Below are 135,717 nucleotides of genomic sequence, written 5' to 3'. Positions count from 1 at the left end.
CATGTCACCATTTTCAAATGCTGCGCTGAATTTTGAGATTGTTTACTTATTATGAGCTGCCAGCGAACCAGGGGCCTGGCTGGCGGCCATGTTTTTGATGCTATCATCTTACTACACGATTATCCGTCCCTTTCCACCATGTATACGTCAGCTCAATCAGCTGCATTACCCAGGTAAAGTTGTATATGTGACATCATCGTACAAGCTGTGTGTTGCCGTGCCAACGTGATCGTGTACAACGTACAATTATCGATTACTTTTTCGAAGAGACGTATCAGCTTTTGTAAACAATGAATTTGATCGTCGGTTTGGTGTAACTGGTAGCTCATTCACGCATACTAACACCACTATCATGCAGGAGAAAATTTCTCCTATCTGATGGTAGTGTTAGTATACGTGAGCGAGCTACCAGTTACGGCCAAACCGACGATCAAATGCATTGTTTACAAAGCTGATACATCTCTTCGAAAAAGTAATCGAGAATTATTAATGTACGTCAATGTTTCAGTAGTTGGTATTCATTAGCGTGAATTTTTTTCTCGTCTCAGTTCAGTGATCAATTTTCGAGCTACCAGTTACGGCCAAACCGACGATCAAATGCATTGTTTACAAAGCTGATACATCTCTTCGAAAAAGTAATCGAGAATTATTAATGTACGTCAATGTTTCAGTAGTTGGTATTCATAAGCGTGAATTTTTTTCTCGTCTCAGTTCAGTGATCAATTTTCGGTGTTGAGCAATAATCCACAAAGTTGCTATAATGGATTCACCTTCAATGTAAATTTTCAACAGTTGTTTATTCTATGCCATATGCTCAACATGCATTTCGTTTAGTGGTGTCTCAAAATTAATGTTAGTAAAGATAATAGATCACACAAGCACATCAAACTATTTTTACAACCAGATCCATTAATTACAAGTCTGCGAAAAAGACCGAAGAAAACTTCAGCCCAATTAATAAAAAAAATAGCGAGGTATTGGCATTATTACAACCACCGGATTCATTTGACAAATAGTGACTTAAGAGATAGTTTAATCTTTAAACCATTACTGCTTCTGCGATTTAAAAAGTTTAACGAATAAAAATTATACATAACTGACAGGTTTCCTTATTAGTAGAGATACTTGTAACGGTTTACAAAAGGTGAAATTAAAAAAAATCATCGAATATCATGTCTTCAGTTTTCTGGTATATGTTAGACAATGACATGAGCTAGCAAAAGAGACAAAGTCCAGCTGCCCTTAGCTGCCCTTTCGAGAATCCCACCCACCTAAAATAGAGGCAAAATATCATGTTTTTCGAGAATATTTCACTAAAACCACTATAAATTCCATAAACAGTTCAATGAAAATTCGCACCTAGTTTGTTTTCGTTGGAATAAATGCAGAAACCAGAGCAAACATATGAAAATATACAAAAAAGTTAACAAGTAAGAATTTTGACATCATATTTTTCAATATACCCTATATCTCCGAAACTAAAGGTTATGGAAGTTTTATGTCTTCTGCAACTTTCCTTCATTTTGATAGATAAAAAACTTTGTTGAAAACACCATACGTCTAGGATGCTTTATTCAAAAGTTAGATTCGCGCGCCATCTCTACGACCAAGTTGCGAACTAATTAATTTATTCAGAAGAAGCGCTTAACTAATACAAACAACTTTACCGAAGACAGTATTCTGATTGGATGCTTTGTTCAAAAGTTATTAATTTTTTCCGAGAAAATCACTGATCTGCCCCAGTGTGCGTCGGTACCGTACATTGTTGATGACGGAAAGTTTTGGGCGCAGTTTGACCATCACCAGGTAGTGGTCAGAGTCGATGTTAGCGCCACGATAGTTCCTTACGTCGATAATGTCGGAGAAGTGCCGTCCATCAATCAGTACGTGGTCGATTTGCGATTCCGTCTGTTGTGGTGATCTCCAGGTGTAACGATAGGGGAGGTGGTGTTGGAAGAAGGTGCTACGTATGGCCAAGTTCTTGGAGGCGGCGAAATCGATGAGTCGTAGGCCGTTCCCGTTGTTCGTCAGCTGGTGGGCGCTGAACTTTCCAATCGTCGGTCTGAATTCCTCCTCCTGGCCTACCTGAGCGTTTAGGTCTCCTATGATGATCTTGACGTCGTGGTTTGGGCAGCGATCGTACTCGCGGTCGAGCTGCGCGTAAAATACGTCCTTGTCATCATCAGTGCTTCCGGAGTGAGGGCTGTGCACGTTGATTATGCTAAAGTTGAAGAATCGGCCCTTGATCCTCAACCTGCACATTCTTTCGTCGATCGGCCACCAACCGATCACGTGCTTCTGCATTTCGCCCATCACGATGAAAGCTGTGCCCAGCTCGCGTGTGTTGCCGCAACTCTGGTAGATGGTATGATTACCTCTGAACGTTCGCACCATGGATCCTGTCTAACACACCTCCTGCAGCGCTACGATGCCGAATCCGCGCTCCTTCAGTAGATTGGCGAGTATTCGGGTGCTCCCGATGAAATTGAGAGATCGACAGTTCCACGTGCCGAGTTTCCAATCGCAAGTCCTATTTCGTCGCTGGGGTCGTTGCCGTTGGTCTCGGTTCGTATTCCCCTGTTGCTGATTTTCCGTTGCAATGCTTTTTTACGGCTGGCTCGCAGGGCCTGACACCAACCCCCTAACTTTCCGGCGGACCAGGGTGCACAGTTGTGCTTAGAGTCCTTCACTGGCACTCGGACGTAGATCAGTCGCCCCTAACATGGGAACAGACGCTGTTGTGAGCCGCTCCTCCTGGAGAACAGACGCTCAGGCTTGCCGAAGCAAACCCCCCCTTCCCTGTCAGCCTATGACCAAAGTTCCCACCGGGGTTGGTTACCCGATCTTCCCTAAGGTTGCTCACAGTTCCCGGCTGGTACCAAGGGGAGGTAGGGATAGGAGTTGCTGGGAAGAGACTAGTGATCTCAATGGGATTTGTATTGCGCATTACCCAGCATTAACCGACCATATCATAGCCATATCAAATCACATCTACTCACCGAAATATGGCCAATGGCACTCATAACAACAATCATAGAGCCATTTGGCCACCTAAACGCCGATTTAAGGTGTTCCGAATATATATGGCATAATAAAGGGGAAAAGTTGGCTTCGGCAATACCTTAACCTATTATCGTGAGGGGGCAGGGCTGGTAGCAGGTCACTTTTTAGTGTCTTGGTCACTATTTTGAAGCCAGGCACTAAAAAGCCACTTTTTACACCAAAAAGTCACTAAAGTCACTATTTCCCTAAAAATAGTCACTAAAGTCACTTTTTCACTACTAAAATTTCGATTAAAAATCATTTTCTCCGATACCTCTTTTCCCAAAAAAATAAATTGTAAACCTTCAAAACTTTCCAAAGATATGAGATAGATTTTCAATGGATGAATAAGAACTTTAAAAAATCCAAAGTAAATTTTAAGAGAAATTTAAGGGATTCAGATGAGAAAACCAAAGTACAGACTACGAAAGTCTCATGTAAAATTAAGTGCTCTGAGGACTGATTTCTTCATCTCCGATTAAATCTTAAGCCAGGTTTTCCTATATGCAACGTTAAACTTGGCTTATCACATACGAGCGTCGCTTATTTAAATTATTAGAGACGCAAAATTCAGCTCCGAAACAATTTTGGGAATAATTCCAATATAATTGAGACTGCATTTAACGAGAGTTCTGAGAAGAATTATATGATGATTTGACGAGGATTCTAGGTCCAATTCTAATAAGAATCGAGGAAGTTAGTAGGAAAGGGGTGTAAGTGACTTTGATCTATTCTCTTCATCGACTTTCTCTTTTGATAGTCTCAGCTTTACAAATAGATGTTGCGCTATTTCTGCCACATAGTTTGACAAAGGAGGTTCTCATCTAGCATCCAGAATGGCACACGAATCAAGGAATGTGTTTGCAGCTGAATTATTAACGAAAGAGAAAGTCGATGAAGAGAATCGATCAAAGTCATTTACACCCCTTTCCCTCTAACCCCCTCAATTCAAACTTCCAAGAAAATTCTAAAGAGTTAGAAATAAATTCCTATAATCCCAAAGAAGAGTTTCAAAGTTATTCTGTGACGGATTTTTATTTTGAGAATTCTGAGGAAATACTATGGAAATTCTAAGGATAATACGAATTGAATTTCCAAGATTATTCTAAGCGGAAATTTATGAAATTTCTGAGGTAATTTGCATGGAAATTCTAAGGAGAATTCACATAAATTTAAAATGGATTTATGGGAGGGGCCTACAGGGAGTTCCTAGAAGAATCAATACAAAATCGAAAATGATCTGCTTTAACTAATCATGTGTTATTACTTCATGCGTGGATTTAACGATATACAGAATTGGAGATGCTTAACGTCAAATATCAGACTTAAAGTGGAGCGTTTATACGATAGATGAGGAGATTAAATTATAGAGTTGATAGTTCCGTTAATTACGGCAGTGTGAAAATTGTATAGACAAAGTAGAAAGCGAGCAAAGGTCAATTTTGAGGAAGGTACGAATCGGGTAGTTGTTTACGTCAGATGGCGACTGTTTCCGCACATCGGAGGTACATGAGCAAATCGACGATCATCCCTTTTGCCAGTGGTGGCAGGGGGAAACACCCCTCACTATTCCTCATTAACGGATGAGCTTGGTAAAGGAGATGCTCTACCCGATTTGTACCTTCCTCAAAATTGTCGATCGTTCACTTTCTACTTTCTATATACAAATTTCACACTGCCGTACTATAACGGAACTATCAACTCTTTACTTTCATCTCCTCATCCATCGTCTGAAATGTCCATTTTAATTCTGATATTTGATGTTAAGCATTTCCAACTACGAAAATAATCTATTTCCAAGAATTTTGTTGATTGCTCTGCAAAAAAAATCAAGAACGCAGTATTATTTTTGTAAAAGCTTATTTGCCTCTAAATTTAAGAGAAGGGGAATTTTTATAAAAAAATTCTTAAGATCCTGAAGAAATTATGTGAAAATTTCTTAGCGAATTTTCAAAGTTATCTACCTAGAATATAAAAATTTTAAAGATTTCAAACGCAGGATCAAATTCAAGATAAAAAAATGGGAATTACTATTTGCTAGTCATAATGTATAACGCAAGCAAAAGTAAATTATTCAAATCACTTCAAACACTCTTCACAAGGGAAATTCCGTTGTGAGACTCGATTAAATTAGAGGAATTTATGAAATTTGATTTTAAGTTCCATGACATGAGCTACCATATAAATGGTTACTTATTTAGTATTTACAAGTCACTATTTCCGTAACTTTGGTCACTAAAGTCACTACTATTATATCGCATCAGCACTACCAGCCCTGATCGTTAACCATTCGAGATAGAAAATTGCTTCGTTCAGCAAAGTTGTTTTAAATAACTTAAAAAGTTGATGTTTGGAATTCATTAACTGTATGGACCACCCTAATGACTTGCACATAAAAATATTGGCCAAAATAAATGAAAAACTTTCCCCACGATACTATTTACCTACAACTAATGATTTAGGCACAAACAATTTCTTTCACTTAAATACGGTTTCTGGACCACTGCGCAAATTAAAAAAAAATGTCCTGAAATACCTTCCCAGCTTCAACCCTGTCTAATCGAAGTTCGTTTTCAAATTTCCACCTGTCTTTTTTCCCGTACCTCTGCGTTGTTTACGTTTTCGATCGACTCCACGCTCGACTCGACCATATATTATTGACGATGAGAGAGTGAAACCCTTCCGTCCAGTGTCCACTGCCCGTCCATGCAACGCACACACACACACAAAAGTGTAACCATTGGAAGTCGAACGGAAATTCGCGCATATTTTGGACCTTCAGCCATGCGTTCGTTCGTTCGTTCGTTCGTCGGTTGGTTTTCCTTTCGACGTCGTTATGCTCCGGCCCGCGCTCGTGTTGGGTGTTTGCAGGCAGCTGCTGCGTCGCACATATGTGGATGATACCTTACAATTAATAACGACAGTACCAGCAACAACAACCAATACCTAACCCTAACGCGGACCCATTTGAGCGAGGAAAAAAAAAATACGCTCACTCGCGTCGCTCAATAATGCACAATGGCTTAACAACCGATTCTACTGGGGCTGGTTTAGTCGATTATTGGCACTGCTGGTGGCAGTTGACGGACGCTTAGCGTGTGTGACGTGACTTACCCCATCTCGGAGAATCCTTGCGTGAATGCGATCGAATTTCGCGTGTCGGAAGAATCGGAAAACGAGGATTTGGGAGCGCGCTGCTCGTGAGTGTGAAGTGCCTAATCAGCCCGATTAAGTGGATCATTCGAACGCGGAGGCGGTGCTATTTTTCTGCGGTGGGAGTGAGTGATGAAAAGGAAAATTCCGATCGGAAGCCATGAAAGTGGAAGTGATTAATTCAAAGCTGTGGAAAGTGACACTCTCGAGGAAGGGGGGGGGGGGGGTTAAATGGTGCCCCGGATTCAGCGTCGTTGTTGTCCTCGCAGCAGGAGGTCGCCAGCCAAGCTCTTAATCAACGCCGAGAAAGTCAAATTTACTGCCTTTCTCTGCCGGGATGCGTGGAAGGAGGCGGTCCTAAGAGATTTTTCTTTTCCCAGACCGACATGAATGGAAATGGAACGCATTAGAGTTGGAGAGGGATTTTGAAGCAGGGAGAACTGGAATGATTTAAGCCCAATTGTGAATGGGGGGAGTTGGAGGGATGAGTTGAGTTATGGCCCGGTCGTAATTCAACATGGCGACATGGTTCATTTATTTCAGGGTGGAAAATTACACACTGATTCAAGTGGTTTGAATTTTATTAAGCAGTTTTTTTTATGAACTGCGATTTGTGATGATGGGTGACAGCGTGACTAACTAAGGATGGGTGGTAAATTGATTAAATTGTAAATTATTCAAACGGGCAATTTGAGTATAACGCAAAGCCCAGGCGGCGTCGGTTGATGATCAAAGTGGGAAGTATGGCGCGTTAAGGATGATTCTATTTACCATTCTGGCGATAACAGCGGAAATTTGTTAACCTATTTACTGAACCAATTATTTAGATGTTAATTAATGTTTACAGCCTTGAAGTTGAAAATACGTACAAGCAAACTAAATATTGCTCATTTGTATATACATCTGGTTCATTTGTTTTGCACCTTCTAAGCAGAACATTTTGGGTAATATGAATCAAGAAGTGGATTCACTCTTTGAGAAAGTTTAGGCAAATTTTGTAGGGAAGGACATTGTTGACGTCGTGGTTGATCTCGTAGATGTACAGAGGGCGTAGTCAGGTTACGAAATTGGGCGTGGGGAGGGGGGAAATTTGTGTTTATGATGATTAGGCCAGAGTGTCATTGTAATATCGCATCGATATACATGCATTTCACCCATGGCCAGAATGCACGTAATTGTACATCTCAAGCGTAACCATTCAAATCGACGTATCTGATTTTGTAAACAATCACTTCAATCGACGATTTGTCTTAACTGCTAACTCGCCCAGGCAAACAAACACCATCATCAGGTAGGGGAATATTTCCCCTACTAGCTGATGTTGTTAGTTTCCGTGTGTGATTTTTGATTTGAATAGTTACACTTGTGCTGTAAAATTGCAGCGGGTGACGCTACTATTTTCGATGGTTAATTTTCAAAAGAAAATTGAAAATCATGATCCAAAAATCTTGATTTATTACTTGAGCTCCGATTAGGAAAGTTTGTTTCCACGACCGACACGCTTGAAATCGTCGATTTGGATACCTGAAATCGGCGACCGTGTTAGGGAAGGGCAAACATATGGCTCATATTCTCCCAGTCTAGATTGCTACAAACCACCTCGTGTACGCTTTACTAACTACAGTTCCCCCATCTCTCCATGAAACAGGCTACTCAAGGAGTTCCAGATCAACTTCAACCTATCTCAATTGCCCGTATCTTTGCTGGAAAGTACCAACAAGTCAATTGCAATAGAATATTTTTCACTGATGGATCCACTGGCTTCGGTGTCTTCAATGAATACTCAACCACCTTCCGGAAACTTCAGGAACCTTGTTCCGCTTATGTTGCTGAGCTAGCAGCAATCAACTTCGCATTGGGGATGATTTCCGACATGCCCACAGACCCATTTCCTTATCTTCTCGGATAATCTCAGTTCGATTGAGGCTATTCGGTCGATGAGTTTGCTGGTCGAAATATCATATATGATTACATTTGTATTAGAATGAGAAGACAGAGTCTCTCGCAAAGGTGGACGCACAACAAGGCGAGATTTATGATAGAAGAATTTCACATGATGAATTTTTCCCATTAGTACGTCAGAGTTCTCTTCTAAGTTGACAAAACGATTGGACAAGTAATTCTCTTGTGCGGTGGTTACATTCCATTACGCCTTCGAGAGCGTGGTTCAAAGGTCTTGACGTAAATCGGGAATGTCAAGACTTATGTCCAACCACTACTCGCTAGACGCACATCTCTACAGAATAAACCACATTGACAGCAATATATGTAGGTGTAGAACCGGTTATGATGACATCGATCACGCAGTTTGGTATTGCCCGGGTAAAGACGCCTCCAAAGCACGTCTATTGGATACCCTAGTAGCCCGAGGTGGACAACCCTTCCGTGAAGTAAGAGATGTATTGGGAACCTGTAATCTTCCCTACATGCAGGCGATCTACGATTCCCTTTGTTTGTCTGATGTTAGAGTTTGATGTAACCATCCCCTCCTTTCCACACATTTTCCAGTCATTGTGTCCCAGTCTTATTATCCACCTGTTTCTGTGCTACTTTCCCCTGCCCAGTCAGCATTTGGTCAACTGTTCGAGAGTACGGAGGCTTCAGAAACCTATTTCCTACCTAGCTCCTTCCAATCGAAATTGTTACTCATTAACCTCGAGCCCGCCACGCGTAAAAATACGGATTTTTGGCTCCGCAAAGTGTCCTACACGACTGAGCCTAGTAAATAAACGAACAATTTGGATCTCACTTAGATCGTTTTTGAAGCAGAACATTCGTTTCCGCATTTCGCACACTGTTCGGAGCAGGGCTCTTCATTTTCGAAGCTCTAACATGAACTCGGAGTTGTGTCCCTTTCTTCAACGCATCATTTCTATAACACCTAGCTAGACTATCAGCACGAAACGAAAATGAAAAAGAAGCACGTTTAGAACGAAAGGCTGGCTGACGATTTTCTCGTCGTTGCTTTGCTCATCGCTTTCAATGAGAGTAACGTCGATTATCGAGATGAAACAAAACCTCCTTTCAATACCTTTCGTTATGCGTTATGCGTGATGTCCCATTATGCATTGGGACGATACTAATGGATATTTTTGGTCGCCATTGAAAATTAGTCGATTGCTGAATTTATGCATGGGTCCAAATTAGGGGCATTTAGGCCGACATTACATCCATTTCCCCTACGTCATGAAACCTCTGTTGACGTGTTTCATGAAAGACGAAACTAGCAAAGTCAAGCGCTCCGTCACTGGTCCGCATCATCGAAGCTTGAAAGCAAGACCAATGAAGCGACGGGAGAAAGAGAGACAAGCGATTGAACATTTGTTTGTAGACGCCGACTGAGGTTCTAGATTGCCGTGAAGCTGTTCGAGTTCAACAGAAAAAGAACGCTAGCAGTCTCTTCGTCGCATCGATTTTGTCGATTGAAGCTGGTATTGTGACGCCCTGGTTCGCAGTCAGTCAGACCTTATTTTCCAGATGGTGGAGTTGTTTACCAGTAATATTAACTCTTTACAGATGCAATATCCCTTAGCGTCTTTGACATGACCATACATGAGGTTGTATCCAAGACTCGACCGCAGATTTGACGTGGGTTTACGTGGTCGGTATCAATATTCGGCGACTGTGTTAGGGAAACCACTTCTTCCCATCACGGAAACGCATCGTTTTTGATCACCATGACAACAGTTGGACATATGTGTAATTTTCAAAAGTGACTTATTGAAAATTGATAAAGTGTTCATTTTAGCAGATTTTTAGAAAAATTTCCAATCGATTGGCTTGTTTGGAATTCAAATCCATCCGCTATTGACAGAGTTATAAGTGGTCAAAACCTGACCACTTTTAGTAACGCGGTCGGTTTTGGTTTTTTTTTTAAATTGCACCCCAATATGTTTCTGAAAAACGTAATCCTACGTCAAAAGTGAAAAACGGCCTGAAGAAATCATTCATGGACTTTGTCGTTCACTTATTTCCTGGAAATTATTGTCAAACAATCTACAATTAAATAAAAATGATTTTTTCCCCATACAGTTTTACCCGCTCTACCACCAATCCCCGGAGTGCCAAAACATTCAAGATTTGAGCTCAATCTCTCAACATGCCATGTATTTTGATGATACTCTATTTGTGATTTCCCTCTCACAGACTATAAAATAGAGTACCTGACACTGCAAAACGGGAGCGGGACATTTCGCCGAATGGGTCATTTCGCCGAAGAGTAAGCCATTTTCTACGGTTTTGAACTTTTCTCGCAGCTCAGTAAATTTTTAAATCAGTCTCGAAAAAAGATTAAGAACTTTCAATTTTTTCAACCTGCTATTCAAATGCAATACTTTCTTCTTTTGAACATGAGCAGTTCTTTCGAGTTGTACTGATTTCATAATGTTTTAAATATATGTTTTTGATTTATAGGAATGCTTCCTTCTTTTGAACATGAGCAGTTCTTTCGAGTTGTACTGATTTCGTTATTTTCTAATAACCCATTCGGCGAAACGGCCATCGGCGAAGCGGCCTTCGGCGAAACGTTCTTCGGTGATTTGACACAGCCCCCTGCAAAAAAACGCCTGGTACCTCTATATATGCATTTATGTAGATTAACACCAAAAGTCCCTCCTTTTTTACATATTCCGCATAATATATTTTTAAAAAAATGGGGCAGATCCTTTTAGGGGCGGGGCTTAGAAAGTATTTTGTGAGCAGAATATGTAAAAAAGGAGGGACTTTTGGTTGCTAATTTGAATGCATATATAGAGGTACCATCATAGAGGTAACTCTAAGACCACTGGGTCCCGAAGAAAATCATTATTATTTTTGGCTCACTCAGTACCAGAACAACGGTCCCAAGCAGTCCCAAACTATTTCACTCACCCCTGCATGTTCTGCATGAATCCACACACCCCTGATGTTATCTGTCAAACTTTCATAGCGAATCAAAACAAACATAGTGTAGTAATAGAATTTCAACTAGAATAGGGTACGTTAATCGTTTGCTTGGGACCAATAGGCTACTAAAGAGGTGAGCCAATTTAAAATCGTTAGTTTCGTATTGATTGTTGGTACCATACATGTTTTGACCGCACTCCCCTCTGTTAACAATTAGCGGAACTAAGTGTATGCTTATTTTCTGATAGATGTCACCATTGAGAACAGTAGTGACATCTGAAGGAAAATTAACGCAGAAGCATGGTAACACGATTAATTGCCATGGAACTCATTCGTTCTAATCAATAAGAATTTTTTTTTTCCATGACTCCCTTAGAAATTTTTCTCAGAAATACTTTGGTGGTAATTTTATAATTTTTCAAAATCACTTCAAAATTTGTGTGGGGTTTTTTTGGATTTTTAAAAAATCCTTCAAAGTAAGCGGATTCTGAAAATTGAGACAAGTCTAATGGTCTTGTATTTTTTTTTTCAAGGTCCAGATTTTTTTTCCGTAGAGAGCTTGAATCAGTCATCGAAATTCATGGGCTTTTTCCAGAACCCTGATTGAGTCTTTATCAGGGCTATGGGAACAGTGTCAAACACCCTACAATACGGGTATTTTCGGAACGGAGACGACGCGTAGATTCTGAAAATCGATATCTTACCACGCCATTTTAGAATCTAATATGGCGGCCATCGGGATTCAGGAAAAAGTCTTAAGTACCCTAACCCTAAGATATGGCCTCCCTTAGCTCAGTCGGTAAAGGGCGCAACTACAAAGCAAGACCATGCTGAAGGTGGCTGGGTTCGAATCCCGGTTCGGTCCAGGAATTTCCGGGTTGGAAAATTTCTCGACTTCCCTGGGCATAAGAGTATGACTGTACTTGACACACAATTATACTAATGCAAAAATGGTAGCAGGCATCGAAAGCTCTCAATTAATAACTGTGGAAGTACATCTAGAACACTAAGTTGAGAGCATGCAAGGAGCTAATATGCGAAGAAGAAGAAATATGGGCATTTTCCGAACGGTTAGATGCCGAAAATCGATATCCGACGCCATTTTGGAATCCAAAATGGCGGACATCAGGTTTTAGAAATAGTGTCGAATACCCTACAATATGGATATTTTCGGAACGTACACGACGCACAGATGCTGAAAATCGATGTTCAATGCCATTTGTAGGATATTTGACACTTCTTCTGAAATCGAAAACCAGCATCTTGAATTTCAAGATTTCGTCGGACATCGATTTTTTTCCGATTCCAAAAATACCCACATTGATTGGTATTTGATAATTTCAAACACTTTTTCTGAACCAAAGCCGAGATCTTAGATTTTAATATGGCGTCGGATACCGGCTTCAGTCCTCTAGAATTTGCTGGGATTCCGAAAATACCCATATTGATGGGTATTTTACAGCATTTCTAACTTTTTCTGCAATCAGAAGTCCCCATCTTGGATTTCAATATGGCGTCTGACATCGATTTTCGGCGGTTGCGAGAATACCCATATTTTAGGGTATTTGACACTTTTATCTGAAATTGGATGCCACCGTCTTGGATTTCAAAGTGGCGTCGGATATCGATTTCCGGCTTCTAGACGTCATCTCGATTCCAAAAATACCCATATTGATGGGTATTTGACAGTTTTCCCCACTTTTATTAAACTGAAAGGCACCATATTAGATTTCAAAATGGCGTCTGATATCGATTTCCGATCTCTCGATGTCACCCCTATTCCCAAAATACCTAAATTGTGGGTATTTGACAGTATTTCCCACTTTTTATGAAATCGGGGGCCACAATCTTGGATTTCAAAATGGCTTCGGAAATCAATTTTCAGCCTCTAGACATCATCCCGATTCCAAAAATACCTACATTGATGGGTATTTGACAGTTTTTCCTCTTTTTCTTCAAACTGGAAGCCGCCATCTTGAATTTGAAAATGGCGTCGCAGATCAATTTTCGATCTCTAGATGTCACCGCGATTTTAAAAATACCTGAAATCGGAATCCACCATCTTGGATTTCAAAATGGCGCCGGATATCGATTTCCGGCCTCTAGACGTCAGCCGGATTAAAAAAAAAACCATATTGATGAATCAGTGTCAGTATTTCCCACTTTTTCTGAAATCGGAGGCCACAATTTTGAATTTCAAAATGGCGTTGGATATCACTTTTCAGCCTATAGACATCATACCGATGTCAAAAATCCCTATATTGATGGATATTTAACAGTATTTCGCACTTTTTCTTAAAACCGGAAGCCGCCATCTTGGATTTTAAATGGTGTTACCCCGATTCCAAAATACCCATATTCATTGATCGGCGCAAGTGTTTTCCACTGTTTCTTAGATCGGAAGCTGCCATCTTGGATTTCAAAATGGCGTCGGACATCGATTTCTGGCCTCTAATTTCAAAAATACTCATATTTTTCCACTTTTTCTTAAACTGAAAGCCGCCATCTTGAATTTGAAAATGGCGTCGCAGATCAATTTTCGATCTCTAGGCGTCACCGCGATTTTAAAAATACCTTAAATCGGAATCCACCATCTTGGATTTCAAAATGGCGCCGGATATCGATTTCCGGCCTCTAGACGTCACCCGGATGCCAAAAATACCCATATTGATGAGTCACCGTCAGTATTTCCCACTTTTTATGAAATCGGAGGCTACAAAATCGGATTTCAAAATGGCGTCGGATATATATATATATTTTTTTTTTATTATAGTCACTTTAACGCTCTTGGGTCATTCGTGACTTGTACGGGGTGAGATTTGAACTCGTGACTTTGTCGTGAGAGGTATGAATGCTAACCACTACGCCGGGGTCGCCCCCAAATTTTCAGCTTCTAGACATCATCCCGATGTCAAAAATCCCTATATTGACGTCACCGCGATTTTAAAAATACGTGAAATCGGAATTCACCATCTTGGATTTCAATTCATCAATTTTCGATCTCTAGACGTCACCGCGATTTAAAAAAATACCCATATTGATGGATCGGCATCATTATTTCCAACTTTTTTTCTGAAATCGGAAGCCGCCATCTTGGATTGCAAAATGGCGCCGGATATCGATTTCCGGCCTCTAGACGTCACCCGGATGCCAAAAATACCCATATTGATGAGTCAGCGTCAGTATTTCCCACTTTTTCTGAAATCGGAATTTGACACGTGTGATCTTGATTTCATGGTCCCGAACCTCACATTTTGTTCTCCTTCTGTTTCTTTCATTTCACACCGGAGTAATGCTGGGTTTAGACTAGGCAAGTCAAATGATCAACTCAGTTGAATTCAACTGACTTGAAGGCGAATTGAACGGACTTGATCAACTCACTTTAATTGAAAAAAGTTGAACCAGGCTCAACTTTTCAAGTCAATTGAATTCAACTGACTTGATCATTGGACTTGCCCTGTCTAAACCCAGCTTAAAAGTGGCGTTAATAGATGGAAACGAATGGAAGCCAAAACAAACCACCTGACAGTGATAAATTTGACATCCACGTACGCAGATCTATTCCCATGCCCTTGCCTAAATGAACCGAATGAACAATCAACAAAAGTCAGAACAGCTTCGTTTCATCGCGGAAGTAAGTTCATTTGACAATGAAAGACGAACACGAGTCAAGCCAAAGCAAACAGCATGAAAACTGATCGCAAGTGGTTCTGTTGATGTTGAAGGGGATCTGCTCGAAGCGAAGACAGAATGACTTTCAATTGAAAGCCATGATTGGCAGCTTCGTTGACGCTAGACAATTTCAACAATGTATAGAATATGTCGGTGACGGGAAATCACTACCAAATTGACAAAACATTGATTTAAAGGATGCCATTTTGAAAGTTTTATAAGAGCCAAAATGGTCGAATTTTAGCAATAATGTGAATTATTTCCCATAACAAACAATTATGCAAAGTTTCATGGAAATCGACCATTGTGGATCTTCTTGATTTTGACGTAGGACTACGTCTGTGATTTCTATATAGGGGTACACTTTGTGAAAACAGAAAATGGAACATGTAACAAAACTATGAAAGATTTTGAAAGTTAATAACTCAGCTGTTCCTGGACCAATTTCAATAATTTTATCACCAATCGATCAGAAATATTTCTACGCATCATTTCACTGTTGAAAATTGCACGAAATTGCAACCGTTGCTACGATAGTTAAAATTACCACCAATTGCCTACGAAAAGCGATTTCCCTAACACAGATTTCAAAGTTGAATTCCATCCGGTGTCACCAAACGGTGTTTATTCAATCACCGCGTGGTGAGTGGTGGCGTTCTCCAGTACACTACGAGAGGCTCCCCGCCAAGCAGCTAGCTATCAAGGCTGCCCTCAACCGCTGATCGAATTCAGTTCCAATCACCATGTGTGGTGGTGTCCGGTCGTCGGCATCATCATCGGCAGCAGTGCTTTCGGCGCGTGGTGTTGAACATTGTTCACCAGTACACAACGAAAGGCTGCCTGCAAGCAGCGAGCTGCAGCTCACATAAGCATTCATAGAAGGAGGAAGAAGCCGCACCGCTATTGATCGGAATCAGTAGCTCTTCGTGAGTCGCTGTGGGCCATCTATGTCAAGTGCGTCATACTAAATAGTATAAACAGAGAGAACCTCGCTCAAATTCCTATTCCTACACAAAACACAAGCTCCTGCTGCAGTTAACAAATAAGATTTATTATATAAGACCACAAAGTCGTACGTCACCATTGCGTACAACCCCTTAGGGCTGTCCCTTGTAGTTGTTTTGGCGTCTTTGACATTTTTCTATAAATTGTATCACGAAAACGTCAATTCTGATCAAAATGACGTCCGAGACAAAGTGTTAAATAAAAATTAAGTCTTTCTAGGAAAACTTTAAACGATTGAAACAAGTTCAGTAATTTTCGGTAAAAGTTTTTGAATTTTTTTAATAACTAAAATATCTTAAAATGTCGGCACTACTTCGTCACACCTCCCTTAAATCCATAATTTGACAATCTCGTAGAATTTATTTTACATCAGCCTTAATTTCCCAAGTAACAATTTTGGTTTTATGAGGGTTCTGTAGACCATGATTTACACTTGTAGCATGCTTTAAAACCTGTTACCTGGGTTAACTCGTGAGCAAAGCATTTGATACACAAATGTCGGATATAGCTAATTGGTTTCATTGTTTTTGAGGCATATGACGGAAATGTGTCCCGTATGACGAAGTAGTGGAGCACCCTACTTCTTTCACCAAATTCTAACAATGTTCCAGCCGAATGACAGAGCAGTCAACCAAATTTCGGGCTAATGATCCATCCAAGCTTCTAAAAATAACTTCAAAGTTTGTCCCTTTCTTAATGCAAGTACTATTGTGCCTACAGACGAAGAGAACTCTATCAGAATCGACAAAGGGACAAATGGAGTTGAGCAAAGGTAGACCCACTGCATTAGAAAAAAAAAACATGAGCAAATTCGCTTCGCTATCGAAATTCGTTCGGAGCTTTTCCGTTTGGGCGGTAGATGGCGAGCTGGTGTTTCTCTCTTGGAGTTTATTTTTAAAAGCATGAAAACTGCCAGTCTTCTTGATGTGCTGTCTTCGCTTCAAAGCAACCTTTCAAATTCGATTTTCTCGGTCTGTCGCTTTGGAGCATCTCAGACTTCCGATGGGGGGAGCGACAGTTGCAATGAGATGTAAACAGGTGAGGCCATTTGAGTTCGTCGTCGCTTTTGTTCCCCCGCTCTTTAAATGGATGACGGAGTTTCAACAGCGGAGGAACAAAACACACATCCCATTGCGTTTCCTCCAAATTACATAGCCTCGCGATGCACCTCGTTTTCCCCACTGCATATGGTCGACTATATTCCGTCCAAGTTTACATCGCGCCTGCCTTCCTTCGCTAATAGCCAACGTTTGGTTTTCCCGTCGTCAGTCAGCCATGTGCCCCGATGTGCCTTCGAATGGAATGGAATGGAAACCCTTGGTGCCTTGCAATTTCCAATCAACCTACTATTAATTAATCTAAATTTTCGATTACATAATTCATACCTTACCGTGCCCGTAAAATTTACCACAGCGATTTACTGTTTACGAACGTGCACTTTTCAGACCTCGGGTTTTGCGGCGTTCCTTACTTCCACCTTTGGACAAACAAAAAACTGGCAATTTTCGTGTGCAATGCGTGCACTGCACAGCTCACATAATGATAACCATTCTGTACCCCATAAATCCGCGGGTAGAAGTTCGGAATTTCCGTTCGCTTTTTATTGCACACGTGACGTGACGTTTTGGGCTCATTCATAACCACCCAATAGGATGTTCTTCGATTGCATCTAGATCCTAGAGCAGTCGTCATTCTGGTACTGCACGACTGACCTTAGGGAGGCCAAATTTAATGGCTTTTTAGTTATCATCGCCGTCGTAATAAGCAAAAGAAAAACATAAAAACAATAACAAGGTGGAGGTGGATGGATGTGCAGCGGGGTGTGACCGACGATGAACAAGGAAGACGCGCGGTCACCGTCACACACGGCAGCCAGCGGCGGCAGTGGCGGTGCCGGTGATGGTAATGAAGTTCACACATGCGATATCCGTTCCGTTCTGTTCTGTTCTGCTCGGCTCTTGGGGGAAGGGATTTCAGTGATTCTTTGGTGGTGACCCCCGCTGGAGGAGCATTATCTGTCTGTGGTTCGTTGGAACTTCCTAATCAACAACCATCCGAGGCGCGCTATTTCCCATTGGATGAGCTAGGGCAAAGGCTAATGTGATGAATTTAGGCAAATCGGTGAAAACAACAAAACAAAAAAACCTAATCGTGCAGACGATAAGTAGGCCGGGAGCGGTTTTCAGTGACAGTGATAAATAGTGAAGTTAGTGAGTGTCGCAACGGACGGCCCGAAAATTCAGCCGAAGAAAATGAAGCGAGTGTTCTACCTGGAAAAGGTGCGGGACAAGAAGTGGGACAAGCTGGACAAGGATACCATCGTTGGACTGCGCTATCGGGTGGGTGTGCCAGAGCAGAAACTGCTGAGTCGTAAATGAGGGTCAAAACAAATTGAAAGGTTGTGTCTGATGGTATGCCGTTTGTGACGGGGAATTATTCTTTTTGCGTCGTTTCTGGAATGTTTTACTGCCATTGTGACTGTTTTAGAAAGGGTTTTTTTTTTGTGGTTTAAACATGGTGTGAATTTGAAATCTTCCATTCTAGATAGAGCTATGCCAATCTATATGTATTTACTTCCTATGTATATCTGACTCAAATCAAATGCCTAACCCTTTCCATTTCATCTTTATCGTCTCTTCCAGGGCTACACGACACCGGATGGACCGACGTCGAACACCAGCACCAACAACAGCTCAACGACAAACGGTGATATCAATAACCAAATCATCCGATGTTCACGTTTTTCTAATCAATCCAATCCCCTCAATTCCTCTTCCCTCCATTTCACAGCCGTCGTCAATAACAACAACAACACCAACACCAAGAACACCAACAATGGTCATCTAAACTCTGTAAATAACAATAGCATCAACAGTGGTGACTGCACGACGAATGTGGCGTTGAATAACGGACTGAATAACAATACTCGTTACAACAATAACCTGAACAACAACAATAACAACAACAACAACATTAGCAGTAAAGACCACAACTACGGTCCCGCTACGAACCCATCATCCACCACCTCGTCGGCGTATTCTTCGCAACCGCCGTCGCTCAACCAGTACGACCGCCGATCACCCGAGGGCAAGGACAATGATTCCTACGTGAGCGAAACCAGCGGCGGAAAGATGCTGAACAACAATAACAACAGCCTCAACATAAACAACAACAACAACAACAAGATACTAGCCTTATCATCCTCCTCTCCATCCTCAGTCAATGGTAATCTAGTCAGTAGTAGTAATAGTAGTAACAATCAACAATCGAACATTCCAAATGCCGCGGCGACGACGACGGCAGCGGCACCGGCGGCGACGGCCACGGCGACGGAAGTGTACTCCACCTCCAACAACGAGAACGGCAAGATCAACGTCCAGGTGACAGTCCTAGTGGGTGAGTACCGGAAGACCTTACCCGGCGAGAAGTCCGATGCGAGTTAGTAGAATGTTATGCTTTATCGCTTCTATCGCCATCATTCGATCCTGTAGTCTATCTATGCTATCTAGCCTATCGGTCTGTCGTTGTGTGGGCGAAATTTTCTGCTGGAATCTCGTCCCGCCGCAGAATCATCATCCTTTCCCTATCCTGCGCAATTTTTCCTATATGGGTACTAGGGACATACTAGGTATATTATTATTAGAGTTTGTTCTGTTGCTTTTTGCATGACATGTGCCCTTCCCTCTATCCAACCCTCTCTATGATGTAGACGTTTCTTTGTTCTTGCCCGCTTTCATTCGATACCTTCTTTTTCGCTATAAATTTATGAACATTTTATCTATATTCCTTTCTGGTTTGTTTTCATTGCTGTCAGCTTTTTTCCTGCTGCTGCTGCTCGTAAATTTCAATCAAAATAACTTGTGTGTTAACGTTATTATATGTATTAGGTACGTTCAATCCCATGGGAAAGAATGGGTTGCAAAATCAGTCTGTCCTATTGTGTGTTGCTCTATTGAATATTATAAAATTCCAACCGAACTCCGCCCGGAAGCCTGAGGACCGTTGGAACAGACTGTCTTCTAGGCTATGTTGTAGTTGGTGCCCACGTGGGAAGCGTCCAGTCAGTCGGTCGGTGTCCATTAAAATATTTTCAACATGGATTTTCGACGTCCCGACCGTCACCATCAGGAGGGGGGGGCTCTTGTGCATATGTAAATGAGCTTGGTCTTGTCCTCTGTTGTTCTTCTCTGATAGGTACCCGAGCAAAGTCGGGTAACAAAATGAAAGCTCATTTTCTCTTGCTGAAAATGTAATGTATGTTCATCTATCGTTGAACTAACCACCCTTATTCTGCACCGCGAGTGAGGTGACTTTCTATTTGGTTAGCACGGAGAGTCACGTCACTTGCGACGACTTTTGTCACCGCAATAGTGACAGCGAGTCACTTCACCTCACTCGCGGCGCAGAATAAGGGGGAACGATTACTGTTTAACGCCAGGCCCGTATTCAGTTAAATTTTAATAATACAAAATCAGTAATCAATTTGATTTCATTTGAAAGCAGGATTAGTTTTGATTCAACAGTGTAAAATTTCGCTCCAACATGAGATCAACTTGGGTGTTCAAAATAAGTTACATAATAACAGCAAATTTTGATTTCTATTTGATATCCAGCTTTGCTCGGGTACTGGCGGTGGTCAACGTGTGGAAAATTTACATAGCTTTTCAGCTCCGCTCAACATTGCTACATGCACCCATTGGACATCATTTGTTTGGACACGTCCCGGGTGGCTTGTTTATGTTTAATGAGGGTATGGCGGGGTTACCTCTTCCTTCCCCATGTGTCCCCCATGTCCGCCACACCCGGGATGTGTCACTTGACTATCAATTAGGGGAGGGATGGGCTCTCACTTGCTGTGTCCGTTGCCAGCTGGTGGTTGCGATAATTATGTAACCACATGAGTGAGTTTTTGGAGTTATAAGAGGATAATTCTTGACTTTGTGATTGTTAATTTCGATGGTGTTTCCATTGCGTTTTTACTCCAGCATTAATTTGATGTTTTTAGATCTGTATCTCTATCCAAATCAGACTATTGCTTTGGATACTTTGAGGAATTATGCGGAATACTTTCATAGCGAATCAAAACAAACATTGTGTAGTACTAGAATTTCGACTAGAATGGGGTTCGTTAATTGTTTGCTTGGGACCAATAGGCTAGTCAAGTAGTGAGCCAATTTAAAATCGTTAGTTTCGTATTGATTGTTGGTTCAACGGAAGGCGTAGCAGGATCTAATGTGGGAAAAAATGAAAATGAAAGGTTGAAGGACTACGATTCCAAACGGTACGTATTGATAAAGAATATACTTCCATTTTAGCTGTTGTTTGTCAGAACATGAAACCAGCGGAGAGTGATCCTCTGTATGCTTTAACAATTCTTGGAATCGACTGACCCCTTCCAGAGAATGATAACAACAGTGTCGGATTGGCCAGTGACATTCAAATGGTCAGCGAGTACTTTGCCAAGTTGGTACTGTGCCAAGTGGAAGATAATTCTGAGATAGCAAATTAATAATCGAGGAAGGTCCCACCATCATTGTGAATGGCATCATTGCCATAGTTTCAATTTTCAAAACAAATTTACTTACGCATCAGTTCAATTTCAGCTGGAATTATACTCGTCAGCATAAAGCAAAGAAAGAAACGTTTCACCTTTTTACGACAATCATAACAAAACAAATTATTGACAGCTATTTATTTCTACCTATGTGTGTGAAAGCACTCATGAATTAACACACACCATCATCACAGGTTCCACTTTTGCTCAGGAGAGGCGTTGCCGTTACTGTCTCCTGATTTTTGGCAGAGTTGCCAGTATTCTTGATTTGTAGTTTTCGCATTTTTGCTGAAATTCAGCAGTTTTGGATCTTATATAATTTTCAAAATGACGTCTTTGATTTTTTTCACAAAATTGTAGCACGGAAACGGCCGTTCTGATTGGAATGAAGTTTTAGACAAAATTGGAGACAATTTGTTTATTCATGGAAAAATAAACAATTTTTTAAAGTGAAAATTAAAAAAAAAATACTCAAATGTGGCTGTGGGAGTTTTGAATTCTTCAGAAAAGTTGTTTATTTTATCAAGATAAACTAGTTTGTCTCCGTCGTCATGTCTTCTAAACGCCATTTCAATGCATAAAAAAAAGTTATAGAAAAAAAAATATACATACTCCACTAAAATGACGAAGTCTCAAAAACACCAAAATATACCTCTCTCAAATTTTGATATTTTGTTTATCGAGTACTGCTTAATTTTTGCTGAAAATGTCAGGTTGCGATGTTTTGCGCTTTGAGTGATATTAAAGTTCGCAAATTGTTGTTTTTTTTTCGATTTTTCGACAATATCTTTAAAATTTGAAGCTTAAACCAGTATGTTTCTTCACAAAAGTTATTTATTTAATGCATATGCATAAGCGAAAAATATAACATTATATGGTTGTCAGCAAAAAAAACCGAAACAGAATGAAAAACCATATTTTCGACATTTTTTTCTTTAACACCATATAACCAACAATCAATACGAAACTAACGATTTTAAATTGGCTCACCACTTTAGTAGCCTATTGGTCCCAAGCAAACGATTAACGTACCCTATTCTAGTTGAAATTCTATTACTACACTATGTTTGTTTTGATTCGCTATGAAAGTTTGACAGATAACATCAGGGGTGTGTGGATTCATGCAGAACATGCAGGGGTGAGTGAAATAGCTTGGGACTGCTTGGGACCGTTGTTCTGGTACTGAGTGAGCCAAAAATAATAATGATTTTCTTCGGGACCCAGTGGTCTTAGAGTTACCTCTATGATATAACCATAAAGGTAACTCTAAGACCAGATAGTCCCGAAGAAACGTGCTCAACTTTTTGGCTCAGCTCTGGTACTCTCTTCGGTCCCAAGCTTATCGATGCACCCCTCGAAACATAAGAAAATCCACAAACCCCTCATTTTATCTGTCAAACTTTCATAGCGAATCAAAACAAACATTGTGTAGTACTAGAATCTCGACTAGAATGGGGAAGTTAATCGATTTGCTTGGGACCAATAGGCTAGTCAAGTAGTGAGCCAATTTAAAATCGTTAGTTTCGTATTGATTGTTGATATAACTCGAAACCAGTAGGGTGTGGAAATTTTACGTCTTGAAAAGAGTTGTTTATTTTGTCAAGGCAAACAACTTTTCCAAAGACATCAAGTCTCAAAACGTTTTATTGTGGCGCCATCTTTGCGGAAGAGTTTTGAACTATTTGTCTATGTCAATAGATGGTCCTTATTATGATAAGATACTTTATCGAAGACACTAAGTCGCTTAAATGCTTCGTTTCAGAGATATTAATTTTGCTCCGCTAGATTGGATTTCTGGCCCAATGTGCAATGCCTTGGTTTTCTTTGCATGCACGTAACCTATAGCTCATACCGTAGTACCAGAGAGGTAACTCTAAAGGGCCACCCACATTAGATCCGTTTGCGTTGCGTTAACGTAAATTTAACAGTTAGACAATAGATTTAGCTGTCACTTTGCCGCAACGCGTCCGATCCGGATCTAATGTGCGTGGGCCTTAAGACTAGTAGGTCCCGAAGAAACGAGCTCTACTTTTTGGCTCTGGTACTATCTTCGGTCCCAAGCTAATCGATTCACCCCTCGAAACATAGGAAATTCCACTAACCCCTCATTTTATCTGTCAAACTTTCATAGCGAATCAAAACAAACATTGTGCAGTACTAGAATTTTGACTAGAGTGGGGTACGGTAATCGTTTGCTTGGGACCAATAGGCTAGTCAAGTAGTGAGCCAATTAAAAATCGTTAGTTTCGTATTGATTGTTGGTAGTAGGCTGTGTATAAAAGAAAATGATTTACTTAGTTTGACAGTTGCACCATGACGAAGTGGCAGCGTATTCGTGATTTGTCCCACGCGCAAATGTCGTAAAAAGACATTTCAATCGCCGTGGGAGTGTCCCGGTGGACCGTCAAAAGGGTTTCTTTTTTTTTTTTATAGTCACTTAAACACTCTTGGGTCATTCGTGACTTGTCCGGGGTGAGATTTGAACTCGTTACTTTGGCGTGAGAGGTATGGATGTTAACCACTACGCTGGGGTCGCCCCCAACCCGTCAAAAGGGTTTTAGACCGAGAAAAAAAAGGACAACTATCCGCGAAGGTGGCCACAGGTCGTCTGAGGTCAGCTCGGGTTCCGAGGGTTATCGCTGCTATCAAAAGGAAGATTCGGGTAAATCCAGTGCGTTCAATAAGGAAAATGGCAAAGGAACACGGGATCAGTGACTTTACGGCACGTAAGATCGTAAAGGAAGATTGCGGGGCGAAGTCGAGGGCACGGAAAAAAAACTCACATGATTACCAACCGAATCCGGAAGCTCCGAGTCGAACGTTGCAAGAAAATCTTGAACTTCCTTAAGCGAAAAAATTCGGTAATCGTGTTCACCGACGAGAGCATGTTTACCGTCAATCCCGTATCAAATTCCAGAACCGACCGATACATTAGTTCTCTTCCGGTAAAAGACGTGGCCGACGAGCACAAGAACGTGTATCTGATCAAGCATCCTGCTAGCGTTATGGTGTTTGGATTGGTGGCTTCCGATGGCAACAAAATGGACCCGGTGTTCATTCCAGAAGGCGACAAGGTCAACACGGAGGTCTACATCGGGATTTTAAGTAAGTATGTTCTTCCGTGGATCAAAGAACAGTACGGTCCGAAGCCACACCTGTTGTGTCACACCTCGAACCGCACTCAGAAGTGGTTGCAGGAACATCTTCCGTTCTGAGCGAAGGATATGTGGCCGCCATCCAGCCCCGATCTTAATTCGCTGGATTACTCAATATGGTGCGTCATGAAGGCCAAGGCCTGTTCTAAACGCCACCCGAGTACAGCAAGCCTCAGACAAACATTGACCCGTACCTGGAGAGAAATGAATCCAGACTACATTATTAGAAACTGCCGTGCATTCCGGAAGCGTGTCGAGGCCGTAATTGTAGCAAGTGGAAACTCGATCGATGATCAACATAGTTTAAGACTCTGAGAAACATCACCCTTTTTTTTTTGTTTTTTCCTTTGGTTTGTTTTTTCCGTCGATCTTGTTTTCCGTGCTGAGCACCAATGCTACCGACGTGCCAGGAAGGCAGCTCCCACACGTGGACCCTACCTATCGACCCATCAACTCATGGACAGGGGACCAACGGCTTTACTTCCCTTTCGAAGGAAGGCGTGATCAGACACGTTATGCCTCAGAACATCCCGGCGGCGCCGACTGGTATTGAACCCAGGCCTGCTGGGGTGAGAGGTAATCACGCTTACCACTACACCACCGGCGCCGTTATTCCTAATTTATAGAACTCATTTAAAATCAAATCTCAATAAATGGTTAACATTTGAAACGGTATCGTGTTTTGGGCATTTCAATTATATATAGTTATATATTTTTCCGACTATACGACCTCAACAATCAATAACAGGCTAGAGGAGCTAGTCGGGTGAGATTATATTTGATACAGCTACTGTAGTGGTCATATCAACTAATTTCTATTAAAATGGGTAAAATTGACCTTGTTATCAAATGTCAACACCTGAGTAACCGTTACCCAGTTTTTGTCGCAGGTACGTTTACCCAGATTTGGGTAAATGCATGTTTACCCATCAGATTTGACCGATCTGGGTGGATTCCAAATTGCGTTATGTTAAACGGAGTAGACCCATTGGGGTCGTTTTTGGCCTGGACACACCGTGTAAATTTTCCTTAATGCATTTGGAAGGTTAAAGAAATTCTGAGGAGAAATCCAAGAAAATGCTGAGGGAAATTTCAAGGAATTTCTGCAATAATTACTATGGAATGCGCTGTTTCCCAGAAAATTTTGCTAAAGGCTGTATAAAAGTGAATTGGTACACACAAAAAGACCTATAATTCGTGATTCAATAAGTTTAAAAAATCCATTAATGGTTGCTCTACAGTACTTTTATTAAAACTTCACAGTTACAGCATTAGATGGTTACATTTCTCCAGTTCGAACGAAATCTCGAACCTTCCTCTTGATGGAGCCCATCAGCACCCGCACAGTGGAAACGGCCACGGAATCAGCGCATTTCCTTCATTTTGAACGCATTTGCTGGATGTTTTTGAATGCCCCGCCGCTTCGTCGAAGTCGCTGCTTTGAAATTGCCCAGTATTTTTCGATTGGTCGAAATTCCGGGCAATTCCGTGGATTCTTTAGCTTGGGGACAAAATCGATCTTGTTGGCAGCATACCACTTCAGAACCACCCTGGAGTAGTGGCAGCTGGCCCAATCAGGTCAAAAGATGACTTTGACCCTATGCTTGCGGATGAACGGCAGTACACGCTTTTTCAGGCATTCTTCGATGTAAACTTGGGATGTCACAACTGCAAATCGCTTGCCAAATCATGGCCTTGCTCGCGAACTTGTCGGCAAACACAAACTTGAATTTTCCCGGCACATCCCCACCTCCAGTCGCGATGTAAAACTTTTGACCGGGAAGCTGCTTAAAATCGAGTTTGACGTACCTATGTTTCGTCATCGATCAAAGTTCAGCCCTTGTGTTTTGTCAAAACACGGTCGTACAACAGCCTTGCGCCCTTTTTGGCCACGGAATTCTACTTCATGTGCCGGTTCGGATGTTTACAGGCTTTGTACGACTTGTATCCTTCCCTGGCGATGATGTTCCGCATCGTTTGAAAGTTGGCGTTATACCTTCTGGTCAGATCTCGGATCGAAAGACCGGGGTTGGCTTTAACGGACCTCAACACCTTGCTGCGCAGCTGACGATCCCTGGTTCCTGTTTTTTCGTAGGTCCGCTGATTCCTTTCCACACTCAGAGTTTCCTTGTAGGTTTTGAGCACTCGAAAAACTGCACTTTAGCCAGCTTGGAACCGGACCACTCCGGATTTTCCAGGTATTTGTGCACAATATTTTTTCTTCTTTCGAGTTCCATTTGACGTTATTTCCGAACGCGATCGACTACTTTGATCAAACTTGCACAAGTTGTTCTCTATAGAAGTGTAAACAAACCACTGTCACAGATTTTCGATTGCTCGCCCAACACTAGAGGCGTGCTAGCGGCGCACGAGGGGCGTACCAATTTACTTTTAGTCAGCTCCCGTAGAAATGTGAAACATGATTTTTGGAAAAATCAGCGGAAATTGTTTCCTAGGATGGCATTTTCACAAACCGCTCCGAAGACAGAAATCCTGTGGCACCCTATTTTTTTTCGTCTTTAAAATTATGTTTTAAAATGTTCTTAGTTTTACAAAATGTCAAGCTTTAATAGTTTGTATTGTTCTGGCTGTCTTTTTGCTGCTGACATATTGTGACTCGTAAAGTCCGTAAGTGCCCGTTCTGAGTGTTGGAAATTTTAAAAGTAAAGGGTGGAACGGTTAAAAATTGGTCGACTCAAATTTGGCGATTTTTTTTTTAATCGTGCTTTAAAAAAAAACTTGAACACCCTTCATTTTGTAGGTCTGTGCGTACGGAATGTTGCCTCCAGCGTTGCCAGATATACCGATTTATCGGTATTTATACCGATTTCCAAACTAGATACCGATATACAGATAAGGTTCCTCAGAGTACCGATTTTTGCGATTTTATACCGATTTATACCGATTTTTTTCTATAATTAAAATTATTATTGCCTGCCCGCACTCGAATTTCGGAGAATTTTTTTTTGAGAGACTTGTATCTTTTTGAATACCTCATATTTTTTGAGCCTTCAAAATTCTAAACAATCATCTCTACAGATGCTTTATGTTTGATACTCTTTCGACTAATGTTTGCATTTCCTCGCCGTTTTTGGCTACCCATCGAGAAATAGTCGATGGCTCTTTCCGGTAAGTCCTAGGGAATCGAGAAATATTTTTCAAACATTATTTAACTTCCGGAAGCTTTTATTCATGTTTAAACTTCCTTAAGTTTCATCCAACATTCCTTCGAATTTTCTACCACCTTACCTTGGAAGCTTCTTCAGCCTTCACTCGAATGATTCTTTCATCTCCCACCAGTTTTTTAAACTTACACGGAACTTCAAGGATGCTATCAGATTTTTATTGCGGATCCACACTAGCTGCAGGCACATTTAAAAAGTTCTGAAACTTCAGAAAAGTCCCGAATTTTGTGTAAGTTTCGATAAATTATAGACAGTTTCATTAACTTCTGTTAAACTTCGAAAACCCGGAAATTTCAGAAAAGTCCAGCGAACTCCAGTGAACTTAATGAAACATCATAAATATTTTAGAAACTTCACAAGTCCAAAGAACTTCAGGGAAATTTAATGGTTTTCAGGAACTTTAGTGAAGTTTTTCCGAAATGGCTACTCCTGGAAATTTACTTCCAATTTCCGAAACTTTTCTGGCTTCCTTTGGATGTGACATCCGATTTTGTCCGATAGCTTATTAAAATTTTTGCCACAAGTTTCTCAATTCGTGTCTTGGAAGTTTCCAGCTTTTCTAGAACTTCATCCAGGAGAGTTTCTTTCATCATAGTTCAAAATCTTCCCGACATTTCGGCCATCGCTTGTGGCCTTTTTCAAGGGAAAATATTGTTTGTCAGTATTGTCAAAAGTTTACTCGTTGATGTGGCTGATTTTCCATGTTTTGGTTTCATTTAATGATATTTAATTGGAAAACTACTTTCTCACAATTTTGATCACCAATTGAGGACAACGATAGCTTTAAAAAATAAATTATAAAAAATAAAGAGTGTTTTAAAAATTAGAAAGGCGTTAAACAAAGCTATTCCCCTCAAGTCCCAGTCGTCACCATTGTTGAAAGTTTTCGCTTCCAAAAACGGCAAAAATATAAAATTAATTAAATAGTAAATACAGATAAGTACCGATTTTTTAATACCTTTGATACCGATAAGCTTTAAAACAATCTGGCAACGCTGGTTGCCTCTATTCTGTTTTTGCCATTTTCCTTTCAGTTGTCAAAATGGTGTCGAAGCGTATCAAAGTTTTGCTCGCGGTTAAGCGAAATCCAAATTATTCCCACGCAGATTGATTGTTGAAAAATATTGGGCAATCGTTAAAACTCAGAAAACTCCGAAAACAGATAAGAAACAGTCCAAAGCAAATTGACGTTCAGCATCAAATAAGGTTGATACAACAACGGTACAAAATCTGATGTAAGGTGTGAAACATAAACAGTTAGCATTTGGAAAATCGGAAGCCTAATCAAATGATGATGCTGTATTTACTTACTTACTTAAGGGTCCTGTGCACCACCAGCGGTGCAAAGGGCCAACGTGAAAGACTTCCATCCTGAGCGGCTGCTCGCTTTTGCCTTGACCTGGGCCCAGGTCAGATTTCTATCGACTTGCTTAATTTCCTTATTGAGGCTCCGCCGCCATGAGCCCCTGGGTCTGCCTCTGCTGCGATGTCCTGCTGGATTTCAATCCAGCGCTTGCTTGCAGATTTTGTTTCCGCCCCGTCGAAGTGTGTGGCCGACCCACCTCCACTTTCGCTCTCGAATTTCTGTTGCTATCGGCTTCTGATGACATCGACGATGGAGCTCGGCATTCGAGATCCAGTTGTGAGGCCACCAGGCACGAATTATATACCGCAGGCATCGGTTGATGAAGACCTGTAGCTTTTGAGTGTTCTCCGCTGATACATACCACGTCTCGCTGGCGTATAACAACACAGATTTCACGTTCGAGTTGAAAATTCGGATTTTGATGCGTTGACTTATCTGGTTGGATCTCCATACGCTTCGTAAACTCGCAAAGGCAGCCCTAGCCTTCTTGATTCGTGCACCTATGTCGATCATGATCCCGCCGTCCGACGCTATTTTGCTGCCAAGATATTGGAAACTTTCGACCTTCTCCACTGCTTGCCCCGCTACCGTAAAGTTGGAAGGGTTGCCCGTGTTGATATCCAACGATTCGGTCTTGTTGACGTTGATGGTGACATCCGCCGCAGAGGAGCGTTCGGCTAGGTCATTGAGCTTACTCTGCATATCAGAGCGCCGTTGTGCTAGTAGAGCAACATCATCAGCCAAATCGAAGTCGTTGAGATGCTCCATGGTGATAGACTGCCAAAGCAGCCCACGGTTCGGTACACGGTCAATTGCACCTACCATGATCTCGTCGATTACGATGAGAAACAGTAGCGGTGATACTATACATCCTTGTCTCACACCAGCGACTACCCGGATAGGGTCGGACAAGGCTCCGTTATGCAGAACTCTGCACGTGAAAGCCTCATACTGCGCTTCGATGAGGTTGACGATTTTATCCGGGACTCCCTTGCGTCTCAGGGCGCCCCACAGATTCTCGTGATTGAGACGATCGAAAGCTTTTTCGTAGTCAATGAATACCAAATAAAGGGACTCTTGGAATTCATTGACCTGCTCCAGGATGATGCGGAGCGTGACAATATGGTCCATACAAGATCTTCCGGCACGGAATCCTGCCTGCTGCCGTCGGAGAGTCGCGTCCTGTATCCGATTCAGGATAACTTTGCACAGAACTTTGAGAACAATACACAGTAACATGATGCCTCGCCAATTGTCGCACACAGTCAAATCCCCCTTCTTTGGGACCTTCACTAAGATGCCCTGCATCCAGTCGGCCGGAAAAGTCGCGGTGTCCCAGATATTACAGAATAGTTGATGCAACATTTGTGCGGATAGCATGGGGTCAGCTTTGAGCATCTCCGCTGATATGCGATCGACCCCTGGAGCCTTGTTGGATTTCATGCTTCGGATAGCTGCTTCAATCTCCTGCAGTGATGGGGCCTCGGAATTGACGCGAGTGATGCGCCGCACCCTAGGCGGATCATGCCGAGATGTTGATGGCTGGTTGGCCGTCGAAACTTGAAGAAGTTGTTCGAAGTGCTCAAACCAGCGTTTCAGCTGGTCAGTGGGGTCGGTAAGCAATTGTCCAGTCGTGTCCTTCACTGGCATCCTCGGGTTCATCCTTGCTCCACTCAGGCGTCGTGAGATATCGTAGAGGAGGCGTATATCGCCAGTGTTTGCGGCTTTCTCCCCTTCGTCGGCCAGGGAGTTCACCCACGCTCGCTTGTCCCGTCTGCAAGAGCGCTTGACTTCCCTCTCTAGAGCCGAGTACCGTTGACGGGCTTCGTTCTTGGCTCCTCTGGTTCTCGCCCGCTCTATCGCGGCTTTTGCTTCTCTAAGCTCCTCAATCTTCCGCCAGGTTTCATCTGTGATCCACTCTTTCCTCTGGGTGCGCAGCTCACCCAAGTTGTTCTCGCTTGTTTCTATAAAGGCATTCTTGATGGCCGTCCATTGTTCTTCTACGCTGCCACCTTCTGGAACGTCCGCAGCTCGAGTCTCAAGTTCATGAACAAAAGACCTTTTTACCGCTGGATCTTCAAGTCGGCGTGTGTTGAACCGCCGCCCGAGTCTCTCCTTCCGTCGCTGGATCCGCGCCATGCGTAGGCGGATTTCACCGATTAGAAGGTGATGGTTAGACGCGATGTCGGCGCTGCGTTTATTCCGGACATCAAGAAGGCTCCGTCTCCATTTTCGGCTGATGCAGATATGGTCGATCTGATTCTCGGTATGTCCATCACGGGAAACCCACGTGACTTTGTGCACTGGCCGATGGGGGAAGAGCGAGCCCCCGATCACCATGTCGTTATTGCCACAAAATTCTGCAAACAGCTCACCGTTCTCGCTCATTTCGCCGAGACCATGGCGTCCCATGACACGCTCATAGTCCGTGTTGTCGGAGCCGATCTTCACATTGAAGTCGCCAGTGTAGATCTTGATGTCACCCTTTGGAACCTTATCCACGACGGCATTCAGTTGACTGTAAAAATTCTCCTTGTCCTGTAGCTCGGCAGCATGGGTTGGCGCATAACATTGGATTATGGTAAGGTTACGAACCCGTGTTCTAAATCTGGCAACGATTATCCTCTCATTAACAGGCTCCCACTTGATGAACGCAGCACTTGCCTGAACGCTAAGTAGGAGACCAACTTCACGATGGCGGGGAGCGTTTTCACCTCGAATACCAGAGTATAGTAGTACCTGACCCGACGGCAGTTTGTGTTCTCCAATGTTTGGCCAACGAACTTCACTCAGTCCCAGGATTTCTAGCTTCATGCGTCGCGCCTCGTTGGCGAGTTGTGCCAGTTTACCCTGCTGGGCTAACGTCAATACATTCCATGATCCAATTCGTGTCCGTTGTTCTGCGCTAAAAGTCATTGCCGTTAAATCAGTTCGATGTATTTCTCTGTTGGTTTCTGTAACAATTGTAAAGGTTTCAGAGACAGTAGGTGGTTGGCCTAAGGTCTCCTATCCGCCGTGATGGGGCTGCCATCTTAGGTGTAGCTTCCGGGGAAGAGCATTTCTTATTGAGCCACTGGATGTCAGTCAGACGCTGTTTGAGCCGCACCTCCATGGTGAACAGACGCTCGGGTTGGCGAAGCATTTCCTCTATCACCGTGCTATGGTTACCGCGCCAGTGTTCGCGTCGCACCTCCTCACTCTGCTATTGTCGGATTGACAACAGTGGACCAGCTGTGTCCATGTTTCAGCTGGCAGTTTTTTTGTGATCATATGCCTCTTGCAGGCGTGAGGTAGGAACTTGTAAGGATCAGAGCTAGGTATATCGCTCCTTCCAAATTGTCACTCACCATTTTGTAGCCCGATGCTGTATTTGGTAGTAATTAAACTTCATTGCCACAGAGAATATTCCGTTTATTTAATTAATTTCTATTAAGCGAACAAAATGGAGACGCATCCACGTTGAGCCTTCACCAGTCTCGAACTATAATCAAAATTGTTGAAATCTTTTCCAAATTTCTCTGTACTGCTACCGATGATTAAATTTCTCATGAAATCTTCCATGCAATATAAAATGACGGGAATACCGCAGGCAATTATTTGGTCTGCGTTCTTCAACATGATATTAGGTAGGTAGGGTTAATGTCGCTATTGTTGGCCTAAAATTGGGCCCATACATAAATTTCGAAAGAAATCATTTATCTAAGCAAATTTCTAGTGTAATTGTCCAGATGACGCATCATTCTCAATTTGAGCAGGAGATTTGTATCGCTGAGTCCAATATTTAGATCCATAAGTCAACATTAGAGCCACGTCTCCAGATGAGTTCAGAATAGATTGTGCTTCATTCCCACCAAAACCGTGTAATATAAAGCGTCAAGCAGTCAGTGTTAACCTGGTTGGAGAACGATGGGGACGTAAATTTGATAAAATATGAATTTCGCACCCCTCTCCTCGGTTGGCATGATTTCCTATGTGAAAGCTATTAACCAACCAACTGGGAAAAGAAAGAAACTCCTACTCCCGTTCAACCCATAGCTACCGGCACCGGTGGGTGATCCATCTCCGGTAGAGGATTCGCGTTTACGTACGGAGCGAAAATTGATGGTGGGTGGAGGAGCGATTCACATTGTTTCCGTGCAAACTGTAATATGTTACCGGGGATCACAGCGTTTAACCCTCCATTTAACAATCAATTGGCGTTTGCTTCACAGCCTCGTAAAAATCACACTCAGATTCGGTTGCTATCGTTTGCGGTATTTTAATCAAAACCCGAGTTGACTGTCATTGAAGCTGGAGAAATCATTTTCGAGGTATTTTTGCTCGGGTCATCATTCAACTTCTTCTAAGTACTAAACTACCCGGAAGCAGCAGCACACGCAAGCAAACTGGGCAGAAATCCTTCCGTAGATTTGGGATTATCTGCAATGAGCCGGATGTAATTCGATGCATGTTTCCCTTTATGGTTTTTCCGCATTTTGCGCTGCGAGCAAGATTGAAGGAAGGAAATTGAGTTTAGGAAACGTTTTTCTTCTATATGTTTGTACATTATCTACCGCACAATGGATGAAAGAGTTTCAATTTGCGGGAGCAAATGTGGCATGCTGGGATTTTATTCTGCGCCGCGAGTGAGATGAGGTGACTCGCTGTCACTAGTGAGGTGACAAAAGTCACCACAAGTGAGGTGACTCTCCGTGAAATTCAAATGGAGAGTCACTTCACCTCACTCGTGGCTCAGAATAGGCTTCATTATTGTAAGAATATCTCTTTTTTCTTAGTGCATTTTAAGGGCTCTTCATAATCTAATAGGGAAGTATTGTAACAAATTTCACAACGAAAACAAACGGAAAGGGGTGATTTATAGCATGCATGTTCAGTACCCGCTTCTAGTTTAGTAATAACCATTGTATATTCGTTTGTCAGTGAAACAGTAGTTGATGTTTATTTGTAATCTTCAATCTTAATACAAATCTGTAAAAAGCAACAAGCAAAAACAACATTTTTTTCTCTTTCTTCTTCTCTTCTACCCACCCCCCACCCTGCATCCACACCGGACACACACACAATCACCCCTCCAACCCAAAATCACGAAAATCCAAATAAACAAAAATCAAAATTCATCTCACCAATCACAAGATCCATCTGTCGCAGGAACGTTAGCCGACCTGAAGAAGCACCGTTCGCAGAACCGGTCCAGCGTCAGTCCGGACAACGGGTCCCTGCTGAGCGCCCAGAGTTTGGGCAGCCTGACGACCGGCGCCAACGGGCAACCCCTGGAGCTGTCACTGGTCTCTGGAACAGCGGCGACGGCGGCGGCGGATCATCTCCATTCGTATCCGCATGGCAACGGAAACGGAAGTCTCGTGGGAGGAGGTGGCGGCGGTGATAAATCGGGAATTTCCACGCTGAGCAGTGCAACTGGCAACGGGTCCCTGGTGATGGCTGCCGGAGGCGACGGAACGCCCAGTGGGACGCTGAACAAGTTCAGTGGCAATACCAGTGACGTCGTCAGTGATAGCACCCGCTCCCGGCGGTGCTGTGTGGTAATGTAAACAAACAATAGAGGCCGACATGCGAAATGACAGGTAAGCCATTCTGCCAATTCATATCAAAATCAATGCGCAGGCCTATACATTGTGGATGCGGTCAAACGAGAGCAATACAGGAGGGAGTGGAAAGCGGAAGAGTGTTTAGAGGGAAGAGTTTAGATATAGTTTCGTGCCCCCCTCTTAGAGGGAGGGAGGGACACCAGCAGCTGAAAAGCAACTGAAAGTTGTGATATATACGATTTGTGTTTACACATATTCAATTTTTTTTTTTCGTAGGTTAGGTTCGAATCTTTTCGCGTTTCCTTGCTTCCTCCCTGTGGTCCCGTAGTTGCAAATTGTGGATGTAGATATATTTGTATATTTGTTATTGTGTATTCTATTGTACATGAATTGATTTGCCTTCCTCTTTCGCCGTCTTCCCGGAAGGCCGATGGAAACGCGTGAATGATTTTCTGTAAGGAGAGTATTTTAATTTTGTTTCGAGAAACAAAACAACCCATCAAGAAAGTCCGTAGAAACAGAACGCAGTATTCAGAATAGTACTTAACACAGATCCGATATACTCTCGGTATTAGTCTTTATTTCATGGCCTTACTTACTTACTTACTTACTTACTTATACATGTGCAGCTTGTCAAAACTGAAACAAAAATAGCATGCGAATAGCAATAACAACAAACTAAGATGTCAATCGTGGTCACAGTTTAGCTCCAATTTTGTCGTTATAAATAATGATCCCTTTTGGGAAATCCTTGCCTGCTTCAGGAGGTTATGTTTCCGAATGTTAAAGGCTGATAAAAGTATTCGTCTTCACTTCTATAGCCTTCGATGATCAGCTTGTCCAATTATCCCACCTTCCATCACAACTTCCTGAAGGTCAGCTCCAACGCTGCATCTTTCCGAACAACTTGTATGATCCAAAGATTTAACTTCTCTGCTGCAGGCCTATAGCCAAGCTTCCTGAATTCAAGAATAGCTATTTAATTCCACTGCCGGAACTTCCATGCCCCGGACAAAAGAGCTTTACTCGAAACGCGCAAAAACACTGAAAAAAAAGAAACGTCAAGCATAATCAGGCAGCAAGCATCATAGAACAGTAGGCTAGGCGATGGTGTAAATATTATGTTTTGATGTAAAATTCACATTAAATACAACCTACTCAATTACCGCACTTACACTTGAAAACAGAACAAATGCAATGAAAAGTAAAACATCACACGTGGTTCAATTAATCAAACCTTGAAGAAGAAAAAAAAACTATATTTACATAACTGCTCCATCAACAGGCGATGAAAACGATTAGCAAAGCTATATAGAAAACGGTAGAGATTCCGAGCTAACAGTTTCCAAAACAGCACACGTACCGTGATTATCACAAGTAATTAAAGTTTTTTTTTTACTGTGCACTCTTCTCTAGGTTAGTAAGAGAAGTCATGAAAAGAATAGAGAAAAAAAAACACAACAAATCGTTTTCCTACAATGAACCAATGATTTAGTCCATCTACACAACAGTTGTTATGCTTATTGGAAAAATTGAGCTGTTTTTGATTTGAACCCACAGCAACAGCAAAAGATTATTATTATGGTTATTATTATAGTTATTGTATTACCCACGAGTCGACAAGTCCTTTTCTTTTTATTTTTTTTAATTTTCTTTGCAATTTCTCACGACAATTTTTAGTCAAACACAAAATAGAACACACAAACACACCCACAGATACCCAACAGTAAAACAAGCGATCAGATCAAAGCAGAATCGTTATCAGAGGAAATGTCCGAAAGATGAGAGAATATATTTCATTCGATTTATTGAAAAATTTAGAATTTCAGCCTGCAATTTAGTTGTGCTAAGACAGTCCGAACCTCCCGGGAACCTTTCGAATGTCCGCTATATGAGCGCTCATACAAGGCCAAAAAACGTTGTCCCTGGGCAAAGTTCAACGATGACTCGATATCATTATGACTAACATGCACTTTCAAGGTGTCGATTCAATGAAGTTAACCAAATTCCCGGATTTTCCAGTAGATTATCCAAAAAATTCCAAGTATAGTTTTTGGCAACACTCGTCGACTAATGCTTTCTTCAGATATGCACATGAACCTCTAACAAAAGACAAAAATCACGTGCTGCCAAAAACGGAAAGGCAGCGCATTGTTTTCTAAATTCACAAATGATAAACGTAGTAAGCACCAGGTAATAATTTCAAGCAGTAACCGGGATGTTACTATGATTGACAGCGATGTGCGAAGAAAACTGCAACCATCTCAATTTTGAAAAATGCGAGGGGGGTGACACAGCTACATTATCGTCTTTTCACCATGCATCTCACATATCTTTTATTTATTTATTTACCGTACTCTATCTGTTTCCATCTGTGTCATCTACTTTTATTTACACGGCGAATGAGAACGACCCAAATTTGAGTTTAGTTCACTCATAATCACCAAAAGTGCAGGAACTCAGCGATGAGTAAAATTTGTCTCATGGTTTCCTGTGGAAATCCTAAAAAATCTGCCGGAAAATGAGGAATTGTTGACAGACGAGTGGTCCAGACACAGGACTCGTAATCGGTTTATTTCATTTTTTTTTGACTTTAAATGATCTATATTTCTTGAATTTGTGTGGTTTACATGTATAACACTTCTTTTGATATTTCAATTATTATTAATTAATGTTCCTAGTCCTATCAGGCCTGTTTTAGAGAATGACCACCTTGGTGGGATTGGTTTGTTTTAAAATTTGAAAAAGAAGACTACTTATAACTACTATTTACAACTATAACTAACCTACAACTACTATATACACCTAATCTACTATATACAAATTGCTTATCAAAGCATGTTCTGATAAATTACATTTTTGTGCAAATTTAGTCTTAATTTCGTTAATTATGGAATCTATTTTGGCAATGCCTGCCTCTTCGTGTAAATTTGTTACTCTAGTGTCGAAAGGACGATCAAGTACCATCCTCAGCACTCTATTCTGAGCGACCTGGATTTTGTTTCTGTGAGTCTGTGCACATGATTCCCACACCGGAGCTGCGTAGAGGATCGCAGGTGCTATGATTTGTTTGTAGACAGCCAGTTTGTTCACCCTTGAGAGGCGGGATCTGCGGCAAATCAGCGGATACAGACACCTAACCAAGGCAGAACACTTGATTACAGTTTTCTCTACATGCGAACGGAAGAGGAGCTTTTCATCGAACAACATCCCGAGATAGGTTACTTCGGCAGACCACTCAACCTTTGTGCCATCCATGATTACAGTACAAGATGGAGCCGGTTTTAGTTTGGGGGTCTACCTGTGGAGGAACATGATTGGTTGATTTTGATTTTCCACGTGGTGGCATAATGAGCATGACGCCTTCAAGGCATCGTTGGAGCTTGTTTGTTATTTCGCGAGGCATCCTTCCTTCATCTAAAACACGCAACCGTCTCCGAGGGGAGGAATGTCGGAAGTGTATATGCTGTAAAGCAAGGGGCCCAGCAGACTGCCTTGCGGGACTCCTGCTGGGATGGAAAACGTGTCGGAAAGACAACCATTCAACGATACCTTAAACGACCTTTGCTGAAGGTAGTTACGGGTGATTTTAACCAGATGTAATGGGAAGTTGAAGTTACAAAACTTGTACACTAGTCCATCATGCCAAACATTGTCAAACGCCTTTTCAACGTCTAACAAGGCCATGGCTGTGGACTTGGATACAGCTTTGTTACTTCGGATGTTATTCATCACCCGTACTAGCTGGTGATTGGTGGAATGCCCCTTTCTGAACCTAAACTGTTCCGGAAGGAGAATGTTATTTTCCTCGACAAACTTGAGCAAACGATTGAGAATGAGTTTCTCGAACAATTTGCTCAGCGCTGAAAGGAGGCTGATTGGTCTGTAGCTTGAAGCTAGCGTTGGGTCCTTCCCGGGTTTGCGGATAGGTATGATTTTCGCTGTCTTCCAGATACTTGGAAAGTAGTGCAGTTCCAAGCATCTGTTGAAGACAGCAGCCAGCAGAGAGTGAACCTTCATGCTGAGATTTTTCAACACTAAGTTGAATATTCCGTCAAATCCGGGGGCCTTCATGTTTTTGGTGCATTTCAGCGCTGAGCAAATCTGTTCTACTGTGATTCTATCCTCCAGAGGGATGGCACAAGGGGAGGAATCAAGGTTGAGTACACATTGCTCAACCTGAACTTCGAGCGGACTTTGGATGTTGGAGCCAAGCAAGTGCGATTTGGCAATATGCGCACCAATCGCATTTGCTTTCTCCTGAGGGGTGATTATGAGCCGATCGTCATCATTTTCATCTTTTAGTGGCGGAATGGGTTTAGGGTGCGTCTTTAAGACCTTGGCAACTTTCCAGAATGGTCTGGAGCGGTCGTCCAGATTCTGGACAAGCCGCCCGAAACTTTCGTTCCGGAGTGAGACCATTCTGGAAGCAATCTCCTTGTTCAGATCGGCCATTTCACATTTCATCGCTTGATCTCCAGTCCTCTGAAACTGGCGTCTACGAACATTTCTCAGGCGAATTAAGAGTTGGGTGTGGGAATCAATAGCAATAAACTTACCCCTCACAGGAACTCGTCGGACGCACGCCTCGTCAGCCACGGTTATGGCTTGGTGGAGTCCCTCCAACGCTCGGTCTATGTCCTCCACGGTGTCAAGCGGCGGGTTGTCGATGATGTACCTGTCTACCACGCGTCCAAACTGGGCCCAGTTTACGCGATGATAGTCCTTGCGCAGGCTTGAAGCAGGAGCCACGTTGCAGCCCAGCTCAGACACCACCGGTTGGTGGTCGGAACTGAGTTCGTTCAAGGCTACCGGCTTGGACAAGCCGATATTTGTCAGGAACAGGTCTAGCGTCGATGGGTTGCCCGCCGGTGAGATAAATGTTGGCTCATCCGAAAACCAAACGGAGTACAGTCCATGCTGTGAGTGGTCGAACAGCAGACGACCGTTCTGGTTCTGCCTGTAGTTAAGCCAGGCCTCATGGCGAGCGTTTAGATCTCCTCCTACTACGAAGCGGGAACCGTTACGGGTGATGGTGGAAAGGTCCTTCTTGAATTTAGCCGCTAGTCCACTGCTGGCGGCACACTCTCGAGGGCAGTAGACGGCGATGAACTGGACGTATCCAGTCGACGACTCCACCTCCACACCAAGGGCCTCGATGATAGTGGTGCGGATATGGGACAGAGTGTGGTATTTTATTCCTTTCTTGGCGACGACCGCTACACCACCCCCCCTGGAGCTGGTGCGATCAAGCTGGATAATGTTGTGGTCAGGCAACCAGAAGCTGTCACCGGACTTTAGGTGGATTTCGGTTAGAAGACCCACATCGATGCTATGCTTGCGGAGGAAGTCGGCAAGCTCAATCTGTTTTGCCCTTACAGAGCAAGCGTTCCAGGCTCAATCTGTTTTGCCCTTACAGAGCAAGCGTTCCAGGCAACGATGGTTTCGGCTGCCACGTCGAGTACGCCTGCAAGAGAGCGTCTATGGCTGTGGGGGCATTATCCCGTATGATGTCAAACAGCTCGGCAGTGAATGCCAGTAAGCGTAGGCTCCTCGCTGGGGTCGTAGTATCTATCCTCAGATACGGCGGCCCTGCGTGGGCTGCGGTACTGGATATTGACTGCCACAGGCAGAAATTAGAGAGTACACACAGGCTAATGTGCTTAAGGGTGGCCAGTGCATACCGCACTATCTCGAGAGAGGCCGTCTGTGTCATAGCAGGGATGATGCCAATCAGCCTTATCATTAAGGAGGATGTGGCGTGCTATAACGCGAGGACCGTTCGAGGGGTGCGCAACAACGCGCGAGTTGTGTCGACCACGAGATGGCAATTGGAGTGGGAAAACTCCACAAAGGGGAGGTGGACTTACCGTTTGATACCTTCCGTATCAAGCTGGGTCAACAGGCGCCATGGGGAAGTAAACTTCCACCTGACACAGTTCCTGTCAGGCCATGGCTGCTTTAGGAGCTACCTGCATAGGTTCGGACATGCAAGTACTCCCACCTGCCCCACATGTGCTGGTGTCGAAGAGACCGCCGAACACGTCGTGTTTGCCTGTCCACGTTTCGAGCCAGTATCGAGCGCTATGCTAGCGATATGCGGAGCGGATACCAGTCCGGACAACATCGTTCATAGGATGTGTGGTACCACCGAGAACTGGAGCGCGGTGGTGACTGCGGTCACCCACATAGTTTCGGTATTACAACGACAGTGGCGAGCCGAGCAGCAGTTACCTACTGCCCGACCAGATCGTTAGAGTATTGCTAGAGAGGCGCCATAGCGCTACAGCGGCCCCTCCCACGAAGTAATGCCTTCGGGCGGTTCCGGGGAGGCCAAGGGCCAAGCGCACAGGGTAAGGTTTAGTGGGTCGGGAGTGAAATTCTCCCATCCCCACACCCTGAGTTCCTTCTCAGGTGTCTGTGAGCAGATTCCCCCCTGTATAAAAAAAAAGGCAACGATGGTTAGCGGTTTAGACACCATATTGGATAATGAACTTACCGAGCACTTGGATCTGTTCGGGCTTATTGCGGCACTTACGTAGAGCATCGGTCATGTTGATGAAAATCTCCATCAATTCATCCGCTGAGAACAGATCGGGATTATTTGGTTGAGCTGTTGGTTGTCTCCAGAATCCAGGGGGGGATGGAGAGCTTTGTCCAGCGGAAGATCCAGACGTTTCTTGAGGGGGGGCGGATCGCACCCTTGGATTCGCTTGTCCATGAAGAGGCGGAAAGTCCTCCGCCCTGAAAGCCGGAGCCTTATCCTTCCTTCGTGCTGGTTGCTTGTTGGTGGATGCCTGATTTCGGATGCGCTTGAAATCCTCGCGTTTAGGGCACTGCTTGTTGGATCCTTGGTGAGCACCACCACAGTTGGCACATTTTAACGCCACCGCTCCATCCGCAGGGCAATCGAAAGTGGCGTGGTCTTGAGCGCAATTTCCGCAGCGTGGCTTAATGTTGCAGTTGCGGGTACCGTGTCCGTAGTTCAGACACCGCTGGCACTGAGTCACATCGCGATGGCCGCCCCGGTATGGCTCCCAGCGAACGATGATGGAATTGATGGACCGGATGGCTTTCAGTGCGTTGAGTGTCATCGTTCCCTTCTGGAAGTGTACCAGGAAAAGGCTATCCGGATACGCCTTCACATTCTCGTCTCTTCTTGTCATTCGAAACACGGCACTTGGGGCCAGCTTGTACCGGTCCCTGATTTCATGTTCGATAAACTTCGGGTCGAAATTTGGTAGGCCCCTGATGACGACCTTGAACGGTTTTTCACCGGGGATGTCGTGGGTGAAGAATTCCACCTTGGAAGTCCTCAGGTGGGCGATGACCAAGTCATACTCCGCTTTGGTACGGAGCACCACCTTGGTGCCGACTCTGCCCAATTTGAATTCGGCTTTGACGCCCAGCGACGCCAGATCCGCGATGAGCTCGTTGAGATGGGCATATTTCACTACCAGCGGAGGTAGCTTCACTCTTGCCGCGCTCATGTCGGCAGCATTTTCTTTATCGGCAGCGTCACCGAAATCTCCGTTCGTCGCAGAGGCGTCGTCTCGACCAATCGTGCCATCGGACTGGCCTCGATTCTTCTTTCTCTTCTTGCTGCGTTTTTCCAACACAGCTGGCTGGATATTCCCATCCATGGGGAGAACAGCAAACCTGTTCGAGGTAGGCACACCGGAGCTTCCTTCACCGGGGTTCTGGACCTTCGCCGGGCTTCGTGACCGATGCTTCCCCATTACGGGGCACACACACACGCACGACAAACTGCGAAAGAGAGAGCGTGAACACTATCGCCACGAACTTTTCACACAACTCGAGAGAGCGAGCTAACACCGAACTGAACTGCTTGACGATCAAGCAGAGAATGCCTCGGTTTATTTCACTCATCGAGGGTATACTTATACCTGCGTCGAGTAGCATATTATTAATACAGGGAGGGTACAATACATACAGTGGGAAGCAAAACACTGAAAAGGGGAGGAGTTTCGCTTCGTATGCTACGGGCACAAAACGAGACACCATCGTCGAAACGACTATCAGTTAAGCGAACAGCTAAATTATGGCACCGAAAACCAGTGGAAAGGCTGCCAAGAAGTCCGGAAAGGCGCAAAAAGTCATCGTCAAGGGAGAGAAGAAGAAGAGGAGACAGCGCAGGAAAGAAAGCTATGCCATCTACATCTACAAGGTGTTGAAGCAAGTCCACTCGGACACCGGGGTCTCGTCGAAGGCCATGAGCATCATGAACAGCTTCGTCAATGACATCTTCGAACGTATTGCTGCTGAGTCGTCCCGTCTGGCTCAATACAACAAACGCTCGACGATCACCTCCCGCGAAATCCAAACTGCTGTCCGTCTGCTGCTGCTGGGTGAGTTGGCCAAGCACGCTGTCTCTGAAAGAACCAAGGCCGTCACCAAGTACACTAGCTCCAAGTAAATTCGTACCATCCAAACAATCAATCGGCCCTTTTCAGGGCCACAAATCGATTTCCAACGTGAAAGAGGTTTTGATGATTTATTGAACTTTTAAATGTTCGGAAGCAGCGTTAGCAAAGTTCGCGATAAGAAATCAGTTGATTTGCCTTATTAAAATAATGTTGACAAAAAGAATAAGAGGTTGCATCCATGACACGACCGTACGGTTTTGACGTAGGACGTCTGTGATTTCTATATGGGGGTACACATTGTGAAAACCGAACATGGAACATGAATTAATTGTGACACGCTTGGCATGGATGGCGAACAGACCGACCAGATAGGCCTCGCTGAATTCCTGTAGGGACATTAACGGCCGAGTTCTGGAAGCGCAGATCGGTCTTGAAGTCCTAGGCGATTTCAAGGACCAGACGCTTGAAAGGCAACTTGCAGTCAGCAGCTCGGTCGATTTCTGGTAACGACAGATCTCACGCAGAGCGACAGTTCCTGGCCGGTAGCGATGAGACTTCTTCACTCCTTCATCTGTTCGAGAGGAGCCTTTCCTCCGGTGGACTTACCAGCTTGATGCGGCCATCATACGATGTGGATACGTTGAACACAATTTGTTGAATAAAAATTTTAATTATCCAGCACAATCATGGGCATTGGGTCCAAGCAATATTTCATCAGATTCAAGACAAATCTGTACTACAGTAAATAGAACAGAAAATGAAAATATAAAAATGAGGTAAGGAAAATAATTAAAATATGGTTCAGATTAATACCTGGCTCAATAAAGATACACATTACCATTTATTTTATAAGACCACGTAGTCCTACGTCACCATTGCGTACAACCCCATAGGGCTGTCCCTTGTAGTTTTTTCAGTCCCATTCACTAGCGACCTCAATAAACGTTATTGAAAAGTCTTCTAATTTCTTTGGCTATGCCGATTCATCAATAGAATTATTGTTTGTTTACGTTTGGAAAATGGATGAATGGAGAATAATTAACATGTTTAATGTTTTTTCTCTCTCTTTATTTTCTTTTTGATTTATTTTCTTTCATATATAGTTTCCATTTACAGTTGTAGCTGTTGATTAACTCACTTAAAGACAATAAAAAACTCGTTACATCGAAATCACATTGAAGTTCATTTTATTCATAACCTGGTTAGGTCCCTTTTCTGGAAGGAAGATGCTGCCAGGTAAATAGCCACACTGGTGAGCAAAAAGCTTTTTTACAAGGATAATCATAAAGTGATTGATCGCATCACATAGTTCACGTATTACTGGTTTGTTGCAAGACATATTCTCGAGATGATCTCTTCGAAGTCCTTGTTTTATAATGCCAAATAAGACCTCTATAGGATTAACAAAAGGGCAATACGCTGGCAGAAATATCGGAATTATACCAATTGATTGCATGTAACGTATTATATTTGGTTCGCAGTGTATTCTCGCACTAGTTGATTGTGACTAGCTAAAAGCGAATTTGACTGGTTTTCTCGCTGGTTTTATATATCAGATACTTGCCTTTCAACCTTTTCTTGTATCTAACAAGTACAAAATATCATTATAACATCTAATGATTCCAAAATACCTCGAATATTTTTTTTATAGCAAGCGAGTGGAAGCAAGCCTGTTAGCATCTTGAACTGCTACCGATAACGGTAGCACTGAGAAGGACAAATCATATGTATTCGAGCAAGTAACTCTAATTAAATATTAAAGATAAATGCCCAACATTCACCGGTAACTTAATCAACTGCATACTGCGCACTCATATTTGAAATACAGTTTTAAGGAGAAATCTTTATCACTGTTTTGCTATCTAACTAAAAATCGACTTCTATCTTCTGCATCTTTTGTAGCATTGAAAAAGAAGATGCAGCGAATGGTAGAGCTTGACATCTGACAAAAATACAAGGATCCAAAAATTAGAGGTTCATCTTGTTTGCCATCTATTTACATGCCATTTTAGATGTGTCGCCCCCCTCGAAAAAAGGCTTGCTTATGTCGTTTTCGTTTTTGCGGTAGCTACACCGGTGCTACACTCCCGAGCAAAGTCCAGCATCAAAATGACAGCAAATTTAAATCAAGTTTTGATATCAACATCAAACTGAAATCATAATTTGATTTCAGTTTACACATTGACAAATTTGATACCAAATTTTGTTTTCATTTTGCTGTACATTTGCTCTTTAAAAATATGTTGTTACGGGTTTGTTTTCATTGCCTTAGCATAACATCATATTGAATACTTGTTTTGTTATCAACAGGAAAAATGGATAGCAAATTTGGTTTTCAGTTTGCTCTCACTGATAGCAGAAATAGTTTTCAATGTGATGTCACAGGAAGATAAGTTTGCTCTCAATTTTGATATTTTAACGTTAAAACGACCAAAACGACAACAACCTGCATTATCAGCGAAATCACAACATCAAATTTAGATTTCAATTTGATCTCAGACTTTGCTCGGGCTGCCGTACACCGAAATAACAGCAAGAAGAAGATCGAGAAGGACGGTGAGAAGGGCGTTCCGTCGGTGAAGCTGTTGATTCGTGATAAGAACGACAAAGACAAGGTAAATTTAGAAAAGCTGCTGGAGGCGATTTGAACAGAAAGGGTGAAAAACTACTCTACAAAATCGAGCAAAGTGCATCCTGTGAATGTTCCTGATCAACCAGCAGGAGCAGCATGCATTCCAAAGAATTATATTGATTTAACTGTCCACCGTGGAATCGCTATCCTATAGAAAAGTGTCTGGACCGATGCGGAATATCCACAGAGCAGTCATGGTTATGATCCAGATCCCACACAAGGACACGAAACGTCGTCAAATTGAACTCCGGATAGTGGCCACAAACGGAGAATGTTACTGAAAACGATTTTTGTCTCGTGTGGATCCGGATGGGACTCTTCAGGTTTGTTATTATTGTGCTGTTCCACGTGATCTCCCAAATCGTCCTCATTCATGAAGTCTTTGAAACAGCCGGTACAGATGTTGAACTTCTGATCTGCACAGTAAATCTGGACGTGTTTGGTCAGTCCTGTTGAATAATGAAACTACGTTCGATAGACATTGCAGACAAGTGGATTAGTTCTTATGTGGGTTGTTGGATTATTCTTCTCGTTGAAAAGCTTTAGTAAAATTGTGTAAGCAAAGCACGTTCGTTCGAGTGGATCCTAACGTAAATCTAAAGCCGATTGGCTTAAGTATTTTTCACACATGTATGACTTCTGTCCCGAATGAACAAGCATGTCCTGAAAATGGTTTCATACACCAGGAGTACATCTGCAACGAAATGACCTTTAAGAATATCCACCGAATCAACATAAAAAGACAATACCTGTACGGCTTTTCAGAGCTTTGTGGTGCACTGTTAGCTTTGCAGCTGTCTAGAATTTCTGGTATAAAATGCAATCAACCACTAACCAGTTTTCCGTCTCCCTCCTGCCGATGGTTCCGGATCCTTTACCGTTACCGTCAGCTAATCCCACCTGATACAGCGTTCGATTGTGTAATTCATTTTGAGAATGTCAATGAATATACCTGTAGAAAATGGGCTAGGTGTTATGGAATAGACGTCAAAAGAATTCTATTTTTATCTCACCTTGTCTCACCTCAGTCTCACGTAGTTTTCAGCGCTAATGTCCCTCAAGTGGACATAACGGTTTAACGATCCGTTCTTCTCATTTGCCCCGTACTTGTTCCAAGTACATACAAAACATTTATTTGTACAACATCACATTTAAGATAAAACATAATCAACAATAGTACGCCACAATACTCGGTTTGTGGCTGCCGCTCTCCATCCTCGGTCATGCCCAATGCTCGCTAGATCACGCTCTACCTGGTCCGCCCATCGTGCTCTCTGCGCTCCACGGCTTCTTGTGCCCACCGGATCAGTAGCGAACACCAACTTTGCAGGGTTGTTGTCCGGCATTCTTGCAACATGCCCTGCCCACCGCATCCTTCCGGCTTTGTCACCTTATGGATGCTGGGTTCGCCGTAGAGTGCAGCGAGTTCGTGGTTCATTCTTCGCCGCCACTCACCGTTCTCCTGCACACCGTCGAAGATCGTCCTTAGCACACGTCGCTCGAAAACTTCGAGTGCTTGCAGGTCCTCCTCAAGCATAGTCCATGTTTTGTGCCCATAGAGGACCACCGGTCTTATTAGCGTTCTGTACATCTGGTGCGGGGGTGAATCTTTTTTGACCGTTGTTTCTTCTGGAGCCTGTAGTAGGCACGACTTCCACTGATGATGCGCCTTCGTATTTCACGACTCACATTGTTGTCAGCAAGGTAAACGAATTCCTCCACTACCTCGTAAGTATCCCCGTCTATCGTGACATTACTTCCTAGACGAATCCTGTCATGTTCGGTTCCGCCTACTAGCATGTACTTTTTTTTTGACGCACTCACCAAAAGTCCGACCTTTGCTGCTTGGTGTTTCAGGCGGGTGTATAGTTCTGCCACCGTTCCAAATGTTCTTGCAATAATGCCCATGTCGTCCGCAAAGCACACAAATTGACCGGATTTCGTGAATATCGTACCCCGGCTGTTGAGCCCGGCTCGTCGCATTACTCCTTCTAGAGCGATGTTGAAGAGTAGGCATGAGAGTCCGTCACCTTGTCGCAGTCCCCGGCGAGATTCGAATGAACTGGATAGTTCACCCGAAACCCTTACGCAGTTTTGTACACCGTCCATCGTTGCTTTGATCAGTCTGATCAGCTTCCCAGGAAAGCCGTTCTCGTCCATGATCTGCGCGGTCGATACTGTCGTATGCCGCCTTAAAGTCGATGAACAAATGATGCGTTGGGACCTGGTATTCACGGCATTTTTGGAGGATTTGCCGTACGGTGAAGATCTGGTCCGTTGTCGGTCGGTCGTCGATGAAGCCGGCTTGATAACTTCCCACGAACTCGGTCATTTTAGGTGATAGACGACGGAAGATGATCTGGGATATTTCGGAGATGAACCAGCCTGCGGCTGAAAATCTCCTAAATAGAGAAAATTAATTAATTAATTAATGATCTGGGATAGCACTCTGTAGGCGGCATTCAAAATGGTGATCGCTCTGAAGTTCTCACATTCCAAATGGTCGCCTTTCTTCACTGAGAAAATTATGCATATAACGTTTATGTGCCACACACATAGATTTTTGCAATGTGATTGCACAAATGAAATTTATGTGTGAGGCACATAAATTGCATCCAATCGACATTCAATGGATTCTATGTGTGATCACAAATGGGCATTATGGGTAGTGATGAATAGATTTCATTTGTCTGTTGATACTTTTTATTGTTTATTATTTTGAAATTGTTGGATTTAATTTTTAACCAGAATGATATAATACTCTAAATTCAAAGCTTCTCCATATATTTCATGTTGATCGGAACAGCCAATAAATTAATACATACACCGAATTGAAAACATTATCGTTCTTCATGATTTGAGCTCTGGATGCTTTCGTGTTCGGGTATTGAAAAATCGCTTCATTATGTGCCGAGTTCCAGTTGATAGCTAGTTCAGCATTTTCAGTAATCTTCCGTTTCAGCCTCTGCACTTTTTCTACTGATCGCACAGTGCTTATGGTGTTGCGACCGAGGTTGCGACAAATCAAATATTCGGCTTGTCAATTCCCATTGGTCAGTTCACGAAGATTTGCCGCACTCTTCTCTCACCCGTAAGTTTTGACAGTTTTGGGTGGTTTGTTTTGACTCCCATTCGTTGCTATCTCTTTTACTCAGAAGCAAAATGATAGGGAGCAAAAAGTGAGGTTAGGGACCGTGCACTGATCTATTCCAAGTGCACCGCTCCTCACCGATCCAATTCTGGTGGGTTTTTCTGCAGTGCGTCGGATCCATGTTTTAACCGGGCAGTTCTTCCATCTCTCGCTGCAGCAGCCAGTTTAGATCGAGGAGCAGATTTCATCGGGTTCTTAAAATATTACAGTTAAATATACGTTTCAACATTTTCCTCATATTTACCTTATAATTATGCAATTGTTCTTCCGGAATCTCAAAATACTTAACATTCACAAACTTGTTTTTGGTCTTCATTTTGAAATTTCATTCTCTATCGAGTGTATATTAGTTTTATGTGTGCTCACACATAGTTTTTTGCTATGTACCATTAAACATGCTGTTCATTTGGGGCACGCATAGTTGGCATAAGTAAGACACATGACGTTCATGTGTCGATTTTAAAATTTATGTGTGGGTCGTTTTATGCAAATTATGTGTGAAATCATATAAATAAAATCTTTGCTGTTTTATCAGTGTAGATTGGCGAGTATTCGGGTGCTCCCGATGAAATTGAGAGATCGACAGTTCCACGTGCCGAGATTCCAATCGCAAGTCCTATTTCGTCGCTGGGGTCGTTGCCGTTGGTCTCGGTTCGTATTCCTCTGTTGCTGATTTTCCGTTGCAATGCAATGCAATGTTCCAAGTAATGATCTCATCAGTAGCTTGAGGTACAATAAGCAGAAGAAGTAGACTGTGGTGCTACCGGACGAATGGATTCAGATTCATCAACGGCATAATGCACTGCGAGTATACTGATGATCCAACGTGAAGGCGGAGACCTGAATTATCCCTTTAACATTTTTTTCAAGAGTAATTTCATCACTTTTTTCACACACAAAGCGACAATAAACCAATATTCACTTATGTAACTACGGCTTATAATAACTTCCAGCAAGATGTCCATCTCCAACTTATTAAATTGGATCATTAAATGGAACGAGAAATTTTTTTTTTTTTTTTTTTTTTTTTTCATTATAGTCACTTTAACACTCTTGGGTCATTCGTGACTTGTCCGGGGGTGAGATTTGAACTCGTGACTTTGGCGTGAGAGGTATGGATGTTAACCACTTCGCCGGGGTCGCCCCCCTGGAACGAGAAAAAAATTTAGAAATTTTGCAAACATGTAATATTACACCATATTTTCGACATGATTGTAGTGCATCCACTTTGATGTGATATCAAAATTATTTTTTTGCTGTGTATACATTTGAAATGAATTTAAAGCAAATCAATATATAAAGATTGTTCAAGCATATAATGATTAAATTTTCATCATTCTTTGTTTAGTAATATTTTTGAGTGAACAACTTCAATGGCAGCTGTCCAGCAGTGCTCCCATTTTATTTAATGAACAATCCGATGCCTGCGAGATTGTGCCGATGAATGTGCCCAAGCTGTGCCGAATCTACTTTCGGCACACTGTGCTGAGTGACTTACCCCTTGGATGCATCTTTGTTTAAGCCTAGTATACAGATCAAAGCGAAATGAAATTTGAAGAACGCGAAAAATCATAAAATTTCGCTAGCGAAAAAGGTTGTAAAAAAATGTTTGTGGATCATTTTCCAGTTTCCTTTTTTTCTCAGTTTACAGTTCATGTGAAACGGAATCAATCAGTTTACACCTCCGGTGCCGCGGCGGGACTTGACAATCAGCTTCACACTCTTCTTAATGTTTTTGATGAATGCCCGTCGAAAATTAGTATATGGTGTTTGACGGAGTTGACCAATGATGCCAGGATTGCAGAATGATTTTTCCATTTTAACTCGCATTTTAATTTGAATTTGATTCGGAGTTTCTACCGCAGTTTAGCACCTTGTACATCAGTTTTGCTTAACACAATAAAATCAACCATAAACAAACAACAATATTCATCACTTTCCTTTCGCAAATATAAAACATTAACAACGCCATTGACATCCACATTGATTCCGGCATCACTGCCAGTCAGATTGATGTGATCCCTCTATCCTTTTTATTCCACGATTGCTACTGTCAAATCGACCAATCAGCCACTGGCTCGGATTTAACAGCAAATTGGCTCGAAATTGCTTCCCGATTGTCAAGTCCCGTCCCTTGCCCGCTGCGCGCCTCTTCTTCTTGTTCCTGTTGGGTCGCTTTCTAGAACCATTTTCACTGGGCCGTCGTGCGGCATTCTTACGACGTGCCCAGCCCATCGTAGTTGCCCAATTTTTGCAATGTGGACGTGGCCGTTGAGGACCACCGGTCTAATCAGCGTCTTGTAGACAGTCAACTTCGTGCGGCGGCGAATTTTATTCGACCGGAGCGTCCTCCGGAGTCCAAAGTAGGCACGATTCCCTGCCATAATGCGTCTTTGAATTTCTCTGGTCACTGTACACCTCAATTGAGGGGGTTAGAAGGAAAGGGGTGTAAGTGACTTTGATCGATTCTCTTCATCGACTTTCTCTTTTGATAGTTACAGCTTTATATACAGATTTTGCGCTATTTCTGCCACATAATTTGATAAAGGAGGTTTTCATCTAGCATACAGAACGGCACACAAATCAAGGAATGTGTTTGCAGCTGAATTATTAACGAAAGAGAAAGTCGATGAAGAGAATCGATCAAAGTCACTTACACCCCTTTCCTTCCAACCCCCTTAATTATAAATAACTAGCTGAGTGTGCCCAACCTTGCTCGGGATTCAATATTAGCTTAAGTTTATACGCCAATTAAAAAAAGCATGCATTACTGTACGTAGCCCCCCCCCCCCCTCTTATCTAACGAAGCAACATTGCTAGTTTTATCGAGGTATTAAAGCATTCCACAAGTCTAAATCATTGTCTATAGAACCCTCATAAAACCAGAAATGTTACTTGGGCGGGCTACCCCCTATGACTTCCACATGCCAAATTTGGTTCCATTTGGTTAGTTCTCGAGTTATGCAGAAATTTCTGTTTCATTTGTATGGGAGCCCCCCATACACAGAAGGGAGGGGTCTCGAACCATCATAGGAATCTTTCCTGGCCCCAAAAACCCCAGCATACAACGTTTCACGCCGATCGGTTCAGTAGTTTCCGAGTCTATAAGGGTCAGACAGATAGACAGAAATTAATTTTTATATATATAGATTATTATTAATGCCGAGTTTTCTCATGCTTGAAACTTATTCAACAGAACGAGAAGCCTCCTTCTCCGATTTTGAGAGGTTGAATATTAATTTTCACGAGCTAAAATAATCTTTTCATAATATTAGGTCAAATTCCTAATTCCTAGGTCTTGAAATCACACCACCACATCACCAAAACTTCGAAGATCATCAATCTCTAGAAAGCAAAAGAGTCCTAGGTATCCCCTGGCCTGGACAAGAGCAATCTAACGTGAATCTTTTAATAAATGAAAACTTAATTTTGCCGTTCCATGGAAAACAATTCGACGCAACTCATAATCTGATGCCAAATGCACATTTTTCCCTTAATATTTAAACAAATAATTCGTTGGTTTTTTCCAGAACTTCTTATGATGAAAAATACGAGACTACTTTGTTCATTTTCGAATAAATATGAGCAACTCAAATTTACTCGCAGCAAATATATCTACTCGGAGTACAGCTGTCTTGCCCTTTGGTTCAAACCTAAATTTAAATCCAGGTTTTTTTTCAGGAATTTTTAAGACTCAAGAACGAAGTAGGCTGTGCCGACTGCCGGCGAACAGTTGTGTTTAATTTAGCATTCAAGAGTTTTCTTTGTAATTCTCCGTTCTGAAGTGCTTTTAATGAAGAACAATCCCCCGTTCAGTTTTCGAGAAGTGCATTTGGATCTGAAAAGTTAGTTTCTGTAGAACGGTCTACTAGTGAACTGCAATCGAGTGGTATATTCCGCGTACCAGCCAGCAGTGGCAAATAAGACATTGCGAACAATTTCGCCATGAGAACCCTCTCATATCGGGCAGCAGCCGACCAATGGAAACATAGATGCCAACCGGAGAATGGCAGAAGAATCCAACAACTAGGTACCTACTAGCAAGTCTTTTCCATGTTCTACTCGTTTAATGGCGGTACCGGAAATGGAAAGCATTGGTGAGACCGTTCTACATTGTTATTAGTATTTATTACCAGCAAACAATTTATACTTTTACCTACTTAGTACGTGCCAGTTGGCCTCAGAATGTAGGCATTCTTGAAATGAGTAATTGGATTCTCAGTAAATCTATCACCTTCAATTTTCAGGGCTAAAAATGATTGCATCTATCGATAAGAACAGTTTTATCAACAAATATGTGCAGGCAGGTATCTTCCATCAAAGCACTGCATGCCAAGGGGAGGTGGATTGCATCCACACACTCACATCAACATATATATGGCCAAGTTAAATCAATTGCTGCCACCACCTGAGAGCAACCCATAGATTGCGAACGGCCGGCTTAATGCACTTCTCTGTGGAAGGTGGATGATTTTAGTTGGTGAAAAACCCTTTTAGCTGGTTTAAACCGATTTTCGGTTGAAGAGAAAGATCGTCCTGTATTCGAACCCTTTTTCTTGGTCGAACTTTGATTAGCAACTTCCAGACAGACTATTGACTTGATTGTAATGCTTGCCAACATACATCGTCTCCAACCGGAATTCACGCTCAGACTAACTTTATCCTGCAAATACCAATCTCGCTCAGAAGATTCCTACAAACAAATGGATTTCCTTTTCATCTCATCCAGTAAATACCACCGAGGAGCTACATTCATTTTTACGTTCTGAGCTTTATTTTTGCTTTGTCATACTGATAAAATGTCGCATCTATCAACTATGTAATATTCGAGTTGTTTGCATCCAATAGTAAAATGTTCTTTAGTGCTTATAAAATCTAATATTACGTATCTTGTCTAAATTGACCGCAGTCCTAATCCTAACATTCTGTACAAGCATTCAATGGCACACCGTCTTCCTCCTAATCGCCCAGTACCTCCTCGTCATCGCTGGTCGTGGCCTTCATCCCCGGCTTTGGCATCAACTTTGGCATCGGATGACCCCGAAGGGATCCCCTCTCGCCGAAGCACGTCTTGTTTTTCATGTGGATCAAATAATTCTGCCGGTACCGGAATCCCTTCTGGCACCAATCGCAGCGGTAATCCGTCTCGGCACTGTGCGTCTTGAGATGTGACTTCAAATGATCCGACCGTTTGAAAGTCTTCTTACACTGGCGGCACTGGTAGGGTCGTTCGCCGGGAATCTTGGCCAGCGGTGGCGCTCGCTTCCGGATTGTGCCGTTCTTCGTCATATACTGCGAAGCATCATCGTCGTCGTACTCATCCTCACTGCCGTAGAAAATGTGCGGGATATCCGAAAGGCGTGGTTGTTTCGGTTCCGATTCCGTTCCGTTCGAAATGTCGTCATTGGAACCGTCGTACTGACCGATGAATTCTTCCGGCGAAATTTCCTCGCCCATGTCTTCGTCGTCGTCGGACAGGGCAATCACATCGTCGTCTTGGTCTTCTGAATCTTTGCTAACGCTTCCGTCCGGATGGCTTATCAGTGTTTCCAGCTGCTGTTGGGCTCTCTGTTGTTCGTGGATTCCTCGCATTATTTCCGAACGGTCGATTTCGATCTGCAGGTGGGACGTTCTGTGTCGCCGCAGGTGCTGGCTCCGCTTGAAGCATTTTTTGCAAACTTCACACTGATGCGGTCGCTCCGCGGTGGGGTCGTAGTGGTCCTCTCGTGGAGCCGGTGGCGGAGGAACCGGTTCCATAACGCGCTGAACGGGTGCTTTGGAAAAGATAAATCTCCGCCGGGCATTCATTTCCCAATTTTTGGGCAGCTTTACACTGTCGATTACGACGGCGTGGGCTTGGGCCACGTGCCGTCGGCAGTGCGGTCGCCGGAGGAATCGTTTCCGACAAACCTTGCACTGATGGGGACGTTCACCGCCCACCACATGCAGCAGGGAGTTGAGCTTGGCACCGAATTCCTTGGACCATTTCGGAACTCGGATGCCGTTCCGGCGGTTCATCTGCTGGACCAACGTTTCCTGGTCCTGCTGGTCGTCCTGTTCGTCTTCGTCATCGTAGGGGTCATAGAATTGATCGTCCTGTTGTTCCATCATGTCTTCCGGGGAGATTTCCTCCCCGATCAGGTAGCTTCCGTTTTCATCCTCCGCCGGAGGGAGCTCGGTCATCTCTTCGAAGAATTCCTGCTGTCGCTGTTGTTGAATCTTTTGCTTTTGCTGCTGTTGTTGTTGCTGTTGCTGTTGCTGTTGCTGCAGTTGTTGTTGACGTTCGTTTTGTAGCTGCTGTTGCTTTAGGAAGGCTTCTGCCATGGCTTCTTCTGGACTGAAGATGTGCCGATAGGAGGCCTTCAAGTATTCGTCTGTGCCGACGCATTGCTCCCGGAAGGTTTGCCAGTCCTCAAGTCGGGCACTGCATAATTCGCAGATTGTCGTCGGAGCGCCTTGGAAGTGTTCGATCTAAAAATGCGGAAAAAGGGAGTTTGTTAGTATTTGGAAGTTGATGGTTTTGCTAGGGTAGTCTGATTGTATATCAATGTTATAGTTATACGTTTATAGTATGATACAACTTAATAAAGCACGGCAGGAAAAACTCAAATTGAAGCAAATTAATTGAGGATTTTCACGAGGGGTGAAACACCTAAGTCTCAACCTCTAAAATACTTGAAAAATACAATTTTCTTCAACTTCAAGCCCCATAATCTGGATCAGATTTCTTACATTAGGATCTTAAAATTTGTTCGCAATCGAAATCGAAGAATCTTAACAAAAAAAATCTGGAAATCCTACACAGCTAAAAAAAAGTAGTGTAAATTTCCGTTACTATGATGCACATAAATGGAGCGTCATAAATCATACAAATTTACATTATAAATCGTGTAAATTTATGAGACATGTTATGCAATATTCCATATATTGTATGCAACTTTCCACCTTTGTTTGCAACATTTCTTGCAAGCTGCTAGTTTACGTGAAAAAGAAATTTACATGCATGAATGTTTGCATGCATGGATGTTTACATCACCAGTAAAATTCAGATTTTTTTAGTGTGTAGATCTGTCCCGTGCTTGAAGCATGTCTGAATGAACTTATTTCAGATTGTCGTTGAAAATTCTCAACGATTTCCTAAGGATCATTCCAAAATGTCTTAAGAGCTATTTTCAGGACTCCCCTTAGTAGTCTTATCAATCTCTCCGGTATTCCCTAGAATATTTGATATCCTGCATAACTGTCTTGGAATTTCCTCTAGAAAACTCTTGAAATTCACTCTGCATTTATCTTTGAATTCGCAATTCTAACGAGAGATTGCTGCTGTAGATTCGATGAAAGTTATCTGTAATTTAAATGTTATTAACCTCCAAAAATACTGTACTACTGTACCGGTACGTGTAGACTATATGATTTATTGGTCTGATTCGAGCGGACTGCTCGATAATTTTGTCGGATGCAATGTTTGAATGCGTTCACACTTTTTCGACATGATGATTAGATTTGACGTTTGATTTGTCGAACGTAATTGGTTTGTGTTTAATTTTCATTCGACCCTTTCAGCAAAATAGCCGCCAGTAAAATGAAAATATTGATATTTTTTTCTAAAATTTCACGAATTTGATTTGTGTTTTGATGGCATCCAGCAGCATGGTAACCCGATTTCACTATTCAATATGTATGATTTGACTGATTTTTACTTTCCAATGTGATTGGCTGTCAACAAAACAGTGTTTATATCATATGAAGTATGTATGTGTTTGTTAGAACTTCAGAGAGGTTAGAAGATCTACTGAGACATTTTTTGAGCTTAAGGGTAGTTTTTAGATCTTGAGAACAGAACTACAAAACTTCAGAAAATTTTACAGAAATTAAAAGAAATTTGCAGAAATCCAGAAAAATTCACAAGAGAGAAAGTAGATCTTCAGAATATCAGTGCTAACATTTGAAAACGGCACAAAAGCCATTTGTAAACAAATGGTTTGTGGGCCCTTTACTCACTACTTGAAGTACACCCACGCGACACAACAGCAACATCGGGTAGGGGAAATTTTCCCCTTCCTGACGATGCTGTTGGTTTGCGTGGGCGTTCTTCGGGTAGCGAGTAAAGGACCCACAAACCATTTGTTTACAAATGGCTTTTGCGCCGTTTTCAAATGTTAGCACTGATATGTTTTAAAAATTCAAGCAAGCTAAAATATTTTCAGATCAATTTGTAAAACTATAAGAGAAATTTTGCAAATATTCAGGGAACTACGCAGACCTTCAAAAAAGTCCAACAATCTACAGTGAAATGTAAATAATTTCACAGAAGTTTCGATAAATTATTGAACATCAGAAAAGTTCGTAGATCATCTGAACATAGCTACAGATCTTTGAAAAAATCACAAGAATGGTCATAGATCTTCAGATAAATTTAAAGACGTTCAAGAAAGAGTGCAGATTTTCTGATACATTTTTAAAATGTCAGAAGTTTTAATGGATCTTCAGTGAAATTTGCAGAACCGTTAATTCGGCGATTTAAAAAAAAATATTAAAACGATTTCAGGGAAATTTGTGGATCTTGAAAGAAACATTTATAACTTCTAGGAAGCTCAACTATTTTCAGATAAATTTTGAGAACTTTAGGTAATTTAGAAGATCTGCAGGTGCATTTTCAGATATTTAGGGTAGCCCGTGAGCCTACAGAGGAATTTGCAAAACTTCAGACAACTTTTCAGATCTACTGAGAAATGTATTGAACCTCAAGGTAATTCGTAGATCTTGAGAATAAAACTACGGAGCTTCAGACAACTTTACAGAACTTTAAAGGTATTTGCAGAACTTCAGGAGAGTAGGTATTAGGAGAAATTTGTAGAACTGCAAGGAATTTTGCAGATCTTTAAGGACATTCAGTGGTTCAGAAAGCTTCACAGTTTCAGACAAATGTAAGATCGTAAAATTTCAGAAAAGTACTTCAATTCCAAAAACAAATCTCAGCGAGGTACGAAAGTTCAAGATTTTGCAGAAATCCACGGAAGTTGGAAAAAGATAGATCTGAGAAACTTCAGAGAAGTCTGTAGACATTAAGATAAGTATGTGTAGTAAAACTTCAGGAAGTTCGTACATTTTTAGAAAAAAAATTGCAAAACTTCAGCAAAACTCACAGAACTTCGGGAAAGTTCGCCGATCTTTAGAAGTATTTACACAACTTCGAAGAAATTCAAATATTTTCAGATAATTTGTAGAGCTTTAAGGAATTTAAAAGAATTTCAGATACATCTGCAGAACTTTATGGATTTCCAAGAATCTACAAAGAAATTTACAGAACTTTAAAGAAGATATATTGAAAAATCTGCAGAATTTTATTGATTTTCTTGGATTTTAAGAGAAATTTATAGTACTTCAGGGCAGTTCGCTGATCTTTATAGATATTTGCATAACTTCAGAAAAATTAGTAGATCTTTAGAGAACTTCCTTAAATTTCCGGGAAGCTCAAAAATTCTAGATAATTTTTTTATAGTTAAGGAAATTGTGTAGATGCTTAGAAAATTTTGCAGATATTCATTGAATCATGAAAATCTTCAGAGAAAATTATAGAACTTTCGAGAAGTTCGTAGATTACTAGAAATTCAGTGGTGAACATCAGAGATAATTGTTGATATTTAAGGATCTTAAATCTGCATGGATTCAGTAACTTTGTAATTTTTTAGAGAACTTCTAAAGAACACACATGACTTCTAAGAAATCTACAGAACTACCAAGAAATTTGCAGAAAGTTTGTTCATCTTCAAAGAAATTTTTTTAAACTTCAGGGACGTCCGAAGGTCTTCAGGAAAATATGCAGAATTAAGATCTTAACAGTAATTTTCAGAACTCAAGGAATCATGTAGATCTATAGAGAACTTTTCTCACTAGCTTGTTGAAAGTTGATATTGCATCCTGGCGAAGTTTTAGAATCCTTTTTCGTCTTAATATCGCAGTTCTTGAAGGACAAGATGAGCCAGACCCTTGCCGGTGTTCCTCCTGAGCAGTCATTTCCCACTACACAAAGTTTGCCTTCTCCCCTTCTCCTTCTTATTTTATTTAAAATAATAAAAGCAAATGCACCTGCCGAAGCTAGAGCAATTTTCCGGTAATTCATGATGGAAGCACTTACTTTTGATTCCTGATACAATTTTGTTTTGAAATCTAAATTGACAGTTCTTTCGACATGTGACAGAAGAGCTATGGAGTGTTTATATATATATAAAATTGGCGAATCAAAGCAACGCCAAAACTGGTCATGCGACATCTAGTTTTAAGATCTGCGATCACAAAAATGATGATGTACTAAAAAAAACTACAAGGGACAACCCTAAGGGGTTGTACGCAATGGTGACGTAGAACTACGTGGTCTTATATAATAAATCTTATTTGTTAACTGCAGCAGCGGCTTGTGTTTTGTGTAGGAATAGGCATTCGAGCGAGGTTCTCTCTGTTTATACTCTTTAGTATGACGCGCTTGGCATAGTTGGCCCACAGCAACTCACGAAGAGCTACTGATTCCGATCAATAGCGGTGCGGCTTCTTCTTCTTTCTTTGGATGCTCATGTAGGCTGCAACTCGTTGCTTTCAGACAGCCCTTCGTTGTATACTGGAGAACACCTACCACTCACCACGCTGTGATTGAATGAACACCGTTTGGTGAGATCGGATGGAATTCAACTTTGAAATCTGTGTTAGGTAAATCACTTTTCAGCAACAGTTGCACATTCGTGCAATTTTCAATAGTGACATTTTGAAAAAAATGATAACGTCTTAAATTTGACAGATGCGTAGACATATATCTGATCGAATGGTGATAAAATTATTGAAATTGGTCCAGGGGAAGTTGAGTTATTTGCGTTCAAAATCTTTCATAATTTTGTTACATGTTCTATTTTTGGTTTTCACAAAGTTTACCCCCATATAGAAATCACAGACGTAGTCCTACGTCAAAATGTCATGTAATTTGACAGATATCAAAACGTTACCATTTTCACCCACTCGCCATCTGTGAGTGAATCGTCACTTTGATTCATCAACTACAGATAATTTTCATCGAATCTACAGCATTTTTGCAACTGCGCAACAATTGAGCACTGTTGAACCAACCGGTGGGAAATAATGATTTTAAATTGGCTAACACTGGACTACAGTGAACGAAAACATCCGCAATACACTGGAGTCGCTTTTTACGCGGTTTTTTTTTACACGGTTTTTTTTTACGCGGTTTTTTTTTACACGGTTTTTTTTTACGCGGTTTTTTTTACGCGGATTTCGGAATTTACGCGGTTTTTTTTACGCGGATTCCGGAATTTACGCGGTTTTTTTTACGCGGATTTTGGTTTTTTTTTACGCGGATTTCAGAATTTACGCGGTACATCGCTTTTTACGCGTTTTTTTTCTTACACGGTCTTTTTTTACTCGGTTTTTTTTACGCGGATTTTGGAATTTACGCGGTTTTTTTTTACGCGGATTCCGGAATTTACGCGGTTTTTTTTTACGCGGGACGTATCACCCGCGTAAAAAGCGACTCCAGTGTACTTCGACTGATTATTGTACTGCTCGAGGCCTTTAACAATATGCTGTCAAAATTCGGATGATTTCCTTCCTGATTACTGTTTGTTTTGATTCGCTATGAAAGTTTGACAGATAAAATGAGGGGTTCGTGGATTTTCCTATGTTTCGAGGGGTGCATCGATTAGCTTGGGACCGAAGAGAGTACCAGAGCTGAGCCAAAAAGTTGAGCACGTTATTTCGGGACCTTCTAGTCTTAGAGTTACCTCTATGATTATATCCTATAGACAAATGGTAAGTTCCTGTGAGGGAGCAGCAGACTCGAAAAATATGAATGTCAAAAGGAGCCTGAATCAAGCTGTCATGAACTCTCATTAGGACCCAAGCAGTGCAAGCAGTTTGATGATGCTTTACTTATAGTTGAACAAGAATACACAAGGCGGCATTGGAATCTTGCGTATAGTAGTTTATGACAAAACTGTCATTTCCAGCTATTTTAATCAATGGGACCACCGTTTCTTTTTAATTCATTCAAAATACACTCAAAATAATATTGAAAGATAGCATCAACCGCTGAAACTATATAAACTATCACGTATCTCTGTTGTTCATTCCATACCAAGCGAAAACTTAATCATATTCTGTCACGGAGTGTTGTGCTTTTAAGAAGCTTGATGACCCTGGAGAGATCGTTTGTGCTTAATGAGCAGAATATCATGGGTTTAATTTGGTTTGTGTTTTTTCAACGATAGAATATAGTGCTGGTGTTTCCGTTAGTTCCGTAATGATTCGAGATTTGGGGGTGATTGCTTTTGTAAATTGGTACGCCCCTCGCGCGCCGCTAGCACGCCTCTAGTGTTGGGAATCGAAAATCTTTGACAGTGGTTTGTTTACACTTCTATAGAGAACAACTGGTGCAAGTTTGATCAAAGTAGTCGTATGCGTTTAGAAATAACGTCAAATGGAACTCTAAAGAAGAACAAATATTGTGCACAAACACCTGGAAAATCTGGAGTGGTCCGGTTCCAAGCTGGTTAAAGTACTGAAGATGCCGAAAACAACAGTTTGTCGAGTGCTCAAAACCTACAAGGAAACCCTGAGTGTGGAAAGGCATCAGGTGTTGAGGTGCGTTTAAGTCAACCCCGGTCTTTCGATCCGAGATGTGGCCAGAAGGTAGAACGCCAACTTTCAAACGATGCGGAACATCCTTGCCAGGGAAGGATATAAGTCGTACAAAGCCAGTAAACATCCGAACCGGCACATGAAGCAGAATTCCGTGGTCAAAAAGCGTGCAAGACTCTTGTACGACCATTTTTTGACGAAACACAAGGGCTGCACTTTGATCGATGGCGAAACATACGTCAAACTCGATTTTAAGCAGTTTCCCGGTCAAAAGTTTTACATCGCGACTGGACGTGGGGATGTGCCGGGAAGATTCAAGTTCGTGTTTGCCGACAAGTTCGCGAGCAAGGCCATGATTTGGCAAGCGATTTGCAGTTGTGACATCCCAAGTTTACATCGAAGAATGCCTGAAAAAGCGTGTATTGCCGTTCATCCGCAAGCATAGGGGCAAAGTCATCTTTTGGCCCGATTGGACCAGCTGCCACTACTCCAAGGTGGTTCTGAAGTGGTATGCTGCCAACAAGATCGAATTTGTCCCCAAGCTAATGAATCCTCCGAATTGCCCGGAATTTCAACCAATCGAAAAATACTGGGCAATTTCAAAGCAGCGACTTCGACGAAGCGGCGGGGCAGTCAAAAACAGCAATGTAACCATCTAATGCTGTCACTTTGAAGTTTTGATAAAAGTACTGTAAAGCGAAAATTGATGGATTTTTTAAACTTATTGAATCACGAATGACAGGTCTTTTTACTTTTAATCAGTCTTTAAATTTTCAGGATACAGTCACTTAACTATTACGAGAGTTTTAGTTAGAGGGTATCAGTCATGTAGAAAAATACGCACTAGCACGGAGAAAAAATACTACCCAAAATTTGAGTTCTTTTTACTTAATATTGAGTTCAGCCTCTCACTTGCACCCTGAAAACAGAAAAAAGGAACGAGAGATTCGACCCAACGATATAGTTCAGCCTAATAAGTTACTTTTGAGTAAATTACATATTCTCAAATTTACTTGAATTAAACTTAATTTTGGGTATTTTTTTGCTAGTCTTAAACGGAAACTACTATAATCGATTTACTCAACTTTGGGTTATTGGGCTGAACCCCGGAATTGAGGGAAAAGCACTTAATTTTGGGTAGTTTATCATCTCCGTGAGGGTGAGGGGACCACAGTAGGTGCTTTATGAAACGTAAACAATAGACTGATGCAAAATTTGAAATTTTCGCTCCACAGTGTTCAAACGGTTTCAAATCGGGTTCTGATTAGCCTCCGAAAGTTTAAACTCATTTGATAAGAAACTGACTTGGCACAAACCAGTTTATATAGAAATTACTATGGGAAAACAAAACCTTTTGTTCATTGTATTCTACTCTTTTTACATATTGTACTGTTGTCAAATTCAATTGCTATTCTTATGGGAATTTTTATCAGCTACAACTTTCCAGAAAATCGTTTTCCAGCCAAACGTCAAATTAAATAGTTAATAATTGTTTAAGAGATAGATAATCTTATGACAAGATTAAGCAACTGTATTGTGGGCAACACTGTATTCACACTCAAAGCTCTTCATAAAGGGATTCCGTTAAGAGGTTCGACAAAATTTTAAAGAATGTTTTCAAGGTTAAAAATCTTATTTTTTCCCCCGATTGGTTATTGAAATTCACAGGCTTTTTTTTCGGTTTTTACCCGGTGGCTTAGAATGCTCGGCTTTTTCCGGTTTAAATTTTTAGTTGTGCGAAGTTGTAAAATTCAGAAGCTATTTAAATCATAGAAACAAACAACCCTTCCGTGAAGTAATAGATGTATTGAGAACCCGTGATCTTCCCTACATGCAGGCGATCTACTAGTTCCTTTGTTTGTCTGATGTTAGAGTTTGATGTGACCATCTCCTCCTTTCCATACATTTTCCAGCCATTGTGTCCCTATCTTATTAACGGGTGTTCAATAAAAAATTAGATTTTTTTTTTCAACGAATTCAGTTTTTTTTTTATTAAAAACATAATGTTTATTCTTAAAAAAAAAGTAAATGAATATTGGATAAGGGGGCCCTGGTCAGCCGTACGACGCAACTTAGTCGCGATGGTCCCACAAGAGCGCTGGACGGCACTGAAATCATTCTCATTTTTTATTGAACACCCGTTATCCACCTGTTTCTGTGCTACTTGCCCCTGCGCAGCCAGCATTTGGTCAACCGTTCGAGAGTAGTATCTGAAGGAGGCTTCAGAAACCTGTTTCCTACCTAGCTCCTTCCAATCGAAATTGTTACCCATTAACCTCGAGCCCACCACGAGTAATTGGTACCCAATACTAACCAAGATTTACTGATGTTTAAAATGCTAGTTAAAAAATTAAAGATTTTTGGCTCCGCAAAGTGTCACACACCACTGAGCCTAGTAAATAAACGAACTAGTTTAAAAAATCATAGAAACAAACTAGATTAGTTTTCCTGATAGACTTTTCAAATTTCCAACTTTTTCCCAGTTTTTCCTGGTCCACTTGTCACCCTGCAGTTATGGAAAGTTTCATGCATATCAGAGAAGATCGAGTCCGAAATTGAATTTTAGTTTTGCTGTTTGTCCTAAAATGGATCAGTTTTGAGCTGCTCACCGCATATTTATAGCTTCGACATTGCTGCTAAGGTAGTTTAAAGGTACACAGCAAAAAAAAATGTAATATCGATCAATGTAATTCAAGCTGATGTTTGAAATAATGATGTAATAGCAAAAAGCAGATACAATATTTATTACATCACTTCTTCTTCTTCTTATTCGCATTTCAAGCTTATTGCTTAGCGCATATTACCTTATTGCGTGCTCTCAACTTAGTGTTCTAAATGCACTTCCACAGTTATTAATTGAGAGCTTTCGATGCCAATACCAATGCATGAATTTGTATATTGTGTGGCAAGCACAATGATACTCTATGCCCAGGGAAGTCGAGAAAATTTCCAACCCGAAAGATTCCCTCGACCGGACCGGGAATCGAACCCGCCGCCTCCGGCTTGGTGATACCGTGCCGTGTTTATTACATCAATGGATGTAATTTTGTTCGCAAAATCGATGTACATCGTATAACGTTATATTACACAACCGATGGATTGACCTGGTTGCAGCAGTTTGGATGTAATATTCAACAACTTTTTTTTTCTGTGTACACAGCAAAACAAATTGTAAAATCGATCAACGCAAATATTGATCTGGCTACCCTGCTTAATCCAGCTTGACAAAATCGCACATAGCCGACTAGCTTGGCATTTAGTTTTGACGAGATCTCTGCAAAATAGTGGTTTAACCTTTTACAGATTCTCTGCAAAATTGGCACGTCTGTTGAAATCTCGGCGAAAACAAGTTAAGTGTGTACCTAATTTGTCCTAATTTAGGTATGACATAAATTTTAAAGTCCTACGAAAGAGCCACAATACAAACTTGATCATCCCTAAACGCCACCACACAGAGACAAAAGCAAAACCATCGACTGAGTGTCGGCTACACTCCGTACGATTCCCCGATAATACCCTCATTCTCAAACATTTCCACAGAACAAGGGTTTCGCAGCGACTCTCTTTATATGTGGGGTACATAACATAATACCAACTGAATCTTGGAATCAATCCAACGAATCACGTTCTGCTGCCGAATGATGGTTTCCCTTGGTCACGCGTTGCTCGCTGGAATCATGACCATTTTGGCTGCCGTAGAACGACGCACCTTGCCATACTGGTTTCCATACCCTTGGGAGAGGTGGCTGGCTACGTAGACCTTACCGTCCCAAACCAAATGAAACTCGTTTCGGAACCAACTAGCAGCAGCAGCAGCAGCAGCACAGCAAGCAGCCGTCGACTCGCTGCTCGCCTGAAGGCAATCCGATCCAATTCGAGTAAGTTGTCTGGTGTTGTTCGTGTGTTGGTGGTAATCCCTCCATCACCGCCAGTGCTCATCGATCGCTTGATGGTCTTTCGACTCGCTTGGGAAACGGTTCGAGAGAACCCCTCTTCTTGAAAAGTTGGTCCGCTCGAGACGAGGATGACATTCTTCCCGCAGGCAGCTGCCGTTCGTTCGCTCGCTTTGCTACCCTGTGTCGTCAGTCGCAGCGCAGGGCATCATCATCGAGAGAATGTGGGAGAACAGTTTTATCATCTGGGGACGGCCGAACGCAATCATCGTCATCAACATCGTCGTTGCCAAGAAAATCTCCGGGGTTCGCTGTGAGGGTTTTGGGTCAAAATGGATTTTATCGTCATTTTGGGTAGGCAGGACATCAGCCTAGTTTAAGGATTTGCCCGGACTTGGAGGATGGATGCCGGTTTAGGTTTGTGGAGTCATTTTCGGTGCGTCCTTTTATCGATTTTCGGAAGCATATAAAGGCAAGTGGGGAGGGTTCGAAGGTATTTGGGCTGTAGGTGGGCAGAGCAGGGAGCTCCTCTTAGGTAGATATTCTTCCGAGAAGATTTATGGTACGACTTTGGGATTTGAAAAAGTTTCTTTGTATCAAGGCGGGTGCAGAATGCGGTGAGTTTCTGTTTCTGTTGAGCTCAAGTTACGGGGTGGGTGGTTGTTGGAAAAATCGATTGGCAACGATCTAGGAATGAGCAGGAAATCTTTTATCGCTTCAAATGGTTGACATTCACTACATCTTTCATAATTTATGGAGCATATTTCTCATGTGTGTTGTGTTTTATATGGACTGGTGCAATTTGAACAGTGCTGAGTTCCAGTTTCGAGTACTATTTTGCACCATCTTTGCAACTGCTCAACCATTCTGTTTTATTTCTGAGCGGGTTTGAAACACGGATGGAACTCTGCTTCAAATTTCTTTGGATGTATTTGTAGATGTTTCTCGTAAATGTTCAAAGAACTTCATAGTTGGGAATTTTTCAAAATTTTTGGGAACTTTCGAAAAGTTTGGGGATATTTCATAGCAGTTCGGAGAGCTCCATAAAATGGAGCAATGGAGAAGTTCATAAAGAACAGCTTGTATTTTAAAAACGTTTGAGGTAATTTCATAAAAGATCGGAGAACATCACAGAAGTTCTGGGAATTGTATAGTAGGGGAAATGGCTCTAATGTTGGCCTACGGCTCTAAGATTGGGCCCACCGCTAAAAATCCGCTATTCATCAATTTTATCTAGATGAAAGCGCCATTGGGACGGTACTAATGGATATTTTTTGGTGGTTATTGAAAACTCAATCGGTTGCTTAATTTTTGTATGGGCCCAAATTAGGGGCATTTAGGCCGACATTACATCCATTTCCCCTATATTATAGAACTTCATGGAAATGCATGGATCTTCACAGAGTTTCATGAAAGCGCTTGCGTCGTTTACTTCGAACAGATATTCTCTTATATGATACCAGGTTACTCAGAAATTATTCCGAGGACCATCAGGTAAACAGATATTCCCATGATAACCTCAGGTTACTTTTTCAAGACTTCAGGATAATCAGGTATTATTCTGAAAATATCCAACTATCCAACAATCCAAATCACATCTCTCTGATATTTTCTCATAAGATATCAGGCAGACCTTTATGTGTTCTAAGACTTCCATAAAGTCCTTTTTAAATACTTCAGGTTGATTAGGTACCATTCTGCATAAAATCTTCATGAAGATCTCAAACTGTCGAACATTTCAAATCACATCTCCTAGATATTCTATAATGATACTGGGTGACTCAGAAAATATTCCAAAGACCTTCAGATGATCAGATATCTCCAAAAACTGCTCATGCTATTTTTTTAAATCTTCAGGTTGATCAAGTATTATTCTGAAGATCTTCAACTGTCCAATAATTTAAATCACGCCTCAGATATTCACCCACGATACCATGAATCATCTCCATAAATAATCAACAATCCATATCACATCCCTAGCTTGAGCTTGAGCATGATTGACCGCCCACGGTTGCTACTCTGTTACTGCCAGATCAGCTGTAATTACACAGAGAACCAATAGACGATGCTTGGGACTAGCAATCATCCTCAATGAGTAAAAACTGGTGATCTTAAATTAGGCAATACCAGCGCCGGCCGCGCCCGAACACAGGTCAAGAAAGGAATGGGAAGGATTGTGTTGACATGACACTCGCTTTGATGGAAGCCGAGAACACCTCTGCACTTCCACGAGGAATCACTGGGATGTTGCATAAGAGGGTTGGGTTTGCAGCAGGGTTCGTTTTGGTAAACGATAAGCTGAATTGATGTCCTAACGATCTCTTCTGCTCAGTAAGCAAAAACGTTTGCCACTAGGCAGACGAGCACCTTTTTAATCACCGAGTTGCTGTTATTACCATGTAGTCATATTAACAAATAAAACGATTGACGAATCTTGAATGTGGATGGGCCTGAGATTAGACTCATGATGTTCTGCTCAGTAAGCAAAAACGGTTGCTCTAAGGCCACCGAGCCCCTCATATCACATAATACCGTTGTTCAAATTTTTGTATCCATTCAAACCCGGAACCAACGACAACAACGAGTTTCGCAAAATACACGATACACAAGCGATTTTACCATAAATCTCTTTGATATGTAAGGACCTGGGACAGCGTTTTTCTGCTCAGTAAGCAGGCCACTGCAACCGACGATCTTTCAAATCCGAAAACTAAAAACTACGAAAAAGTACCAACAATCAATACGAAACTAACGATTTTAAATTGGCTCACCACTTTAGTAGCCTATTGGTCCCAAGCAAACGATTAACGTACCCTATTCTAGTTGAAATTCTATTACTACACTATGTTTGTTTTGATTCGCTATGAAAGTTTGACAGATAACATCAGGGGTGTGTGGATTCATGCAGAACATGCAGGGGTGAGTGAAATAGCTTGGGACTGCTTGGGACCGCTGTTCTGGTACTGAGTGAGCCAAAAATAACAATGATTTTCTTCGGGACCCAGTGGTCTTAGAGTTACCTCTATGAAAGTACTTAGGCCTTCATTAAGTTCCACTTTCACGCGACGTTCAATGACAGGGTCCTATCCAGGATTACATCTGAAAAATCCAAATCTGGCCAACGCCCACCCTAAACCTAAACCTGTTCTAATCCACCTGAAATGACTAACGAATGGAAGACTTTGACTACCCAGCCATGCAATAGTCTCATTCCGTGCCTTATGGCAACTTGATGATTCTATTGCGCTCATCTTTTGGCACCACCCAGGGGAGACTTGGTCCTGTACCCAATGCTTAACTTATCTCCATTCCACTCAGCTACTCGCAATTTCTTGTGATATAGTGGGCGGAATATTATTATATGAGACAATTCAATGCAGACGTCTTTCCAAATTTGGCAGATCGACAGGTAATCGGTGAGTTACAACGATAGTTGCTATTCAACAACTCGACTACGTCCCATCGTCAACGCCTGCTATGAGAATTCCCCATTGCAGACGCCAACGAAATGACGTCATCGAGCTATCGATCAACTACCCTGGTTATCGCTTGGTACCTTATAGCACGATGCTAGGAGGCGAACCGGAAGAATCGATGAGCTACCTCTTCCCCACAACAATCCATATCACATCCCTAAGACATTTTCTCATCCAAGCGACTCAGAAACTCTTTCATACCATTCAGGTAATCAAAGATGTCCATAAAGCACTCAGGATATTTTTCAGCTCTCAGGTTGTTCAGGTACTATTTTGAAGACATCTGGTTAATCAGGTACTAGTCTGAAGATACCAAACTGTCAAATAATGTCTCTCAGATGACACCTAATTTTTCCAAAGAACTTCAGAAGATCGGAGATCTCCAAAAACTTCTCTGGATATGTTTTCAATACTTCTGGTTGATCAATTATTCTGAAGAGCTTCTACTGTCCAATAATTCAAATCACGTCCCTCAGATATTTCCTTATGATACCAGGTTGCTCAGAAACTATTCCGAAGGCCATCAGGTGATCAGAGATCTTCATTATTTCCTCAAGATATTTTTTTTTTTTCAAATCTTCAGTCTAAGGCTCTGAACCATTTGGTTATCCGAGCTTGATTACTTCTGACAGACAAGAAGTTAAATTTTGACAACCTTGGCTAAGTTCTTCTCGGAAACCGGTCGATCGATAGCACAGGGATTTTCGAACATAGAAAATAACTTTCGAAATGTCACTTTTAACCACGAGTTAAATTTAACTCGGCAAATGGTTCAAAGTCTAGGGCTGTGTTCCTTTTGGTGAATTTTCACTTACATTTGACACTTTGAAAATAAATTATAATGTTCGAAAATCCCTCTGTTGTTGATCATCCGATTTTCGAGAAGGTGTTTCTAAAAATTTATTCCTGGTCAGTCAGATATACACAGAGAAAAAAAAATAACCCAAATTTAAGTTCTTTTTACTTAATTTTGGGTAATTTTGGGTCCCACTCTCACTTTTTGTTACTGTCAAAAACGGAACGAGAGATTTGACTTTCTCATGACTATCGTTCAATAAGCTACTAGTGAGTATGAGATATTCTCAAATTTGAGTCAATTGAACTTAATTTTGGGTAGAAAATACATAAGAAATAAGAAAAGAACTTAATTTTGGGTAATTTTTCGGTTCCGTGTAAGTCTGGTACAATAGCAGGTTTATTTGAGAATTTTCCGTCTGTCAAATTTAAGTGAAAATTCACCAAATGGAACACAGCCTAAGTAGGTACAATTCTGAAGGTATCCACCGATCGAAGTATGCTTTGGCCGCGAGTGGACGTGTTTGTTTTTCGCTGTCAATTTTTTCACTCGTTTCGTCTAAATTTTGAAAATATGCCTAATAGTGTTGAACAACTTGACCTGAACAATGTGAAAATATGAAAGGATAGTTACCGGTTTATCACGGAGGTTAATGCGTGCCGAAGCTTTGAAATTTTTGGACCGTAGGATTTGTAGTGATAGATACTGTACCTGGAGGCCAGTCTGCAGCCAACCGCTCAAGTTGGAAAAGACAACAAATTGTGAATTGTTACAAGTGGTTGCAGCAAGTGGTTGCAGGCGGAAAATCAACTAAACTTGGAGTTTCGCGGACTGAAACCTGAAGATTTCAAGTTTTCTGGTGTCCAATTCAAAATGGTTATTTGGTAAACATTGGAAACATTGAGTAAGATCATTCCATTACACTATGTTCGATATTATACATAGGGGAAATGGCTTTAATGTTGGCCTATGGATCTAAGATTTGACCCATCGCTAAAAATCTGCTATCTATCAATTTCATCTAGACGAACGCGTCATTGGGACGGTACTAATGGATATTTTTGGTCGCTATTGAAAATTTAGTCGATTGCTGAATTTATGTATGGGCCAAGGGGTGTCCAACCATAGAGGTAACTCTAAGACTAGAAGGTCCCGAAGAAACGTGCTCAAATTTTTGGCTCAGCTCTGGTTCACCACTCGATTCACCCCTCGAAACATAGGAAAATCCACTGACCCCTCATTTTATCTGTCAAACTTTCATAGTGAATCAAAACAAACATTGTGTAGTACTAGAATTTCGACTAGAATGGGGTACGTTAATCGTTTGCTTGGGACCAATAGGCTAGTCAAGTAGTGAGCCAATTTAAAATCGTTAGTTTCGTATTGATTGTTGGTTCAACACTGTACATTTCAATCTGTGCCGAGTACATTATCTGTGCCGAAAGCTGGGTCAAGCGTTGTGCCGTACGTACCGAAGTATGGCAATCAAGGAACCAGTCTCAGTATCCCATGAGTTTCGCATCCCTGCAGTTATGACTTTTGAGATTTATTTGTTTACAGTTTCAAGTTCACGCATATGAAATAAAACGGAAAAATATGAGAAACTAAATTTCAAGATAAATTTTAATATTAAACGAACTTGTTGCCAGTCATTCGCTAAAAGGAAGTGACACTCAGGAGACTCAGGAAACCGCTGAGATTAGCCATTTACGAAAAAATTTGTGTAGCCCCTCTTCTTTATCATCATGGCCCTCAACTTTTTACTTTTTATACGTTTATCCACATCGTCCATCGAATAATTTCCAACAGCATCCAAATGTCGTTCCAGGATCTTACTGGTACAGTCGTTTAATGACTTCTACCTCCTTGTATCTGCCTGTTGTTCCATCATATTTTATATCCTTTCTTGGTCATGCCGGAATCGCATATTAGTCTTCCTGAATCTGCTGGCAATTTCAATTGCGTTCAATAATACAGTGAAACAGATTTTCTCCGTTACCTAATTTTACAATTCTGTTAGCAGCATCTTTCTTACTAATTCTGTTGTCGTCAGTGATACGAACACCCAGCGGCGAATGAGCGTAGGGCAGGATCGTTTGGCAGCGGACTGTTGTTGATATCGTACTTGAGCCCTGCAATCGTAACTGCATTCTACAATTCTTCTTACCTCTCGGTCCGGATTCTATGGCCATCTGGGAGTAACACGCATTCAAGACCATTTTACGTGGCGTGGTGACTCTGACTAATTCGTTTGGACTTCTCTGAAACTATGAACATCAAAAGCCGTGTGGACTTTCTCAAGAGGTTCATTCCGCAAAAGGCATAAGGACATGGAGTGTCTCGTCGATTATACAATATATTATTATTATTGAGGACCATTTCGCTGGAAAATCGACAACAAAATAGCAATGGCACTGTCAAAAAAAATTTCCCTTTTCCTCTTGCTTTGAAAGTAAACAAAGTAGTAAATCACAGCAACGATTGGCAAAATTTTAACGCAAAACAGTGATGCCGTTTTATACTATATTTTGTGTCATACTTGCCATCGTGTGCCATGACGTGGCGATCGGTGTTCCACGATGTGTTTCGGCACAGTGTGCAGAGTTGATTACCCCTTGGTGTGGGGCCAAATTAGGGGCATTTAGGCCGACATTCCCTTACATATAAATTCACCTAGCTCGGAGCGTTTGGTACCGTATGTCCACGCATCCTTCCACCCCTGTAAATTCACGAAATGCATCGATGTTTGAGCATATTTATTCGAACTCGAATCATTTCACTGCATCATCTTTGCGGTAAATGCAACGCAGTAGGCCTGGCCGTTTTGATGTTCGTGTCATATCTCAGATATGTTGACAAGAAATCATTTTACGGGATGCTTTCTCGTACTGGCTGCGTTTGTATTAGATTAGATTAGTACCATTCTGAAAGTATCCACCAATTTAAATTGCGTCTCTCAGATATTCTCTTATGACACCACGTGGCTCATGAATTATTTCAAAGACCTTCAGGTGATCAGATATCTCCAAAAACTTCTTTCGATAGTTTTTTCAATACTTCAGGATGATCAAGTAATATTCTAAAAATCTTCAACTGTTCAACTATCCTGTAGATCTTGGCAGTTGGATCCAACGAAGGCGGTTCCGTTTGAAAAAAAAAACATTTTAAGTAGGACATTTCTCCGATCTCTCCGGGAATAAATAAACACATATTAGCTATGTTTTTGCAAAGTTGGTTTATTCAACCTCCTCTCTCCTAGGCTAAATGCCCGCACCTTGTACTTAACGCTACCCATCTAATCCTGTGCAACACTTGCGCCACATTTCTTACACAGTTTCATCCACTCTTTCTTCAAATCCCTGTTTTCCGAAACTTGCCCTTCATAATCGCCCAGAATTTCTCTATTGGGCGAAGTTCTGGCGAGTGTGGCGGTTTTGCCTCCTTCGTAACAAAAACAACATCGTTCGCACCACTCCAACACCGGTTTCGCGTAATGGCACGATGCCAGATCCAGGGTATCATTTGACCTGAAACTGGACGATTGGAGTGGTATGACAACCGGAGTCTAGGAGGGAATAAACACTATCATTTTCTTTATCCTACCATCATGAGAATTGCGTTATTCGATTTGTTGGATCGTATCATTGGAAGGAGATTATTAAATTTCCGTGGATTTCGCGTAAGTGTCTCTGCTTACGGGTTTACCCCTCCGTTTTTTCCCTTCATACAGCGATATTGTGAATTCAGATCGGTAGCTCAAATTGATCTTGCTATTAAGTGGAGCTGCATACAAGACAAGATCTTCGAAGGGATGGTGGCTACCTTACATACATACATACATACATAATTTGTGGGTGAAAAGTCTGTAGTAGAAGGTTGTACGTACGTTGTCGGTATAGGTCCTCCACATCCAAAGTTCTTCGCCAAACCGAAAGCTTCAAGTTCAAGTCCCCTAAAGCTGTGAGTTCACCCTGATCATCATTTAGAACGCTGAGATGTAGGTTGCTTTCCCCTAAGAATAAATTGTACATGAGCAATTCATGCGTTAGTAACCGCCTGCCATTGTCTTATACTTGCTGCTGCAATCTCATGTACTCCAGAGCCCGATGTTGCGTAGATTGACCGCTTTCAGCATCAAAGCGACAAACCGTTTCTGCGTATCCGTACCGATGCTTACCACTTGCCTAATCTCCTTATCCGCCCATAGCTTCATCACCGAATTGCACTTCAGATAGTACTCCGGGACCTCTTGTCGTGCTTCAACCTCCTTAACCTGACACTGGAGTACGTTGTTGTAATCATCTTGTCCCAGGAAACATGTTCTTGAATTAGTTTCACCTTCTCAAAATCACCGAAGAAACAAACGCACACATATGTAGGCATGAATACCAAACACCTTTAAAACTGTGCGTTGTGATGATCGTGTTGAAGTCACGGGGGCAACAATCACGAATTTCGGCGGAGCTCACATCAATGTGATGAATATAGTGAGTGAGGATGACTGCAACAGATTACTCTTTCTAGCATTCAGCACTGCGATGCAAGTGTGAAAGAGTAAGCTTTCTTGTTCTGTCGTACCTCCGTCAGTTTTACGGCTGTCAGTATGTTCAAAAGTGTCAGATTGTCCAAAAATGCCAAAATCATGTGAGCTATGGTGCATCTATATGTGGTTGACAGAGATAGGGACCCCCTGGTTGAAGTTTCATTTTTGACAGTTTCAAATCACTGTAACCTTTGAAATATTTCACGTAGGAGTGAAAAATTTCACTGAGGTATTATAATAGCTGGGAGCAGGACTCAGCATTTTCGAAACAAAGAAAAGAAAATGAACCCTCCGCAGAATCGCTTCATTTCGAGCCATATAGTGTTCGTGTAAGTCATTGTGTTTCTTGTTATCGAGTCACGATGAACATTTCTCCTGTCAAACATGATTCATTTCATTTGAAGCAAAGACTTGATTTAATTGAAACAATGAATGACTCGAAAAACGCTTCCTTCGTTTTTTCCCCTTTTACTTCAATTCGGGGCTCATTCGACTGGTCACGCGTCGCGTCGTCAGGCATCAAAATATAGTATCCGGACGATATCGGTTGCCGCTAGGGATGGCATCCGGAGTATATGTGGCAATAAATTGTTATTTTATATTAAATGAAAATTAAATTAACGAGGCCATTCTGAAGTCCAAGATGGCGGCCATCGGGTTTCAAAGTGTCAAATACCCTAAGATATGGGTATCTTCGAAACGGGGAAGACACGTAGATGTCGAAAATCGATATTCGAGACCATCGGGTTGCTGAAAAATATGGGTATTTTACCCTAGTTCCAAAAATACCCTATTGATGGGTATTTGACAGTATTGGCACTTTTTCTGAAATCGGAATCCGCCATCTTGGATTCCAAAATAGCGTCGGATATCGATTTTCATTCTCGAGACATCATCTTGATTCCAAAAATACCTATATTGATGGGTATTGAACATTATTTACCATCTTTTTTACTGAGAGCCGCCATCTTGGATTTCAAAATAGCATCGCATACCAATCTTCGATCTTTAGACGTCACCCAGATTCCAAAAATACTCATATTGACAACAGCTTCGCTTCAATGCAAAAGTAGGTTCATTTGAAAATTAAAGACGAAATGAACACGAGCCAAGCCTAAACAAACAACATTAAAACTGATCGAAAGTGGTTCTGTTGATGTTAAAGACGATTTTCGATTGAAAGTGACTTTGTTGGACCCTGGCTGGGAGTCATTGATGAAAAAGACTATGATTGGTGTTGACATTCCATGTTTAGTGTTCAAGATGGCGACGAATGAAAAACACGCGCGCGAGCGGATTTTTTACGGACGTAATGCAAATCCGTCAATACGGGAATTTGCAAAAAAAATTGATTTACCTAAATCCATCGTTCATGGTGTGCTCAAATCATTTTCGGAACGTTTGACGGTCAAGAGGAAACCGAGAAGTGATGAAAACATTTGACGTGCTGATCCTGTCATGGCCTGAAAGGTGAAGAGGATATTGAAGGGAAACCCGAATCTTTCTGTTCGAACGGTGGCTCGTAAAATAGGAATGTCACCTAGTTTTGTCCAAAAATCAAAACAGCGTTTGGGGCTGAAGTGGTATAAAGTAAAAATAGCTCCAAATCACAACGACAAACAGAATTTGACATCACGGGCTCGACGTTTGCACTGCGAATATTTGACGAAGTTTTCAGTCCTGGACGATTTCAAGCAGCTTCTAGAGCTGGATTTCTATTGTGCTATGGCCAAAAATGCTACAGCTGAGTATGTAAGGATGAACAAGGCATCTAAAGTTAGTTTTTTTGTTTTGATTTGAACAAAGTTGATTTTGTGTACAATGATTCTTTGACAGTGTGCAAAGAGTGCGTATCATTTTGTCATTTTTTTATGCATTTCAGTTTTGAGTAGAGTGAAAGAGATAGAACCAAAACATTCTAGTACATTTGGTGAAAATGCTAGTTCAATATAGTAGTAGTGTTGCCATGTGGTACAATCCAGTAGTAGTGGTGTTGCCATGTGGTACACTGAAAAATTGCAATAGCAGGTTAGTCACCAAAGTTTTCGAGCCGCTCCGTCTGTCACTTCGTTTGTGATTATACTGTGATGGAGTGGTAGGAAGCAAATCAAGTGAATATTGTACCAAAAACCGCAAACCCGCCAAACTGTCCAGAGTTACGTCAAATCGAGAGATAGTTTGATCTGATGAAGCGGAAGCTTTAAGGAAAGAAACAACGAATCAAAGATATCAAACACCTTCAAGAAATTTGGACAAAGACGGCCACCACGGTATCTGGGGAGTCTGTACAAACCCTAATGGATAGAGTTAAGCGCAAAGTTTGAAATTTTTTAACTTCGTGAATTTTTAAATCATATCCCATGAATCTGAAAAAAAGCAACAACAATTGAAATATAATGCAAAATTTATGTTTTACTTATGTTTTGATGTGTCCGGATTATTGTGGATACCGACCTTAATGAGTATGGTTGGTTATGGAGAAAATTTGAATGGAGTACCTTAAATACTCCCATATCACAGACAAACAGTCATACCCCTCGCATACTTTTCATCGAATAAGCAATTAACGGTAAATTTAAAGTTGTCGTGGTTGGTAGCACCGCCACTAGTGGCACTCATAGGGCCTTATTACGGGTGTCACTACACGGTGATAAGCAAGTGATACTCAGAATAAGAGCCGTGAACACCGTACAAATCAAATGGGAATCACTTCACCGTGACGACAAGTGACAACTTTTCACCGTGAAGTGACATCCGTAATAAGCCCCATCAGTCATGGAAAAAATCAAGAAAATCCAAAATCAGGAACGGTCGAAAATCACTGAGATCAGCAAAATCACAAACAGAAAATCACGGCGGATGTCAATTTTTCACTTCCCATCATCGAGCCCATTCCGCAGATACCAATATTGCATGGGTTTAGATGCATATTCCTTGTCCAGGGCCACCATATTGGATTTTGGTTAGCCATTTTGGATTTGTGGGAGCCATCTAGGGTTGAAATCCACCATTTTAATTTCATCCGGAATGTTGACTTTAATTGCCCAAACTCTAAAATTTCACACATCTTCTAATCTTATGATTTTCGATGATTTTGATCTTGGTTGATTTTGATGCTGGTTGATTTTAGGAATCGAAAATCACGGCTGATAATGTTTGAAGATCACGTGTGATTTTCGTGGTGATGATAGCTTGTGATATTGGTGCGTGTGATTTTAGGTGACCTTGATCTTGAAAGATTGCTGATCTTGATTTTAGCCAACACTAAGCCCCATAGTCAATTGCCTAGCTAGGCGTTTGACGTTTAAACACTAGCGCCATCCAGGCATGGCAAATCATTTACATTCATTTGCTTCTAACTTTTCCCATCAACAGAATTCTGAAACTAATGTTTGTAGCTTTTGTAGAGTTTAATATTAGCTAAAGCTTTTATGAATAACTCAAATCTGTACCTCTTATGCATGACGAACTAGAACTGGCACAACTTGTTATTATTTTTCAGAGAATATAATTTACACTCACTCAAAAACAGTGGTGGGTTTTGTTCGCCCCGGTTTCATCATGCATAAGAGATACAGATTTGAATTATTGACTAAAATTGTAGCTAATATAAAAACCTACAAAAGCTTCCTACATCATTTTACGAAATTCTGTTCATGAAAAACGTTAGAGGAAAACGATATTCCACCCCGTATCCGGAACCCTCTTGTTTGTATATCATTCTTGCTCTTCCATTGTAAAAGTTGTTTCACTGAAATATAGCTACCACCGTGGACCCCCGTTAATTTGATCGAATTAGCGGGGCTCATTTTGTATTTGAATTACTCGTGTGCAGGGTTACCAGTTATTCAACTTTAAAATTAACCCAAGGCAAGATGAATTTCATCTAATATAATCATACTGGACGGTGACTAGAATGATGAAATATATTATGCTGGTCACTTCTGGTCGCTGGTCTATTTTGGAAGTAATACCAAATTAGACCACTCTAAAATCTCATTCATCGCGCCCTCCTGAGAGAATAATGTACGTTTTCACGAACGCATGCTAAAAATCGCTCAAACGTCAATGATAGCATGTAGGGGAAATGGATGTAATGTCGGCCTAAATGCCCTTAATTTGGGCCCATACATAAATGCAGCAATCGACCAAATTTTCAATAGCGACCAAAAATATCATTTTAGTACCGTCCCAATGACGCGTTCATCTAGATAAAATTGATAAGTAGCAGATTTTTAGCAATGGGTCCAAGCTTAGATCCATAGGCCAACATTGGAGCCATTTCCCCTATATGTTTGTTTTGTTAGTTTTCCATCGAAGGATGCAACAATAAACACTTGGAACAATATAAAATTCCAAAATGCAAATCATTGACACAGTTGAACAATGCACGGCAAAACCTCGTAGACGAATAAATGCTTGGTCTGGCTTGAACGAGCATCAAACGTAATATGTCATAAAATACCATTCCCTTCTAAAACTGGACACCCCTACAGTGGCATCGAACCTAAAAACACAAACTGGAACGGCAGCAAAATTGGTTTCAATACCCCACTGACTGGCCGGCTGCCGCTTACTGGTGCGATAGTTGTTATCAGGGACTAGGTTTGTTATTTTCAGACCATTTGCATCGAGCACTTTCCGACACCAGCAAGAGACGTCAATATTTGAACTTGCCTCGGATACGGAGTATGGTTGAACGACCCATGGTCGCTTGCTTATCAACCCAAACGGCTGGACTCAAAGGTTCGGCTTTGTTGCACCATCATCGCTCAACATAATCGATCGATCCAAGCAGGCCCGCCGCTTTTGCATTGAAATCGAAAATTCCCCTAGCAAGGCCCACTGGGACCACTGGGAATGGACTGGAAGGACGCTTAACAATAGCAATAATACCACTAACGGCAAAAAGAAAGGAAGAAAAGGGACAACGAAGGGAAGAAGGGTCCCGGTCAAGATAATGCTCTCGAAAACCCCCTAAGGTTTTCTCCGACTCCGACCCCGACCGAAACCCAAAGCAAGCCAAAGTTCTGTACTTCTGTACTCATCCTCGCCAGGCAGAAACAGGCAAACGCACGTGGGTATGGCGTGAATATGTTTCCTTTCGTTTCTTCGCTTTTGCGCATTCTCATTCACCTCTCGGTTGGTAGGTACTGCTGAGTATTATAGAAACGGTCTGTCGTGACCCGTAGGCCATCATGTATACCATGAAGCGAGCGGTGCTTATTCCGAAAGTTGCGACGTGTTCCATTTTTGGTTCGTTCGATGAAACGGCGACAGAACAACAGCCAATTTGGCCGTAGAAGTTCGATTCGGTCTCGTCGATGGCAAACCCACCGTGCGCTGTTGATTAGTTATAATATGGTACGGGCGGACGACCACTTGGGGCTGTCGAATACCAACTGCGCATTTCTACCCACACAGCCGCACCACACCACCGTCACTCGGCAGCTACATATGTAGTGGTGATTAGTTAGTCGCACACAGGCAAAGCGAGCCATTCGATATTCTACCAACTTTAGATACCTGGGGACGACCGTTGAGCTGTTTCGAGCTCGGCTAGGGATGGGCCATTGCCTGGAGATGAATTTCGCTGAATCAGCAGCAGGCTGGTATTGCTCGAGAGATATGCGAAAGCATTCTGCGGTGAGACGTGGTTTCTGACCGCAAGGGAATACGGTTTCGCTCAAGGCAGGTCGTTTCGTCGGTAAAAGTAGGGATGAACGAATGTTTGCTGAACTTTAAATGGCAAAATTTAATTTCTGAAATAAAAATGATGTAATTAATTTACAATTTGATGGTTGGGTTGTTTTAGAATTAGACTGAAAACACCTAAAATGTGAATGATCCAGAAAACCTGAATTTATTGACCTCAGTAGTTCCAAAGTCTTCTATACGAGGAAACAACTGTTTGCGCATAAATCATTAGTTTGGTTTTTCCATTTGTTTGATTCAAGCTTCTGATTTGAGTGTAGTAAGGGTGGTCCCTATGATTAGGGAGTTCTAAATATGAACTTTTAGTTCTTTGACATAGACTGGCACACCCACATAAACGCGAACCATTACTTGACCTTACCGAAAATGGTTAAAAATTGTTAAAAATCCCTGCTAAACTTTAACTGAAATGGGTATGGAACTTTACATTAACGTTGGTGTGATAAAGTTTTAACCTTATGTATTATGGTTTTTTGGAAGTGAACCATACAAATAATGGGTTGTTAAGAACCATTACCATTCCAAATTCTTGTTTTCTAGATATATTTTCAGAAAAGGAATTATATTAAAACCTTTTTACGAGCCTTTTTATTTATGATTTGAGAACTTTAATGGATATGGTTAAGGTCTATGGATGGTTTTGTAACATCGATCAACCTTATGTGGAATATATTGCAAATTGGTTGCCTGTAAACTAATGATTATCAATTAGCGATATATTTCACGTAAAGTTGATAGATAATACAAAACCATCTATTGACCTTACTGACTACCATAACCATAACCATTAAAGTTATAAAATCATAAATAAAAAGGTTCTAATACAGTTTTCTATCCGAAAATGTATGGAGAAAACAAGAACTTGTAATGGTAATGCTTCTTAACAACCCATTATTTGTAAGGTTCACTTCCAAAAAACCATAAAACATAAGGTTAAAACTTTATCACACAAACGTTAATGTAAAGTTCCATAACCATTTCAGTTAAAGTTTAGCAGGGATTTTTAACGATTCTTGGTAAGGTCGAGTAATGGTTCGCATTTATGCGGGCAGTGTTCAACAAAGTTGTAGAACAATTTATTTGAAGCAACTTTACTCAAGATACCAATTGTCTATCTCTAATGGTTCATGGTTTATACAAAGTACCTTAGGATGACCCCTATGAAATCGATTTTATTAAATAAACATATAATTATTGATTTCTCGTTAATTATTTATTCTAAGCTCTTTCAAAACTTTTAATAAATTTTTATTTTTTTGAAAAAAATTCTAAGGCGCCATTTCGAAAATTTTACAAGATCCAAAATGGCCGAATTTTAACAAATATGCAAATCGGAGAAGGCCGAGTGGAATTGCTCCATGTTGAAAACTGGATGCTCTTTGACACAATAGATTCCGCGATCACGATCGCATAATGCTACTTTAAGTTATGTTTTAGTTGCATTAGGGGTTTATTTTGATGCTGTATTGTACAAAATCGCTTTTCAAAGTGCGAGAATTCGGTAGAAGAGTTAAAAATCAAATGGAATAAAAAGCGATATTGTCAGTAAAATATGACGATTGCTTGATCCGGGTGCAAAAACACAGTTGAGTCCTGCTGGGAGAAGATATAAGAATCTATCCCATCGTTACTGATGAAAGTCGGGCAGAATGAAAAAAATATAATATGTTTGGAGAAAATAGAAGCTTGATCCTGTTTAGAAATTATTGTTAACTGCTTTCGAGGACGTCTTGTAGCCGTGCTTAAACGATCGTCGATTGTTCTTTGTTCTGATTTTCTGATGGGGCTTGGTGGCCTTTGAGCAACCGTTTTTGCTGACTAAGTAGAAGATCGTGGGTTAGAATCAAAGCCCCGTTTACATTACTGGGATGATAGGGTCGCATCATTTGTTTACCATGCTTTGACCGATCACATCACTTTCCACACTGAATACAGATCTAATTCAAGCGTAACTGTTCAAATCGACGTATCTGATTTTGTAAACAATCACTTCTTCAATCGACGATTTGTGGCAACTGCTGGCTCACTCACAGAAACTAACAACACCAGCTAGTAGGGGAATGATTTCTCTACCTGATGATGGTGTTGTTTGCGTGGGTGAGTTAGCAGTTAAGACAACTCGTCGATTGAAGTGATTGTTTACAAAAGCAGATACGTCGATTTGAATAGTTACGCTTGAATTCACCTTTCTCACTAACAAAAATAACCTTCCCGTGACAACCATGGAGATGGGAAGGTATTTTCGGTCTCTAGTAACAACGGGTGTCGAACTAACAATCCTTTCCTTGCCGGATGATCGCAAGGATTTTGAAAGCACTGGTTCATCGGAGTCACTCATCGGTGCTCATACTCTCTACTCATGCTCATCGTGTTTTATGAGCCAGTTGCCATCGTTGGGTTAATCATAAGTTGTGTGTTGTGCCGAGTGTGAATGGTTGCAACAACAACTCGATCATAAGTGGTGTGGTGTGATATGAGGAACTCGTTGGCCTTAGAGCGACCGTTTTCGCTTACTGAGCAGAACATCATGAGTTTAATCTCAGGCCCTTTCGCATTCAAGATTAGTTAACAGCTTTCCTTCTCAACTTGAACCCATTACTTTAATTCAGCATATCGTTTGCCAATACGAACCAGGCTGCAAAATTTCAGTGATTTCTCGTGGAAGTCCAGATGATTTCTCGGCATCCAACAAAGCGAGTATCACGAATCATGCTCATATTTTGAAGCTCTCTATTCTCTGATAGCAAAGAGGTTCTGTGAATATTAGGAAACTGCTCCAAACTATGGAGATTTTCTGCATTTGTTCGCCAAGAACTTAGGGTGAATCGCTGTGGAAGCCTTATTTCCGATTAATCTCGTTTACACCTCGCAATTTAAAGAGCACAAATCTGAACTCTCACGAAACATACAGCAACCTAATGTTTGCTGCAGTGCAAGTTCCAATTTCATGAGCGGTGTCGCAACAGTGTCCGAGATTTGTGCTGTAGAAAGCTTGAAGTGGCAAATCAGCCACCACGACGCCCACCGTTGGACTCATCAAGGAATCTCCTTAAGCAAAACTCTGAAGTTCAGGAAAGTTCTGCGAAATACTAGATATTTTTGCGAACTTCAAGGCAATTCTGAAAACTTGACTGAACATCTGTGAAAACATAGAAGTTCTACAAACTTCGGGAAAGTTCTTGCAAACTCCAGAGAGTCAGAGAAGTTAAACAACATCCAGAGAAGTTCATTGAACTTCAGGAAAATTTGGCAAACTTCAGGGAAATATAGCGACTTTCAGACAAGTTCTACGAACTTCAAGAGTTCTTCGAACATCAGGAAAATCCTGCGAACTTCAGGGACGTTTTGTGAGCTTCAGGGACCTTCAACGTCTTCCATAATTCATAATTAATTCTACAAGAACTTGTAACTCAATGAATTTCTTATGAGTACTACAAGGTACGAGCCCTTGCATTTTCGTTATGATTTCCGCCCCTGGTAAGTTATACGAACTTGAGGAGAGTTCTGTGAACTCTGGAACTTCAATGTAGCTCTGCAAACGTCAGAAAATTTCCGTAACTTTCAGGACGTTCTGCGAAGTACAGTGAAAATCAAATGACATTAGGAAAGTAATGTGAACTTGAAGAACTATTTGCAGATTTGCTAAATTCGGAGACGTTCGGTGAACTTCAAAGAAGTTCTAAGAACACCAGAAAAGTTTGAAGAACTTCACCGAAGTTCTATACGATATCTAGGAAAATTCTATGAACAGGAAGGTTCTGCGAATTTTACGGAAGTTTTGTGAACTTCTAGGAACTTGTGCGAACTTCAAGGAAGTTCTAAGAACTTCAAGGAACGTCTAGGAAGTTCGATGATCTAGAATTCGGAAAAGTCCTGTACATCTTAAGACGATCTGCGACCTTTAGAAAAGTTCTGCAAGCGTCAGAAGGGTTTGGCAAATGTCAGGGAAGTTGGTAGAACTTGTTCGAAGTTTGTAATCCAATTTTCCCGAAGTTTGTAGATCATCCCTGAGGTTCGATAAATGTTCATGAAGGTTCCCAAACATCTCTAAACCTCTGGAGTTTGCAGGAATTTCCTGGAAATCACGGAACTTTATCGAAGTTCAAAATATATTTCTTGAGTTCACACTTTTTTTGAGAAGATTGTGGAACTTCTCTGAGAAGTTTGTTGAAAGTCTTTGAGAAGATTGTGGAACTTCTTTGAGAAGTTTGTAGAACGTCTTTGAGAAGTTTGTAGAACTTATATGACAAGCTTGTGGAACTTCTATGAGAAGTTAGAACAAATTCTTTGAGAAGTTAGAAGAAATTCTTTGAGAAGATTGTGGAACTTCTTTGTGAAGTTTGTAGAACTTCTTTGAGAAGCTTGTGGAACTTCTTTGAGAAGTTTGTGGAAATTCTTGGAGAAATTAGTAGAAAGTCTTTGATAAATTTGTAGAAATTATTTCAAACGTTTGTGAAACTTCTTAGAGAAGTTTGTGGAACTTCTTTGAAAAGTTTGTGGAACTTCTTTGAAAAGTTTGTGGAACTTCTTTGAAAAGTTTGTGGAACTTCTTAGAGAAGTTTGTGGAACTTCTTTGAAAAGTTTGTGGAACTTCTTAGAGAAATTTGTAGAGTCTTTGATAAATTTGTAGAACGCCTTTGAGAAGTTTGTGGAACTTCTTTGAAAAGTTTTTATAACGTCTTTGAGAAGTTTGTAGAAATTCTTTGAGAAGTTTGTAAAGCTTATATGAGAAGTTTGTGCACCTTGTTTGAGAAATTTGTAAAACGTCTTTGAGAACTTTGTGGAACTTACATGAGAAGTTTGTGGAAAGTCTTCGATAAATTTGTAGAACGCCTTTGAGAAGTTTGTGGAACTTCTTTGAAAAGTTTGTGGAACTTCTTTGAGAAGTTTGTGGAACTTCTATGAGAAATTTGTAGTAAGTCTTTGATAAATTTGTTCAAATTATTTGAGAAGTTTGTGGAACATCTTAGAGAAGTTTGTGAAACTTCTTAGAGAAGTTTGTGGAACATCTTAGAGAAGTTTGTGAAACTTCTTAGAGAAGTTTGTGAAACATCTTTGAAAAGTTTGTAGAACTTCTTAGAGAAGTTTGTGGATCTTCTTAGAGAAGTTTGTGGAACTTCTTAGAGAAGTTTGTGGAACTTCTTTGAAAAGTTTGTGGAACTTCTTAGAGAAGTTTGTGGAACTTCTATAAGAAATTTGTAGAAAGTCTTTGATAAATTTGTAGAACGCCTTTGAGAAGTTTGTGGAACTTCTTTGAAAAGTTTTTACAACGTCTTTGAGAAGTTTGTAGAAATTCTTTGAGAAATTTGTAAAACTTATATGAGAAGTTTGTGCACCTTGTCTGAGAAATTTGTAAAACGTCTTTGAGAACTTTGTGGAACTTATTTCAGAAGTTTATGGACAGTCTTTGATAAATTTGTAGAACGCCTTTGAGAAGTTTGTGGAACTTCTTTGAAAAGTTTGTGGAACTTCTTTGAGAAGTTTGTGGAACTTCTATGAGAAATTTGTAGTAAGTCTTTGATAAATTTGTTCAAATTATTTGAGAAGTTTGTGGAACATCTTAGAGAAGTTTGTGAAACTTCTTAGAGAAGTTTGTGGAACATCTTAGAGAAGTTTGTGAAACTTCTTAGAGAAGTTTGTGGAACATCTTTGAAAAGTTTGTAGAACTTCTTAGAGAAGTTTGTGGATCTTCTTAGAGAAGTTTGTGGAACTTCTTAGAGAAGTTTGTGGAACTTTTTTGAAAGGTTTTTATAACGTCTTTGAGAAGTTTGTGGAACTTCTATGAGAAATTTGTAGAAAGTCTGATAAATTTGTAGAACGCCTTTGAGAAGTTTGTGAAACTTCTTTGAAAGGTTTTTATAACGTCTTTGAGAAGTTTGTAGAAATTCTTTGAGAAATTTGTAAAACTTATATGAGAAGTTTGTGCACCTTGTCTGAGAAATTTGTAAAACGTCTTTGAGAACTTTGTGGAACTTATTTCAGAAGTTTATGGAAAGTCTTTGATAAATTTGTAGAACGCCTTTTAGAAGTTTGTGGAACTTCTTTGTAAAGTTTGTGGAACTTCTTTGTAAAGTTTGTGGAACTTCTTTGAGAAGTTTGTGGAACTTCTATGAGAAAAATTGTAGAAAGTCTTTGATAAATTTGTTCAAATTATTTGAGAAGTTTGTGGAACATCTTAGAGAAGTTTGTGGAACTTCTTTGAAAAGTTTGTAGAACTTTTTAGAGAAGTTTGTGGAACTTCTTAGAGAAGTTTGTGGAACTTCTTAGAAAAGTTTGTGGAACTTCTTAGAGAAGTTTGTGGAACTTCTATGAGAAATTTGTAGAAAGTTTTTGATAAATTTGTAGATCGCTTTTGAGAAGTTTGTGGAACTTCTTTGAAATGTTTTTATAACGTCTTTGAGAAGTTTGTAGAAATTCTTTGAGAAGTTTGTAAAACTTATATGAGAAGTTTGTGCACCTTGTTTGAGAAATTTGTAAAACGTCTTTGAGAACTTTGTGGAACTTATTTGAGAAGTTTGTGGAACTTGTTTGAGAAGTTTGTGGAACTTCTTTGAGAAGTATTTAAAACTTATTTGAGAAGTTTGTAGAAATTATTTGAACAATTTGTGGAACTTCTTTAAGAAGCTTGTGGAACTTCTATGAGAAGTTTTTAGAAAGTCTTTGATAAGCTTTTAGAAATTATTCGAGAAGCTTTTGGAATTGCTTAGAGAAGTTCGTGGAACTTTTTTAAGAAATTTGTAAAACGTCTTTGTGGAACTTATTTGAGAAGTTTGTGGAACTTCTTTGAAAGTTTGTATAACTTTTATGAGAAGTTTGTAGAACTTGTTTGAGAAGTTTATGGAACTTCTTTAAGAAGTTTGTGGAACTTTTTTGAGAAGTATGTAAAACATATTTGAAAAGTTTGTGGAACCTCTTGAAGCTTGTGGAACTTCTTTTGAGAAGTTTGTGGAACTTATATGAGAAATTTGTAGAAAGTCTTTGATAAATTTGTAGAACGCCTTTGAGAAGTTTGTGGAACTTCTTTGAAAAGTTTTTATAACGTCTTTGAGAAGTCTGTAGAAATTCTTTGAGAAGTTTGTGCACCTTTTTTGAGAAGTATGTAAAACTTTTTTGAGAAGTTTGTGGAACTTATTTGAGAAGTTTGTGGAACTTCTATGAGAAGTTTGTATAAAGTCTTTGGTAAGTTTGTGGAACTTTTTTGAGAAGCTTGTAGAACTTCTTTGAGAAGTTTATGGAACTTCTTTGAGAAGTTCGTGGAACTTCTTTGAGAAGTTTGTGGAACTTCTATGAGAAATTTGTAGAAAGTCTTTATAAATTTGTAGAACGCCTTTGAGAAGTTTGTGGAACTTCTTTGAAGTTTTTATAACGTCTTTGAGAAGTTTGTAGAAATTCTTCGAGAAGTTTGTAAAACTTCTTTGAGCAGTTTGTGGAACTTCTTTGAGAAGTTTGTAGAACTTCTTTGAGAACTTTGTGGAACTTCTTTTTATAAGTTTGTGGAACTTCTATGAGATTCTTGTGGAACTGCTATGAGAAATTTGTAGAAAGTCTTTAATAAGTTTGTAGAACGCCTTTGAGAAGTTTGTGGAACTTTTTTGAGAAATTTGTATAACGTCTTTGAGAAGTTTGTAGAACTTATTTGAGAAGTTTGTGCACCTTGTTTGAGAAGTTCGTGGAACTTCTTTGAGAAATTTGTGGAACTTCTTTGAGAAGTTTGTGGAACTTCTTTGAGAAGCTTGTGGAACTTCTATCAGAAGTTTGTGGAGTTTCTTTGAAGATAAGGTTAGTTCTACTAATTTTCTTTGGACTTCGGAGAAGCTCCATTAACTTCGGAGAAGTTCTGCTACGAGCTTTGGGGATGTTATACGATCGTCGATGAAACTCTCCTTGAAGTTTACAGAACTTTTGTGAAATTCACAGAACTCTCGAATCAGTTCTACAAACTTCAAATAAGTTCTACGAACTTCAAACAAGCTCTACGAATTTCGAACAAGGTTTTCAACCTCCTAAAAGTTCCATAAACTTCGGAGAAAATCTATAAACTTCGGAGAAGTTTTAAGATCTACGAATCCAGCAGCTCACATGACGTCTTCAAAGCTTGCAATACATTTCTGAATTTCATTTAACTTCCTTGAAGCTCGTAGATCAACGGAATTTCCCTTTTTGTTTAGTTCGTTTATTTGGAAGGCACAATCGCGTTAGCTCTACGGAGCCGATAATTCATTGTTCATCATTTGTAACAAAAATTTACTTAATTCTCGCGTCTTACTCGAGGTTAGAGGTGTACATTGTCAAAGGATAGGATCAGGAGAGGAGCTTGAGGTGACGTTTCGTTGTGTGTCATCAGAGCGTTGTCGCCAGTATGAACAATAGTGCGGTTCTAGATTCGTCTTCACGCGGAATTTCCCTGAATTTTCCACTTCATTGAGTTCACATAACTTTTGTAAAAATCGGAGAACTTCTCTGTATTTCGAGTTTTTCCTGGATTTCGTAGAACCTCCACGAAGTTCTTCAAGCTTTCCTGGTGTTTTTAGAAGTTCCCTGAAGTTCGCATAACTTATCTGAACAAGGCATTTTTTTTTCAGAATGCCTTTAAAGTTTGCAAATCTTTTCTGAAGTAGATTTTTTTTTCTGAATTTTGCATAACTTTCCTGAGCTACATTGAAGTTCATATAATTTTTCGGGAGTTCGTAGATCGTCATTGGAATCGTTGAAGTTACCTGAAGCTTGCAAAACATCCATGAAGTTCGCAGAAGTTCAAGAATTGAAATTATGCACAGCTGCTGCAGTTGCAGTGATATTTTGTCATTATAACATTGTAATGTTTCATACATTTAAATCGATTTCTTATCTTTTCATTCTGTACTGTTTATTCTTTTTAAAAGAAAGTAGAAAGTAAAACTGAGGACGATCGTGGTAGGCCGCACCTCCAACATACTAGTACAAAATAGTACTCCATTTGAAGCTCGGAAAAGTCGATGATCACAGTCAAGCAGACCGGTTTTGGTGAGATCCTTCAATTATAATATATCATATAAACCATTCATTACATCACGTATGATTGTTAAATTCACTTCTACATAACGGTATGTCCACGCATCATTCCACCCCTGTATGCATCGCTTTTTAAATATATTTATTTAAACTCGAACCATTTCTAGATAGAGCTGGAATTAGGGTGTAACAGCCTTTGTAAACAATGACTTCTCTCGTTGATTTTTCGGAATGCAAGGCACGCCTACACAGACCAACATATACATCGGGTAGGAGAAGTCTTCCTCTACTCGACGGTGATGTCAATTTGCCAGGGAGAGCCATGGCTTCCGAGAAATCATCGAGAGAAGTCATTGTTTACAAAAGCTGTTATGCCCTAATTCCAGCTCTATCTAGATTTCAAAGAATCATCTGTGCGGCAAATGCAACGCAGTAGGCCAGGTCGTTTTGATGTTTGTGCTCTCAGATATGCTGCAAATACCAATGATATATAGGTATAGCCGCAGACAGTACGGTTGTTTTAGATAAGATTAGATTTAATAGACAGTAAAATTGATTCTAATGTGAATATTTTTGCTCCGTCTACTATCCATAAATTTTCAAAATCCATAAGTTCCGAAAATCTGCACCATTATCCAGTTTCAAGGTGTCCAAAAGGTTCAAACCGATCGCACTTTCAGTTGAAAATAACTCTCTTGTTTTGCGAAAAGCTGAACACAACTGAACAACGTCCTTCCAATGGTTGTTTGTGCTCAGTTGGGAATTGTGTTTGGGATTGAAAATAATATCAATTTCTATACATCATCTGAAAGAGCTTTGTTTTTTGAGCACGTTTTTCGAACCCATTGATTTTTATCAAGATCAAGATTTAAAGCGAACTAATAACTTTTGACTGCGCTTGACACTAAACTAACAAATTGACAGCTCGCACCCATGCAAAGTCCCACCGAGGGGCGCTAAGATTGTTTTTGCTAATGTAATCGCACTTATTTGAAATAGTTCCAGTGAACTAAAATTGATGAAATTTTTAATTCCGGTTCCATTTTTAATGCAGATTACGAATATGCATTTACCACAATACCCTTAAAGAACCCAATTGTCATAGGGATCCGTATCCCAAAAAGTGCTCCGTGACTATATAGTACGAAAATCCCTGTCAGACAAATCACCCATTGCTTCAATTTCCGTTGAACGCACTACCGAAAACCTGATCATCCCTACCCCTGGGGCTGTGTGTGCACCGAATTGAAACCCGAGTTGTTGGGATTAGAAGAACCCGACCCATCATGACAACAGAAACCCAACCAATCTACACTGCTACTACATAAGTCCCTGGCAGAGCAGACGAGCAAGCAAAGCTGGGAAGAATACGACCAACGCTCTTCAAAACACTACGAGGCATTTTCAGGGCAAGCGGCAGAAAGCAAGAAACACGGGTGAGCAGCGAGAGAGTGTGTATAGGGGAAAAGGTCTGCCGGTCCCCTACCCGGTTGGTGAAGTGAAATCATTTTTCTCGATATCCCTCATCGCTTATCCCAGGTTTGGTGAAATAACTTCGACTCTTGGACCCTTTTTCTACCCTCATATTTTGTCCTTCTTTCTTTGGGTGTGTGTGCAGTCAGCCAGCAGTAGGTTTTATGGTTGGTAAGCCGATCTCGTTCGTATCTACCTACGCTACTAAACGACTACCCGGGTCTCCTAAGCAAACCCATCCCACGACATGTCGAGCTCTTTGTATAGCCCTTGATTCGTATGTACAACTTGAACCAAATGGTGCTGCTGCGCTGTGGAGCGTCTAAATATAACTGAACATCGTCGGTCGTGTAGCCGTTTACCAACACCAATAAAGGCCCCGACGAGCTCTAAATGACCCTCATCAAAAATAAGAGCTCTTTGGTTGCCATAACCAACCTGAAATGAAACAGCCTCGTCGCATCCTATCTTGCGGCTTTTGTTGGGTATATCGAGGCCAACCCCCACTGGCAAAAAGGGGGGTTCCGAACCCATTAGTCGCTAGGCTAGACCCCCCCAGGGATTGCCCCAACCAAAGCCCCAGAATTCGTCGTGTTGAAAATCGATTTTTGCCCTACCTTCACCGTGGTGCACTGCAAGATCTTGGAGACGACCGTATTGGGTCCGTAGGGGTTTCCTCCGCGCACCGGAAATAATGGCAACATGTCACTTCCATCCACCGACTCCGTCAGACACAGGCGGCAGATGTTTTCGATGTTCTTCGGTAGGCTGAGCATCGTTGGGTCTTCACTTTTTTATTGCTTGGCTCATTTAATCGACTTCTTGATTGAGTATTATTTTCATTCGATGATGAAACTCACTCACTGGTCACTGGTATCAGACGATCACTTCTTATTTTATATTCTACAGTACGAGTACACTATGTTGGTATCAAATAAATCCTACCAATTTTCGAACACACACGCGCGCGCCTAATTCCGTGGCTGGAGTACAATCAAGGCATCACACCGAGAACGAGAGAAGCGACGTCGTGACTCTCGATGCTGGTGATGTGATGGATGGTGATGCTGATGATGGTTCACAAAAACACAGATGCTGTATCTTCCCAGAACCAAACAACACCGCCGTTGGTCGTTCTTTACGTCTGGTCTCTTGGACGAACACAACAAAAGTGATGAACGTGAACCGGCTTGGATGCGAAACAACCCCCCAAACAAGTAATCGAATGAGCAAGAAAGAGAGAAACGCTCAGAACGTGCGAGCACCAAGGGGTGAACGAGAGGGAAAAGGCAAGAGCCGTCAAAACAAATGGGCAACTACCCAGCAGTATGCAGGAAGCTTTCTTGGTAGGATCTACCGCCAGGAGCAACTGTAACAGACGTTACTCCTCTCCACACCGGTCGTTGCTATCAGAGTCATAATATTTAAGTTCCCTAATAAAAGTTGTATGGTTAATTTGCTTAACGACGTGTTCTGGGTATCATCCAAACCATTTGTGGAATAGTTCAATGATTTGGGTTATCGTTCGCTTATGGTTATTTTTATTAGGGTTACCATTTTCCACACCGGCCCGAACGAAATACTTGAAATCTACAGTTGTATGTGCGGTGCTTGCAAACATCTCACCAAATCGAACAATTCTTGAATTGTTCTCTAATTCAAGCGACAAATATCAGGATTTAATGAGCCATGCTTTGATTCAGACACATTCCATTAAGGAAATAGAAGAAGCGGGTAGACAAACAGCCAATCATCGCAAAATATAAGACCAGTATTTTTATTTATTTTGTCATTAGGGTGACCATTTCCATGTCAGGGTGGTCGGAAGAATTGATTTTTTTAATGACTTCCCTAATAAACAAATACCATAAACGAACTGTATCCCGTATGGGTAAACTATCCCACAAATGGCTTGGATGATACCCCGAACACGTCGTTAAGCTCTCTTTTATGGTTATTTTTATTAGGGTTCGGCTAAAAAACTCTATAATGAAGATTTAAAACAAAAACACTTCGGAAAATACACAAAAGAATACGTAAATGTGTACAGGTTTTTGATTTTGATTTTGCGAGACAGAAGGGGGTCTTATGAAGGCCAAATCTCAAGTCTCAAAGCCACATCCCAGAAGGTGAGGTGATCATGGTGATCACGTCAAACTATAACGTCTCAAATGAATAACATGCCCCAAACAACCCCAAGAACGGCTCCCATACACTCTCCATGCTGAATCTGGAGTCCCCTTCTTTTCCCATATCATTGCATGCAAAATAATAACCCAATGCAGGTCAATTGAATATGCCTAAATGAATTAGTTGCAATGATAATGACAGTATAATATACTAATTGAATAAAATGCATATTTACCTGTTAATAATGATCGAGATTGGTAAAGAGTAAAGGAAGTTGTTAGTTGATTTTACCATCACAGTGTTTGTCAATAGCGCGATGGTATATTATTATGATACTAATTAGACGAATCCTGAAAAGGCATCATCCTCGTCGTTAGAGAAACCTCTGAAATCCGGAATGTTCAGTTGAGCATCGCTACTTGAATCCCTGAGGCTAGGCATTAGCATTTACTTGACTTTTAACTCCTAGAGTTATTTCGTCAAGATTGTCTCCGTGAGGGCTCTGGTTAACTTGAATCACTGAGCGTATCTTCCGAGTCTTCGTTTCTACCAACGATTTCACAAAACTGGACTAACTAATTTCTATTTTTTTATGAAACGCACAAATGTTGGCTACTTGTCTCGTGGTACTAGAAGCAAAAGTCTCAAAATAATGTTTTATTTCTTAGTTCGAGTGGTAGTAAACGTCATGGTTAATTCTGATTCCACCATTTCAGTGAACAATCTTGTCGTGGCTGTTTTTGTAAATCGCTTCAGCCACCTCTTGTCTTCTACACCGTGATTGGGGCTGGTTTTCCATGTGAAGCATGGTTTTCCAATTTTCGTCTTCTCCGGGATCCCATACTTAAGGGCTTTCCCGAGAGGGACGACTCTATCTACGATGCAGAAAGAATTGTGTTTTGCTGTGGCTAGCTGCACGCACGCTGAATAGATAGAAGGAAGATTTATGTCGATTTTGAAGATTTCCTGCAAAAAGATGAAGCACAATGCAAGTAGATGGGAGAAATGAAAGATGATTTTTCGAAGATTGATTCGCTAGTATGAGATTTTTTGAGCATCTAGAATTGAGATTTAGATGTATCGCCCCCCTCGGGCTTTCCTGATAATCTGTTATGATGGTTTTATTTTTATGAAAATAAAATGATGTTCTATCCCTCTATCATGGCTATATGTTGATCTAGCATGCTGGTAGTGTATATCGTTGTCTTCTTCAAAACTTCATCGTTTTGATCTAAAGAAAAGAAAATCGTCACTCGATCAAGCCAAATTCAAAGGTAGTGTGATGCCGCATTCCAAAAGTTTCAAACCAATGGGCAAGCCAGCTCCTAATCATGAGCAATTTCAGAGTTGCTTTTGATGCACCTCGGGTAACTCACATTACTCAGTGAGCAAGATCACTGTCATTTGTTTTCTTATTTTTCGCATCACAGCAACATTTGGAGATGCGTGGGGGAGAGGTAGCTCATCGATTCTTCCGGTTCGCCTCCTAGCATCGTGCTATAAGGTACCAGGCGATAACCAGGGTAGTTGATCGATAGCTCGATGACGTCATTTCGTTAGCGTCTGCAATGGGAAATTCTCATAGCAGGCGTTGACGATGGGACGTTGTCGAGTTGTTTAATAGCAACTATCGTGGTAACTCACCGATTACCTGTCGATCTGCCCAATTTGGAAAGACGTCTGCATTGAATTGTCTCATATAATAATATTCCGCCCACTATATCACAAGAAATTGCGAGTAGCTGAGTGGAATGGAGATAAGTTAAGCATTGGGTACAGGACCAAGTCTCCCTGGGTGGTGCCAAAAGATGAGCGCAATAGAATCATCAAGTTGCCATAAGGCACGGAATGAGACTATTGCATGGCTGGGTAGTCAAAGTCTTCCATTCGTTAGTCATTTCAGGTGGATTAGAACAGGTTTAGGTGAGCGTTGGCCAGATTTGGATTTTTCAGATGTAATCCTGGATAGGACCCTGTCATTGAACGTCACGTGAAAGTGGAACTTAATGAAGGCCTAAGTACTTTTTCGTAGTTTTTAGTTTTCGGATTTGAAAGATCGTTGGTTACAGTGGCCTGCTTACTGAGCATAAAAACGCGGTCCCAGGTCCTTACATATCAAAGAGATTTATGGTAAAATCGCTTGTGTATCGTGTATTTTGCGAAACTCGTTGTTGTCGTTGGTTCCGGGTTTGAATGGATACACAAATTTGAGCAACGGTATTATGTGATATGAGCAACCGTTTTTGTTAACTGAGCAGAACATCATGAGTCTTATCTCAGGCCCATCCACATTCAAGATTCGTCAATCGTTTTATTTGTTAATATGACTACATGATAATAACAGCAACTCGGTGATTAAAAAGGTGCTTGTCTGCCTAGTGGCAAACGTTTTTGCTTACTGAGCAGAAGACCGTGGGTTTAGTCCCAAGCTCCTTCGCGTTATATGATCGTTAGGACATCAATTCAGCTTATCGTTTACCAAAACGAACCCTGCTGCAAAACCAACCCTCTTATCCAACATCCCAGTGATTCCTCGTGGAAGTGCAGAGGTGTTCTCGGCTTCCATCAAAGCGAGTGTCATGTCAACACAATCCTTTCCGTTCCTTTCTTGACCTGTGTTCGGGCGCGGCCGGCGCTGTTATTGCCTAATTTAAGATCACCAGTTTTTACACATTGAGGATGATTGCTAGTCCCAAGCATCGTCTATTGGTTCTCTGTGTAATTACAGCTGATCTGGCAGTAACAGAGTAGCAACCGTGGGCGGTCAATCAAGCTCAAGCTCACAGCAACATTTGGAGATGCGAAGCCGAGAAGCTGCTGTCAAACAAACCAACAAAAAAGGAAAACATGCGGCTTGATGTAGAACAACTCGCCTGACCAAATACTTCAGATCCGGTAAATGTTATGTACCCCACACGTCCTCTGGCGCTAGTCGGAACGATCTCATTCCCATCTCTTAACAGCCTGCCGCTGGACGTAATTGCGAACCGAGTTCTGAATTACCACGGCGCCGTTTTGCTGCCAGTGGACATTCTCCCACTTCTGGAGCTACTGCTGTAGCCTTCTGGATGATCGTGATATAGTCCGGTTTCTGCGATACACTACCGAAATTCTTCTGCGGCCTTCGACGGAAGCCTCCGTTGAAGTTGAACATCACTACGTACGTGCGTTTTTCGACACGCGTACACTTACGAGCAAGTGATGTAAAGCTAGAGAAGATATTTCTCTCAGAAGGATAACAGTTGTTTTTTGCGTAGTAGTAACAACAATCAATACGAAACTAACGATTTTAAATTGGCTCACTACTTGACTAGCCAATTGTTCCCAAGCAAATCGATTAAGGTACCCCATTCTAGTCAAAATTCTAGTACTACACTATGTTTGTTTTGATTCGCTATGAAAGTTTGACAGATAAAATGAGGGGTTCGTGGATTTTCCTATGTTTCGAGGGGTGAATAGATTAGCTTGGGACCGAAGATAGTACCAGAGCTGAGCCAAAAAGTTGAGCTCGTTTCTTCGGGACCTTCTGGTCTTAGATTTACCTCTATGGTAGTAGTAGGTATTTTCTATTATTAATTACATTCGGAGCATGTTTCGTTCTTCGGTTTCTCGTCTCCAAAGTCCATAGCGATAATCCTGTACTTGGTCGGATCAAATTTACTCTTGACAATGTTCAGATAGCCAAGACCTCTTTCCTTCCACTCTTTCTGAACCATGTACAGAAACATGAAGCGAACGCAGAATATGTGTTCTTGGTCTTCCTCACTGGTTTTCACTTTGATTTCATCCGATATATCGAAGATGGGTTTGAAGTCCGGATGAGGATCGCGGATCGTACACACCGGCTTCGGCAGTGGCGGCTGTACTGGATGCTCTGGCTGAACATTACGGGGGTAATGGTTGGCAGCGTTACCTTAGGAGCTGGAATTGGGAATTGGGTGTTAATCGAACAAAAACACAGAACTTTTTTTTTGTTTACGTACAAAACTGACACCTAATATAAAATGCAACGCAGTAAACAGAGAAAAATCGATGAACGTCGATTGAATTTTGAGGTACATTGAGTTACTCACGAGCTACTCGCTGCAAAAAAGCAGCTCAGAGTAAAGCTGTCTCACCCCTTGTTGTGAAGCAAATAAATTTAAAAAAATATATATATATATATTATAATAATATATAATTTTTGCAACCATTAGACTTAATTATTTAGAAAAAGAATGCATAGTTAAAATCATAATTTTTAACTACACAATTATTTAATTTTGGCTAGTAGTTGAATTCCAACAAACTTTTAGTCTGCTAGATCATAACAGTCATCACTCTACACACCAAATTTAATCCTGTTCCAGCAAAATGAATTGCTGAATCGCGTCCAGCAAATCTAACTTTAACTGAAAAAATCAGTAATACGAAATATTTTTCTGAACGTTCCAGTAAACTGTATGAAACGTCAAAATCAGGTTAAAATCTAACATTTGCACCTTCACGATTTATGATAATTTTTATGTTCATTTCCTGCCTCATCCATTCCGTCTCCAGTAGCTCCTGGATGGTGATCCGAGTTTTGGGATTCTTGTCCAACAGCGAAAGCAACACGTACGCAGGATTTCTTCAGGACTACGTACAGTGTCACACCGCGAGCCCACATTTCCAGTTCCGGGCCGGAGTAGCGGTTACCTGCCAACACTTCCAGACTGCAGTACTCGGTCGTGCCGTAGAAGGTAGAAAAAAGATGCACTTCCTGTACGAACGTCGCCGATCCGAAGTCAATCAGCTTGATATGGAAATTGTGATCAATAATAACGTTCTCGTCTTGAATGTCCCGGTGCAGAGTATTTACTCTGGATGAGAATCACCCAGCACGCCACGGTACACTCAAAAAATTCTTCATGTCATTATCATGTGTCTCACACTTAATTTTGCACCGAGTGGGACGACTCTATCTACGATGCAGGAAATATTGTGTTTTGCTGTGGCTAGCTGCGCGTACGCTGAGTAGATAGAAAGAAGATTTATCACGATTTTGAAGATTTCCTGCAAAAAGATGATGCGCGATGCAAGTAGATGCGAGAAAAGAAAGAAGATTTTTCGAAGATTTATTCGCTAGTGTGAGATTTTTGAGCATCTAGAATTGAGATTTAGATGTGTCGCCCCCCTCGTTCTGTGCCTCATATGGTGCTTTGCACTTCATAGTTCAATATTCTACTTTATCGACTTCTACTTTGCCGACTCTAAAAATTAATCGACAAATATGTAAACAAAACTGCCAGAAGCCAGAGCTTTCACATATCTTTTTAATATGTCTGATTTGGGATTCGATCATGACTGTTGAGGTGTGCTGCTGCCGTAGTCTTTGTTCAATCCCATTATGCCACGGTTGTTTTCATATATGAGGTGGGGTCACAATTCTTGTTTTCGATGTTTACCTTTCTGAGCAAGCAATTCACATCGCATTGTAATGTAAAACACTTTAAATCCATCTGTTTTGAACAGTAGTGTGATTCAATGTGCAATACACTTAATAGATAGTGAAAGATTTTCAACATTTCAAAGTTTGAAACACTACAAATCAACGTGTATAACACATTGAACCAAGGTGAAATACACTTAAAGTAATTTTTTTTCTTGATTTGTTTTCCGTCGATCTTGTTTTCCGTGCTGAGCACCAATGCTACCGACGCCAGGAAGGCAGGTCCCACACCTGGACCCTACCTATCGATCCATCAACTCATGAACCGGGGACCAACGGCTTTACTTCCCTTCCGAAGGAAGACGTGATCAGAGATGTTATGCCTCAGAACATCCCGGCGGCGCCGATTGGGATTGAACCCAGGCCTGCTGGGGTGAGAGGTACACCATCGGCGCCGCTTTAAAGTAAATGTGATTGTGCATTTAACAAATCAAGTGTTTGAACACTTCGATCAAACGTGTGGAATTTTTTGAGTGTAGTCACACACGTCTCGCCTCGACTCGATGGTCTTCCGTTTCCATGGAAAGAGGACGAATGCAGTACTCGCATGTTGAAGTGTTGCTCAGCCGCGAGAGGATGAACGCGTTCATGCACCTGACAGTTTACCGAGGAGTTACACACCTCACAATAAACTGCGGCGCGAGCTTCTGCTTTAGTATGAACTTCGATATCACCAGCAACCTATCCGAGTTCCGGTAGCTCAGCTTCACATATCCATACGCACCGCTTCCGATGTTCCTCACCAGCTTGTAATATTTGCTGTAATCTTTGTGGATCAAATGTTCATCCCACTGCGACATACTGGAGCCGGAAATGGGCCGATCCGAGTGCTGCGCAACAGCAATATTCTTGATGGCCTGCCCAAGCGAATTGTCAACGTCAACGTCAGATTCTGATGATGCTTATCATCATACTCCAGATTGTTGTACGATGAATCGGGATCCCGGCTTACCCAGACGTAGTAGACCTTCCTCCCGCAGAGAAGCGTCTGATTCGAAATGGTGTACAGTATGGTAGTCAATCACTTATCGGAATAGATCGACCTGCATGGCCCACACGGAATCGGAAGTGTTCCAACGACCGAATGTCGTTTCTGCGCCACGTGACCATTGTCTTCGACAGCTCGTACGGTTTGACATACCAAAATAAAACATGTTCATCCTGTATTCGAGAGAAGCATCATCTATGCAGTGGTTAGCATCCATACTTCTCACGCAATAGTCACGAGCTCAAATCTCACCCCGGACAAGCCACGAATGACCCAAGAGCGTTAAAACGAAGACATCAAATCAAGAAGACTGGCAACTCTGCCAGAATCCAAGCGACAGATACAATAGCGCTGCGCTTGAGTGAAGGTGGAAGCAACGCATAGAAAAAAAGAGCAAATACACAAACCTTTCTTCTGAGGATGTAATCTTTGCTATCAAATGCGTTCGAAGCATTTACCTTTGAGCGGCAGATGACGCGATTGTGTCGGTCTCATAGCGGTCGTATGAGAAAATGGAAGAGTTGCCAGTCTTCTTGATATGTTGTCTTCGGTTAAAGTGACTATAATAAAAAAAAATTGAATGGTCTGAGCTCGCGTTTGAGGTTTCATTCGAACAGAGGATGATGTTTTGGAACCGGTGGGGAACATTGTTGGAGTGTGTGAGTTGCAGCAATATTTGAATTATGGGTACTAATGGGGTAAGACCCTGTCTCTTTCTCTTGAGCCCACTCTAGAAGTAACATTATGGATTTAAATCTATAAGTGAACCGAGAAGTGAACTGCTGGTCTGAGTTCCTCTGGTATATTCAATTAGAGGATGTTCCTGAATATACAGTCAAACAGCATGTTAACAACAATCCAATGCCTACAAGATTGTGGCGAAGGTGTATCGTGTTGGTGTCTTCTGCGCACTTGTTCATTATGAACCAAGGAAATAGTGTGTATAAGACATCGAAACGATTTAACGTAAAAGCGCACATTTATTAGGGTTTCCGAACTTTTCGTTGCATTTCAAATGTGCGCAATTCGCTATTGGGGCAAGGTGGTTTGTTTAAAATGACGTTGATAGATGGAAGCAATTCTCGCGTCACTTTTCAAAAGGTCCTAAGTAACAAATGTACAAATCGAGTTGAACGATACAAACTTTTGCTCTTCTATCATTGTGATGCAAAAACACTCATCCAAATTTACTTTCATTTATTTAAGATGATCATAGGTTAAAAATTGTCCAATGTACAGTTTGAATTGATGGGTACATGATTGTTACTTCGGTCATTCGGACTGCCTAACCTGATTGGTGCTCATTTTCTAAAGGCGGGGCATGGTTAGGTTAGGTATTCTATTCTGAAAGCAGTGAAAGGGAATCTAGTATCATGTAGAACAAAACGTCTAATGTAACACTCATTGATTCATTCGACAGCCATTACTCGTATTCATCGGACGTGTGCTCTTTCTGCTCTGCTTAACGTAGTGAAATATTGTAGCGAAAATGAGTGTAGTTCGTAAAAACACACTTGTTGTTGACTTCAGTGTCCTTCCAGTTTGTCCCAATGCGGGAAAAGTGCAAAAATTCTTCGAGAACAATATAAGGCTTCAATATTCGGACGTTAGATGCATTCAGTTTCATAACGTCCGAAATTGTGTTTTTATTGAGATGATAGACAATGAAGTGGCCTTGCGCTATGAAAAGGCGCACAACTATAAACACGCGATTCTCTGTGCGAAGAGTGAGTTCAAAATCCCGATATATGTGGATTGTGAAGCAGTGACCGTTCGAGTACATGACCTCCCTCTGGCATGGCCACAAGCCACTATTATGAACCACATGTCAAAGTACGGGACAGTGATTTCCAGTCGACATGAGAAATGGAAGCACTACTTCCCAGGATTCCTGAGCGGTGTTCGAGTTTTGCGAATACGACTCGAAAGCACCATTCCATCGTACATCACGATCGACAACGAAACAACGTTGGTAACGTACGACAAGCAACCAAAAACGTGCCGCCATTGTGGTCGAGCAGCACATCCCAAACAGAAATGTTTGGATGTAGCCACATCGAACAATAGCACCGCTCCAGCAGCTCCACCAACCGAGGGGGTATTCAGTCTCGCTGATTTCCCGTCGATTGATATCGAACAAAAGCAGCCAACGACATCGGGTCAATCATCTCCTGCTTTCACCGGGTTCTCAGCAGAAGAACAACAGCGAAACACCGAGGATCATCACACTTCAAACGTTGAAAGCAACGACGAAAATTCTAGCACCAGCTCATCAAACGCAACAAAGGATCAAATTGAAAATACCAACAAACGCCGGCTGTCGAAACACAAGGAGAACGAAAAAAAGAAAGTTCGTGCTGATCAGTGCACCCAGAAGACTGGTCAGCAAACACACAGCAAAAAAAATGTAATATCGATCAACGTAATTCAAGCTGATGTATGAAAGAATGATGTAATAGCAAAAAGCAGATACAATATTACATCAATGGATGTAATTTTGTTCGCAAAATCGATGTACATCGTACAATGTGATATTACGCAACCGATGGATTGACCTGGTTGCAGCAGTTTCGATGTAATATTCAACAACTTTTTTTGCTGTGCAGATCGTTTAGATGATAATAATGCAACTTATCAAATAGGGAATAATACATTTTATTTGAAAAATAAAAGCGGGAAGAGTTCTAATTACTAATAATGCTCATCGGCCCAAGCAATGCCTAATAGGCGAGGGGGCCTTATAAATAAACGCAAAAAAAAAAAACCACTCATTGATTATGTCATTGAGAAAAATCGTCCAATGTAACATGAACGATGTACAACTTGACTAGTCAAAACGTCCTATGTGGTTTTTTTCTATATTGTATCATCAAATTCAAATCAAAATTGTGATTTAACTGAATTTGCCTGAATTTTCAACGCTATTATTCACTGACTACATTAAAAATAGTATTGCAAAATGTATTGTTTCTAAACAGTTAAAATAATAATATGTCGAACCTCAACTTCGATTTTCTCAAAATGGTGGATATGTTACAATTCAGTGAAAACATTTCACAGGGGCGTAATTGCTTTTGTAAACAACGACTTTAGCCGTCAATTTCTCGCGAATGAAATCTTACCTCTCCAAAATTACAATGCTAGCTGGCAGGGGAAACATTCCTCTACCTGCTGGTGTCATTATTTTTCATGAGTGAGCTTTTATTCACGAGAAATCGACGGCTAAAGCAACTGTTTACAAATGCAATTTCCCCTCTTTTGAAATGTTGGCACTGAATTGTCTATTTGAAAAGTGACGCTGTGATTCGCTATTGGCGATGACGGCGACTCTGCAGCTCTTTACTCCTACGATAAAATCCATGAAACACTATCCTTTCACTGCACCAAAAATTCCTATAATTCCCAATCTTTGCTAGAAGAGACGATTTTTCGACGGTACCGTCAACGCCAATACTTCGTAACACCTAACCTGTTACTTCGGCTGGTCCTTGTCGACTCTTCTTGGCTGTAAGAAAGGTAAATAATTTCAGCTCCTGTTACACTAGTTTATCGCCCTTTCGGATTCCGTTCACCGCGTTTCTTTTTTAATGTGTTGGTGTTTTTCGACATTTTCTCAATACAAGCATAGAGCTCACATGTGGTGCGACGACAATGAATGTTTGTTGATATGCTTTTTTCCCAACCAAGATCATTTTTGCATGCCATGCATAAATACGCACACAGTGAATGGCGTCTGGAAGGATGATGAATGAAGTGAACGACACAGAGAATGATTTTATATGTTTTACGTCATCTGTGAGTTGCGATCTACTGCAATGTGTTTTAACATTGGCTTTATTACCATTTGAGTATGATATCATAATTTTAAATTTTCCTTAAAAATTGCATGGCCGCTTCAAAACGATGTCCACACAGCATCAGTGAAAGTGAAAGCGTAACTTTTCCACGCTTACAAAGTATTCAAATGACAGAAATAGACCAAACAAACGTGATCGCCGAAGTATTCGCGAAAATATCATGTTGCAATGAACGGGCCGCGGGTCGTGCAACTTCGTGAATGAATGGAGGCGCGGTAGAGCAAGCATGGTGCAAGCGGAGACAGATGTTGTGAATCACGTTTTTTGCACGTCTGGCCTACTAAGCGGCGTTCCGCCCGCGCCTCTCGCTGCCGGTTGCTATACTTTGCCTTCCCAACCATCATAGTAGGTACCTGTGTCAGAGGGAGTGTGCTATTTTATTGTATTTTATTTAGTCCATCTCGGTGAGTGCTCGCGTTAACATGTCCGCTGCTGCGGCGACTGCGACGGCGGTTGTTAGCAATGTATGCCTTGTCGGCAGTGGGGAAGAAGAAACTCGGGAATGCTCATTTCCAGCCACCGATGGCGAAAGTGTCGTTTGGAAGGAGATCCTAGTGGAGGAGGATTTTCTGGAAGATAACGATCAATTTGTGGATTTCGTACTGCTGGAAGACGAGCTGGTGCTGGATTTGATAGATGGAGAAAATGAACGACAGGTTCAATGCACCGTGCCGGAGGAAAATGAAATCGATTCATCGCCAAACGCGTTATGTAATAAACGTAACGCTGGTGGGTGGCACAAGCAAGAAACACCCAACGCATCAGCTGAAGTTAGAGCGAGCCGCAAGGACGAGACCACGATTAATATTGCACAGAAAAATGCCGCGTTTAAATGCGGTGTTTGCTTGCTGCTGTTCAGAATCAAGGCCCATTTAATAAGACACATGCTGCTGAGACATCGCCAAGCGGACGACGCCCAGAAGTCCGAGAAGATTTACAGCCGGTGTCTACGATGTAACGAACTTTACGGAACTACCGTCGAGCTAGAAAGCCATCTCAAAGAGAAACACAGGACTACTTTATCGTGCGATATCTGTTTGCGGTTGTTCGACGATAAGAACTCACTCGACCGTCATCGACAATTTCACGCGGGCACAAACCCATTCACCTGCGATGTATGCAACAAGCAGTGCAAGAATTCCAGCCATTTACACTTTCATCGAAGGAGTCATTTTACCAAAGACCTCGGCTACCGTTGCAAACACTGCAACAGACAGTTCTCATCATCCGGCAACTGCCAGAAGCACATCGCCCGGGTTCACACCCTGGAAAAACGGTATAAATGTTCAAACTGCCCGGAATCCTTCGTCTATCCGCGCCAGTTGAAAATTCACCAAAAACAAGCGCATCCTTCGCAGAAACACGGTCCCCATGATTGCACGGACTGCGATGACCGTTTCAACTCAAAGCAGGAACTCAGCAAGCATCGAAACACTGCCCACTACCAAAAGGACCGTCCGCATGCGTGTGACCAATGCCCGTCCCGGTTCAAACAGCTTGGCCATCTCAAAACGCACAAGTTGACCCACTCGGGCGCCAAACCGTTCGCGTGCGACCGGTGCGAGAAACGATTCCGCACGGGAACCGATCTCAAAGTACACCAGCGGGGCATGCACAGCAAGGAGAAACCATTCCGCTGCGAGGACTGCGGTAAGGCTTTCATTGTGGGCTATCTGCTGAATCAGCATCGAATCAAGGTTCACGGTGACGGCGGAGACGACGACGACGGCAGCAGTGACGACGGGAAACACTAGGAATGGCCAAGAACAGGTTAGGCTGAAGACAATAATGTAATTTAATTACTACGAAGCTATTAAATAAATGTTGATTCTTGTATTTAGACATGCCACTGAGTGACGTAGTTTTGTTTGCTCTGGTTTGTTTTGTTGAAATACCTAGTCCCGGAACTGTGCGAACTCGTTCGTTATCAGATGCATCAAGTGCTGTTTGTGCTTAAAGGTAAACAACGATTAAGGAACGGTATTCTCTCGGTTGGGATTGATAATTCATCAATTGAACAGATGATTTAATATGAGATGAATGTAAACAGTGTCTATAATGTTATGTCTTTAACATCAAGGTTTATTTGAAATGTTTTAAGGCATTATTGTAAACGTCATTCTAATGCCGTGGATACACTTGTATGACAAACTATGAGCATGAGCATTATTTGAATAATAAATTATGAGCACATCCAAAAACGATACAAGTGTGACCATGGTTGTGCTCATAATTTATTATACAAATAATGCTCATGCTCGTATCTTATCATACAAGTGTATCCACAACATAACTGCAAAATGCAGGAATAGCTTTGAACAGTACTCGTCCATGACAACAGAATCGCCTTTGGTTAGGCAAAATACGTACTCTGTTAGTATACCCCACGGTGGTAACGGCCTATGAAATCAACCCAAAAAATGCAAAACTTTCCTAATGAAACAAATGCAACGGGAAGTTGAATTGATATTTAATAAAGAAGGGAATACTTCCTTCTTTAAATATTAACCACAGACAAACAGACATAACACATTGAATATTTCTCAATGTAAAACATCGTCGCTAAAACATTACCACCATCTGTTGAGTACACTGTGGTGGGTAGTACGCTGAACAGATGGCGGTAGTGTGTAAACGTCAAACGCAAGGGAATTGACTATGCGCGTCACAGGTCGTGGTACTACCAACTATGATACTTTTGAATTGACCGTTAAATGCTTGTTCGATGAACAAATTGCAAGTGTTATGTCTGTTTGTCTGTGTATTAACTGTCAAACCCACAACGTCTGATACTGAAGAATGCTAAACCTATCATAACTCCGTCATTTCAGACGCAAACTGCTCAAGTTTTGATGAGTTTTAAACAATTTTGAAAAAATCTTTTTACTCTGGAAATATTTTAAATTTTAATGGGATATTGGAGGTTTGAGAGGTATTAAAGAAGAAGATATTTCTTTCTCACGAATATTTATTTGAGAAGGGAGTACTAAATACATATATAATATACAGTATACTCTCCTCAACTCGATGTCCACTAACTCGATATCGAGTTGTAGAATCTTAGTGAATCATTGCTCATGTGATAATGATGTTTATGGAATTGTAATTCTACTACTATTAATTTTCAAGGAGCAAGAGAGTTCCTAATCATGAGCAATTTCAGAGTTGCATTTGAGGCACCTCGAGTAACTCACATTGCTATGGGTTGTTTGCACTTATGCTATTTCACTAGCGCTAATGAGCCAGCTGCTAGCAAAAAAGCTCACCAGCATAAAGTAAACAGGGCATTAGCGTCTACCAGCATGAGATTACAGGAGCAACTGAAATTCGTGCTAATTGGCTAATACACTAGCGCTAGCAAATCCGCACAGATTTAGCGTATGCGTGATAATGTTTGCACCATTAAGCAATGTCAAAATTAAAAAAAAAAATCTCAAAAATTTCGTTTTCGATTTTTTTATTTATTCAAAGGAGTCTAAAACTATGTTAATCATCGATCGAGTTTGCACTTGCAGCAATTACGGCCTCCACACGCTTCCGGAATGCACGGCTGGTTCTAATAATGTAGTCTGGATCCAGTTATCTCCAGGTACCGGTCAATGTTTGTCTGAGGCTTGCTGTACTCGGGGGGCGTTTAGAACAGGCCTTGGCCTTCATGACGCGCCATATTGAGTAATCTAGCGGATTAAGATCGGGGCTGGATGGCGGCCACATATCTTTCGCCCAGAACCAGGGGGAACGACACTTCAGGATTATCCCATTTTTACCCAAACCTCTCATATAATTTTCAACGTGCACAAAATTTCAATCCATCCTATCTATTCTTTCTATTCCCAACTTATCCCTTCTGCATGCACACAAATTGTCAAGCAAGCCGTGCAGTTTTTCGAAGTTTTCAGGTCGACCGCGAAGCACTCTGCCATACTCACTGTCAGTTTACAACACTCTCCACAACAAACACCACGTATGTCAGCTGGCCATGCCGGTAAAAAATCGGTGCGAAACCTAAAAAAGATGACGGACCACTCGTCTATAATCGGTCTTGGGGACAAAAAACATCAAGTGCATCACGGAGGAGAGGGCAACGCACATCCCGGACTCAAACCGATCGAATTCGACGGATAAGAGTCTCTGTGTGTTGTAGCATGGAAGTTGCCGAACAGGCGCGAAGCAACTGTTGATTTCGTTCGAACTGCTGATTCCAGATTCTCCGGGAAAAGCCTTACTAATGAAACCCCCTACGGCAAGCAGGTGGAAAAGGAATTTAAGTCATTTTTTCCACTCGGCCCAAGTTTTACTCGTCTCTGCTGCTGGTCAAGGGTTCGGATAAGAAAGAGCTAATGGTGAAGTAAGAAACCCACCGGCTGATGTATTTCTGTGCGAGAATATTGGGAATCAAATTCCCGTCCAAATACAGCCGGGACCTTGTAATCCATCGCCATCACCCGTTCCTCCTACTGTGCAGTTTCGACCTATTCGGTGCGGAACCGTTTTCTGTACTTGAGCTGTGAGCTTTGGTTATTATAGTTGGGCGGTGTCCCGAGCGGTGTCCATTAATTCTGTTTCGCTAAAAATCAATATTTTGACCCCCCCCCCCCGTTTGGAACAAAACGTTAAACTGAAAATGACCCCTCTCTATTTATTACGTAACGCTCTACAAACCCCCCCCCCCCTTCCCCGCCTTTTCATTTAATTAATTTTTTATTTCGTTTTGTATTTTTTATGTTTAGGCAATTAATTATATTATTTATATTCAAAACAAAAACAAAAGATCAGCGTACGATCGAGTACCTGCTTTTCAAAAGTTCAAGGATAGCAAAAATCTCAAATTATAAAATTAAAACAGATCCATTTTGCAAAGCAAGATTTAGTGATGACAGCCTTCGTTGTTGTACCAAAAACTAAAGAGGCTAAATTTATAAAGAGACGACATGTCAAAATTGGAACAATCGATTGTCTGTCAAAGTCATAGGAAAAGTCATTCCAATCGAGCAGAAGACCTGTCAAATGGATAAGATGTCGCCTCTTTATAAATTCAGGCTCTTTACCAAAAACGTAAAAAAAGACCTATATTTTCAAACTTTACATCAAGAAACGAAAAATAAAAACAAAATGTTCTCTTTGTTACGCAACGCTAAGCTTTACTACTCCTCCCCTATCTATAATTCGTAACGATATAGGTGACACCCTCTCCCCCTATAAGCGTTACGTAATTCATGGACGCTTCATTGCAGCAATTTTTTCTACTTTTTACACCTATCCTCTTCGCGTTCAGACTCGTATACCTCTGAAATTTTTTAACACCCCTCACATCACATCAGTTACCTGATCTATTCCCATCTATTTTTTTCTATCCCTGCTCTATTTTCGTCATCACGACACACTCAAAAAAATCCCATCAATTATGTTTTTCCCCGAAAATCCCAAGTAATTACTAGACCGAAAAAATACATCCAAATGAGTGTCGTTCCCCCTGCCCAGAACGGAAGATGTTCCTGCAACCGAGGGGGGCGACACATCTAAATCTCTGTGCAACTTACCTTGTGAAGAGCTGGTCCGAAAGTCAGTGGAGAGTTGCCCGTGTGTGTTTATGAAGCGTTGCCATAGATACCTCTGTTTACCAGCATTGAACTGCTGCGCTTACAACGGAGGGCTGCACACAAGGCTTGCTGACTCGTTAAGCGTCAAGTTAAGACCTGCTTACACTAGCGCTAATATATGCCACACAATCTCAATTCTAGATGCTCAACAAATCTCACACTAGCGAATAAATCTTCGAAAAATCTTCTTTCATTTCTCGCACTGCATTCACCCAAATCTTCCTTTTGATAGCAGCGATAACCGTCGGAACCCGAGCTGACCTCGGACGACCTGTGGCCACCTTCGCGGATAGTTGTCCTTTCTTTTCTCGGTCTAAAACCCTTTTGACGGTCCACCGGTCCAACTTCCACCATAGAGGTAACTCTAAGACTAGTAGGTCCCGAAGAAACGTGCTCAACTTTTTGGCTAAGCTCTGGTACTCTCTTCGGTCCCAAGCTAATCGATTCACCCCTCGAAACATAGGAAAAACCCACGAACCCCTCATTTTATCTGTCAAACTTTCATAGCGATTTAAAACAAACATTGCGTAGTACCAGAATGTCAACTAGAATGGAGTGCGTTAATCGATTTGCTTGGGACCAATAGGCTAGTCAAGTGGTGAGCCAATTTAAAATCGTTAGGTATTGTATCCACAGGTGAAACGGGAACCTTATTTGTTAAAGTCCGGAGAACTTCGAGATTAGGGCGTAATTGCTTTTGTAAACAAACACGTTATTTGCCGATTTCTCGCGAATTAAAGCTCAATCTAAAAAACTAACAACACAAAGAGGTAGAGGAATGGTTCCTCTATATCATTTGGTATAGTTTGTTCGCGAGATTGTGCTTTTATTTGCGAGAAATCAGCGATTGACTGGTTTGTTTACAAAAGCAATTACGCCCAAATCTCAAAGTTCTCCGGAAGTATGGACGACTATCACCACAACACTGGGAAAAAGCTGTTCCAATCGAGCAAAGCGGTGCATTTTGACGATTCGAATGGAACAACTTTTGACAGACGTCCATTCTTTTACTGTAGGGCTTTAATGTAATCATCTCACTTTTCGCATCACCAGCAACATATGGAGGACGGAGGTGCGAAGCGGAAGAGCTGCTGTCTAGCAAAACAACAACAATTCCGGCCTGCAACTGCAGGATCACTCCTCGAATGCCACCTGGATTTATTTTCAAAACGTGCGTGGACTGAGGACTAAAATCGATTTGTTTTTCTTGGCTTTTGCGGAGACTGAAAATGATTTTATCGTACTGACGGAAACGTGGCTGGATTCGGATCAGTTTATTCCGTTTTTAGAACTGACCGATCCCGCGGTGGAGGCGTTCTGATTGCTGTCTCAACGAGACTAACCAGCTACCTAGGTACCTCGCCCATTTCCGTCTACTGGAACAGCTCTGGATTGTCGCCCCTTTGAAATGTTGACACTGAATTGAGTTTCTCTTTTTTAAATATTTCTAGATAAAGCTGGAATAAGGGCGATGTTAAGGATCATTCTGAGGATCTTGTTTTGAATCCTCTGAAGTTGTAGGTGGTGGCAACTCTCCCAGATTGGCATACCATTCTCAATAGCCGGCAGAATGATCTGCTTGTGGACAACAAGCTTGTTTTTGAAGGACAGGACGGACTTCCTGTTTATCAGAGGGTAGAGCGACCTGATCAAGATGTTACACTTGGTGGATGTCTTGTCCACAATGGGATCGGAATAGCAATTTGCTATCGAGGGTGATATCAAGGTAGATTACTTCACTCGACCATTCAATGAGAGTGCTTTCAAGGTAGACCTTGGCGTTATCATGCGGAACAAGCCGAGGTGAATTCGAGTGTGGAAACAGAATGGTTTGTGTTTTAGCTGGATTGATACAAATCTTCCAGCTCTTGAAGATAACGGTACGATGGTTGCTAACAGTTGCTATCACCTCATCAACAGATATTCTACTATCATCATGCACTACTACGGGGGTTTCAGCGACTCTAGACATTGCCTCCAGTATTGCAGGCTCATGGGGGCTCACCATGGTTTGGCCAAGATTATGTGAAATCACAAAATGTTGGCCAAGAACATTGACCTTTTCAACTGGGGTTATGAGTAGGGATGGGTCCAAGAACAGAGGAAAGCGGAATGATCGGTCTCGACTTATTTTTCAAAATTTTGGTCATCTTCCAAAATGGCTTTGCACAATCTGGGAGAGAGCGAATCTTGTTGTTTCTGAGCTCCAACATCCTTGGCCTGGATAATTTTGGTTAGCCTATTGACATTGGTCTTCAAGAAGGGGTAGCACAGAAAGCTGGAACTGCCTACGAATGGTGTTACGGAGCTTGATAAGATCTTTGGTTGGGCTGTCAAGGTTCAGAGTATGACTCACCTGTCTGGATGCTGGTACGTGTTGCTCCCTGGCACGGGATATTGCCTCTTCGATGGTTTACAGACACCGATCGACTTCTTCGAACGACTCCGGTAGGACGTCGTAGTCGATTGCCTGCATGTCGGCGCTGGTACTGCTGCCAGTTGAAACGATGGTAATTTCGCCGGGAAACTTGAAACCTATTGGCCGAGGAACCTACTTCGGCCACCACCGAATAATGGTCCGAGCTCAGTTCCTGATAGGTGACAGGTTGAGAGATGTTATCGCCGTTTATTTCATAAAAACAGGGATAAAATTATCACTTTTTATTTGTGCTTTGTCAACCGTTTTTATTGAAAATTAGAAAAGTATTAATTTCAGCAAATTCGTAAAGTTATTTGCTGTCGATTGGTGTATTTGAATTTTAATTTCATCTATAAATGACAAAGTTATACGCGTTCAAAACCTAACACCTTTTCGTGATGGCCGCAATTTTAGATTTTCAATTTACCCCCTGAACCTTCCTGTAAGACGTAGTCTACGTCAAAAAGGGGTCTCCCTTAACTCAGTCGGTAAAGGCGCAGCTACAAAGCAAGATCATGCTGGAGGTGGCTGGGTTCGGTCTAGGAATTTTTCGGGTTGGAAAATTTCTCGACTTCCCTGGGCATAGAGTATGATTGTACTTGCCACACAATTATACTAATGCAAAAATGGTACAGGCATCGAAAGCTCTCAATTAATAACTGTTGAAATGCATCTAGTAGAACACTTATACCGCGGATAAATTTGTAAGGAAATCATCCCGTTCATTAAATTGAGCAGTTGTAACATATTGTACAGTTGTTCAATGAGACAAAAGCTTATACATCCGTAAAATCATGGGGGAATAAATAATGCTATAACAGAATATCAATTTGATTGGTCGTAAAAATCTAGGTAAAAAATGCGGGCTCAACCGGGATTTGAACCCGGGACCTCTCGCACCCAAAGCGAGAATCATACCCCTAGACCATTGAGCCACTTACAAATAGTTTCATGTTCCAAACTAATACTGTTGCCTGTCCACCGAACTGGCAATCAAATCCGTAGGAATTGATAAATTGTTCCGTAAATGTACGGAACTTCCTGTTTATCAATGTTGAAATAATAGGTGCACTGGCCTATTGCTACTGCTAACTGCTTCTAAAATTCTTTCAACTTCTAAAATGGATCGTTCGGCATGCTTAGACAACAAATGTCAACACCGATTTCGTTCGAACTAATGTTTCCACAAAAGAATAAATATCAATAAACACTCACCTTCCGTAGCACAGTCTCCTAAACCTTCACGTGGCCCGCTTGACTTCCGGAACGATAATAGCCTGCGGTTTACTACTCTGGTGGCCCGACTGCTGCATATGCCTGTACAATCCTGCCGTTACGACGAAAGCTTCCCCACACTCATCACAACTGTACGGTTTCTCGCCGGTGTGCCTCCGCAGGTGCACTCTCAGATCTCCATTCGTGACAAATCTATTAAAAAAAAAACCAAATTCAAATTTAATCCGTTAATATCAATATTGCTCCCAAACCATATCCCGTACCGTTTCGGACACAGCTCACAGGAGAACGGCTTCTCGCCAGAATGCGACCGCTGGTGGATACGCAGGTGGTCCTTCACCCGGAAGCACTTGGCACACACATCGCACTGGAACGGTTTCAGGTTCTTGTGGATGTTTTCGTGCTTCCGGAGGGCCTGCTGCGAAGAGAACGACTTTCCACAGCTTTCGCAGACGGGTCGCGTTTCCGGCGGTGCGTGAACATTGCGGTGCCTTCGCAGCGTCGACGGACAGTTGAACCGGGCCGAACAGATCGGACAAGCGTACCGCTTTTCGTTGGAGTGTATCCGCAGGTGAGCCTGCATGTCGGCTTTGGTGCGGAAATCCTTCGAGCAGATGTCGCACAGGAACGGACGGATTCCTTGGTGCTTGATTTTATGGCGCATCAGGGTTTTTCTGGAGGGGAACTTTTGATCGCACTCGTCGCATGGGAGATTGAAGTGGACGGTGATGTGGTTTCGAAGGCCACTCTTCCGAGCGAAACGAGCAGAACATTCCGAACAGGAGAACGCTTTCTCGCCGGTGTGGATGACTTGGTGACCTTTTAGGGTAGCCAAATCACTGAAGGATTTCGAGCAGGTGTCACACAGGAAGGGGCGTTCGCCCGTGTGAGTTCGCATGTGGTTCTTAAGGACGAAGCTCCGGGCGAAGATTTTGTTACAGGTTGGACACTGGTGGATTTTAGGTTTACGCGGTTTCTTTACACGAGATTCTTCCGCAGGTTTCTCCTCGAGATCTTCTTTGGTAGGGTTTGTGTCTGTATCTTCTAATGTAGCAGCTTCAGGAGATTCATTCGGAATACTTTCCGGAAAAATTTGAACATCTGTCTTTGGACTTTCTGAACTTCCTTTATCAACAAAGCACAAAACAGATTCATCACCACTCGGTGTTTCATCCTTAATTTCTAGATATTCTACGCTAATCGTTTCCAATTGAACTTCTTTCTCGCTTGGAAGAACGTCATTCGACACTGTACTAAGCTCGCTTCCGTCGACCGTAACAATTTCCGATATCGTTACTAATTCAATCAAAGGCTTTTCCTCATCAACCCGTACTTCCGGCAAACTCTCCCGATCGTCATCGCTAGAACTATATCTCGTCCTACGTTTCCGCTTCGGCATACATCTCTTCTTCACCTGCACAGGCTGTTTCTGTTCCAGCTGCTTGACCTGCTCTAAAAACTTCTTTCTGTCCTCCGGAATAAAGACACTCTCCTCGCCGTTATCACCCCCGGCATCTTTAAACTTACTTTTGGAAAACTCACACCTCCCATTGGCCTTGTGCTTCCTCCACCCGCCCGTTGTTTCGAACATTGCCCCGCATCTCTCACACTTGTGCTGTTTGCTCTTGTAATGCAAGCTCCGGTGCTCCACCATCGACTTCCGGTGTCGATATTTCTTGCCACACACGTCGCACCCGTACTTCTTTTCGTCCTCTTCTTCCTTCTTCCTCAAAAGTTTCCTATCGCGGAAGCTCTCGTTGCATGCCTCATTCTTGGCCAAGTGATTCCTAAGGCCACTTTTGGAATTGTACTTGGCCCCGCAAGCTTCACAATTGTACCGATACTCGTCGATGTGAACCTTTTCGTGATCGCCCAGCGTTTGCTGATGGGAAAAGTGTCGACCGCAGAAGCGACAAACCCACGGTTTCTTCTCCTCTGCATCAGCATACCGGTGGCCAGTTTTGTGTAGTTTCAAAGATGTGGCAGCCAGGAAGCGACTATCACAGATATCGCACTCGAAGATAAAGCCTTTCTTCGATCTGATTCCGGAGGGCTTCTGCTTTACTTTGGCTGGGACAGGAGGGTCGAGATCCAAATCCGGATCCGGAGGTTTCATCTTCTGCATTTGTTTCAATTTGGCAATCGCCTTTTTCGTCGGTGGTTTTCGAATCTTTTTCTCCTGTATTGTTGACGGAGTTTGTTCCGGCTGAGGCGCCGGAATTTGAAGTGCAATTGTGTTGTTTTCGTTAGTAGACTGCGTCGGGAAGGCTGCCGTGCCTTCCTGCACCAGGACTGAAGGGGGTGCATTTGCGTCGCTTTTGATAGCATGATATGGGGATGACTCCTCAAACGAGAGCTGCTGCACCGAGAGTGGCTTCGTAGGGGGTCGTATTTGAATGTTTTCCACAATCCGGATCGTTGGGCAATTGGCTTGAATGATGGCTAAAAGATTAGTCACGTTAAAAATTACTCGATAAATTTAAAATCTTGATGTCTATGCTCACCAGGAATGACCTGAACAATATTCGCCGGATTGAGCGTGGTACACGCCTGATCACCAAGGGCATAACTGTACACTACGAAGTCTCCGGAATGGTTCATTCTTGCTTAATTTTAGCAAGGAAAATAAGGATTCATAAACAATAATAATTTTTTTTTTTGTATAAAACGAAGATAAACAGTGAACCAAGCCGCGAAGCGGAGAAAAGACAACAACTAAAAATAATAACAACCAATCTGCAGTTTGATTTTTGACAGGCGTGAACGAAGAAGCCGGTATTTTAGTACCGTGCACGGAAGCATTAATTTACTCATCGATGATTAAAATTTAATCACTTTCAATTAACCACTTCATTCGAGCACTTAAAATGACGTTTACTACCACTCGAACTTTGAAATAAAACATTATTTTGAGATTTTTTCTCCTGGAACCTCGAGAAAAGTAGCCAACATTTGTGCGTTTCATGAAAACATAGAAATTAGTTGGTCCAGTTTTGTGAAATCTCTGGTAGAAAGTCACGCCAAAACTGCTTGATAAAGTGGTCAATTGACCACTTTGTCAAGCAGTTTTGGCGTGACTTTCTACCAGCGATTTCACAAAACTGGACCAGCTAATTTCTATTTTTTTATGAAACGCACAAATTTTGGCTACTTTTCTCAAGGTTCTACAAGAAAAAATCTCAAAATGATGTTTTATTTCAATGTTCGTATGGTAGTAAACGTCATTTTAAGTGCTCGAATAAAGTGGTTAATTTCTATCAGAGAATTTCTTCCGATGTTAAAATTCAACCACTTTCGAGATCGCATTGTGAATCGCATCTTTTTCGCTTACATTAACTTTTTTCACGCATGCAGTGCTCGCGAAAAGAGTAGCAACTAAGCGAAAAGTTGACGTTTCGAGAAAGAGCATATCTGTCAGATTTTCACTTCACCTGAGGTGTAAACTGATCGATTTCGTTTCACATGCACGCGTGCTTCAAATTTCGTTTCGCCTCGATCTGTATACTAGGTTTATGGAGGTAAATGCATATTCGTAATCTGCATTAAGGCTCTGAACCATTTGGTGGATTATTTTAACTTTTGGTTAAAATATGACAGATGGAAAGTTATCGATTAACCCTGCTATCCGAGCGTGGTTACTTCTGACAGAAAAGAAGTTAAATTTTGACAACCGTGGCTCGAAAACCGATCGATCGACAGCACAGGGATTTTCGAACATAGAAAATAACTTTCGAAATGTCACTCGGCAAATGGTTCACAGCCTAAGGTGGATTTTTTTAACTTTTGGTTAAAATTTGACAAATGGAAAGTTGTCGATTAACCCTGCTATCCGAGCATGGTTATTTCTGACCGACAAGAAGTTAAATTTTGACAACCTTGGCTCAGTTCTGGTTCTGCTCGAAAACCGATCGATAGGTAACACAGGGATTTTCGAACATAAGAAATAACTTTGGAAATGTCACTTTTAACCACGAGTTAAATTTAACTCGGCAAATGGTTCACAGCCTAAAATGATACTCAAACCCAAAATTTTATCAATTTTGGTACACTGGAACTATTTTAAATAAGAACGATTACATTTGCAACAATCACCTAAGGCCGTTCGCAATGCTGAGTTTCAAAATTGTTTTAAACTACTCGTCAATTCTATAATTTGAAACTGTCAAAAATAAAACTGCAACACGATCAGCGCAACGCACAGTTCTAAAAGATGTTTGTAATCATCAAGTTCCATAAACTTTACTGTTCTCTACGAAATTCTCCGTTTTTATTTGTGAAGCTCTTGAAACATCTCTAACACATCCAAAGAAATTTGAAACAGAGTTCCAATCGTGTTTCAAACTCGCTCAGAAATAAAACAGAATAGTCGAGCAGTTGCAAATCTGGTGCAAAATAGTGCTCGAATAATGAAACTGCAACTCAGCATTGCGAGAGGTGCGTTTCTGTTCTAGTTTCAAATTGAAACAGTCCTTATAAAATACAACAGCATTGCGAACGGCCTTTATTAAATCTTGATTTAAAAATCGAGATGAAAGTGTGTGGGTTCGAAAAAGAGTATCGCTGTGCTCAGAAAACGAAGCTCTTTCAGATGATATATAAAAACCAAGGGGTGGGACAGCTTTGCTCTGAGCTGCTTTTTTGCAGCGAGAAACTCGCAAGTAACTTACTGTAACTCAAAAATTAATCGACATTCATCGATGTTTTTGTCTGGTTACTCCGTTTATCCCTTTAATATATTAGACGTAGGTCTTGTTTGTAAACAAAATAGAATTGTTCAGCTATTGAAATGCTGTGAATTCCAGATTTTGTTCAGAAAATGGCTTGAACGATGTTGGAAAAGCTTCGAAAGAAGGCGCATAGCTAATGGGGGTGTCTGGCCCTCTACAGAATGATCTAAGCACAGACAAACAGACATAACACATTGAAAACATTACCGCCATCTGTTGAGTACACTGTGGTGGGCAAACGCAAGGGAATTGAGTACACAGCAAAAAAAGTTGTTGAATATTACATCGAAACTGCTGCAACCAGGTCAATCCATCGGTTGTGTAATATCACATTGTACGATGTACATCGATTTTGCGAACAAAATTACATCCATTGATGTAATATTGTATCTGAGTTTTGCTATAACATCATTATTTCATACATCAGCTTGAATTATAACCCGTTCACATTACAGCCTATATCACGTAATATAGGCTGTCTTGCAATGAGCAATGAACCGGTGGAAACTGACGATTTTAAATTGGCTCACTTCTTGACTAGCCTATTGGTCCCAAGCAAATCGATTAACGTACCCCATTATAGTCAAAATTCTAGTACTACACAATGTTTGTTTTGATTCGCTGTGAAAGTTTGACAGATAAATTGAGAGGTTCGTGGATGTTCCTATGTTTCGAGGGGTGCATCGATTAGCTTGGGACCGAAGATAGTACCAGAGCTGAGCCAAAAAGTTTCCTCTATGGTATTACCATAGAGGTAACTCTAAGACTAGAAGGTCCCGAAATAACGTGCTCAACTTTTTGGCTCAGCTTCGGTCCCAAGCTAATCGATTCACCCCTCTAAACATAGGAAAAACCAATAACCCCTCATTTTGTCTGTCAAACTTCAAAAGCGAATCAAAACAAACAGTGCGTAGTACCAGAATTACGACTAGAATGGAGCACGTTAATCGTTTGCTTGGGACCAATAGGCTAGTCAAGTAGTGAGCCAATTTAAAATCGTTAGTTTCGTATTGATTGTTGGTACTACCACAAACGAAGTGACAGACGGAGCGGCTCGAAAACTTTGGTGACTAACCTGCTATTGCAATTTTTCAGTGTACCACATGGCAACACCACTACTACTGGATTGTACCACATGGCAACACTACTACCATAGAGGTAACTCTAAGACCACTGGGTCCCGAAGAAAATCAAATTATTATTTTTGGCTCACTCAGTACCAGAACAACGGTCCCAAGCAGTCCCAAGCTATTTCACTCACCCCTGCATGTTCTGCATGAATCCACACACCCCTGATGTTATCTGTCAAACTTTCATAGCGAATCAAAACAAACATAGTGTAGTAATAGAATTTCAACTAGAATAGGGTACGTTAATCGTTTGCTTGGGACCAATAGGCTACTAAAGTGGTGAGCCAATTTAAAATCGTTAGTTTCGTATTGATTGTTGCTACTACTGGATTTGCTACTACTAGCATTTTCACCAAATGTACTAGAATGTTTTGGTTCTATCTCTTTCACTCTACTCAAAACAGAAATGCATAAAAAAATGACAAAATGATACACTCTTTGCACACTGTCAAATAATCATTGTACACAAAATCAACTTTGTGCAAAACCAAAACAAAAATACTATCCCATCTGGTGGATGATGGCACAAGCTTCTAAGAAAATTCTATTACAGCGAACCACATTATTTTAATTGATTTCTTCGCCATTTAGTCGTCTGTCACTTCGTTTGTGGCACTACCATAGAGGTAACTCTAAGACTAGAAGCACAAACGAAGTGACAGACGGAGCGGCTCGAAATTTGGTTTGACGCACTTACATTTGAAATTTTCGAGTGTACCTCACGGCAACACTATCTACTCATATGTACTAGCTTAAAGTAGTTGATGCTATTGGGACACCGCCTGTTATCTCTTTTTCTCTAACGAAAATTGAAAGGGAGAGCCTGTTGTCAAACTGCATGTCACTATGTTGTGTTCATTGTTATCTGCACTTCTTTTGTATAATGAAAGACCTTAGGCCAAAATGATTAGGAGTAAACACATCGGGTTAACATTTGCTTACAAATAAACGATGTTGAGCTGTCAATGACTCGCGCTTTTTGGCGGCAATTGTTGCTAAAGATTTCATCAGTCGGTGCTCCTAACCAAAGCCATGGTCATTCGCGACCGAGAAGATATCGTTGTTGGACGCCAAACAGGACCCGCCCGTAAAAAAATCCAATAAAAATACAATGATTTTGAATGGAGATTTTTGTTGATTATCATAAAATCAAAACGAAAATCATGGTATATGAGAAATGTACAGTAAAAAAGGGGGGTTGTTAAGCATCTTAACAATAAAAAAAACTGATTTTTCTCGAACAAATTTGATCTCATCAAATTAATTTTCATTGAGAATTGTATCTTTTAAAACGAAATTTATTTTTTCACCCGTCCAATAATTTAACAATAAATTTATAATGTGCCAGAAATTCAACCGTAAAAATCATTGTAATTTCGTTATTTTATCATAATTATTTTTTTTTTCGGGTGGCCATACTCGGTATGCATTTGCTCCTCCGTAGAGGAACTGAAAGCTCTCGACGAGGGCGATCTGAAGAAGGAAAATTTACTCCAAAATCATGCCGAAATCCATCGAATCGATCGACGTGCTGAAGGTGAGATGGTGAGAATGAAGGAGGATCGGATGAAACCAATTTTGTTCAATTTATTATTTATTTCGGCTAAAGATGCTGTATGTCACGCGTTTTAGCATGATTGCGGTACGATGGTGCGATGCTCTATTCTGGACCGGGCTACTAGACGTGGCAAAACTAGTCATTATACCTGCTACGTGTACCTTGTTACCTGAAGACGAGGAGGGAATCTTCGGATTAATGGAGGAGGACATCAGAAATGAGGAAGCTCGTATCCGAGGACAAAAGTGTTACATCTGCAAGGAACGGTATGCAAACGTTTGGTGTTGCGCGAAGAAGTGCTTCCGTTCATTCCATACGCTTTGTGGGATGCAGAATGAGTGCCTGTCGCATTACGTGGAAACGTTCCAGTCGTGGTGCGATAAGCACGTAGCGCTGGTGGATAAGGTGAAACACTCCGAGACCGAAGCCTGTGGGATTTGCTACGATGATATGGGACCGTACAGGAAGCTGGAATCGATTCGTGACTCGTGCTGTCAGAATGGCTGGTTCCATCGGAGCTACGTGGCACAGTTTGCCCAATCGGCGAGGTACTTTTTCAATTGCCCTTTGTGCAACAAGGACGACTTTAGTCAGCAGATCCATCAGCGTGGCATTTATATTCCGGAAAATTAAGCGAAGCGGCGGAGGTGGGTGAATCGGTATTTGAATACTGAATATTTTATTTTAATTGTTCGAGGGATGCCTCGTGGGAGCTGGAACCGAATGTATTCAACGATCAGTTGGAACGTCCTTCGGAGTGTGACGCTGAAGAGTGTCGCTGTCGGTATGGGCGAGATTACGACGATTGCAAGCGTTGGGATCTGATCCTTTGTGCAACGTGCGGTTCGACTTGTCGCCAAGATCAGTGCATGGAGGTTCCCTCGAAGAACTATGTTTTCACCTTTTGTCGTCCGATTGTCGGAAAGACGCCGGAAGCGGTTTTGAAGCTAGCCGAGGCTTCCCGAAGAGTGGAAGCAGCAAGATGGGGGAAGCCGGTAACGATAGCAGAGAGGGGAGTTCTAGGGGCCGATCTAGTGGCAGACGTCAGATTGAATCGGATGATTCAGATTCTGAAGAGTCAGTTGCATTGACGACCAAACGCAAATCTCAGAAAAGACGAACCGCAATAGACAGTAACGACAGCGATTCCGATCTGGTTTCTACACGAAAGAAACCAACGTCGAAATGACGGCTGTCCACGTCTTCATCTAGTTCTTCCTCGTTCGTTTCTTCGAAGCGAAGAAATCAGTCTGGAGGAACTGGTCAAGAAGATTCCACTGCCACGAGGAACTTCCGTCGAAAAATTACTTCGAGTCAAACCGGTCGTAAGGCTCGAGAAGCTCAGCTCGGAAAAGATCAAATCGTTGACTTCTTCGGAGAATGAAGACGAAGCATCCTCCGCCGGATCGTCGACCGTGTTCGATTTCAACTATCGTGTGAAGTGAAACAAAAAGCAGGGCCGAAAATCGATGGTAGAATTGCAGCCGATCAAACAGGTCATCCGCTCCGACACGAACACGCTAACGGATGCCTCGGTGGAGATCGTGCGTCCCAAGACGCCTGCCCAGAAATCTTTTGGAAAGCAGTTCAAACTGAAGCTTTTTGGGTCGAAAACCGTCCCACGAAAACGTTCCACCAGCGAGTCTGATCCGGAGTACGTTACAGCGAAGAAAAGTTGATTTAATTTTAATGACGAACTTGCAGAATTTTCCAGCACTAGTGCACTAAGCAGGTCTTTCCCACGGCGCAATAGATTACTGCCAACGGTGCCACCTCAAGCGGAAATGCGATTCGAGACCGGGTTGACGTTGATGCTCAAAAGCGAGAAAATATTCCGGATTTCTCTACCCATGCGAATGTCAGCTGGTATCACACTGCTTACAGGTACTGAGGGAGAACCTTCCAAAACTTTTAGTGTTTGGACTGCTGGTATGGCACAAAGAATGCACAATGCACCACGAACCGACGGAGAATCGTATGTGCTGTGATCAATGTGATTGGTGAGGCAGAAGGAAACAAGCCAGCACTTGCATTATCACGACGTTCTTATGCATAATCTAGTGTGACGAAACGTTGGATCATGCGTAAGAACACCGTGAGAACGACAGAGTCGACTACATTCCTTCTGCCGCACCTATAGTAACGCACACGGCTCCCGCGCTGACTGTTCCTTACTTTCTCACTCTAATCCAAATTTCCTTCGATGAGTGAGAAAACAGCACCCCGTCAACACGAGCAAGGACACGAGTTGCCAGATCATTGCACACAAAACCAACTTGAATTAATTCAAAACAAAAATACTAGCGAACCTGGCGGTGAGGGGCGGAAGGTGGACTAAAATTCTATTACAGAGAACCACATTATTTTAATTCATTTCTTCGGAGAAAGTCGTCTGTAACTTCGTTTGTGCTAGAAGGTCCCGAAATAACGTGCTCAACTTTTTGGCTCAGTTCTGGTACTCTCTTCGGTCCCAAGCTAATCGATTCACCCCTCGAAACATAGGAAAAACCAATAACCCCTCATTTTATCTGTCAAACTTTCATAGCGAATCAAAACAAACATTGCGTAGTACTAGAATTTCGACTAGAATAGGGTACGTTAATCGTTTGCTTGGGACCAATAGGCTACTAAAGTGGTGAGCCAATTTAAAATCGTTAGTTTCGTATTGATTGTTGGTACTACTCTAAAATTGGTCATGATTAGGAGCTGTCTTACCCCTTGATAAAAACCGATATATTTTTCAAAATTAACGGACCCAATAAGGTGATCCAAGAGACGTTTCTCAGTGGAACTGACAGCTAGAAATCGAGAGTGTTTGAGTGATCTGGTGTTAATGGTGCTGAATATAAACATAAACAAAGCAGAAATTAATATGAGAGTGAACTGTCAGTTCTACTGTGATCTGTCAAAAGTTCTTGGTAAACAAAAAAGTCTGCTGATCGCAACTGTATCGTGGCCTTATTGTGAGAAATATATGCAAATTAACACCAAGTCAAGGGGTAAGTCACTCAGCACATTGTGCCGAAATTATATTCGGAACAGCTTAAGCACAATCTCGTAGGCATTAGGTTGTTGTAAATTAAATTGGAGCACTGCTGGAAAACTGTAATTGAAGTTGTTCACAACATTACGTGTTGTTTGACTGTATATTTAGGATATACCAGAGGAACTCAGACCAGCAGTTTACTTATAGAGCTTTACGAAATGTAGGTTATAGAGTGGGTTCAAGAGAAAGAGGCAGTTATTCAGCTTTTCGACCCTTAATTCAAACAATGATGCAACTCACACAAAACAAACTACAGAAGTCTATTCATTAGTCGGTCTCCAGCAATGTTCTCCACCGGTTCCATCACTTTTCGGCCGCTGATAGACCGTTGTTTTTCACAGCATGATAGGCTAGGCTTCTGGTCTGCCTTTGAGGGCATTATAAAACTCTAAAACACAGGGCTTTATCCGAGGGGGACGACACATCTACATCCTGCGTCATCCTCAATACGATTTATCCTTGCGATTCCAAACCAATACATTCATAAATACCGGGTTGCCGAGATGGGTATTTTACAAACAATTGCAGCTTGTTCTATGACCGGCACACCCACGGCACATTGACAAAACAGATGACCCAAGATTGGTGTGCGGAGTGACCTACCCCTTGCACTAAGTTATATTATATCGCTCTTCGAATTACGCAGAAACATTCCGTCACATGTGTGTAATATTAAAATATTAATAACATAATTATTACACAGAAACAGCTGCACATAGGTCATTCAACAAATATTTGTGTAATATTACACTAATTTTATGCGATATGACAGCTAATTATTAGGCATACGGACGTTAGGCATAAAGTCACAAGGCATAATGAACGCTTGGCATAAAAAACCTTGCTGCTGTGCAACTCTAGAAATCTCTTTAGAACATGGTAAACAATGCTTAAATTAGGCTAAGCGTTGAATAAAAGATGATACAAGTTATACAAACAAAGTTTATTTAATAAACACAGTTTGGAATCCATTATTTATCATATCATAAGTGACGTAGCTACATATTTACTTAGATCCAAGATTAGTAGCGATAGCGGTTTAGTAATCTGGCAATGAAAACTCAGCATAGTTTTGAACTATATCTTGAAATCAATCGCATCTATAAATTTAAAAAAATCATAAATTTGTTGTAATATATTCTTACACACATATTGGAATAGGCGAATCCGATAGAAACTAAGCGATCGTTTCAGCCTCTGGCGGTGAATAGGGGATCCCTCAAAAGAGTGATGAGGGTCGAAATTTCCACCGTGAACCATAGGAAGAGAAAAATATTTTCACATTTTCTGATTAATTTATCCACCGCAGGTGCTTTAAATTATCATCCATGTGGAATATTTTATTTTCTGTATCAGGTTTGCAGTAATCCGGTTGGTGCTTCCATACATTTTTGAAGATAAAAATTAAGATTTATAAAATTGAACCAGCGATTATGATCTTCCGGATTTTTAACGTGTGGTTATTTCAACTGTTCATCAGTTCAGATCTGTAGATAATCTAAAAATAAGATCACTCCCAATGGAAATTTGCAATTGTGCACTCAAATGTAGATTATTTTGAGTTTTGAAGATCGTCATTATGATGTAAACAAATGGATTGGATGACATTTCCTCTCAAAATCGGCTAGCGCACTCTACATTGATGGTGCATGAAAAGAGCCTATTGTCAAAGCAGAAAAGGTTTTCCTCAAAGAACAGCTCATGAAACAAATAATGGTGAATTCTATGGTTTTTCATTCAATAACAAAAAACATACCTGTTGCTTCCAGGATTTCCTCACGGCGAATGAGAACGACCCAAATTTGAGTTTAGTTCACTCATAATCGCCAAAAGTGCAGGAACTCAGCGATGAGTAAAATTTCTCCCATGGTTTCCTATGGAAAACCTAAAAAATCTGCCGGAAAATGAGGAAATTGACGAAAATTTTACTCAGTATTGGAGTAGTATCAACCGGTGGAAACTAACGATTTTAAATTGGCTCACTACTTGACTAGCCTATTGGTCCCAAGTTCATCTATAAGCGTACCCCATTCTCGAAATTCGAAATTCTAGTACAACACTATGTTTGTTTTGATTCGCTATAAAAGTTTGACAAATAAAATGAGGGGTTCGTGGATTTTCCTATGTTTCGAGGGGTGCATCGATTAGCTTGGAACCGAAGATAGTACCAGAGCTGAGCCAAAAAGTTGAGCAAGTTTCTTCGGGACCTTTTGGTCTTAGAGTCCACTGGGTCCCGAAGAAAATCATAATTATTTTTGGCTCACTCAGTACCAGAACAACGGTCTTAAGCAGTCCCAAGCTATTTCACTCACCCCTGCATGTTCTGCATGAATCCACACACCCCTGATGTTATCTGTCAAACTTTCATAGCGAATCAAAACAAACATAGTGTAGTAATAGAATTTCAACTAGAATAGGGTACGTTAATCGTTTGCTTGGGACCAATAGGCTACTAAAGTGGTGAGCCAATTTAAAATCGTTAGTTTCGTATTGATTGTTGATAGTACCAATAGACAGAGTGAATCCAGTCTTTTTTTTTTCTCAAATTCGGGAATTTTTCCCTGGAAAATCCTGGGAATACATGAGGCAAATTTACTCATCGCTGAGTTCCTGCACTTTTAGCGATTGAAAGTGACTAAACTCAAATTTGGGTCGTTCTCATTCGCCGTGCTGCCATACTTTTCGATACAACGATTCTGTTTTTGTTGTCATCAGAATGAAAACTAGCGGAGCCGTCATCAGATACTTCCATGAACAATGACGAGTTGCCGAAACAAACAAGGACCTGTGGCAAACGTACCATCTGCAACCCAATATTTTGCCTGTCCAAGACGTCGCAAGTTTTCATGAGTCCCAAAAATTAAGGCTCTTTCATTATTGTCACCGATGTCAGCAATCAATAGACGGTCCCCATTATCATCCTTCTGGAATTCATCGGGTAGATTATGCCTAACGTCCAAAAACTTTCAAAATTTACGGGTGAGAGAAGAGTGTAGCAAATCTTCGTGCATTGATCTGTATTAAGGCTGTGAACCATTTGCCGAGTTGAATTTAACTCGTGGTTAAAAGTAACATTTCGAAAGTTATTTTCTATGTTCGAAAATCCCTGTGCTGTCGATCGACCGGTTTTCGAGAATAACTCAGACGCGGTTGTCAAAATTTAACTTCTTGTCTGTCAGAAGTAACCGCACGCTCGGATAGCAGGGTTAATCGATAAGTTTCCATCTGTCAAATTTTAACCAAAAGTTAAAAAAATCCACCAAATGGTTCAGAGCCTAAAACCAACAATCAATACACAACTAACGATTTTCAATTGGCTCACCACTTGACTAGCCTATTGGTCCCAAGCAAATCGATTAACGTATCCCATTCTTGTCAAAATTCTAGTACTACACAATGTTTGTTTTGATTCGCTATGAAAGTTTGACAGATAAAATGAGGGGTTATTGGATATTCCTATGTTTCGAGGGGTGAATCGATAAGCTTGGGACCGAAGATAGTACCAGAGCTAAGCCAAAAAGTTGAGCTCGTTTCTTCGGGACCTTCTGGTCTTAGAGTTACCTCTATGCTAAAACGCTGTCCAGACTGGAGAGTTATAACAACAATCAATACGAAACTAACGATTTTAAATTGGCTCACCACTTTAGTAGCCATTGGTCCCAAGCAAACGATTAACGTACCCTATTCTAGTTGAAATTCTATTACTACACTATGTTTGTTTTGATTCGCTATGAAAGTTTGACAGATAACATCAGGGGTGTGTGGATTCATGCAGAACATGCAGGGGTGAGTGAAATAGCTTGGGACTGCTTGGGACCGTTGTTCTGGTACTGAGTGAGCCAAAAATAATAATGATTTTCTTCGGGACCCAGTGGTCTTAGAGTTACCTCTATGTTTTAACTCTGAAGTCTGAACAAGGCATAAGAGTCCCGCCAAGAGTGAAGCCAGAAGTACCAATCGTTAAGCGATAATTTCTACAGGAGTTATCATTTATTAAAATACATCACATTGTTGCTCCACTCTAATTTACATGACTCCAATCTGAATTCCAGAGCATCCATTCAATCCATCGATCGTCAATCCCATTTTAATTGAGCCACCACTGCTACTAGAAAACCGTGCTTCTCCTCCAATGACCTTGATCGCGAACTTAACCCTTCCAATCGAACTGAAACACCCATACGAGTTAGCTCTTATTGTATTATTTAGCTATGCTGGGAACAACAGCAAACAATATCAGCACATATTTCGAACATTCCAACACAAAACAGGTTGGTTGGGGCACTTTACTTCACAGCAAGCCCCCATCGCATCTGGAAAATGTGCATTGACGATAAGAGCACACACATTTTTATCGCTGCCTTCCAGCCCGCCCCCCGCCTGTCAGATGAATTGAAACTCTTTTGTTGCCCTTCACCTCGCTTGCTTTGACTCGTGATCTGCGATGAAGCTCTGGCAAAGGTGGTTGGGGGATGCTACTGTTTTTAGTTTTTCATATCACTGATCTAAAACGTTTCCATTTCATACACGACATTCATTCAAGTCGCATTATCGCTGCCCGGTTATTATTTTCCCATTCCCATTGTGTGGGCAGGTTGCGCTGTCCAGTCAGTGTGATCCCCCCGTACAGATCCGCCGAACTTTGGGAGTCACTTTGGATGTCATTGAAGATTCAGTAGTAGTGTTTTTTTCTCAGCCACTGACGATGCAGCACTGAGCTAATGATAAATGGTGTGAGATTCATTTCTCGCTACTTCGATAGATGTCACAGCAGCTCAATTTAGCGGTCTTTGGATGCTTTATGGGAACTTATATAAGCTTGCTGTATGCGACGCTTATGTTTTGTAAAATTTGTCATAGAATCGACGGAAACTGAACACTCGAAGATAATCTAATGAGGGAGAATAGGTATAACGGAAAAGTGACGAACATCTTCATGAAAATCTTATGAATGAATTTCTGCAAAGCTTAAGAGTTTAGATAATTAATTAACGGATTTTCCTTTCCCAAACGATGCTTTCTACTGCTCTGGCTACACATTTTGTGAATATGAATGTGTTTGTGCCGCCTTGTCCATAAGTAGAATATATCAACCGGTGGGTCAAGTTTGAATAGTTCTTTCGATCTGTATAGAAATCCCCAACATCTGTGCCAAATTTGAATGAATCTGGTTATGATCTCCATATGTGGGAGATCTTTAAAATGTGTATAGAAAATACATTGAAAACGAATCTAAACTATTCATAAGCTTGTCACATTTTTGTTTTTACAATTTGGATCTAACCTAAGAAAGATTGGAAAAACTATGCTGGACAACTTTGTCGAAGATCGCAAATCGATTAGACATTTGTGCTAAATGTTATTAACTTTTAACTTCAGGTCAAGTGCCCCGCACATATTTATAAGCTCATACACAGGCCTGTATGCATGCGTGGTGCAGTAGGCCAAAAGTTGTTAAATGCGTGACGAGTGATTCTCCTACAATATTAATTCTGGTCTCTGCGCTCTGATACGAGTGAACAGACGATGTCATCGAATTAAGTAATTTTCGCATATTGGATATGTGCGATGGAATTGTTCTGAGAGAGAAAGTAAAAGGAAGTTTTATTTCCTATCCAAAGTTAGGGAACCAGGTTGATAGTAACTTTTAATCAGTCTAAACGGTAGTTTAGGATTATCAATAAAACAGTGATCGGTGTCGGTAGGAGCAACAATCAATACGAAACTAACGATTTTAAATTGGCTCATCACTTTAGTAGCCTATTGGTCCCAAGCAAACGATTAACGTACCCTATTCTAGTCGAAATTCTAGTACTACGCAAGTTTGTTTTGATTCGCTATGAAAGTTTGACAGATAAAATGAGGGGTTATTGGTTTTTCCTATGTTTCGAGGGGTGATTCGACAAGCTTGGGACCGAAGATAGTACCAGAGGTGAGCCAAAAAGTTGAGCACGTTTCTTCGGGACCTACTTGTCTTAGAGTTACCTCTATGGTAGGAGTGCGCGTAGGCAGCGTCGTCGCAAGTCCAAGAGCGACCAAGCGTTCAAGAAGTTAAGATTTTTCAAGCTCAGTCCGCATCGTGCTCTTTTGCCGTGCGGATCTATTTGCTTTTTGCTGAAGGAAGTGTTACTACTACCTAAAGCTACAACAAATTTATTTAAACAGCACTTTTCAGTGCTCAACCTGTAAAAATTTTCTACCTTGTTCAACTCTTATTCCTCTTCGATCCTTGTTTAGACCCTACCCGAGGTAATCCTTCTTGGATATCGATTTGGAAAATTCCTCTTCGATCCTTCAGATTCTTATAGTAATCTGCTTGGAAGTCGATTTGGATAAAAATTTACTGCCGCCATGGCGCCTAAACGCAAAAGAAAGGGGCAAACTCTTGACCCCCCTTGTGATGAAATTAATTTGAGTAATCAATTTGATTTGCTCACGGATGATGAGAATGATCCATCATCCAAGAAAAATTCTAGTAAACTTTCCCGGCTTAATGCAAAGAAGGAAAAGATTAACCTTTTGTGATAACCACTTCCGATTTCCATGCTCTTCGCATGGAACTTTTGAATTTCGTGAAAGTTAAGTTTGCACTACAAATTGGACGTCGGGGTGAATGCCGTGTATTGACTGAAACCTTGGACGGATTTAAATGTCTTCTCAAGTATCTTACTGAGAAGAAGCACAATTTTTTTTACTTACGACACCAAAACTGAACGTGTGTTCAAGGTTGTCATGAAAGGACTGCCCAGTGGTGAATCCCTGGATCAGATCAAAGATGAACTGGCAAAATTACTTGGAGTTGTGCCACTCCAAGTAATCAAAATGAAAATGAAATCCCGTCCTGGCGATTTGCGCGACGGGATTTCTAATGATTTTTATTTAGTTCACTTCAAGTCTAGTGAACTAAACAACCTTAAGGCCTTAGAAAAAGCTAGCCTTATGCTCCATGTCCGAGTGAAGTGGGAACACTTCAGGAAGACTGGAGGAAATTTCCAAAACCTCATTCAGTACCGTAAGTGCCAGGGATGGGGTCACGGAACTAAAAATTGCTACATGCCAGCTTAATGCATGAATTGTGGTGATTCCTCTCACGCAAAGGACGACTGTCCTGTGAAGGAAGATCCTAAGAAATTTAAATGTTCAAATTGTGGTGAAAACCACAAATCCAATTTTTGGGAATGTAAGACTCGCAAAGCGATCCTACAATCTCGTTCTAACCGACAGGTTGGAAACGCTCCACGTTGCTGTTAACAACGGTCAGCGAGGAACAAATTCTACATTCGTACCCGTAGGTACAAATATCTCCCCTGCTTCAAATGTTTCATCTGTACCTACTCCCCTCGCTGCTAACAATGTTCAGCGAGTTAATGGAGCTACCTATGCTGCTATTGCAGCGGGTAGAAATCAAAATACTAACCAAAGTCATTCTAACGGAAATTTTGACAATTTTGACTTAGGAAGCATTACTGCCCCTAAAATGGAATTTTTACAGAAATCATTAATTGACATGATTTCTGATATGCTTAAATCTAACTCCATGTTTGATGCTATTCAAACTGGAGTAAAATTTGCAAATAATATTGTCATGACTTTAAAATTCAGTAATGGATTTTAAAGCATTAAATATTTTAAATTGGAATGCTCGATCTCTTAAAGATAATGAAGACGAGCTATTTAACTTTTTGAGAGTTCATAACGTGCATATTGCCGTTATAACTGAAACGTTCCTTAAACCTGGCCATAAGGTTAAGAAGGACTCAAATTATTTGATTTATAGAAATGATCGTCTTGATGGACCCTGTGGTGGCGTTGCCATCATTGTTTATAGACGAATCAAACATAAAATTCGACAGTGAGCATGCAAAAGGGCCTATACGCGATGATCGATTCTCTTCGTCGATGTTCTCTTTCGTTAATAACTCGCTAGATTTAACGTTTATCGGTGCGTTTGCTGTTGATTTTGATAGCCAATACAACCTGTGACTACTCTGCATTGAACAAATTCTAGAAAATTGTTTCGCTTAGCTGTAGCAATGCAAAGAGAAAATCGATGAAGAGAATCGACCATCGCGTATTCGCCCTTATGCATGCTCACTGTCGAATTCTTTCTTCATTTGAAACCAAAGTTTTTGAAACTTTGAGTGTTTCTGTTGAACCACTATTTGGACAACTTACGTTTATAGCTGCCTATTCGCCATTCCAATGCGTAGGCCAGCAAAAGAATTTTCTCAAGGGTGACCTTCAGAAACTTACCCGTCATAGGTCTAAATTCTTCATTATTGGTGATTTTAATGCAAAACACCGCTCATGGAATAATGCTCAAAGCAATTCCAATGGTAATATTCTGTTTGATGATTGTTCTGCAGGTTATTACACTATTCAATATCCAAACAGTCCAACATGCTTTTCTTCTGCAAGAAATCCCTCCACTATTGATTTGGTCTTAACTGATGCATGTCAACTTTGTAGCCAATTGGTTACCCACGCTGACTTCGGTTCTGATCACCTTCCAGTAACTTTTGAAATATCCCAAGAAATAATTTGTAATTCCAACAGCTCTACTTTCAATTATCATAGGGCTGATTGGGAGCAATATCGAACATTTATGGAATATAACTTCGATCCAAACATTCCTTTGCAAACCAAAGATGAAATTAATTATGCTCTTGAATCTCTGACTACTTCTATAGTTGAAGCAAGAGCTGCCTCAGTACCAAAATGTGAGGTTAAATTCGATTTAATTATAATAGACGACAATCTTCGCTCTTGATCCGTCTTAAAAATGTCCGTAGGAGACAATTTCAAAGAACACTGGATCCTGCCATGAAAGTTATCTGGCGGGATTTACAAAAACAAATTAAAAAGCGATTCTCTGCCCTGAGGAACAAAACTTTTGAAAATAATGTTTCTAAATTAGACCCGAATTCCAAACCCTTTTGGAAACTCACAAAAATTTTGAAAAAACCTCAAAAGCCTATTCCAGCGCTTAAAGAAGGTGGTAAAATTTTGATCACAAATTTGGAAAAAGCTCAGAAACTTGCTAAGCAATTCGAGAGTTCCCATAATTTCAGTTTGGGTCTTACTAGTCCTATTGAGAATCAGGTTGCTCGGGATTTTCTGAATATTTTCTCTCGGGAAAATATTTTTGATGATTCCTGGGGGACTGATTTGGACGAAGTAAGGTCTATAACAAAAAAGTTTCAAAATATGAAAGCTCCAGGTGATGATGGAATTTTCTATATCCTCATCAAAAAACTCCCAGAGAGTACCTTGTCTTTCTTGGTAAAATTATTTAACAGATGTTTCCATTTGGCATACTTTCCTGATAAATGGAAAAATGCAAAAGTTGTTCCAATTTTGAAGCCGGATAAAAATCCAGCTGAAGCTTCTAGCTACCGCCCAATAAGTTTGCTTTCTTCAATAAGTAAACTTTTTGAAAAGATAATTTTGAATAGAATGATGCTTCACATCAATACGAACTCAATTTTTGCAGATGAGCAGTTTGGATTTCGCCATGGGCATTCAACTACTCATCAACTCTTAAGAGTTACCAATTTAATTCGTTTCAACAAATCTGAAGGCCACTCAACTGGAGTTGCTCTTCTAGACATAGAAAAACCATTCGACAGTGTTTGGCATGAAGGTTTGATTGCTAAATTGAAAAAGTTTAATTTTCCACTTTACATTATGAAATTAGTTCAAAATTATTTAACTGACAGAACTCTGCAGGTAAATTATCAAAATTCCAAATCTAATCGACTACCTGTTAGAGCAGGAGTTCCTCAGGGTAGCATTCTTGGGCCTATATTGTATAACATTTTCACTTCGGACCTCCCTGATTTGCCTCAGGGTTGCCACAAATCTTTGTTCGCTGATGACACAGGTATTTCCGCTAAAGGAAGAAGTCTTCGTGTTATTTGCAGCAGACTGCAGAAAAGTTTAGATATTTTCTCTTCTTATTTACAAAAATGGAAGATTTCTCCCAACGCTTCCAAAACTCAACTTATAATATTTCCACATAAGCCTAGAGCTTCCTTTTTGAAACCTAGTAGTAGTCACATAGTCACTATGAACGGAGTTCCAATTTCCTGGTCAAACCAAGTGAAATATCTCGGATTAATACTTGACCAAAAACTAACTTTTAAAGATCACATTGAGGGCATTCAAGCCAAATGTAACAAATATATAAAATGTTTGTATCCTCTTATAAACAGGAAATCCAAACTTTGCCTGACGAATAAACTTCTAATATTTAAACAAGTTTTTAGACCGGCCATGCTTTACGCTGTGCCAATATGGTCTAGTTGCTGCACTACCAGGAAAAAAGCACTTCAAAGGATTCAGAACAAAGTTCTGAAAATGATTTTGAAGTTGTCTCCCTGGTACAGTACTACCGAGGTACATAGAATTTCGAATGTTGAGACTTTAGAACGAAATGTCCAACAAAATAATTAATAATTTCAGGCAAAAATCGTTGCAATCCTCAATTGCAACGATTATTCCCTTTATACTTAGATAAGATTTAGTTTTAGTTTTTAGTTTTAAGATATCAATTGTTATACTGACATGCAGGTTTAAAACACCTATTTAAAATACTGAATTGCCAAGACAGGAACAATGTTAAAACACTTAGCTATAGATCATAACAATTAAGGCTGGTAAGTTACTGCAGTAACTGGAGCACCTAGGTTAAAATGAAATGTAATTTATTTTGAATTTGGAACAAATAGAGTTAAAAAAAAAAGAAAATACGGATGGGTTTTCCGGCCTTACACGTCACTCCGATTCCAAAAATACCCATATTTACCCCACAATTGGACAGAATTCCCAAGTTTTTCTCAAACAGAAACCACCATATTGAATTCAAAATGTCTCTACACATCACCACAAGCAAAAATACCCATATTGAGGGGTATTTGATAGTATTTTTCAATATTTCTGTAACTGGAATTTCAAAAAAGGCGTGATACATCGATTTCCGGTCCCAACACGTCACCAAGATTCCTGAAATACTCATAAGGCGGTGTATTTGACAGAATATCCCAGTTTATATTTAACCGGAAGCCGCCATCTTGGATATCAAAATGGCACTGGGCTTGGATTTCCGGTCGATATACGGCACCCTGTTTCCAAAAATACCCATAGTAAGGGGTATTTGACAGAATTTTCAAGTTTTCTCCAACCGGAAGCCACCATATTGAATTTCAAAACGGCCTCAGACATCGATGTCCGGTCCCTACACGTTACCAAGATTCCAAAAATACCCATATTGAGGGTAATTTGGCAGAATTTCCCAGTTTTTCTCTAACCGCAAGCCGCCATATGTAATTAATATGGCGTCAGACATGGGTTTCCGGTCCCTACACGTCACCACGATTCCAAAAATACCCATATTGTGGATTATTTTACATAATTCCAAGTTTTTCTCCACATGGAAGCCGCAATATTGAATTTAAAATGGTGTCAGACACGGGTTTCAAGTCCCTACACGTTACCATGATTCCAAAAATACCCATATTGAGAGGAATATGACAGAATTTCCTAGTTTTTCTCTAACTGGAAGACGTCATATTAAATTTTAAAATGGCTTCAGACATCCAGACATCCATGTCCGGTTCATACACCTCACCCCGACTCTAAACATACCAATATCGTGAGGTATTTGACAGAATTTTCAAGTTTTTCTCTAGCTGGAAGCGGCCATCTTGAATTTCAAAACGACCTCATACATCTGTTTCCGGTCTCTACACGTCATCAAGACTCCAAAAATACCCATATTGTGGGTAATTTGGCAGTACTTCCCAGCTTTTCTCTAACCGGAAGCTGGCATATTGAATTCAAAATGGTGTCAGACATGGGTTTCAAGTCCCTACACGTTACCGTGATTTCAAAAATACCCATATTGAGAGGAATTTGACAGAATTTCCAAGTTTTTCTCTAACCGGAAGCCGCCATATTGAATTTTAAAATGGCCTCAGACATCGATGTCCGGCCCTTACACGTCACCCCGACTCTAAAAATACCAATATTGTGAGGTATTTGACAGAATTTTCAAGTTTTTCTCTAGCTGGAAGCGGCCATCTTGAATTTCAAAACGGCCTCGTTTATCGGTTTCCGGTCCCTATACGTCACCAAGACTCCAAAAATACCCATATTATGGGTAATTTGTCAGTATTTCCCAGTTTTTCTCTAACCGGAAGTCGCCATATTGAATTTCAAAAAGGCCTCAGACATCGATTTACGGTCCTTACACGTCATCCCGACTCCAAAAATACCAATATTGTGGGATATTTGACAAAAATTCCGAGTTTTCTCCAACCGGAAGCCATATAGAATTTGAAAAAGGGGTCAGACATAGGTTTCTGGTCCCTACACGGCATCAAGATTCCAAAAATACCCACATTGAGATGTTTTTCACAGAATTCCCAAGGTTTTTCTCCACCCGGAAGCCGCCATCTTGAACTTGAAAAAGACGTCAGACATGGTTTTCCGGTCCCTACACGCAGTCTTGTAAGCGGTCACGGTAGTCGACACATTTTCTGTGATAATCGACTGCCTTTGCCTCCGACACTTGCAAAACAAGCTATCATAGTACAGTACCAAACTCAAATGTCATTTGACAGGCTCTGTCATACGACACTGTCGCCGAAGACCGTCACGAATGTATGTATTTTAGTTTCTCTCATTATGAGAGCTGCTGATGTTGTGCTTGTGTGAATTCTGAAAAAATCAAGCAAAGATGTCCTAGAAATAACATTTCTGATCAGAAATGGTTTAATTTACACCAAACTGAGGAATTAGAACAAAATCACTCATATCATTTGATAGTTATTTGATCATTTTCTTTTTGCTCGAATGTTATTCTACCGGTTGTGTTGTGTGAGAGAGACGACGGTAGAGCATGAGAGTACGAATAAAAACAGACTGTCGCGCATGACAACGAAGCGAGTGTCGTAAAAAACGTCAACAGTTTCAACCTCTGCCTACACGTCACCAAGATTTAAACAAATTCCCAATATTGTGAGTGATTTGGCAGTATTTCCCTAACCGGAAACCCCAAAACGGCTCCAGGCATCGATGTCTGGTCCGTGCACGTCACTCCAATACCAAAAATACCCATATTGTGGGGTATTTGATAATATTTTCAAAAAAAACTTTTCCATGAAATAAATCCCAAGTAATGAGTTTTTGTTACGTCTGGTTCGATTTACGAACCGCCGCGCCGGTTTGGTTCGTAAATGGAGGTTCCAGTGTATTAATAATTTAAAAAAACCCGAATTTATCCACCTATGGTG

At 41.2% G+C, this 135,717-nt stretch overlaps 6 protein-coding genes and 1 non-coding gene across 7 annotated transcripts; 4 read left to right on the top strand and 3 right to left on the bottom strand.

Moving 5' to 3' along the window:
* Nucleotides 1–17,956: 17,956 nt before the first annotated feature.
* LOC135704466 (uncharacterized protein DDB_G0283357-like) lies at nt 17,957–36,333 on the top strand. Its single transcript, XM_065225946.1, has 4 exons — nt 17,957–18,095; nt 18,399–18,462; nt 18,547–19,194; nt 34,165–36,333. The coding sequence occupies exons 1-4, from the start codon at nt 18,009–18,011 to the stop codon at nt 34,563–34,565; spliced, it is 1,200 nt and encodes a 399-aa protein (XP_065082018.1). The 5' UTR covers nt 17,957–18,008; the 3' UTR covers nt 34,566–36,333.
* Nucleotides 36,334–42,624: 6,291 nt separating this feature from the next.
* LOC135704876 (histone H2B-like) lies at nt 42,625–45,597 on the top strand. Its single transcript, XM_065226402.1, has 2 exons — nt 42,625–42,931; nt 45,449–45,597. The coding sequence occupies exons 1-2, from the start codon at nt 42,625–42,627 to the stop codon at nt 45,595–45,597; spliced, it is 456 nt and encodes a 151-aa protein (XP_065082474.1).
* Nucleotides 45,598–53,517: 7,920 nt separating this feature from the next.
* Nucleotides 53,518–91,402, bottom strand: LOC135705567 (zinc finger protein 8-like). Its single transcript, XM_065227343.1, has 2 exons — nt 90,879–91,402; nt 53,518–55,203 (listed from the first exon to the last, which is right to left on the bottom strand). The coding sequence occupies exons 1-2, from the start codon at nt 91,035–91,037 to the stop codon at nt 53,692–53,694; spliced, it is 1,671 nt and encodes a 556-aa protein (XP_065083415.1). The 5' UTR covers nt 91,038–91,402; the 3' UTR covers nt 53,518–53,691.
* Nucleotides 91,403–103,115: 11,713 nt separating this feature from the next.
* Nucleotides 103,116–104,548, top strand: LOC135704459 (zinc finger protein 664-like). Its single transcript, XM_065225935.1, has one exon. It carries the CDS (start codon nt 103,129–103,131, stop codon nt 104,458–104,460), a length of 1,332 nt encoding a protein of 443 aa, XP_065082007.1. The 5' UTR covers nt 103,116–103,128; the 3' UTR covers nt 104,461–104,548.
* Nucleotides 104,549–111,588: 7,040 nt separating this feature from the next.
* TRNAP-UGG (transfer RNA proline (anticodon UGG)) lies at nt 111,589–111,660 on the bottom strand. Its single transcript has one exon. It is a non-coding gene; the product is annotated as a tRNA-Pro (tRNA).
* Nucleotides 111,661–111,938: 278 nt separating this feature from the next.
* On the bottom strand, nt 111,939–114,646 carry LOC135704452 (zinc finger protein 250-like). Its single transcript, XM_065225922.1, has 3 exons — nt 114,466–114,646; nt 112,225–114,403; nt 111,939–112,153 (listed from the first exon to the last, which is right to left on the bottom strand). The coding sequence occupies exons 1-3, from the start codon at nt 114,560–114,562 to the stop codon at nt 111,967–111,969; spliced, it is 2,463 nt and encodes an 820-aa protein (XP_065081994.1). The 5' UTR covers nt 114,563–114,646; the 3' UTR covers nt 111,939–111,966.
* Nucleotides 114,647–120,317: 5,671 nt separating this feature from the next.
* Nucleotides 120,318–121,541, top strand: LOC135704447 (transcriptional regulator ATRX homolog). Its single transcript, XM_065225916.1, is given in 2 exon segments — nt 120,318–120,609; nt 120,611–121,541. Coding segments are annotated over 2 exon segments (696 nt in total). The 5' UTR covers nt 120,318–120,358; the 3' UTR covers nt 121,056–121,541.
* Nucleotides 121,542–135,717: the final 14,176 nt, after the last annotated feature.

This window comes from Ochlerotatus camptorhynchus, unplaced genomic scaffold, assembly GCF_037179485.1.
Source record: "Ochlerotatus camptorhynchus isolate MF236.1 unplaced genomic scaffold, CSIRO-AGI_Acam_v1.1 ptg000022l, whole genome shotgun sequence".
Taxonomy (NCBI): domain Eukaryota; kingdom Metazoa; phylum Arthropoda; class Insecta; order Diptera; family Culicidae; genus Ochlerotatus; species Ochlerotatus camptorhynchus.
The sequence above is the reverse complement of the archived record's forward strand: the minus strand, read 5'-3'. Positions and strand labels throughout refer to the sequence as shown.

Excerpts from the sequence above, each read along its gene's own strand:
- LOC135704466 (XM_065225946.1), top strand. The coding sequence starts at position 18,009 with ATGAAGCGAGTGTTCTACCTGGAAAAGGTGCGGGACAAGAAGTGGGAC. Across the intron at positions 18,096-18,398 it reads TCGTTGGACTGCGCTATCGG|GGCTACACGACACCGGATGG; the intron begins GTGGGTGTGCCA and ends CGTCTCTTCCAG. Across the intron at positions 19,195-34,164 it reads CGGCGAGAAGTCCGATGCGA|GAACGTTAGCCGACCTGAAG; the intron begins GTTAGTAGAATG and ends CATCTGTCGCAG.
- LOC135704876 (XM_065226402.1), top strand. The coding sequence starts at position 42,625 with ATGGCACCGAAAACCAGTGGAAAGGCTGCCAAGAAGTCCGGAAAGGCG. Across the intron at positions 42,932-45,448 it reads TGTCCGTCTGCTGCTGCTGG|ACTTTGCTCGGGCTGCCGTA; the intron begins GTGAGTTGGCCA and ends ATTTGATCTCAG.
- LOC135705567 (XM_065227343.1), bottom strand. The coding sequence starts at position 91,037 with ATGCTCAGCCTACCGAAGAACATCGAAAACATCTGCCGCCTGTGTCTG. Across the intron at positions 55,204-90,878 it reads TGCAGTGCACCACGGTGAAG|ATCGAACACTTCCAAGGCGC; the intron begins GTAGGGCAAAAA and ends CCGCATTTTTAG.
- LOC135704459 (XM_065225935.1), top strand. The coding sequence starts at position 103,129 with ATGTCCGCTGCTGCGGCGACTGCGACGGCGGTTGTTAGCAATGTATGC.
- LOC135704452 (XM_065225922.1), bottom strand. The coding sequence starts at position 114,562 with ATGAACCATTCCGGAGACTTCGTAGTGTACAGTTATGCCCTTGGTGAT. Across the intron at positions 114,404-114,465 it reads TATTGTTCAGGTCATTCCTG|CCATCATTCAAGCCAATTGC; the intron begins GTGAGCATAGAC and ends CTAATCTTTTAG. Across the intron at positions 112,154-112,224 it reads TGTGAGCTGTGTCCGAAACG|ATTTGTCACGAATGGAGATC; the intron begins GTACGGGATATG and ends TTTTTTTAATAG.